Source organism: Panthera tigris, chromosome F2 (genome assembly GCF_018350195.1).
Source record: "Panthera tigris isolate Pti1 chromosome F2, P.tigris_Pti1_mat1.1, whole genome shotgun sequence".
Taxonomy (NCBI): domain Eukaryota; kingdom Metazoa; phylum Chordata; class Mammalia; order Carnivora; family Felidae; genus Panthera; species Panthera tigris.
The window spans coordinates 16,054,133-16,198,311 of NC_056676.1; the positions used below are offsets into that span (position 1 = coordinate 16,054,133).

General features: G+C 38.8%; 1 long non-coding RNA gene across 1 annotated transcript; it reads left to right on the top strand.

Annotated features, from left to right (window-relative positions):
* Window positions 1-202: 202 nt before the first annotated feature.
* LOC122235021 lies at window positions 203-61,913 on the top strand. Its single transcript, XR_006213103.1, has 4 exons — window positions 203-403; window positions 15,297-15,337; window positions 61,200-61,325; window positions 61,875-61,913. It is a non-coding gene; the product is annotated as an uncharacterized LOC122235021 (long non-coding RNA).
* Window positions 61,914-144,179: the final 82,266 nt, after the last annotated feature.

The window sequence follows — 144,179 nt, forward strand, 5'->3', positions numbered from 1 at the left end:
CCAGGCTCAACCCTAACAATAAAAACTCAAGCCAGGCCCCTGTCCTCACTCACCAGCCATTTGAGTCTGCTTGAGAGGAGGCCCCTGCTCTCCACTACACCTCAGTGATGTAAGTAACAAATCATTTCAGACTCTCATGGATTGTATGTGGTGTCATCAGTCTCAACATCCCAAACAGATTTCTGGTGGGGGGGGGGGGGGAGGGTCCCTCCTGCTTTGGCAGCATGACCATAACAACTACCCTCTTTCTGAAGTGAGAACTAGATAATATACATCTCCCTTTTGATCTTGACCAATATAAATAACAAGTAATTATGGCAGACTAGTGTGCTGCACATCTGTGGACCCCTCCAAGGCAGGCAGATGGGCATCTCATGGTTTGGACTTGACCTCCGAGACCCAGGTAGGAGCCCCATCTTTGTGCCTTCCTGGAACCCAATACAAGGGAGTATTTACCAACCTGACTCTCCATTGGGCTGGAGACTCTGCAGGGCAGGTCTTTGCCCATGGTGTTCATCACAGTATTCCCAGCAGGTAGCACAGGGTAGGCACTGAGCAAATACTTGATCAATCAATGACTGAAAGAATGAAGTTTAGGTAGAGAAGCAATTTGCAAGAAAGCAGGGAAAACATTAGTAAGTGTCACAGGGGAAAAAATAAAAAGGCTTCTTCTGTGGCTTCAAAAATGAGAACTATCCAGCAGAAATCCTAACCTACAGCATTCTGCTACACTGAGCTGCAAGTGTGGCATCTAATTGCTCAGGCCCTACGCCACGACAGCCACCTGCATTGAAATACTAGCACAAATCACAATTTACTTCCCAAAAGTTAAACTTCATTAAATATTAGTTTAATTTAATGTTTTCCAGATTAATTTAAGATTAATTTATAGCCACACATTTGCACAGCCCAAGCAGTATCTCTCCTTTCTGTCATTTCTATCATCTTACAGACAGTAGGAAAAGGGAAAATGTATGGTTAAGAAGCGCCGTGATAGAGTAAGTAGGGGGAGATTTAATTAAACTATTACATATCTTTTCCTCGAATGTGGGGAAAAAAACATAAATTTGCCAGTGAGTACAGTAGTATGCATATCAGGAAGCCTGATAAACAAAAACTTTGCAGATAGGAAAAGTGGTTCTTACAAAATGACTTGGGCTCAAAATCTGACATTGTATTTAACCCTACGTTCTCTTCCTAAGTCTAAAATTGTATATTAATGTCAATTTATTCTTTGCTGGTAGAATTTGTTCGCAAAGAAAATGAAAAAAAATATTGTTCATTAATATTCAATATCTCTTTTTGTGCATGACTATCTTTTCCAGAATCATAGGATCTTAGTGCTCAAAAAAGCCCTGGGGAATATCTAGTCCTGTGGAGTTCATATCATTTTAACAGGTGTCCTTCACTTAAATGGCATCTTATATATGGAAATCATGGCTTAAAGCAGCTCAAAGCACAACTGCTTTGGTGAAATTGGGAGTGAGGAATCTGAACCTTCCCCAAACCCCTTCATTCTCAGGAGCTGCCCCCGCCAAGTACTTCATCATCAATTCCAGAGCTCTGCAAACACAGTCTGAAATTCACTAATTTAATGCAACTTCCCCATTTTACAAATGAAAAAAAAAAAAAAAACTGAAGCGGGCAGGGCCAAGACACTAGTCAAATTACACTAATAAGCTGTAGCAAAACCAAGTTAGAGCCCCTCCTTCCCCTCCTCACTGCTCTTCCGGCTGCCTTCATGGCACTCAGAGCTCCTTGTCCTGGAGGATGTGGCAGCCAAACTCACCATGCAGGTCTGGGAGAGAGTCTAATGGTGGGTGGGGGAATGTCACAAAACAGGACTCTGTGAGCAGAATGGCTGAGCCCCTGTGTAATGAGACTGTGTGCCTGTGACTCTTAATCACTAATATCTGCAGACGGTTTTAAGAAAAATCAAATCTTACAGAACTCTAAAAGTAAGTAAAAGTGCCCCTTCCTCCCACCCCACAGGTTCCACATCTCAGAGATAATCACTTTCCTCTTCACTGAACAGATGCAGAATTCTATTTCTAAACTGATCAATGTTAGATCGAAAGATAAGGAATTTCATACTGATAATACATTCCATGTATGCTCCCTTTATAGACTTAGTTTTGCATTTTCAACATATTTTTTTAGTGATTTTCTCTTTTCTTTTTTTTTTTTAATTTTATTTTAGAGAGGGTGAGAGAGCGTGCACATGAACGGGGGAGGGGCAGGGAGAAAGACAGACAGAGAGAGAGAAAGAGAGAGAATCCCAAGCAGTCTCCACGCTCTGCTTGGGGCCCAACACAGGGCTCCCCCTTACTACCCTGGGATCACAACCAGAGCTGATATCTAGAGTCCGATGCTGAACCGACTGAGCCACCCAGGTGCCCCACATTGTCAAGGTTTTTAACATTTATTTCTGTAATGAATGTACATCCTCAGTGTTTCGTTGATTCTCACACATTTTCAGGGAAACTGGAGTTGTTCTGATTTTTGGTTGGTTGGTTTTCTTTTTTTCCCTTCCTCTCTGGAAGCATTCAGAATGTTTTCTGTACCTTCTGTGTTCTCAAATTTTACAGCTTAGAGTCAATGGTAGAATATGTATGTATGTATGAATGTATTTTCATTTATCCTGCTCAGAATTCAATGTCACTTTTAATCAGCAAACTTATGTTTTTCTTGAGTTCAGTTGAAATGGTCTGCAATTATCTTAGGTATTAAGTCTCAATTTGGTGACATGGGCTTAGCACAAGTGACTCCATTTTGGGTTTATTCTCTCTTTTTTTAAACAGTAATATAAAATATATTTAGTCTCCAGCCCCGTTCCCAGCACAAAGCTCCTAAAATCATTGGAATTTCCTAAGTGATTAAGAGTGATAAAAGTGTCATTTATCATTCATAACAAGCTGCTTTCAACCACACCTAAGATTATGTTAATGAGATGACTTTTGGAAAACCCCTCTAGATGGGTCTGGTTGCCAGAAGAACAACAAGATTAGATGGTTGGAACTTGCAACCCCACATCCCCTCAAATCCCCTTACAACACCTCTGGGGACGGGAGAAGAGATAGAGGTTGAATCAATCACCAATGGCCAATGAGTTCATCAATCATGCCTATGTAATGAAGCCTCCATAAAAACCCAAAAGGACAGAACTCAAAGAGGTAATAGTGAACAAGAATAAATGCACATCCTAGAAGGATGACTAAACTCCACAGGGACAAAAGCTTCTGTCATCAGAACCTGACAGACCTTGCTCTATGTATCTCAACATCTGGTTGTTAGTGTCCTTGAACATCTTTTGTAATAAACCTGTAATCTAGTAAGTAAATTGTTTTTCTGAAGTTCTGTGCAAATTGATCAAACCCAAGGAGGGGCTCAGAAGGAGGGTGGCAGTCTTATGGGAGTGACCCTTTATCCTGTGGGATCTAATGCCATCTCCAGATAGACAGTGTCAAAATAAATTGTAAGACACTCATTTAGTGTCACAGAATTGCTTGCTGTGTGAAAAACCCACATATCTGGTGTCACAGATGTTGTGAGAGTTCTGAGGGTGAGTGTAATAGTTGAGAATAGAAAATGGCTGTCTGGTAGCTCAGTTAGTAGAGTGTGTACTCTTAATTTCTGGGTCATGAGGTTAAGCCCTACATTTGGCATAGAGACTACAAACAAAACAAAACAAAACAAAACAAAATAAAATAAAATTAATAAAATAAAATTAAATAAATAAAATTAAATTAAAATTAAGTTAAATTAATAAAATTAATTGATTAAATAAAATTAAAATAAAATAAAATAAAATAAAATAAAATAAAATAAAATAAAATAAAATAAAATAAAAAAGAGGAGAAACACAGGAGTGTTTTCTCTTACACCTCAGTCATGACTTTTGTAATTATTCATCATGACCTTATTTGACAACAGTAATTTTAATTAAAAGTACAGTGATCCTCTGTTGTCTATTCATATTTACAGTGTCAAGATCTAGGTAGACTATTCAGAAAGACCACAACAACTGTGTAGGTTGGTTTTCCCAGCAGGCCCCTTCCCTGAATGGAAAGGCAAGTTGCAGAAGCATAAGTGGGTGACTATGGCCCAGAACGGCTTCCCTGAGATGTCTGCACAGGCACCCAAATGAGGACTTTAAGAGAACCTTAGAGTATTTCACTTTTAGGCAGAGCTGCCTTTTTTTTTTTTTTCCTAGCGTCTGGTGTAGCTGTCCTGAATTTGCCTCAAATCTGCTCTAATTCCATCTCAAGCCCCCTTCCTCACTTCTAGATTATTCTCACATAGATTACATAGTGTATTTATGGTACGTTAGTCTTGTACTAACCATATACTCAGTAAATGTCACAAACTTAGGGTAATCCCATAGGCTCAGCCATTTGAGAAATGAGTTCTTTCAGGAAGTACCCTGATGACGTCCCCATGCTTCGCACTCCATTCCTGGTCTTACTTCTGAGTTTCACTCTTCCCTGGCATGTTCTTGTTGACTACAGCTCTTACCTCCAATAAACAGATTTTTCTTGATATTGTCTCTCAATCTGACCCCATCCATTTTTCATCTTATAGTATTTCCTCAAATGTTCTGGTCTGCTACCAGTTCCCTTTCCTTGGTTTTCAATACTGTCATGGTTTTGTTTGTTGGTTGGTTGGTTTATTTATTTTAAGAAAGCGAGAGAGAGAGAGAGAGAGAGAGAGAGAGAGCATGAGTGAGGCAGGGGCAGAGAGAGAGGGAGGGAGAAAATCCCTAGCAGGCTCTGCATGGTCAGTGCAGAGCCGGACACAGGGCTCATGGGACATCATGACCTGAACCAAAATCAAGAGCCAGAGGCTGAACTGATTGAGCCACCCAGTTGCCCCATGGCTTTATTTTTATTCATTATTTTTCAATGTCTTTTCAGTCAGGATATAGGAAAACAGGGGAATCAAACACCTGTGCATCTTGAACTATGTTCTAGTATTTTGAAAACTTCAACTGGAACACTGAAAGCTTCCACAGTTAAATGTAAAAATAACAAATGTGTCCACATACATGAAGCCATGTATCCAGTGACTTGCCAGCTCTAAGGACAGTGAGGCAGACCACCTACAAGCTATCATTAAGCAGGTCAACTCTGCTCACTCAGCCATTCCTCTACTTCCATACAAGTTAGTATTTCACATACATCCCCCTACATAAATAAGAAAACCTAGCAAAAAGAAGAAAAAGACCTAGAGTCTACAGTCCTGACCAAGACTCACAAAGATCAATAAACAATCACAAGGGAAGTACAGATGCAGGGAAACTCAGTGATCATCTAGATCAATATCTTATGTTGGCCCACAGGCCACATGAAGCTCTAAGACTTGAAGCTATTCTCTCAAGGGTATCCAGTTACTAGTGATACACTTAGAACTTGAATCCTGATCTTTTTATATCTAGATTATGGCTTTCTACACCTCTGATTGTCTTCTCTTTCTTCCTCTTTTTTCATTTATGTTTTATTTTTACTGAACAAAAAAGCAGAACAGATACCCTCACCAATAAATGCCTCTCCTTCTATCCACCCCTCTTGCCACACACCCTTCTCCATTTAACATTCAACAGTGGAATTCACTGTGTGTGTGATGTCTATGATGTCAGTCTTACTTTGCATATCAGAGGCACCAATATGACCCACTGACTACTGTTGGGGTGAATTCAATGAATATTCAGCATCTAAGACACAGAAAGCACTGTACTAAATGTTGCAGGAAATACTAGGATAAGTAGAAACTATTAAGAGAATAGAGAGATAAAGAAAAATGGCCCATTCTAGCGTATTCAATTCATTCAGAGGGCAGGTGGAAAAAGAGAAGTAGACATTTCAAGTGTCCAATGGTGTCTGGTGCTTCCCCCACTCCAGGCACTTCTCAAGGACCTTGCAGTTAGGTAGGTGCAGGTGACTCATTCTGGCCAATGGAGAATATAAACAGCATGTGTCACTTCAAGAAGAAAAACACACAAATGATATTCCAGATTCCTTTTCCTGCTGTGGCAACTAAGGTAACCATGTTGTCCAATGGTGCATCTACAAGATGGGGGGAGTGTCTCTACGCCCGGGGCCCCAAGTGACTATGCAGAGACTCCTGACAACCCATATAGGACGTGTAGTGTGAACCAGAAATAAATGTTTGTCTTGCTAAGCCATTGTAATTTTTGTTACAGTAAAATTTGTTAGAGCAAAATCTAGTCCGTCTAGTGTCCTAATGAGAGGACCCAGTTAAAGAAACCGAGAAGGAGCAGTGAGCAAAATGAGAAGACAGCAAGGAAGAGAAAATCATGTGATCATGAAAATTAAAGAAGCAATGGGGAATTTGTCACTAATAAAACAACAAAAATTCAGTAAAATCCTCATAAAATGAGTTTATCCTCATTGATAATCATTCTATCAACCCTTTGTTCTTTAATACAGCTTTACTCTGTTTCAATAATTTCCTTGGATTGAAAAAGCACATGCAAAAATACCTCACTGCAAAAGTATAAACCTGAAATGTGAAAAACAAATGTATATTACAATCAGACCAAAATATTTACATGATGTAAAACATTAAATAAATAAACCATTAGAATAATCCTATTGAACTAAGCAAATGGAATCCAATAGAACAGCTGTTAATATTATCTTCCTCCATAAAGAGAAACCTTGATGACTCATTTAGAGCTTCATAAATTGTATCTTTTCCCTGCTTGGTATAAATAGGGTTTTTCCATTTAGTATGTTGTTTGGTATATATTGCTAGACTTGATATGCATAACAACATAAGATCCTATCCGTCCATTGTGTCTCCTACACCTGGAAACTCCCTGTCCATCCAAGTACCATGCACCTCAACTAGGCAAATTCACTCAAATAAGCTGAAAAAAATGCACACAGATTAATGGTAATCTACTTCCTCCTATTTATTTCCTCATAAACTCAATTCCAGCATAGCATACTTTTAAAATATGTATATATTATGCATTACAGAAGAATCCTAAGTGATTCTTAAAAAATAAAGTGCCACTAAAACAATTTAAAACTTTTGTGTATTCCCCTGAAATTGCATCCTTCGCCTTTTGTGCGCCTAACCCCCTTGTCCTGATGACAATTCAGAACACCTCTGGCCTTGTTCTCCAGCACTGTAAACATTTCACTGGACCCCTCGAGCGAGCAGTCCTGGTTCAGACTTCCCAAGGAGCTTAAGAGAGAACCCTTGTCCTAGTCGCAGATCTAGGCACCCTGTGAAGAAGAAAGGCAGGATTTGTCCACTGTCCTTCCCTTTACAACATAGGAGATATTGTAAAGGATAGAGAGCAGTAATATTTCTGAGCATCTTAGTCTGAAATTGGGCGAAAGAAAGGAGAAAAGAAAGACCCTTATGGCACGTCCACCACACCGTCCTTACTAAAAGCACTAATAATTCTCAATTATCAAAGCATATATTATTTAGTTTAGAGCATGCAGACGGGCACCACAAGCACCTGACAAACTCAGCTCCTGACACAAAACCATGAGCAATGTTTACTACTTCTTACTTTTCAGGAGAAATTAATCTTCACCAATGATCAGAGAAGCTGAAGGCAATACTATTAAGTGGAAGGTGAGATGTTATAGTTCTCAAGTTGAGGCTTTCACATACAGATCTTTAAAACCAAGTTCAAGCCCTTCATTTTAACCATGTACAGGCAAAGCAAGAACAGGATTCTCTGAGAAGGCTTGAACCAGATTAATGCAAACAGAATTGTACCACTCCCAACCTCCCATGTTTCCTTGGTAATGTGTGTAATAATCTAGTTAAAATCAATGAAATCAGAATTTCTTATATTTTGATAGCTGATACAACCATATTGGGGAAAAATTGGTATCACCTAGTAAATCTGAACTTGAATATACAACCCAGTAATTCTACACATAGTGTATAGCCTAAATACATACACATAACTTTTTCACAACTATGAGCTATGTTACAGAAATGTTCGTGGAAGTATTGTTTGTGAGAGGAAAACCTGAAACTACTGAAGTCCACAAACAGGAAATGGGATAATTTTGGAATATTCATACCTGGATTACAATATACATAAATGAATAAGCCACAGGTATACATAGCAACATGGATGAATCTTATAAACTTACCCAAAAAGGGGCAGGTTACAAAGCAATACATAGAGCATAGTTCCATTTTGCCTAACCTTGGCAAAATCAAACAATGCACTAAGTTTATATACAATCGTACAGAATAAAACTCTAAAGAGTATGATTCACACAGGATTCAGTATAATGGCTACTTTGAGAATGAGGAAAGAGAAGGATGTGATTTGTGAGGGGCAAATGATAGGCTTCAAAGAAGCTAGTAATTTTCTATTAAGTTGGGTAGTGGGTAAACGGGTTATTAGTCCTTGAAGCACATATGTTACACATACTCCTTTGTATACAAAATAATTTCATATAAAAATTATTAAATTTAGTGTACATAAGAATTCATGTTTAAAACGTATTTTCACAGACCCAACACTGAAACACAGGGAATCTGTTTCAGTATGTTTAGGGAGCAAGGGGATACCTCAGGTTCAGCTTTTTAAAATAAACATCCAAGGTACAACTGGAAGTGGTCCATGAGGTGTATGTACCACCCCGTGAAAAATACTAGATTAGTTTTCCAGAGTTACCAAGTTTTTTTTTTTTTTAAGCTTATTTATTTTGAGAGAGGGAGAGTATGCGTGAGCAGGGAGAGGCAGAAAAAGAGTCAGAGAGAGAATCCCAAGCAGGCTCCATCAGTGCAGAGCACGATGCAGGGCTTAATCTCACAAACTATGAGATCATGACCTGAGCCGAAATCTAGAGTTGGATGCTTAGCTGACTAAGTCACCCAGGCGCCCCCTAAATTATTAAGTTTTTTTTTAATGTTTATTTATTTCTGAGAAACAGAGACAGAGCATGACCAGGGGAGGGGCAGAGAGAGAGGCAGACACAGAATCCAAAGCAGGCTCCAGTCTCCTAGCTCTCAGCACGGAGACCGACACGGGGCTCGAACTCACAAACTGCGAGATCATGACCTGAGCCGAAGTCAGACACTTAACCAACTGAGCCACCCAGGGACCTCCTAAGTTATCAAGTTTTATACCAAAGTTTACAGACTTTCTTTCTTAAGTGAAATCTTATTTGAAAAGAACAAACACAAACAAACAAGCAAAAAAAAAAAAAAAAAAACCCAAAACAAAAACCAAAAACCAAAAACCCAGTTTGTAAAAAGGATCAAAACAGAGGGGTTCTGGTTAGAGTTGGGGAGGAGGCCCCAAGTCTTGTTCATTGGGCATTCCTTTCTCCCACTACAACTGCAGCCTTGAAGGCAGCTCTAGAAGTCCACAATTTCATGACCAATGGCAAAGAAACCCCCAATATCAATTCCATTCAATATATTTCAAAATAAAAAGAAGGAATTATGCAAGTTTGGCCGTGAGACAAAGGCAAGGTGAAAAACAAACCTTGGGAATATTTTAACTAGAATTTATAAAATGTGTATGCTCGTTTGGTTTGATTACACACACACAATTCACACAATCTGCATATGTGAAGGCACAATGTCTGGCACATAGTAGGTATGTGTACAGTTTAAATGGATCATTACCTTGATTCATTCCTGAACTTTGGATGAAATAGGAGTGAAAGTCAGAGACTTGTTATTCTGTGATTCTGACTTTTGGATGTAATTTACAACATAGTACTAGCCGCAACTTCTTCCACTGGAATGCTTCCAGGCAACAAAAGTAATGGATTTGTTAAGTTACCCACAGCAAACCACAGCACCCCGAACACCTGCTGAAAGAAAGAGTTTCCTAGCTACAAATGTAGTTTGAACATGCTGTCTACAGCAGATCTACTCTGCACGAAACATGTATCCAAAGTGAGAAAGGAATGGAATGGAATATTCAAATAGGAAAAAATAGGTGGGTGGCTACATATTGGTGTAAATGGAACATCATGTAGGGAAATGTGTTCTTTCTTTCTGAATTTACATTTTATACACAAATTGTATAATTAATACTTGGCCATAAGCAAAACTTCATGAAATGGCTTTGAGAACAATTTGTGAAATAGCGGCCACATACAGAGTCCCTCCCCACCAAATACTGGTTAAGACTTATACACCATCTATAATGGCAAAAAGAACACAGAAGTTAGTATTCTAGGTGAAAACCTTTCTTATAAGCCCATTGGTTTCTGTTGATTCTCTTGGCCTTCATTCAAGAGAAGCTGGCATGGGCTGTTGCCTAGCAACAGCATGCAGTGCACTTTTCTACCAGCCCATGAAAACGCTGTCTCTGGACCTCATGCCATTTAGCACCGTGGTTTTGTAAATGATGACAATCTCTTAGGAACTTTTCTTTCCTCCCTTCAAATGAGTGCCTGAGGAAGACTATTTTAATATTCATTCCTTCATTATAAACATTGCATTTGGCTTAACAAAGACCAGAAAATCAATTGGCAACTCCCGTTTCTCTGACACTGACAGAGAAACCAGTAGGAACACATATCTTATTGAGAATTGCAATATATTTTCTTTGAATGAACTATAGACTGTTTAATACCATCCATACTAATATTTAATTAATGCCTCCTATGTGTTTAGGATATCATATCTCAACAACACAGACACTGTTCCTATTCCCATGGAACTTACTTGCCTATCCTTGAATCTCCCTAAAGGCTAAATGTTCACCCATAAGAACACATTCCAAATTCTTGTGTATTCCAGCTAAAAAGGAGGTCCTACTTTTTTAAAACCAAGAAATATTTTCAAGCCTAATTCAGATAACTGAAACCCTAGTTGGTCAGGGCCAGCTGAATCCAAGTTAGGAACTCCAGAAAAATCAAGTCAGCAGACAGGAACCCTAGCTGTGTGAGGTACCGTGCCCCACAGAAATGGTAACAGGACTTTTGAGACTCATGTCACATGATCGAGATTCTTAAATCAAAAACAATGGATGAAGGTTTTCAAAGAAAGTATCTCTGAAAGGCCAAAAACTAACTTACCAACAGTTAGGAGAGCATCAAAGGACCCATGTCCATCCTGTATCCCAGCATACAGGTTCAAGGTCACCTAGAAAATATAATGGAAGCTTCATTAAAAACATCCTGTAAGCCATTCAGTGAGAAATACTCTAAAATCCTCAACAGAGAGGACCAAGAAAGTATGACAATTCTTTAGGAACCCAAAAGAAATCTGGCTATGTAACTCTCCTTTGAAGACTCATATCACTTAGGAAGAAAATTCCTCCAATTTGAGGAAAAACAGAACAAAGCTACCAGCAAATGTTTGGGAGTAGAAAATAAAAACAATATTAAGGAGTCACAATTATTCAGCAAAGCATGAGTTACTAAGACTTGTAGGAAAGGGACAGGGCCACTCAGGTGGGTAGAAAAGTATTAGGCTAAATACCTAGTGATTGTCACAGAAGTTTATATGACATTATTTTCATTGGAAATACACAAACAGATCTTGAGAAAGTAGTATGGCCTTCAAGTTGATTTAAATATGAACCATCAGGGGCGCCTGGGTGGCTCAGTCGGTTGAGCGTCCGACTTCGGCTCAGGTCATGATCTCGCGGTCCGTGAGTTCGAGCCCCACGTCGGGCTCTGTGCTGACAGCTCAGAGCCTGAAGCCTGTTTCAGATTCTGTGTCTCCCTCTCTCTGACCCTCTCCCGTTCATGCTCTGTCTCTCTCTGTCTCAAAAATAAATAAACGTTAAAAAATAAATAAATAAAATAAATATGAACCATCACTATTCAAATTTGTCACAATGTAAACCTAAATCCAAAGAGCCTACCTGTTCACAAAAGACTGGAAGGCATCCTTAGGTTTAGGGCCCTTTGACTGCGTCAGGCCAGAAACAGATTAAGTACTTTTTTAAAGTTTCAGGAAAGGAAGAAAAGAGAAGAGAAGAGAAAAAGAGACAAAGGGAGAAAATTTCAACAGAAGATTGTGTTATGAAGAAAGTTTTGGAACTGTTCTAGCCTGATTTTCACTTTATTTAATGCCAGCTAAATGCTTTCTCTCCAAAAATATTTAACTAAAAAATAAAAGAGGCAATACAAAGTTCTCTGAAACCTTTTTCCCCTTCAGACACAAAACATAATAATGGGAAAGTAATCCTATCATTATGCTTACATGATAAGCAATTTCTTTTTTTTTTTAAGTTATTTATTTATTTTGAGAGAGAGAGCGTGCACAGGAGAGGCAGAAAGAGAGGGAGAGAAAGGCTCCAAGCAGGCTCTACACTGTCAACACACCCCAATGCGGGGCTCGAACTCAAGAACCACGAGATCATGACCTGAGCTGAAATCAAGAGTTGGACACTTAACCAACTGAGCCACTCAGGTGCCCCAAGTAATTTCTTAAAAAGAGAAAAATAGGGGCGCCTGGGTGGTTTAGTCGGTTAAGCGTCCGACTTCAGCTCAGGTCATGATCTCACGGTCCGTGAGTTCGAGCCCCGCGTCGGGCTCTGTGCTGACAACTCAGAGCCTGGAGCCTGCTTCAGATTCTGTGTCTCCCTCTCTCTCTGACCCTCCCCCGTTCATGCTCTGTCCCTCTCTGTCTCAAAAATAAATAAACATTAAAAAAAAGAGAGAGAAAAATAGAAAGAGATTGAAAGAGAGCCTATGTCAATTAAGTTCCATGTTCTTGGTTGACAGAAATTACTTTAGTGACATCTCTCATGTACATACACACAATACTTTTTTTTTTTCTTTTTTTTTTTTTTAATTTTTTTTTTCAACGTTTTTTTATTTTTATTTTTGGGACAGAGAGAGACAGAGCATGAACGGGGGAGGGGCAGAGAGAGAGGGAGACACAGAATCGGAAACAGGCTCCAGGCTCCGAGCCATCAGCCCAGAGCCTGACGCGGGGCTCGAACTCACCGACCGCGAGATCGTGACCTGGCTGAAGTCGGACGCTTAACCGACTGCGCCACCCAGGCGCCCCATCACAATACTTTTAATAGCAAAAACAACATATAACAAAGGCTCTGTATGCTCATTTTTTTAATGGCACTGTCTGCCTATGTAAACCCACATTTACCTGGGTCCTCTAAGCTTAAATTATTGACTACCCCTACAAATATTTCAGAATCCCTCCCTAACACACCTCACAACTCTTGCCTTTTCCAAACTGTAAGACGTGCTAGTGATTTCCTCCTTTTTAGGACCCCTGTGCAAATGTATCTCTTTCCTCCACACACTGATAGAATAGTTATGCTGGAGTGCCTGAAACCACAGAGCCTCCTCGGGGTAAGTCAGCCAAATAGCTCTTGTGATGGAAGGTAAGAAGTCTTCCTAGGGGAGGGGACATTTGAGTGGGACTCCTAAAGCCACATTAGCTCTAACACTCTTTGTCAGCTGTGCTAAGTGATAGAGCTGAGCCCACAGGTGTTCTTCATTCACTCAGGAATTTGTGGATTCTCTCACATAATCATAATGGCTATTATATTTTTTAAAAAACACTTCCCCATTGATGTGACTTGACTAGTGAGGCATTTTCTCCCCAAGAGCCCATTCCCCAAGAGGTTGGGTGAAGAAGAGGCTGTGACTCAGGAGTCACCTCCCAAGAGAATTAGTGAAAGGGGATCCCACCCCTTCTGGCCAAGGTGGGTAGTAGAAAGAGGGAGATGGGGAGAGGAGCCTGGAGAAGGGCCGGGGGATTCCAGGGTACCCAGATTCACTCCCTTTGCCACCTCTATTATAAAAGGAGAAAACCAAACACAGCCAGTATTTCCCTGTTTTCCATCTAAGACTCTGAGAAGAGATTGCCCCACAGGGTAAGCACAAAATCAGGAAGGACCCGGTTTGGCACCCACAGCTGCCCTCCGCTCTTGTGTGCCATTTGGAGGCAGCATTGTTAGCAGAAGTCACTGCCTGATGAGCTTTCTAGGACTGGAGAAAGGTGACCAGGCCAGGGACCAAAGCCAAGTCTCAGGCAAACCTCAGGAGCAGAGAAAGAGGGGTGGTAGGCCTGAGTCAGCAGGGAGAAGCCCCAAGCCTGACCAACAAGGAACAGACCTCAAGTTCAGCAGCTAGTGCCAGAGGGTTCCCTTTCCCCAGAGGCCTGCACAAAGGCACATACATGCAGGCACACACACACGTTCATCTTGTTCACATGATAAATTTATTCTATAAGACCTGACCCTAGCCTCTGAAAAGACACACCAGTCCCTCAGGCCAAGACTATCACTCACTATCTTGTCTCCACTGCATCTTGTCTACTCTGTGGTAGGACTCATCAGGCATGCATATTTGACTTTACCTTCCCCACAAGCCTGTAAACTATACCTTCTTCATCTCTGCATCCCCAGCTGTAATGATAGCACCTGGCTAAGAGTAGGTCCTCAAAGTTTTGTTGCCAAGTGAATTTATAGAAATGGACATAACAGAACCTTTCTATCAGGAAAAAAAAAAAAAAGGTGTTTTTGTTAAGACCTACTTTATGCCAGGCTCTGTAACATGCACTTTTATATAGACAATTTCATTTGACCCACTCTCCAACCTGCAGAATAAGTGTTATCATTGTCCTTGTATGAATGAGCACTCTGAGGCTCTGGAAGGATGAAGGGACTCCCCCAAGAATACATAACTAGGAAGTAAAGGGTCAGGGTTAAACTCCATGTCTTCCATCTCCAACAGGAAGACTTCACAATGTCAAAGTTTCTAAATAGCTTTCCACACTGTACTCTGGTAGAGTAGAAACGTCCACATAACACTAAAAAATAACACGTATGAACTATGGCTCACACGGAAACTTTGATATCTCTTCATATGATTATAATTTAACAGCATCAATTCGCATTAGTCGCTTAAATTTTCTGTCCTGGTGAGTAGCCGATAGGGTGAGGAGGAGACTGGAAGGCATGGTGCCAATATCCCCCACCTTGTCACAGGCAGCCGATATCTTACAATAGTTGTTGGGTCTCCATGAGACTAGGATCAAACAATGAATGTTGTTAGAATCAACTGTGAGGCCACAGCTGCACAGAATAAGAACTGGAGGGTGACTTCAACAAAACCAAGTGAACTGTTTTAATGATGGATACATTTTTCAATGAGATGAGCTTTTCCCAGGCCCTACTGGGCGTTCCTCTGAGCTATCATGGTGAGTCACAGGTTTGACAAAGCTTTCCTCCACAACTTTGAGGCATTAGGAGGTTGTCAGAAAACTCACACTTGTGGTGGAGATCTGTTTTTGAAGTTGTACAGAATTACCAATTAATGAGTTCTCGTATTATTCTTTTACAGCTGGGTGCATCTGGATGAGACTCAACCACAAAGGGGCCCAGGTTTGTATATCATGAATTCTAACTTCCAGAGACATATCTGGTCTCACTGTTGCCTACTCTATTTGCCTTTGTGTTCTGGAGACCTGATAACTCCAATGAATAGGATGATTAACAAAATCTTTAATTCTTTTCAAGTAGCTCTTCTTTTAATTACTGCAGATGCACCAGATCCTCTAAGCAGGGCTATAAAGCATTTGGGTTTGTCCGCCTGTGATAAGCTCCACAAGGCAAATGCCCACGTGCCAAGCCATAGGCAGACATGGAACTGTAGAATGGATTACAAATTCTAAAAATTATTTTATTGGTAGTAAACTCACGCTCAGAAAAGAAAGACAGTTGGTCAATACATAATACTCAAAGGGTCAGCTTGGCAGCTGGCAGATAATAGATGCTCTTAAAATATTTCTCAAATAAATAATGCTGTTAATAGACCCTCCACCATAACATCAGCTGTAGTATTCTTCAACTTGCTTTCAAGTTCCCATCTGATATAGATTATAGAGAATAGATTTAATTTTATTCAGAATAATTTTTAAATTTGCCAAAAAATGCAAAGTATAACAAATGTCCATATGCCCACCACTCATATTAATCGATGTTAATAGTGTGTCACATTTAAGACTTTTAATAAAAGAAATAACAACTAACATTTATTGGTATTTAACCATGTATTCCAAGTGCTTTACATACATCAATTTGATTAAATCTTAAAAAAAAAAACTAGGAGATATGTTAGTTAATATCTCAATTAAAAAAAACTTTATTTAATGTTTATTTTTGAGAGAGAGAGACAGAGACAGAGACAGAGCATGAGCAGGACAGGGGCAGAAAGAGAGGGAGACAGAATCTGAAGCAGGCTCCAGGCTCCGTGCTGTCAGCACAGAGCTCAACGCGGGGCTCAAACCCACGAACCGGGAGATCATGACCTGAGGCAAAGTCAGATGCTTCACCAACTGAGCCACCCAGGTGCTCTATCTCAATCTTACAGAGAAGAAACTAAGGTATGAATTTTAAGATTGTGCCAAGTCATGCAGATGTAGGAGCCTGTATTAGTTTGCTAGGGCTGCCATAACAAAGTACCAAAGGTGGTATGCCTTAAACCACAGAAATTTATTTTCTCATAGTTCTGGAGGCTAGGAATCTGAGATCAAGGTGTCTACAGCATTTCTCCTCAGGCTTTTCTCCTTGGCCTGTAGACACCTGCCTTCTCCCTGTGTCTTCACATGGTCTTCCCTCTGTGCATATCTGCATCCTAATTTTCTCTTCTTATAGGAACACCTGTCATATTGGATTAAGACTTAACCTACTAACCTTATTTTAACTTAATTACCTTTTTAAAGGCCCTGTCTCCAAATACAGTCACATTCTTAGTACTGAAGGTTAGGACTTCCACATATCAATTTCAGGGGGGACACAATTCAGGCTATACCAGAGGCAGAGCTGGTATGCATTCCCAGGAAGCTACGACCCAAAGCCATGTCCTTGCTGTCTACAGTAAAGCTGCTTCTGATAACAGTGAAGTCCTCATCGCACACTTTCTCAAACCCAGTCTCCCCACCCCGTCCATTTTCCCAGAAGCAACATTCTCACAAAGTTTATGCTACTTTTATAAGTTAACCTACCTAACATGCATCCTTAATATTATGTGTTTCTGACAAGTACTAATTTAAAAATGCCACCCTTCTCCCAAACAAGACAAGAATCTTAAATGTGTTTTAACTTCTCTCCAAACAGCATCACATGCTCACACCTTTCATGTTGCTGGTGTCTAGTATCCTAACCATCATTTTAACCACCTTCCCCTACAAATTAGTTACTAGTGCCAACATGTATTTAGGCTTAACAGCAGGTTTAATTGATTTCCTTGGTCAGGATTTCTTCCTGCATTTGGGTTCATTTTCCTTGTTGCTAAAGCACTTGCGTGAGCATTTCTCTCAGTGAGGGTCTGAAGGTAGGAATGTGCTATATCTGTGTATATCTGGAAATGTCTTCATCACTCTTACTTGATACAATTCTAGGTTCAAGTTATTTTCCCTCAGTGCTTTAAGATAAGATTCCATTATTTTCTAACATCTATTGTCCCTGGTAATTAACTCCTATGATTCTAACTGTCATAGGTTTCCAAGTTTGAAAGTAACCTGGTTTTTCTCTCTGATATCTTTAAGTCTTTTCCCTCTTTTTCCTTAAAGTTCTACAGTTTTATTATGATGTGTCTACATGTGAATTTGATTCTATTTACCCTGCTTGAGACAAATATCTTTTTTCCATTCTAGAAAACTCTCAGTCATTACCACTTCAAATACTCTCTCTTCTATTCTTTTCATTTTATCCTTCTAAGTCTCTAACAGAAAAAGTTATAGCTGTTCATTGTACCTTCAATATCTTCCATGTCTCTTAACTTATCTTCATTTCCTCTAAGTCCCCAACTCAGTAGTGAGTTCCAGGTGATTAGCCCAATTCTGTTATCTACTCTACTTCACTAGTTCTGTCTATCCCTGTATCTAGATTATTGTTTAGCCTATAAAACAAACATTTCCTTCAAAGGCACAAGTTCTTTCAAAAATCCTCACTTGCCAACATTCAGTGATAGCTAGCATTCATTTCAAAGAGCTTTGTTCATAAGGCCATAACACTGTAGTGAAATGATTTCCCCAGATGGAACAACAGTAAAAAATCTAAAACCTATAGTTCATAGATTATCTATTGTATGCATTGCATTCACGGAGAATCTGTACTAAGAATGGCAGTACAGTCAAGCAATGCGTTTCCAGAAATGGTAATGAAGTGCAGCCAAAATAGAGATAATTATTTTAATTAATGGTAATGATTTTAACGGTTGAACATTTTAACTAATTAATTATGATTGATTGCTTGTTACTAATCAGGAATATGATTTGAAGTTGTAATTGAAAAACCAGGAGCAAGAGGTTCTGCAGAGACCATATTACAAGCCTACTGAGATCAGGGGCATAACTTCTGCCTTGAAAACTACTTCCTGGAGCATTCCAGTCCTTTTTACTTCATATGTTTCTTAAAATAAACTGCTGGAACACGGATTTTAATTCCATGTTTAGGATCCTTTATCAGAAATAGAAAATTGAAGAAATGTATTATGGTATTGTGGCTATAGCTTTTAATATCATATTATTCATCTAAATTTTATACTTATTAACTTTTGAGTCTAAGTTGTCTTTCTTTAGATAAATACTTTGGATATAAGAAGCTACTCAATTAGTCTACTCAGACAACATGAAACTTTTTTTTATTTTAATAAGCAAATTGACAGAATTAGTTTGCTATATAATTTATATGTAGTACTTTGGACACTGGATTGTTAATCTTTTTAAAATCTGACAAACTAAAAATATCACATAGAGAACAGCCAAAAACAATGAGATAAGCTTCTTTTGACTCTTTCATCTATTGTTCTAATGGTTCTGTATAAGTTGGCAAGTCACTATCTCCACATGACCTGGGATCTATCTTGAAGTAATTCTATGTGTTACCTTACTATGGTAAGGTGGCTATTTTCATCTAATCCTTTACTATAAGAGAAAAACCATGTTACTCCACTTCTATTTGTTAGATAAGGAGAGGTGGGAAGAGAGAAGGGAGGAATAGTAGAGCGATAATAAGGCATGGTAGGTTTGGAAAAGGGCAGAAGGTCAGTGTAGCTGTGGTACAGAGTGTGAATACAGAAAGTGGAAAGAAATAAGACTGGAGGGGTAGGTGGAAGCCAACTTGCAAAGTCTCTTGTTTGTCACATTGAAGAGTCCTGTGGGCAAGGAGGAAAGGCTGGAGATCACCAGGGAGAGGATGACATAATCAAATATATTTTAAGGAAGGCCATACTGAAGCACCTATTGGAAGACTGATGGGAATGAGGACAGAAATTAAAAAGGAGGCTGTCCCTATAGTCCAGATGGCAGACAATGAAACCTTGGACTAAGGCAATGATAAGGGGCATTCCTAGAATAAGACTGCTTGGATTTGGTTAACAGTTAACTGTACGTAACTATTTAAATAATAATTAAATATATGATGACTATGGAGGAGGTTCAAGTTTGAGGGAAAAATTGAGCTCCATTTGGGACATGTTAAAATCAAGGTGCTGAGGACACTCTGGTTACTGCATGTTTAACCACTTCTTTGCACCTATCTATCCCATTCAACAACTGCACCTCAACAACCTATTGTCCACAGCCATGGTCTCCAGATCATGTATCTACTTTTCAGACTGGACTTTACTCAAAGCCAGAGCCAGGTTCTGCAGCCAGAGGAAGCAAGTCTGAGAGCAGGGCCAATGCCATTGATTGGCATGGGAGCAAATGCACAAAACATTGTCAACATTGGACTATTTTTTTTCCACATCTCATAGTCTAATCACTGAGTTTTCAATCACTTAATTTGCACTGCCTCCTCTGGCATTATTTTAATCACAGTCTTTAAAAGCATTGGCTCTGAGTCACTTTTGCAGAATGTGTTCAGAAAGAGTGTCTCATCTCCCTTCTTTTCTCCTAGTAAATTTCAACACCTAATTACCTACAATTGAATCTCTCTCCCATTAGCCAGCCCATTCTTATAAGGGTCTGATTCCAGATTATAGACTCCTCCCCATTTTCTCTACACTTCAGTGGTTCAGTTATGATAAATACCAGAACATTGAGGCCCAGAGGACTAGACTCAAAGTCCCTGTTGTTATTGTTTGATCCATAGTCAGGATGGACTCAGGCCCTCTGTGATCATGGAGTCTGCAGCTAGGCGTCAAGTGACTTAAATGTGAAGAGATGAGAGCTGCGGAATGTGAAAGCCAAGCAATTCCCCAACATGTTTTGATAGTAGCATTTGCAAACATTTATCCTTTTCATAATCTTGTACTAAACTCTGGGGGCATAGGAAATATCTTTAGTCCTCTCAGGTGTTATCAAGGTTAAAGTGCACTGTTTATATTTCAGCCAATAATTTTTTTTTTTTTCAGAATCAAACAGGAAGTGGACGCAGAGTTGAAGGAATAATGATAGATCATCAGCTTTTTTTTTTTTTTTTACCTTGCTATAGATCGTCCACTCGGTAATTTACCCTTGGACATTTTTAGTCTCAGGTCAGACTTCCTTCTGCCATTTGGCATTCTCCCAGGCACCATCCTTTTCCATCAGTCAGTGTAAACATTAGCCAAGCATAATTAGGAAGGTAAATCTGCTGTAGAAATGATCATGATTTCATTTAGATTTAACCAATGCTAAACAATGGACAGTCAGTTAATTTTCGTTTCCTGGAAATTCAAAAACAAATAACAGACTCATCATCTAGACACATCTAAACTGTGTAAGTTATCCACTGCACTTGTTTTTCTGATGATAATACTTTCAATTATGTTCTCATTTCAGTACTAAGAAATGAGTATTTGGGTAGGAAAAAGGAAGGAGCACAGCGATTGAAGGAAAAAGTAGAAAAGGACAGCAATAGAGAGCACTGTGTATCATTAGACTATCATATAATTTAGGTATTTCAGCTGCAAACAAAACTCACTACTTACACTGGTTTGCAGAACTGACAGTCTGTTTTGCCAGAATGATCAACATTAGCAAGCAGCATCCTACTGTTCAGCTGTGGATTTAGTCTGGAGTCATAGAAGAGGATAATATGCTTACGAATAGCACCTCTCAGAGTGTGAAGTGTACCTCCTGGGCTGGCAATCTAACCCTGATTCTGGCAGGGCCCCAAGCAAGGTGAAGGAAAGGGAGGGAGAAATGAATGAATAATATTTCCTCTTTTGCTCAAGATTTGCCAAAACTAGAACCTGGCATTGAATATTCTGAGCTGAAATACTCCACAGATAGTTTCGTTCATGTGCTGGATCAAAATTGATATGGCTTAGTAAAGTAGAAAAATGAGCACTGGGTGCTCCATCCATATGGTAAAAGTAAGAGCCTGACATCTCCCTTTTCTTCCCCATCACCAACTTTTGCACTTTCCTAATGATGTGCCTTCAGAAGAGATCTGAATCTGAGATCCTAATCGTTGAGTTTTTAAAAGTTCTCATGGCAAGGTCTTCAGGATCATGATGTAGGCTGGATGTCTCCAGACAGAGCAAACAGTAATATTCTCTTATGTATGTATATAGCTAGCCATACCCACTAAACCACAATGAGTTAAGCATCTCACAGTAAATAATCTGCTGAAATAAAAGCCTTAATTTTCTCAGCCCCAAATGAATTATAAAGATAATCCATTTACCAATTATAAATATGCCCAGTGGAAGCTATTATGATGCAGCAAATGTGTATCTTATATCCAAAAATGATGTTATTGTTATATTCTGTGATAGGGTTTTCTCTTTGGATCGTCTCTCCAGCAGTGGTAATGAGTTCACACACAGCTACTGACATGCTTTCTTTCCTTGTTGCTGATGACCCAAATCCCCATTTGTTAGATGGTTGGCCAGAATTGGGGCCATCAGAGCAAAACAGTTTAAAGCTTGTAGATTATTGTTACTATCAATGTTAATTTTTTTACTACCAACAAAATTTGCATAGCCTATAGAGTAAGGTTTTCTGATGACAATACTTTCAGTTAATGTTCTCATATCAGTACTAAGAAATATATCCTACTCTATAAAGCAAGTAAAGCACATCGTATACATTATATCACATGTACATTAAATTGGTTAAGGTAAAGTATTGGTTTCAGTGAATAAATTATTATTAAAAGAAGAATGATTGTAAGGAAGAATTCTTTATATGTGAATGATGATTAAATTGAGTTTATAAAGAGAACCAATGCACTCTTTCTCAAGAGGTTTATGATATGAGTCTTAATTTTATTGCTTTAGACTAAAAAACTTGTATGAAACCTAGAAAACAAAGCATAGGTACAAAGTGATATTTAATTAAGTCACAAAAACTAAATAAAATAAAGTTAGAGTGAACTACTCAGCATTCATTTTGAAAAACAATTAACTATACAGCTATATCAACGTCTCTTTCGAACTCCAGGTTTCAAATAAATAGCTTAGGTTTTTAAGAACTCAATGCAAAGAGTGCCTCCAAATTAAAATACCATGTCACTGTCAGATAGTAACTTACCATTCCAAATCAAGAGTAAACACTAATTTAAAATCTATTTGGTACATTATCCCATGGTTTTAGATAAACAGATAAATGAAAGATGACAAAGTAGGTTCCCTGTCTTGCAAGCCCCAGATACAGGGTCACCAGCTTAAGAGGCAATATTTGACTAGAACAATATAACATTATGAGGATAGAGGATGTGCATTCGGTAATCTGAGGAGGTTCCTTCCAGCTCTTGACTATATATTTGGATAATAATCATTAGAAGAAATGTATTATCTTTTCAATTTGACATTATTATTTCCCTCTTCTTGGATTGACAAGACATGTGCTTTGAAGCAGCATGATGTAATAGACTAAGGCAATGAATCTGTAGTTAGAAAATACAGAGCCTTTGCTCTCCCATTTAGAAATTCAGTTTCTTTATAATTATAATGAAAATGATAATGATACTTTACCACATACCTCACACAGTGAATTTCAAACATACAGGATTATATGAGCAGTGTGTAAAACTTAAAGTCCTATATAAAGGTTAAAGTTGTACATTTATTTAGTTTTTTTTAGAATTATCATAATGATAAACATTAAATCAGACCTTACAGAGATTGAGGAAATGCATTTTCTCAATAGATAGCCATGATTTAGAAATGCAATCTGACATTGAAAGAGTTTAGAATTATTTAAAACTAAGAGATGAAAATACAATATCTGTAACTAAAAGCTCAGTAGGTAAGTCCATCATCAGACTGGACATGTCAGAAGGCAGGGTTAGTACACTCAAAGACAGAAAAATATAAAATATTCCAATTGAAGTTCAGGTTAAAAAAAGAGTAAAGGGGAAAATTATAGTAAATATATGAGAAGCATGCTCAAAAATTCTAACATGTATGCAGTTAGAGTCCTAAAACAATAGAAGAGAGAAAAAGGAGAAGAAATATTGCCAGAAATAATTGCTGAGAATATTCCAAGGACATCAAGAGTCTCAATGAACCTCAAGCAGGATTAATACAAAAGGATAGTCATATCCTAGTCAAACTCTGGAAAACAAGATAAACAGAAACATCTTAAAAACAGAAAATTATTCAAGGAACCTGCAAAAGAGCAGCACTATGGCTTATAACTGACTTTTTTTCAGAAACTATGAAATCCAAAGAATAATGGAACATCCTTAAAGTTCAGAAAGAAAAATCCATCAACTTAAAATTTTACACCAACTAAAAAAAAATCTTTTTAAAAATAAAGGTAAAATAATATTTTGCATAAAAAATGAAAATATACAATTAACAACCAGCAGTCATGTTACCAAAAAATATACTAAAAAGGTAACAGAAAATAATTCCAGATAGAAATACACCAGTAAGGATTTTGTTGCATGAATACAGAATGTATAGAACTTGTTCAGCCATCCAGCAGCATGAAAGATATATTCCTGATAAAGAAGATGGTCAAGCTAAAATACAGAAGTCCTTAAGTTATTGTTGAACTACTGAACCATTCTGGAGCAGACTATTACAGACTTTTTAAGTTAGATAATAAATTTCTTGTTTAATAAAAAAATATTTTATTTAAAAACACATTTCTTTTAAAAAGCCTAAAATTTTTGCTTCTAGCATTATGGCATGTTAGATGCTCTGAGAGATACTCCTTTGGCAGAAAGAATATATTCTGGATAGGACACAATTTTTTTGCATTGCTTTTCTTGCAGGAAGTATGTGAAGACTCCAAGGAACACTTTTCTCTCCTTCCTCCCAAAATAATCACCTGTCAGCTAGTGGGTTAGGGTTTCCCCTGTGTGTACATATTAATATCACCACCGTTTTGTGGATACTAAGATGTGGTTCAATGTTAACATGGAAAAACTAAGCCTGGGATCCTGTGCTAGTGAAGACCAAGGAGAAAGGCTGAAAGAAGAAGTCTTCTGTGGAGGAGAACTATTCTAATTTAGATACATATGACTCATACAGGTTAAAATTAAGCAATGAGTGTATGAATTTTTAAAAATCACCAAGCATTTAAGAATGCAAACCACTGTACGTAAAAGTCAGAAGAAGTTGTAAACAACAGAATTGGCTATCCAAGAAACTGCAGATACAGGGTATAGAATATGATAGCATATATGAAAATAATTTTTTAACTGCTTAAAAAAATAAAATGCACATGGGGCACCTGGGTGGCTTAATCAGTTAAGCATCTGACTCTTGATTTTGGCTCAGGTCATGATCTCACAGTTCATGAGATCAACCCCATGTTGGGCTCTGTGCTGACAGCATGAAGCCAAGCCTGCTTGGGATTCTGTATCTCCTTCTCTCTCTGCCCTCTCCTGCTCTCTCACCCTCTCTCTCTCTCTCTCTCTCAAAATAAATTAAATAAGTGTTTAAAAATATATTTAAAAAAAATAAAATGCACAATAATGAATATGAGCAAATAACAAGAAACTATCCAAATGAACAGGCAGATTTGAAAAATAATGCAATATATATATACGTATATACGTATACGTATATGTATCTATACATATATGTATATATACATATACGTATACGTATACATATATATATATATATATATATATATATATATATATATAAGGCACTGCTATACATAAAATAAGAGCAATCTGATAAAAATATCCATAAAGTAGCACAGTGAGATAATAAAATATAAAATATTAGGAGGATAAGAAATATGAAGGGTAAAATGAGGATATAACTGATCAGAGACACAAGAGGAAATAATGGGAGAATAGAAGTTAAGGCAATATTTGAAAAAATAATGGCTAGAAAGTTTTCCAAAACTAGTACGAATATGGATTCATCGATCCAGGAAGTGTACAGTATCTCAAGCAAAATAAATAAAAATAAATTCATATCTATACAGTGAAACTACAGAGCACCAAAGATCTTTAAGGGAACATGAGATAAAATACATATTGTCTACAAAGAAAGGAAAATTCAAACGACAGAGATTTCTCAGCAGTAACAATAGAAGCCAGCGAAAAACAGAATATCTTAAAAGATGTTGAAAAAAGTAGCTTAGCCTGATTGAGCTGCTACGACAAAATACCATAGATTGAGCGGCTCTAATAACAGATATTTATTTCTTACAATTACAAAGGCTGGGAAATCTGAGATTAGATAGTTGAGTTATAGATTAGATAGTTGAGCCAGCATAGTTGAGTTCTGGTGAGAATCCCTTTCCTTGCTTATAGATGCTGCCTTCTTGCTGTGTCCTGACATGGCAAAGAGAAAGCTCTGGTACTTCTTCTTATAAGAGCACTAATACCATCATGTGGGCTCCATCTTTATGGCCTCATCTAAACCTAATTATCTCCCAAAGTCCTCTCCTCCTAATACTATCTCATATTGGGGGCTAAGACTACAATACATGAATTTGGGGGTGGGGGGAGACACAAACATTCAGTCCAGGCTGACAACAAATATCAACCTTGAATTGTTTACCCAGTTAAATTCTTTAATTAAGATAAAATAAATACACTCAGAAGGCAAAGAAAAACTGGGAGTTTACCACCAAGAAATTTATACCACAAGAATTTAAGTATTTTGAAAGAGGCAAATGATTTCAGAAGAATATTTTAAGATTAAAGAAGAATGATAACACATAAAATTACAAACATATGAAAACCTAAACAAATATTTATGTAAAAGAATATAACTAAGTTAGAAGACTGAAAAAGAGCAAAACTAAAATTCTAGGTACCAATTACATTTAATTTGGAGAGGATGATCAAATTTAAATTGTTGTAAAGGCTTGATGTTAAAACTGTGGTCTGCTGATCACCAGCATCAGCATCACCTATAACTTAGTGTGAAATTCAGACTCTCAGGCCACTTTAACAAGAGTCCCAGGTAATTACGTGCACACTCAAGTTTAAGAACTGTCTAAAGTTCTACAATTGTTTTTAGATAGGATTAAAATATTGTGCAAATGTAAATTTAGTTTAGTTTATACGTGATAAAATGTCAAGGGTAATCACCTAAAAATAAAATAAAATAAAATAAAATAAAATAAAATAAAATAAAATAAAATAAAATAAACAAAAAGAAATTTTAAAAGTACTGAACCCTAGGTCCCACTCCAGAGATTATGATTTAATTGTCAATGGTATGGGACTAAGATCATGATTTTCTAAAGCCTCCTGAGATACCTGTGATGTATAGTCAAAGTTGAGACCCACTGCACCAAGGAATTAAGCTAACAGAAATATTTTCTTATTATCTGAAACTTGATGGGGCTAAATATAAAATAAATACTCTTCAATATGTCCTAAAGAAAACAAAGTATACCCAACTAAATAGCAAACACATATGCTTAAGAAGGAGCTTTTCTGTTTTGAGTAATATCTTTTCTTTTCATAATGGAAAAAGAACTTCTGTCCCAAAGAGAAGAAAGGGAATTATGGAAGGTTAGTATCACTGCAATAAAATAGAACAGCTTTTTGGATATTTAGAGATCTGGTGTTTTGGAGCTTAACAGCACCTTACAGATGAATGATACAGTTTTCTGAATCTGACTATGTCCTTACTTTTACCAGTATATTGTACATTTTCATAATTTTTATGTTAATGTCTTTCCACTTTGGCCTGAAGAGCTCCTGTCAGCATTTCATTTAAGGTAGGCTTAGTGGTCACGACTTCCTTCAGCTTTCATTTTTGGGAAAATCTTTATCTTGCCTTTATTTCTGAAGGACAGCTGTACTGAGTAAAATATTCTGGATGGCATTTTTTTTTTCTTTCAGCACTTTGACTATATCATCCACTCTCTCTTAATCTGCAAAATTTGTGCTGAGAAATCTGTTGATAGCCTTATGGAGGTTCCCTTGTATAAGAGAAATGTTTTTCTCTTGCTGCTTTTAAAATTCTCTTTGAATTTCAACAGTTTCATTATGAAGTCTCTTGAAGAACATTGAAATTACAGAATGACCTACTAGTTTCATGAACTTGGTTGTTCTTTCCAGGTTTGGGGAGTTCTCAGCCTTTTTTTTTTTTTTAATGTTTATTTATTTTGAGAGAGAGAGCAGGGGAGGGGCAGAAAGAGAAGAGAGAATCCCAAGCAGGCTCCACTCTGGCAGTTGGATGCCCAATTGACTGAGCGTCCCCCCACCCAGGGACCCCTCAACCATTATTTCTTTAAGCAAGCTCTCTGGCCCCTTCTTCCTCTGTTCTCTTTCTGGGACTCCAACAATGTATAGATTGTTTCTCTTAATGGTGTCTCACAACTCCCATAGGCTTTCTTCATTTGTTTTTATTCTTTTTCTTTTTGCTCCTCTGACTGGATTTTATTTTATTTTTTTAATGTTTATTTGTTTTTGAGAGAGAGAGATCATGAGAAGGGAAGGGGCAGAGAGAGAGGAAGACAGAACCCGAAGCGAGCTCCAGGCTCTGCACTGTCTGCACAAAGCCCAACGCGGGGCTTTAACTCACAAACTGTGAGATCACAACCTGAGCCAAAGTCGGACACTCAACCGACTGAGCCACCCAGGCACCCCTCTGACTGGATAATTTTAAATGATCTGTTTTCAAGCTCACTGCTTCTTCTTCTGTTTGGTCTAGTCTGATGATAAAACTCTCTACTGAAATCTTTCATTCAGTCATTGTATTCTTGAGCTCCAAAATTTCAGTTTAGGCCTTTTTTTTTTTAGGTCTTTTTTTTTATGTTCTCTTTCTCTTGATTAAACTTCTCACTTTGTTCTTGTATTGTTTTCCTGATTTCATTAAATTGTTTACCTGTGCTACAAGACTATCTCTCTGAGCACCTTTAGAACAATTATTTTTAATTCTTTGTCAGACCATTCATGCCATTTCTTTGGATTAGTTACTTGAAGTTCACTATGTTCCTTTGGTAGTGTCATGTTTTCCTGATTCCTTATTATTCCTGTAGACTTGTGTAGGTGTCTACACATTTGAAGAAGCAGTCACCTCTTCGAGATTTTATGGACTAATTTTGGTAAGGAAATATGTTCACCTGTAGGTGGGGGCATGCTGGAGCATGCTGTTATCCTGGGTCTAGTGGTAGAGCACCAAATGCAGGGATTTGTGGCATCTCCAGGTGCAGAGTCATGTGATTCTTCATTGGCTCAGGACACTGGGGCCCACAGCATTGACAACTATGTGGACTTTGGCAAGTCCTACGGGAGGTGGCAGTGGCTTAAGGACTTTTGGGGTTTTCAGTGGCACCTCCAGATCCACTGGATAGCACAAGGGTAGGCAGCAGTGGTGGCCAGAGCCAGTGATGTGCACACACTTAACTACAAAGACCAGCTGCAGGTGCCTGTGTAGTGGCAGGAGCTGGATGCAGACATGCACACAGTGGTGGGAGTTAAGGTCAGCAGCAAGGGCCAGGGCCAACTTCAGGCACCCTGGCAGCTGCAGGGGCCCTGGCGGTAAGTGTGCACTCCTGTGGCTGCAAAGTCTCACCCTGGACATGTGCCCAGCACTGGAGGCCAGTGACAGGAGTTGGACCAGCAGGGTATGGGGGCATAGCTGAAGAGGCTAGCTCAGGTGAGCCCATTAATTCAGGCCAGTGACAGGACACGGAGTTGGATCTGGGCTCACAAGCAGCTATGGGACCCTGGCTGTTGACAGGCACTCCTGTGATCTCCCCATTAGCATGTACATAGCACTGAAGTCCAGTGACAGGGGTGGGCCAGGGGCATACAGGTGCACAGCTAGGAGGGCTAGCTGAAGGTGAGCCCAGTAGTACAGGCCAGTAACTAGAGATAGGGCCAAATTTTGGCCTACAAGCAACTATGGGGGCCTTGGCTGTTGCCACAAACTTCTGTGGCACGTGTCCCCAAAGGCACGTACGTGGTAAGAACGGCCATGGCAAGTCAGGCTGGCAACGTGCAAGTGTACAGTCTAGCCTTAAGCATGCACATGGCAGAAGTCAGCATGTTGCACTCACATAGCCACAGAGGCCTGAGCTGGCTGCCAGTGTGCATCTCAGACTCCAGTTGGGGCAAGAGGGATGAGGCAGTGGTGAAGGAATCAGGCAGCTGGTATTGGTGAAGAATACATGTGGGGCAAAAACCTGTGAAATTTGGTGGGGGTCTGTGGTGCCTTATGAGCCACTGGTTTCTTCAGTGGTGGAACTGCTGGGATCCTCTTCAGAGCAAGTCATGGGGAACCATGGTCACTCCCACTGCATGGCTGACTGGTAGCCCCTGATCTTCCTTGTTCCTAGCCATCTCTATGTGTCTTGGCTTTGCCAGTTTCTGGGTGGGGTAAAACCAAAGCAGGTCTTTTATGTGATGCCCCAAAAGGCTGGGGAAGCTGGTTGCTCGCCATACTCTCCCTTTTCTGGCAAGGGGAACGCTTTCTAGCTGGTTAAGTTCCCTCTTGGTGTTAAGTTGGTCAATGGGATGATGCCAGCAAAATACACCTGTTCTTCCTTCTCTTTTTGTGCAGTTATTCTCAGGTGTTTTATTCCATTATCTTATGGAAGTTTCTCTCTTTTTTAAATGATTTTATTTATTTATTTTGAGAGAGAGAGCACAAGCGGGGCAGGGGCAGAAAGAGAGAATCCCAAGCAGGCCCTATGCTGTCAGAGCAGAGCTGACGTGGGGCTCAAACCTATGAACCATGAGATCTGACCTGAGCCGAAATGAAGAGTCAGACACTTAACTGACTGAGCCACCCAGGTACCCCCTGCTGAAGTTTCTTATGTAGACACCCGAGCTCACCCAGAGCTGTTTTTGATTGTGGATAGCTGTCCAATTGTTGATCTTTGTGGTAGGGATGGAAGCTACTTCACCATCTTGGTAATATCACTCTAAATATTTCTAAATATAGTCACTGTTGATAAGGAGTTCTCTGGGCAAACTTTCATTATTAAATGGTTGTTCATAATATTCTCTAGAGCAGCACTGTCCAATAGAATTTTCCACAAAGGGAAATCCACTAGCCACATGTGTCTTCTGAGCACTTGAGAAGTGTTTAGTGCGGTTGAGGCACTGTTTTTAATTTTATTTAATTTTAATACACTTAAATAGCCACAAGTGGCTACCATATTGTTCAGCGCACTGTGGGGAATAAGCTTAGAAATTTCCTGAGCTTACACCAATGGGTTAACAAGGCATGAAGAATTACAAAGCCATAGGATGCTCACACCCAAGTTTGGGTAAACAAGATTAGGTAAATAAGTATAGAGAAGGTGGGGCAGAAGCCCCAGGATAGAGAGGGTGGGGCAAAGCCCCCAATAAAGGACATAGGTATATGAAATAAACAAGATTAGGTATTCAGGGCAGAAGCGCCCCCCAATTTAGTACTGTAGCAGAAAACTGCTTTCACAGGAGGGAAGGACCAAGTTAGGTAAACAGGTAAATTGGACTGCAGACAGCTGAGCTAGCTGCAGGTGAAGCTGCGCAGAGTGGAACTGATTAACAAAAGAAAAGGTGCCTTGTTAACCCTGAGGTTACTTGCTCTATCTGTCTCAGCCCCTAGGCTAGCTAAAATAAACAAAGGTGGTGCCTCTTGCCTGATGTAAACAACTTCCACCTGGCTGCCCTGTGCCAAGATTTTGTTTTATATTAGCCCAAACCCCTAACCCCGAATATCTTCAAGACCCCCTTTCCCTCACGTCCATAAATTAATGTCCACAGATTTATTGTCTCTTTGTGTACGTCCACCAGTATGTTTGTAAGCCTTCTGATCCTAATAAAAACAGGGTAAGGACCCTTATTCGGGGCTCTTGTCTTTTCCCGGACATTAGCCATCTCTCACATTTGAATCCTGCATCCCGCTTTCTTGCTAGACAAGAAAGAACTTTAGGCATAGAGTCTATGACAGTACACCTTGCTACTCAAGGTGCGGTCTCAAAGCCCAGCAGTTTCTATCACCTGGGAGCTTGTTAGAAGCTTGGACCCCACACCAACTGAATTTGGAAGGTACATTCTGATATGATCGCTGTGATAATTCATATATATACTGAGGTTGATAAGCCCTGTTTTGGAGATTTTGTTCCTTAAAAGAGGCTATATTAATTGGCTGGAGTTTTGGTTGCTTGTTTTGTTTTGTTTTAGTGTTTTCTCATTCTGAAAGAATAAATCAAATGACTGTCTTGGCCTGAATCCAAGGAGTATAAGACCTTAAACACACAATGTCTTTGTGTCCCAGTTTCCATACATCTCATATACAAATCTCAGTTCCATAGCAACCTATGTCACAAGATTGTGCATGGGATTTTTTTTAGCACCATGCAATTATAAAGTATAATTTGCAATAGGAAATAAGCAACATTTGAACTAGATAATGTTACCTCTGGAAGGGCCCATGCTAATAACATTTAATAATAAGAAAAGTCAGGCCTTCAAAATTCATTTTACTTGATCTCATCCTTCCTGGCATCTCATCTTGTCTCATGCCCCCAACCCCACCTCTGCTCCTTCAAATGCCCCTTTACATTTAGACCGACACATGGACAACATACAGACAGCCACAGATCAACGACTTGCTTGTAATTGGCTGTTCAGGGCCAGTGTCTGTGACATTGCATGTGCTCTCCTTGACCAGAATTCTCTTTCCTGCCCCCAACTGGCAAAATTCAACTCATCTTTCATGATGCTGGTCATGTTTTTTCTCTGCCCCTGAGGAAAGTGAATGAATCACTGCCTCTTCTACACCTTCATGGTAACCTGTATCTGCTGCCATATGGCACATATCACACAATGTCGCAAGGGTTTATCTGTCTCTCCCCCTCACTATGCTATTAGCTCCTTGAAGAAAGAGAAACTACATCTAATTCATCTTTATAACCCTTGTGACCAGCACAATATTGGCACATAGCTGGAGTTCAATGAATATACAATAAAATAAAAAGAATGGATGTTTCTCCAAGGTCACATGGCTTTGGTCAGAACTGGAACTAGAACCTAGATTTTTCCAATTCCCATCTAGGCCAATGCTATTTCTACTACAGCCTGTTTTAGCACAAATAGCAATCTTGGAACATTTGGGGAAACAACTGTGAGAAAGAGAATGCCATCTTCCAAAGTGACACAGGTCAAAAGGGAAACAAAGCAATGCCACTTTAAAATTCATCCAATTTATCAGAGGCTTCTGAGAGATTGTGCGTCACTTACATACTTGGTGAAATTAAGTCATGAAAATCCAAAAACGGGATCAGGAAAACAACAAAACCAGAAAATTTGTATTTAGAAATACCAATTTATGCCCATTGGGCTTTGTGAAAAGATGACAGGCAGTTCTAGGTAGTGAGGAAAGTACAAGTTTCATCTGCTGTTCTTTTTTTTTTTTTTCTAAATGTTTTTATTTACTTTTGAGAGAAAGAGAGAGAGAGAGAGAGAGAGAGAATGCCAGCAGGGAAGGGGCAGGGAGAAAGGGAGACACAGAATCCAAAGCAGGCTCCAGGCTCTGAGCTGTCAACACAGAGCCTGATGTGGGGCTCGAACTCATGAACCATGAGATCATGACCTGAGCTGAAGTTAGATGCTTAACCAAGTGAGCCACCCAGGTGCCTCTTTCATCTGCTGTTCTGACTGTTAGTGTGTTAACTGGTTACACTTAAAGGTTATCTGGGTAAATGGCCCAATAGTAATGAAAAATGAGCATGTGAGTAAGACTGGACGAGGGAGAAGAGGAAACATGCAAAGATGGAGGGAGGGAATGTATGCAAGTGGTAAGAAAAGGCAGAGGGACAGAAGGAAGGAGTTTGGATGAATAGCTAAAGATTTTAAAACTAAATTAATGGCAAAACTGATTTCATATACACATATTGACAAAGGGAAGCTATCCCCCCACCTTTCTTTCATCAACTATGAAGGGTTCTCTTCCTTCTATTCTTATTTCCTTTTACTTAAGAATAGGTGAAGAGGCACCTGAGGTGGCTCAGTCAGTTAAGTGTCCGACTTCAGCTCAGGTCATCATCTCACAGTTTGTGAGTTGAAACACCGCAGCAAGCTCTGCTGCCAGCACAGAGCCTGCTTAGATCCTCTGTCTCCCTGTCTCTGCCCTTCCCTCACTTGCATGCTCTCTCTCTCTCTCTCTCTCTCTCTCAAAAATAAACATTTTAAAAAATAAAAAGAATAAGTGAAGATAATGAGGTAATCACACATTCTAAAATATTTCTAAACTCTATTCCAGTTTTCAATTGCTACTGTATCAAATTACTACAAACCTAATCGCTTAGAACAACACAAAGTTATTATCTTATAGTTCTGTAAGTCAGAATTCCAACACAGATCTCACCTGGATAAAATCAAGGTGTCAACAGCACTATGCCCCTTTCTGGAGGCTCTACCTGAAAGAATCCATTTCCTACTCATTTGGGTTGTTGGCAGAATCCAGTTCCTTGCATTTGCAGGTCTGAGGTCCCCATTTTCTTTCTGGCTGTCAGCTGAGGTCTGTTCCCAGGTTCTAGAAGCTGCCTATATTCCTTGGATCATAGTTCACTTCCCCTATCTTCAAAGCCAGCAAGAGTGGGTCAACCCATCTCCCACTTAAATCTCTCCTGCCTGTTTTTCCCATTGCATCTGTCTCCCTTCTGCCTCCCACATCCTTTAGTAAAGGATACTTGTGCTTATACTAGATACACCCAGATCCAGATACTCTAGAATTATCTCTTTGTTTTAAGGTTCATAACCTTAATTCCATCTCAAAGATCCTTCTGACATGTGAGACAACAAGTATTCAAAGGTTCTAGAAATTGGGGCATGCAAATTCTCCCAACCACACCTTCCTTCACTAGACAAATGTGCATCTGAGAGGGCACTTGGCTCTGCCTGCTGCAAAGACATCAGCTAGGAAACAACTTCAGGCAAGATTAGGGGTGAATTCAACAGTAACTGAATGTACATGCTATCAAAACGTCTCAGGCATTCACTCACATGGTTATTTAACAAAAATTTATTTAACAACCACTGTGGCCAAAAATCCTATGGTAAATATAAATAAAAGATGGTCAAGTACTAATCCCTGCCCTGCAGAAGTTGACAGCGAGGTGACAGGCAAGAAAGTCAAGCAACTGCAATGCCATGTGGTAAGCTGTGTGGTGAAGATATGTATGACGGCAGGGATGAGGAAGAAGCCACATGGAGAAGGGGATTCAGAGGAGGTTTCTAGAAGGAAGTTCATCCTGAATAATAGGGGTGGTACATATAAAAGCTGTGAGCTGTCTGGTGTGATAAAGCATGGGACATATTTGGGGAAGTGATGGGCGATGGGCATGGGAGGAAGGCAGGAGACAGTTCTCCAACATCATGTATGTGCATCATAGAAAGGAGTCTGGATGAGGCAGATGAAGCAATAAGAATCCATTAAAGGAGTTAAATAGACATGTAATCAGATTTTCTTTTTTAAAAGATCATTCATGAAGCAGATAGGGATAGTAAATTTGAAAATAATTTCCAACCCGTTCGCTCAGGGAGAAAGGTATTTATATAGCCATGTAGAACATACATAGGAGCAAGGTATGAAAAGCTGTTAAATGCTACTTCCTCTGTCAGTCTCCATTTGTGAATTCTTTGTGGTAATCATACAGGAACACTGTGAAGGCACATTTTTTTTTCAGGTAAGCTGCTGTGGCCATGTTCCAGGGAGATCTGGAAACTGGCACAGCAGATCTCAAACTACTTCACTACCCACAAACAGAGGATTTCCTTCCCCACACGCTCATCTCTGCTACCTCCAAAGCACTATCTGCCACAGGGCACCTGAGTGGCTCAGTCGGTTAGGTGTCCAACTTTGACTCGGGTCATGATCTCGTGGTTCGTGACTTTAAGCCCTGCATCAGGCTCTGTGATGACAGCTCAGATTCTGCTTTGGATTCTGTGTTTCCCTCTCTCTCTGCACTTCCCCCACTCACACTCTGTCTCTCTCTCAAAAATAAACACTAAAAAATAAAAAATAAAAAAAAACAAGCACTACCTTCCCTTCCCATAGACCTACTCAATTTCCTGAGAAATGACATCACATTTTAAATCCAGCGAAAGGTATTTCTATTCAAAGAAATCTTATACTTCTATAACATATTTTCTGAATATAAAAGTAATATGCTTTATAGTCTAAAATTTGGAAAACTATAAAGAAGTTTGATATAAATCCTTTCATCTTTTTTCTATAAGAAGGAATACTTCTAAAAATGTGATTAGGCTCTAATGCTTTTTTACCTCCTTTTTTTCTTAACATATTAGAATTATTTTATCCTTATATTTCACTCTACAACATTGTTTTAATGTCTGAATAGAAGTTTTCTGTATGAAATCACCATAATTTACCTAACTGCAATTTATTATCTCCTAGAATTTTCTTTCTTCTTTTCTTTTTTTTTGATACTATAATTAATACTATAATAAAACTATTCTAAGCACCTGTGATTTTCTGAACACAAATAGACTCCTTTTGAATTCTTTCGTCTTTCATGTGCATCCAGAATTTAATTTTTTAAAAAACTCATTAAGGTATATCTGGAGCCAACTGTTTGATACTCCCCTCTTAAGGAAAACAAAGGAAAAATGACATGTAAATACTGCCACAATTCTTTTTGGTGAAAGGATAGCCAGGACACAGGCAATGACTGAAATCTGCAGGGAGAGAACATTTTAGAACAAGGGATTAGCAATACAGAGAGGGATACAAATGTTTATTAAGCACCTAGCATAGAACAGCCTCTGTTCTAAGCACTGGGGATATAGACATAGTAAGACAGACACAACCTCACCCTGGCAGAGTTCAGTCTAACCAGGTAGAAACACTTAGGGAAATGACACTAGAGAATGATGTTAAACCCAATGCAAAAATTGCACCTATAAATAATTTTTTCAGGGCTACTGATTTTTAAGCCTCATTGTCTACTATTAATCCTCATCCTTCACAAATATTAATCAAAGTTACCTGCACATCTATACTAGTTTCTTTCATTAGGTCTTAGACCCTTATGCATCAGAGAACATTTTGCCTTCGTTAGGACTGTAATATCTTGTCTTGAATTTTGAAAAATGGCTCCTATCTCTGATAGAAGGTCATTCAGCATCTATTAGCCATACCCTAGTGGTATTTTTAGATCCCGATTTGCAGGATGGGTGTTTGAGGAACACAGAACTCTTAGTCCCCTGTTGGCATCCTCCAGGCAACCACAATCTTCTATTTGTCTTTTGAAAGATTCCCAAATTCATGTTTCTTAGTGTAAAACATACTGCAAATGAACTACATAATCTGGTTATCTTTTAAGAGTTAAATGCAATCATCTCTCTCCCTCTTTGCACCACCCTAGGCACTTTTGAACTCAAAAGGCTCCATCTGCAAAGAATATTTGCAAAACAAAGAAGGACAAATGGTGGGGTGGGGGGTGTAAACTTTTTCTGAAGAATGTGCTAAACTCTTTCACTATTTAATAGATAAGAATGAATACTGCTGTTTAACTAGATCCAGCCTCTGAAATATCTAATTAAAACTGATGTGCTTATTTAGTTTCCAATTCATCACAGGTGGGCCCACATTAATGTGAAAATGAGAGTAAATTACCAGCATTTGGCAATCTCACTGAATGTCATTCACATTATTAGCTCAAACCTCAAAATGCATTTTAAAATGTGGTTCACAGGTAGGGCACTGTCTCTCCACACAAACAAAATTCTTCACCAGAGAGTTGATAGAATTTCACTTTAGTGTAAGGAGTTCCCAATGGCAAAAATCCACCTACTCAAAACACTTACCTCTGACCCATAGAAGGTGCACCTCAGAGAAGGTGGTAGCTATGAAGCAAAGCTCCCTCTCTTCCCAGTCATAAATAATCTAGCAAATTTTATGTTATGTGTATTTTATCACAATTTTTAAATGTAATAATATAATAATGGGAACGACTGGGTAGTTTGGCCCAGCTCTCTTCTAGCTTGTCAACCGGAACTTCATATAAAATTCAGTTCATTTAACTTACAGAGGACTTCTTTCCTTGTCATCCTCATGGATGGATGAGAAAAGGATCACAGCTTCCATACCATCCCAGCAGACGGCCACCTCCCTCCTGCAAGGAGGCCCGGAGACCATCATCCTTTCTCTTTTCACATCTACAAAATGTAAAGTCATCTTCCATTGAATTGACTTTTGAAAGGCTCTTTACAACAGTATGCTGAAATGCGTTCTGGAAATGCACAGATTAGAATCTTACTTGACAAAAGGACAACACTCAATGGCACACACTGATTCATTTGTATCTCAAAATCGCTTTTATTTCCCACTTTTTCGACAGCTTCTAAATCCACATAGAAGATAATTTATTTCATCATTAAAGCACCCCACTGTTAGAGGCTAATTTATAAGCAGAATAAATTATTTCAGGGGCATAGAACAGAGGCCAAGGAAGCTCCCACTTTAAACATATACACACACATCCATATCCCCTTGGGGGGAAAGCCCTAAATGGAAATTGTTTTTTTTTTTTTTATCTCAAAGTTCTGAGCCCTTTGACTGAAAATTCATATTTCTTGGCAAAGAACAAATACATGATATGGTGCTCAATCTCACGAGAAGTCTGGGAAATACAAATTAAAGCAACAATGAAGTATCCATATTCAACTACCAGCTTGATAAAAGTTTACAGACCAGGAACATGCTGTGCTAGTGCGGAAGCGGAAAACCCCTTCTCATTCATTGGTGATGGGAGTTTGAACTGCTACAAACTTTTCATAAAAATGATCTAGAAAATTTTATGTTAAGTGTATTTTATCACAATTCTTAAATGTGACAATAATAGCTACAAAATAATTTAGCAGTAGTTATTATAATTAAATATATCCAAACCCATTGGCTCATCTCCACCTCTCCATCTTTGGGGATCTAACAAATATAGAAATCAATACACTAGTGCATAACAACACATGTTTTTAAAAAACCTTAACTGCAGCATTGTATGTGACAGGGTGGTAGGAGGCTAGCCAAATACACTGAGGTATATCTATACTATGGAAAAGTTATGTTGCTCATTAACCTGGAAAAATATCCATGAAATACATAGTTAAGTGATAAAAATGAGTGCAGAGTGTCTTATAAACCACTGTGCTCAGTGGCTCAGAGCACAGACTTTGGAGCTAGACTGAGGGACTTTGCAGCCTACATTTTTAGCAGTTCGACCATACGTAAGGTTCTTAATCTCTCCAAGGCTCAGTATCCTCATGTATAAAATGGATAGAAAAAAATGGGGACGATACCATCCATATTACAGGGTTTGAGTAAATACTGACTAAAAAAGGATGTAAATCGAGTATACAGAAAGCCACAAAGAAGGCATTCAGTTAATGCTAGTTCCCTTCTCCCTGTGCCTGTAAAGTGAATCAGTTTTAGAGTTCTGCTTGACAGCCCTCACAAAGACAAAGCCTGGGGACCATCAACAATAACTTGATTCAAAAGAAATGAGCAGTCTTGAGGTTAGAAGACATGGCTTCAAACCTCTGTTTGGCCACTCGGTGACTGTGCTACCTTCAGTAAGCTTGTGATTGTTTTGAGCCTCATTCCCTACCTCCTAGTGGTTTGTGTGAGAATTAAATCAGATGCATGCATGTGCACATACGTGTGTGTGTACATGTGCACATGCATGTGCTCCTTGCCCCAGAGGTGGTATTCAAAACGTTAACACCTGGTATTGCACAGATACCACCCCCCCCCCAAACTGGAATGATTCCTGACTGCTGGCATGCCATAGGTGCTCAGTAAGTATGTTTTAATTACTTTCTTTTTGTCATTTATTTTTAAAAAAATGTTTGAATATTTAACATAAGCCCAGTACTATGCTTTCCTTGATGGGAAAGGATAATTCTGATACTGAACTAAGTAAAAGGTAAATAATTTTTATGAAAAATTGCAATTATTCAAAGTCAGTGCCCCACACCCATCCACAGAAAAATCAAACTGGAACAAAACTCTCAAGTTCTTAATGGCAGCATTATTTTAGCTGTGGAGTTCCTGTCATAAGATGCCACTGCAACACAAACACGGAAATCCGGAAAGAGGGGCTGTATGCTAAGTTCACAGTCAAAGGATGAAGAGGGGAATGCTAGGATGAGCTCACTGATGGCAATGGGAATGACACGCTGGCAGCTGCAGGCTCAGAGAGGCAGCCTCTACAACAAAGAGAGCAAATGGACTCAGGTTTCCACATCCCTTCTTTTCACTGGGCCTCTGTTTCCTCCTCACAGTAAATGAGGGCACCAGGGGGCCACATCACCTGCAAGGGCCCTTCTCTCCAGACACTGAGCTGGTCTGAGTTCCAGTCAAATCTGTCTCAGAGTTCTTCTGAGGGTACATTTTAAAGGGGTGAGGGCTGAGAACAATGAAATTCAGTGTGAAGTCACAGGAAGAGAGAGTCTGGAGTCTGACAGACCTGGATTTGAACCATTTTCACAATGTTCAAACCATCTCTCTCCAAGGAATTAGAAGTTCTGCAGTCAGAAGGGAAAGTCTGCCACTCCATGTGGGCGTAACAGGGCTCCTAAACTAAGCTAACATTAATGGAATGTGCGGTGGCTGAAAAAGAACCACTACGCTCCAAAAAATATTGTTTCACTAAATTGGGAGTGATTTTTTTCTTTATGTGCTGAGAAGTCTAGGGCAGTTGCAATGGAATCAAACTCCTGTTATCCTTTTGGCCAGTCACCCTTAGGATGAGTTTGTCACCTCATGGTCACGACATAGCTGCTAGAACTTCAACCAGCATGCATATATTGTGCTGGAAGAAAGGGAGGCAGGGTGATCAACTAACCCAGTGTGCCTAGAACTATCTGGGCTTTAAGACTGAAATGCCCATGCCTCTAGAACCCTGACAATCCCAGGCAAACCAAGACAGGTGGTCACCCCAAAGAGAGAACAAAAGCTAAAAAAGAAGCTGCCAGCTGGGTCTGTCCTGCCATTTTAAAGATCTTTCCCAAAAGTGCTACTCAAACAACTTCTGCTCATTGGCCAGAACAAGTGCACATGGCCACCTACCTAAAGTGTTTCCTGGTAGGAAAAGAAAAGATGAATATTGAACAGGCAGTCTCTTTCACACCTAGTTAGCCTGGAATGGCACAGTCCATGGAACCCCACATTGTTCCTTAATCCTAAAACTGTGAGCCCAAGAGCATTCTTAGAGTTCTGTTGTAAGTACCTGCCGTAACAGAGGCAATGATGACTCAAGAATTTAGCAAATCAGTCCACAATTTAGTTGAGAATAGCTGGGGTGGGCCATTCCAACTGTAACTGCCTGGAGGCTCCCTGTGGGCTCTAGATCTCATGGCCTCATGTAAAATGAGATGTAAAATGGCCCCAGCAAGGCAGTAGGAGCTGGTTTCCAATGACTCCCCTCCAATGATTGTGCATCTCTGTCTTGCATCTAAGCTCCAGCAAGCAGAAGAAGGAAGAAAGATGCACACTACTACCAGCACTGACAGGGCCCTGATTAGGGATTAAGCTTTCTCCAATCCCATCTCCACCCAACCACAGAGTGTCGTTTTGAAGAATCATTTGTGGTAAATGAAGAGAGAGGAGCTATAAGGGCAAGAAATTGGTAGAAAATAATAGGAAAGAAGTGCTATCGTTTGATGAGGGTAATAACCTTTCTAAACTAGTGTCCTACTGCATTAGATTTTCCATGAAATTATTTAAAACAGCAGGGAATCAAACATCCCCACATTATTAACCTCTAGTGTGTGCTTACTGAAGAAAATCCAAAGGATATTTATGCATCTCGTGCAGAGGTTGAACCTTAATGTCACAGACTGAAGCAATGAAGCTATGGAATCCTGCCTGCATTGCCTTTTGTCGATAACAGGAACCACAGCTGTATTTCTTGCATTGTGAACATGCAAAATTGTTCTTCAGCCTATTGTGATAAGCAGAATGTCAGTCATCACTTTCTAGCTTTTGGCAGCTTATTACATAAAAGAATAGGTCTTATTTGCAGCTGCTCCTCCCTTTTCAGGGAGCCTTGGTTGGGAGAAACACTAAAAAGTTGATACACAAAGTAGTGTATTTTTTTTTCTGAGACTCTTTCCTATGAGGAAACACAATGGCAGGAAAGCTTCACCACCAGACCCGTGATATTGTTATAATAAACCATTACACCACATACACGAATGAGAACATTCAGCCACAGCTCATCATATTACCTGGGAGTAAATCTGTCACAATGTGAGTCACTGGAGAAGTGCTATGGCCAAACATGTTGAATTATAGCTAGGTTTTAGCATTAATTATAATAATTATACTGTAACCACCATTTCATCATAAAAACTAGTTTCATTATGACATTTTATTCTTTGTTCCAGGACTTGCAAAATTCCCAAACTGCAACAGGAGTTTAAAAATAATGTTTGATCAAGGTTACAAAATGTAGGTTTTTACAGATTTATGTTTTTTTAAAACAGCATTCAAATAAATGGTAATTAATATACAGGAAAGCTTGCTAAAACTGATTGGATTCCATACTCCCTATAAGTTAGAAGGATTTAATTTTTGCATTTTTTGAAGAACTATGCATGTATAAATTATAGGTAGTTGTGAATTCCAAAGCTATAAATATACTGGAGGACCCTGGTGGTATCATACTGAACAGCTGTTTGCAGAGAAAAAGTCTCTCCAGTACCCTGAGGAAGGCACAGAATACTGAAATGTTGGCTAAATGTTCAAATTGTTCGAAGAATGAATACCTCTGAAAACAAAAGGAAAATATGAATGATGTCCCTGGGTTCGTGGCTTGGTCTGAGTAAGCTCTGTCAAAAGCCACTTCCAGGCTTTCTTTCCCCACTCTTCCTTTCTCTACCCTTCTCCTTCTTTCCTTCCCCTCCCCTCTCCTTTCCCTCCTCCTTCCCCCTTCCTTTTCTTCCAGGCAATTTAGTTCAAAAGCTAATAGCTAGAGCTGAGCAAGGCATGTATCAGCAGAGGGAAAGCAAGGCACAGACCATAGTGGCACTAGGTAATGTATTAGAGCCAAGTCCAGTGAGAATGGCACCCATGAGGAGGAAGGTGGCCCAGCACAGGGTGCTGGAGTCCGACCAAGGTGAGGAGGGTATCCATGTAGATAGCAGTGGCCTAATGCAGAGCATCAGACCCCATGCAGGTAAAAGGAGGTGTGACAATTCAGAACAGACTGTCCAAGCTGGCACAGAGTGTGCCAGGCATCTTGTGGGTCTGGGAGCTGGAGTGGGTTGGGAGGGAATCCTTGCAGGGAAGGGACAGTGAGGGTGCTATGGTGTCCAGGCCTCAGAAGGTGAGGAGGGCACCCACATTAAGTGTTCAGTGCTATAGCGTGTAGCTCTGAGTCCCAGAAGGGTATGGAGAATGTCCTCACGGAGGGGTGGTGGGGCACAAGTGAGGGCAGGAGGGTGCCTGTGAGTGAAGGCTGCACACATAATAGGGTGGAGCCTGAAGGGCCTGATGAAGCCTTCATTCATGGAGGAGAAGGCAGCAGTGGCCTGGCATAGGGTGTCAGAGCCCAAGAGGGAAGGGGTAGCTAGCATGGAAAGGGCATCTGAGGCCAGGTGACTGAGTCCAAGCTAGGTGAGGAGGATGTTTAGGTAGGAGGGTCCCAGAATGGGGTGTCAATATCTGAGTGGGATGAGAAGAGTGCCCAAATTGGGAAGTAAGCAGCCCAGCAGCAGAGTTAGCACTAAGCAAAAGTTAAGGTTCACAAGAAAGGGTGGCCTAGTACAACATATCAGAGCCCTCAAGGGAGGGGGGGGCATTTATAGATAAGATATAGAGGGCTGGGAAATGGTGGTGGTGACCATCATGGAATATCAGAGCCCAAGTAAAGAGGGTGTCCAATACTGGAGTTTCCCGGAGCCAATTATCTGAGCCCAAACAGGGGGAGGAGACTAGACCCACAAAAGAAAGTCTTAGTGCAGTTTGTCAGAACCTGAGCAGGGTGAAGGGGTGAGGAGGAGAGTCTGTCGAGTGGGGAGGCAACAGTGACAGTGGTAAAGCATAGAATTTTGGAGCCCAAGTGGGATGAGGTGGGTGTACTAGAGAAAGGTAGCCTCATACTGGAATTTGAAACTAAGCTGAATAAGTATGATGCTCATGGAGGGGTTGGGGGACGCCCATAATAGGGAGGCAGGTGGAGCAGGGATTGGAAGGGAGGAGGTGTTGTGGCAGCAGTAATATGAGTTTGGCTACAGAAACAGATTGATCAGTAAGTGAATATGTTAAGGACAATGGGAATCACATTTCTCACTGTCCAAGAAGAAAATTTCAAATATGAAAAGGGAGAAAACAAGAATGAAATGTGACATTAGATTGGAATTTGAAATATTGGTATGAATTCATGGTTTTAAATATATTTAGATAGATCTAGAAATACACATGGATGCAAATGTGTGTGTGAGTGTGTATATACCTACACGTATTACCTAGCTGATTCCACTGGGAAGGCCTAGAAATGACACCCCAATAACAATGAGCACACCTAGTACCCGATTTTGATTTGTAAACACAATGTTCTAATTAAAAAAAATCAGAACTCCTTGAAGAAATGGCTGATTCCATATCTGGGACAGGGATATTAAAGAATGAGCTGAAACATGTTTGTGTGTCAGAAAGGACATGCCCAAAAAGTGCTAGAGACATGTCAAAGGGAAACAGTGCCAGCTGGGGTTCCTGCTGGTCAAATCTGAGACAATTTGAGTATCAAAACAAACAATGATAGTCATTTTTAAGTCATTCAATAATAACAGGAATCCATGAATCCATACCTGTATAAATAAATAAACAACAAATAAATGTATAAGTAAGAAGTTTAACCAGGTGGGGGAGATATGCCTGACAGATACCACCTTAATCAAGTGATCAAAATGAACATCTATGATGAAATAAATCAAAATTATGTGCCACCAGATAAAATGCAATAAGAAGAGCACAGCATTACTTCTATGATATTTCCACCAAAGATGTATAGTTTGAGTCTAATCATTAAGGAATAGACAATCCTAAGTTGAAGAATATTTAACAAAATACTTGGACTGTAATTCTCAAAAGTCACATGGATTTGTAAGTCAAGGAAAGGCTGAGGAACTAGTCCAAACTGAAAGAGAATCAAGACACAAAATAACCAAATGTAATGCATGATTTTAGACTGAATTATTTTGCCTACAAAGCTGTTATAGAGCCAAAATGCATGTGCCAAAAGAAAGGCACCTGAAACACATTCTTGGAATTCTTTGAACTGAAATGAACTTGATTTTACTACATCAGAGGAGTCATCATGACAAAAATAAATGGACAAATTCTGTCCATTTATTTGTTCTAAAATTACTTTTATACCCAGCTATTTGTAACACTTGCTATTAATGACTCTTTAAGATACAACATAGTAGAAAATAACTAACTAGGGGCACCTGGGGGGCTCAGTCGGTTAAGCGTCCGATTTCGGCTCAGGTCATGATCTCACAGTCCGTGAGTTTGAGCCCCGTGTCGGGCTTTGTGCTGACAGCTCAGAGCCTGGAGCCTGTTTCAGATTCTGTGTCTCCCTCTCTCTCTGACCCTCCCCCGTTCATGCTCTGTCTCTCTCTGTCTCAAAAACAAACGTTAAAAAAAAAATTTTAATAAAAAAAAAAGAAAATAACTAACTAGACACAAACACACATAATCACCATGCCTGTTATGCATAACTTTTTGTCCTCTGAATAATTCCTCTGAATATTAAAAAACTCTCTTACATAATTCACGTGCTATATCACAAAATGTTTTCTAACTTTTTATCTTTAACTCTCCATTTTGAAATAGAGATTTATAGAAAGTTGCAAAAATAATACAGAATTATCTTATGTAACCTTTACCCCATTTCCCACACTAGTCACATCTTCTATAACTGTAGTATAATATCAAAACCTGAAAATTGACATTGGTAAAATGTGTGTGTAATTCTATGCCATTTTGTCACATGCAAGTTTGTGCAACCACCAACACAGTCAAGATATGAGACAATTCTATCACCACAAAGATCTCACTATGGCTACCCCTTTATAGTCACACACACCCACACCCCAAAAATCCTCCCTAACCCCTGTTATCCTTATTTTTAATTTTATCATTTCAAGAATGTTATATAAATCACATTATAGTGTATGTGATTGGCTTTTTTTTTTAACTCAGCATAATACCCTTGAGATCTATCTTATTTATTGTCACATGTATCACTAATTCATTATAATAAATCATTATAATTCACATAATAACTGAGCAGTAGTTCATGGTATAAAAGTACCACAGTTTAACCATTTACCACAATTTTACTATTTTGGTTGTCTCCAGTTTTGACTATTACAAATAAAGCTCCTATGAACATTCATCTATAGAAGGGAGGTAGGGGAAAGAACTCTCCAGTGAAGAAAAAAGTCATTATAAAGAACATTGTTGGGAAAGTTGGAAAATTTGAATATGGACTGTGGATTAGATGTTGGTATCAATGTGAACTTTCCTAATGTTGATAAGTATACTGTGATTATGTGAGACAATGTTCTTACTCTCAGAAAATACACACTAAAAGACTTAGGGATGATGAGATACTTTACCTCTTAGTTTCAAATGATTCCAGAAAAATGAGGTAAAATTTAAACAATTCATAAACCTGGATAAAGGTAAACAACAGTTCTTAGTACTATCCTTTAAATTTTTAAGTTTGAAACTATATTAAAATTAAAAGTTAACAAAGAAAAGTACTGCCAGAATTGCAATCTGGTTTGCGTATTTTATTCAAATATTCTTGAAAAGTTGAAAAATGATATTAGATGTGTGTCCAGTACAGAGAATCTTCATCTGTCCTGAATCTAAACAAGTGAAATGTAGTACTAGATGTCTCTTTCTTGCCCTCCACTCTTTTGAAATATTACTACAAAGAAAACAATCTGATCAAAGAGATTTTAAAATTGACGTTTAGGATAAAAGAGTAGCATAGGCTCAGCCAATTCTCTCTTTGGTAACAACACTATCAAAAAGACTATGCGGTACAAGGCTTGGGGGTCTGGCCTCTAGAGCCATGAACTTGTGTTTGAATCCCGGCTTTGCTACTTACTCGTTGTGTAAACTTAGGTAAGTTGGTTAACCTCTCTGTGCTTCAGTTTTTGCCTAAAAGAAAGTAGAAATAAAAATAAGACCTACTTCTAAGGGGTTTCTTGAGTTTTAAAAGTGTTTACATCTAAAGTGGCTAAGAGAGTACCTGGCATATAGTGAGTTTTTGTTGTTTTTGCTGTTGCTGTTGTTGTTGTTTTGAGAGAGACACAGAGAGACAGACAGAGAGAAAGCATGTGCACCTACAAGAGCAGGGGAGGTGCTGAGGGGGGAGAGAGAAAGAGAATCTTAAGCAGGCTCCATGCTCAGCACAGAGCCTGACACGGGGCTTGATCTTGCAATCCTGGGATCACAAACTGAGCCAAAACCAAGAGTTGAATGCTCAACTGACTAAGCCACCCAGATGCCACTATAGTGATTTTTATAGAGGAGTTTACTGCTACTAGATGAAGGGATTAAAATTAAGTTCCTGGACAGACACAAACACTGCATGTTACTTTCTTTCTAGAAATTTTTTTCTTTGCCTCATACACCCCCTTAAATTTGTATCAAACTCCATCTTCTTTTAGGGTATTTTTATTTTCCTGCTCTTTGACAAAATGTTTCTTAATCTTCAGCAGTAATATATCAATATGGAGTGACAGTTTGACAATATGGTTCTCACTTTTCATAGTATAAATTCAAAGACAAATTGTGAACGAGTCAAGTGAAACTTGTAATTCACAGCTGTGAGGTCACACTAGTGAATTATAAGCTTTTCATTATGTCAGAACTGTGAATTACAGAGATTTTTTTTCTGTATTTCCTGTCAAATAATTTATTAGCTACCCCTTTATCACAGGATTTTGCAGCATGCCAGTACCAGAGAACACAAGGACTGTATTGCAGAATTTCCAGATAGAACAATAAGAATTCAGACATATAAGAGGAATATTAAAAAGGAAACAGCAATGATTTTAACCTGTATTCTTCTCAAGTTTAGGGTCACTCCTGATGAGCAGTTAGTTTTCTCTAACTTGGAGTCATCACCATCCGGACTTGAGGGAAGTTATCTTTTTACTGTCTCCTCCTTATTAACACCATCAACTATCATTTCTGGAAAGCCACTAAGAGTATTATTCTATACTGTTTAAAAATTAAAAGGTATTCTTGTTAACATGAACATCACTATTATTACTACTATCATGTAACTCTGGGTAGCTATAATTTGCATAGCACTTTCATGTCTTATTTATTACATTGACACAATGAAGTACCATATTATACGAGTGCAATACAATGAAGTATATACATATATATGTATATATATATATCCCCATTCACCAAGAAAATTGAGGTGTAGAAAGGCTCCAAGAAGTAATAGAGGCTTATCCAAAATCATGCCACAACTAAATGTCCAAAGCAGGAATTCTATATTCTAGTTCCAAATCCAGAGATTATTTCCCATGTTGCACTAAACCTCCTTCTCTGTATAAGCATGCATGTATAGTGCAACCCAAATAAATCCTGGTGCTTCCACAGCCAGTTCTCTCTTCTGTTTCACATTTGAAGGAGTCTAGTATTTTAAGGTCATTTTTAAAAGAATTCCAAAACCTGCACTTGCAAATCTTAAAGAAAATTTACTAAGTTTCGATTTATACTGTACAGCCACATCAACTTCTGTTTTCTCTTGTGCCCTCAAAACTCTCCCTGCCATGGGTCAATATGGCTTTTGCCATTTGTTCCCTTTCCCCTTCCCTTTGGTCTCTTCAATCCTGATCCTCTCTCAGTAGTCTCCTGATTCTGCACCGTAAGAGCCCATGAACCAAACACATACAACCAATTTCTCCTTGAAGTTCAGGGAGGTGGACAAAGGAGACAAAATCAAAATTATCCTTCATAAATGGTGTTGGGATAGTAAAAGCTTATAACACTCTTTCAGTAATAAATCTTATCCCGGGGCACCTGGGTGGCTCAGTTGGTTGAGTGTCCATTTCTTGATTTCGGCTCAGGTTATGATCCCAGGGTTGTGGGATCAAGCCCATGTCGGGCTCCCCACTGAGCATGGAGCCTGCTTGGGATTCTGTCTCTCTCTCCCTCTGCCCCTCTCCCCCCACTTGCACATGCTCTCTCTTTCTCTGTCTCAAATCAATCAACCAATCAATAATCAATCATATCCCTATTCCTGTAGTTCTTGATCTTGCTAGCTTGAAGATTATATTGATGACAATGTTGTTATGTATGCAGTTAAGTGTGATGTTACGGTAAAACCAATACTTGGCCAGCATCTCTTTCCTTATACCTCATATAGTTCAACATTTGTGCAATTCCCTAAGTGTACCATACACTTTCTAGCTTCCAAACCAGAGAGAGCTTCCCACCTTTTTAACATTATGACGTGTTGTGATAAACAGTGGAAGTCGCTGCAAGCACAGGGAGGCATCAGTATCTTTGCAGAGGAATAACCTATTCAAAGCACTCCAGTGTATTGAGACTCATTGATTGGAGCACTTAGTTCGATGTCTTCAAGCAGGCTGCTTTTCTATTTGAATAATCTTCTTCTTCTCTCCTTCTCACTGCTCTTTCTAGTCAGCTCCTCCTCAACCTTCAAGAAACCACTTATGTTACATCTCCCAGAAGGTCTCCCCACTGCTCTCCAAAGGCAAGGAAGGTCATAGGCCCACAGATTTTCTGTGCTCATCCTCATCTTAGTGCCCCACATTGACTTTGCATTTAGTTCTACCTCCCACTAGACTGTAAGCATCTTCACAGTAGGAATTTAATTTTATACATTTTATATTTTTAGCACTTATATGGTACCTAGCAAATGTTTGCCACTAAAAAAACTATTATTTAATGAATTAATGAACTCTTCATAGATATGTGATTCTACTTGTCATTGCTGGCCTTGCAAACTTACTCCTAAAAAGAACTCACATCTATCTGATAGTTCTTGCAGGGAATATTCTGATAAAGTCTCTAGGTGCTTGCCCCTTGGAATGAGCCAAATCTAGTCAGGACATCATGTGCCATGTCATTCTTTCTCATAGCACCCTGTTCTTTGCCTGAATTAAAATTTGTTTTACTATTTTATTTTATTTTATTTTATTTTATTTTATTTTATTTTAGAGACAGAGAGAATGGGGGAGGCAGCAGGGGGAGGGGGTTAGAATCCTAAGCAGGCTCCATGTTCAGCACAGAGCCAGATGAGGGGCTTGATCCCAGTACACCGGGATCATAACCTGAGCCAAAATCAAGAGGTGAACTCCCAATCGAATGAGACACCCAGGCACCCCTATAATTTGTAATAATGTGTGTATTTATTTGTTTAATGTCTACCTCTCCCACTAGACTGTAATCTCAGGACAGTAACTATTTAGATTTGCTCATACATCATGCCCAGCTCTTGTAAGAATAACTTATGGAAATGAATGAATGAATGAATGAATGGACAAATTAAGTCACTCTTTCCTTAAGTACTCAGATTGCTTGTTGTCACCGTTTTTGATGGGTGGTTCCTAAACTCTATGCTCCTCCAGAACAGGTGCTATGTATATTCTAGTAAATAAAATGGATAGTTTTCATTTGGTTCAGAATCTCCCTTAAAGCACCAAAGCTGAGAATAATGTAAGATAAGCAATGCCAGGCACTTTAAAAGATGCCAAAAGCATCCACACAGGATTTGGTAAAAGACAGTAAAATTGGTCCACAGACCAATACCCCATTAATCTATATAAGCAAAAAAATTGGGTTCTTTGGAAGAATCTTGTAGTATTACTGTGTTGTGAGCCACATTATTAAGTGGCTATAGGGTAGATCACTGGGGGCAGGAGTTACAGAAATTCCCCAGCAGAGCGCATTACTCACATCAAAGAAGGATGCCATGAGGGAGTTCCCTTGGCATCCTCTAATGAAGGAGAGTTCCCTCTCTAATGAAACCACAAATATACCCCAAAGAGTCAGCATTTTGAACTACAAATATATTATAAACTAAGTAAGAATATCTTTGACCCTTTTTATTCTGTGTACCCTTCCTCTCTAAACTGCATCCCAGAAGAGGGAAGAAAAAGAGGATTAGAAGTGCCCAAAGTGTGAAAAGGCAGCACACACCCCCTTTCCCTGTGTTATAGTTCATGTTGCAGGCAGGAGAGTATCTCTGAACTAGACGAAAGACTGAAGTTTTAAACTGGACTGGACTAAGTCTAATATCAGAAATTGACCAGAAAGCTATTAGATCTTCCTGAAGCATGGAGATGTTGACAAAGGCAGGAAAAGGAAGAGTCAATGGAGATATTAGAGACAATGATTAGAGAAAAATTAAGCCATTTCCTGATTGTACATCACTGAGTTCAGCTCAACCAATAAACCAATCATAAGTGTTAGAGCCCATCTTGTTATGCAGAAGCTTAACTTTGGTTTATAAACGACTAGCATACTTTTGAAAAAACAGTAAAATAAATCTTAAATTTGTGGTCAGAATGGACACATATTTATGCCCAATTTGCCATTCAAGCCCCTACTCTATTCCTGTCCTCCTCCTTTCCACATCCATGTTACCACCACAACACTTTCTCCTTCCTACTACATGGAATCCAAGGGGTGGAGTCAGGCAGAGTACAAGGAAAATTACCTGCAGATCATTTTATAAGCAAAGGGCTACAGAAATGGTGATGTGACCTCAGGCACATCAGCCTGTGACTGTGACTATAGGATTCCTGTAGATGTATACTAATCCTTCAGGTAATTTTAAGAGATTTATTTTCATAAAACAAAGCTGATCTCATCACTTGCCTGCTCATAACTTTTAATTAATAATCTATTGCCTACCATACTACTATAAGTATTAAGCCTTTCATACTCAAATATCTTAGGGATCTAATGCCAAATTATCTTCCCAACATAATCACCCATTACTCCCCCTATATAATATACATTTTAATTAAATAAATAAATAAAAACTTCCTGTGCTTTCATTCACTCAACAATCTGTTATGAATGGCAAACCATTCACTCCACAATTATTTACTGAGCACCCGCTACATGGCAGGAACCGTGCTCAGTATAGAATGGTAAACAATCAAATGGGTCCTTTTCCTTCACAAAACTCAATAGATTTGCAATGAAGACAGACATTAAAACAGTAATTAGATGAATAATTCATTATTGCCATTGTGGTATGTGCTTCAAGTTTCTCAAAAGTGTTGTGAGGATAATGACAAATCTAACTGATTTATGACAGCCAATTGACATCCTGTCTCCCCATCTCTTGTCAGTCACAGTTGCTTCCAAAGGGCATTCTTAACAGGACCATGAGGCTCTGGGCAAGAGCTGAAGGGAAAATACTGTCTTTCTTCAAATAATTCATCTGCCAGAGTCTCCATGTATGGAAAATGGTCCCCATGTAAGACCTACCCAAGAACTCAAGTCACTCAAGAAAACTTGTGGTTTTCTCACTTTAATTGAATATATACTTTTTTATTTCTTAAAATATTTTTGGGGGCCCCTGGGTGGTTCAGTCAGTTGAGAGTCTGACTCTTGATTTCAGCTCAGGTCATCATGCCAGGGTCATGAGATTGAGCCCTGTGTCGGGCTACATGATGAGCATGAAGCTTGCTTAAGATTCTCTCTCTGAAATAAATAAATAAATAAATAAATAAATAGATAAATAAATAAATAAATAATCTCTCCCTCTGCCCCCTTCCATTCTCTCTCTCCCTCTCTCTCTAAAAAAAAGTATAAAGTATTTTTTACTCACCTATCAAATACTTAAACAACATACCACATACACATGCTAGAAACCCTCCTCTGATCTCTGTGTGTCTAAATCATACAATTTGATGCCACCTCATTCAGCAGGTCCCCTTGATTTCCCCTAAACCAGGTGTGTCTTCTGACCTCCCAGAGTACCGAGTTGTAACTCTTGTATAGTCTACCATTTTCTACTGTATATTATCTTCATTTATATCCCAATTTTTAATAAAGAGAGAGGGAGGAGAGAAACTGGAAGGGGAAGAGAGTTACTAAGGCCTGACGGCCTAAAAGACAGCCTGTCAAACCACTAATGCTGAGTAGTATCTTCTAGGTAGTTAATATGATTATAAACAGAATGGGGAGCACAAGGGACACTTAAGATGCAGTCACTGTCTCCAGTAGGCCTCTTGAGAAAGGGGGGTGGGAAATAGTATTGCAATTCTTTCAGACATTATTTATTAAAAACATAAGAATACCAAGATAATTGAGCCATCTCTAAAATGGAAAGTCAGTGCATATACCTGATTCATAGGAAATTTGAAATGGTTAAATATATGTTATGGTATATGGTCCAACTTAGTATTTTTAAATTGGACAGTATTGACTTTAAAGCATTTTTCTCCTAGTTTTCAAAATAGTCAATGCTGAAATAGCACCCGTAAAACGTGTCCCATGACTGTTATAACAAGCTTGTCCTAGATACAAGAGAACTAATTGCAGAGTCTGTTTTTCTCCCTTTTCTATAAATACATTCTAAACAAAGGGTTATGACTTTAATTTAAAAAATATTAATATATGCTGTCAAAAAATAAATGTCTTTCGTAAGATTTCATTGTCTTGGTGCTATTTCTACAATAGCCAGAGTAATAAAGGATTTAATCTTGTCCAAAGTAGGAATTTTTAGTGATACTGGGATTTCTGGAAAGCAGTCATTACACACCAGCATGTTGAAGGAATGTCTTTTACCCAAGAATTTGACTGAGTCTTCTCATGAAAAAGTTATACATGCTTATATTTGTGCATTTAGTGGTAAACTGATCTTTTGAGCTGCTAAATTACAATCGTTTCATTTTTAAATCTTAAGATCAACCAACTGTTAAGAAAACTGAAAAAGTTTAATTAGACTCACAGTACTAACCCCATTACAAAGGCAAATAATTTTGAGCCAGCTAGAAAGATACTTGCAGTTCTAAATTTGAATATTTTTTTATCACTAGATTTGCTTGTCACGGTAGAGCTGAAATTAGATCAAAGAAATCACTTTGCAATCTCTTTCCTGAGTATTCTCACCATATTTTGACAACCAGTTGAAATTATATAAGGCAATCTATGGTTCAGCAGGTAAGAACATGGATTCTGGAGTCACAATGACATGGGTTCAAGTCCTAGCCTTGCCACCCACTGGCTCTGTGACCTTGAGAGAGTAACTTAATCTCTCCAAGCTAAGTTCCTTATCTATAAAATGGTGATAATAACTGAACTATATTATAATAATGTCATGAAGATTAAATGAAGATGTGTGGAGTGCTTACTGCAGTGCCTGACATACATTAAGTGTTTAGCAAATATTAACTATTTACTTTATTGTTATTATTTATTATAGCGTATACAATATACTACTCTTTATTATTTTCAGTGTTATCCATTGTCCATGATCCAGACTACCTTTCATTACCAATTTCCTCCCGAACCCTACTTGCCCACACACTTTGTGAGAGACTCAAGCCAATAGATCCACATGGATGAAGGCCAGGTGAGGTTGTTGTAGTAATAAAAGAAAAGAGTAGATCAAGAGATGACCTCAGTGGAATCTTCTGGAAAAGTAAAAATATGTATTATGTTGTCAAACCTTCTATCCATCCACAAAACTATAGTAATATATGCATGCCCTCAAAAGGCTTTTTTAAAACTTAGAGAATTAAGTCATTAAATAAACATGTGTTAGGTGCCTACTACATGCTCACCATGAATAAGACTGACACAGTCTCAACCCTCAGGGAGCTTATATTCAAGCTGGAGACACAAACTTTACACAATGGATTATATCCTCACAATTATGATTATATATTACAGAGAAGAAAGGTACGCAAAAAAAAAAAAAAAAAAAAAAAAAGGAGCCTTAATGGAGAAAATGACCCCCAAACCAGGGGAGTCAGAGAAGGCTTCTGTGAGGATATGGTGCTTAGACTAACAGTTCTGGGATGAACTGTCAATAACTTGGGTTTGAAGAAGGAAGTTTTAGCAGGGAAAACAACATGTGTGCAGTTCCTGAAGCTACCAGGTATATAATGCATTTGAAAACTGAAAGAAGGCCTGTCCAGAGCAAAGGCCAGTCATGTTTACTGCCCATTAGAAAAGTTTGGGGCCCCAATCTCAGGGTTTCTCCCCTTTAATGCAAAATACTGCCTATGCAGGTACTAGCTGGCCCTTTATGTATACCTGAGGGTACTGGGGCTTGGGATATGCATATTGAGAGAGAAAGAGAGAAATTAAGAGGAAAGTAAACATAGAATTATAATCAAAAGCACAGATTTTGGAGCCAGCCTGCATCATCTGAATACCAGTTTTTCTGCTTATTAAAGATCTGCCTTTTTTTTTTTCAGAAAATAGAAAAAAGGGGAAAGCTTGCCAACTTGTTTTATAGGAATAGAATAACCTTGACACAAAACTTGACAAGGACGTTATAAGAAAGAAAAATTACAGATCACTATCTCTCACGATGACAGAGAAAAAATCCTGATGAAATACTAGAAAACTGAATCCAGATATGTAAAACAAGATAATTCATAATGATTAAGTTGGATTTATTCTAGGAATACAAAGTTGGTTTATTTTTTTTTTCAAAACAAATCATAATTCAACATGTTAACAAAATAAAGTAAAAGAATCATATAATAATCCAAATAGATGCAGAAAGAACTTTGATAAAATGCAATTTTTATTCATGTTAAAAGCTATCAGCAAACTAGGAATAGAAGATGACTTTAAAACTTCCTTAAAATGATATGGGTACCTTGAAAAAACATCACATACCTACAACAAATATCATAGTCAATGGTGAAATGTTGAAAGCTTTCCCCTTTGAAACTGGAAATGAAACAAAGATGTCTGCTATCACTATAATTGAGATAACTATCAAGATTCTAGCCCAGACTCCCAACCTCCAGAAACTGCGAGTTAATAAATGTTATTGTTACAAGCCACTAAGTTTTAGGGTAGTTGTGGTAAATTTGATTTTAAAATTAACTTACAGATCCAACAAGTTCAGTGAACCTTAAGTACGGTAGGTACAAAGAAAACCACACCTCGTCACATCAAAATCAAAGATAAGAGAAAATTGACATGTCATATATGGGACAGCAACAATAGTGATGACTGACTTCTGAACAAAATCAGTGGAGGCCAGGTGCAATCAATGTAAGGACATCTTTTAAATTGTCAGCTATAATTCTACATCTAGTGAAAGTCCTTCAAAATTAGGATACAGGCACTTTCAGATAAAAGCTGAGAAAATTTTTCAAAGTAGACCTGCACTATTGGAAACACTAAAACAGCAAGCAAACAAACAAAGAAATACATAAATAAATAAATCTCCAGGTTCAAGGGAATGATAGCAGATGGAAACTTGGATCAAAGTGGACTTCAAAACAGTATTTCCAGAGACTAGTAGTAGTATCTCATAATAAAAAAGAGTCAGTTCATCAGGAAGACATTAAAATCCTGTGTATATGCACCTACAAATATGTAGAGCAAATATTTACAAAACTAAAAAGAGAAAGACACAAATCCACAGTCATGATTAAATATTTTATCATTTATCTCTCAGTAATTGATAGGACAAAGAGATCTTTAAAAAGTAATAAGGATATGGAAGATCTGAATACTATCAATAACTTGACCTAATATCTAGCAATACCCAACAAGTTCAGAATTCACATTCTTTTCAAATGCACATATAATATTCACCAAATAGACTACATGTTAAGCCATAAAACAAGTCTCAATAAATTTCAAAAGGTTAATATATTAGTGTTCTCAGAATAATAAAAATTAACTTAAAAAATAATAACAGTAGGACATCAGGGAAAAAATCCCAAGGAATTGAAAATCAAACAATACACTTCTAAACAATGCATGGTCCAAAGAAAAATGACAAGGAAAACCAGAAAATACTTCTAATTGAACAATAATGAAACACAACATATCAAACTTTGTAGGATGCAACAAAAGCAGTGTTTAAAGGGAAGTTTATCATTTTAAATGACTTTGTTAGGAACAACTGTCACTGAGAAAAAATCTAATAAAAGCTAACTAAATTGAAAGACATAATAGTTCATGATTTGGAAGAATTAAAAGTATTAAAAGATCATCTTCCCCTACCTGATCTACAGATTCAATGCAATTCAAATAAAATCTGAGTGGGTTGGGTTTTTTTTTAATTAGCAAGGTAATTTTAAAATTTAGGTGGAAATGTAAATTACCAACAGTAGCCAAAACAATTTTGAAAAATAAGAACAGTGTTGAATAACTTAAACTACCTGATTTCAATACCTACCACATAGCTATAGTAATCAAGACAATGGGGTATTGGTACAAACATAGAACAAGACATAACAGAACAAGACAGGGAATTCACCAATAGACTCACACTTATATAGCCAGTTGATTTTGATAAAAGCACCAGATATCAATGCAGAAATTATCAGGGTTTTTGCTTTTTCAACTACGTATTCATGTGAGAAAAAAATTCATCTCAACTCCTATCTCTCATTTACACATAAATTAATTCAAAATGAATTATCAACCTAAACATAAAAATTAAAACTCTAATACTTGTAGAAGAAAACAGAAAAGAATATCTTTTTGATCTGAAATTAAACAATGATTTCTTAGGACACAAAAAACATTAACCATTTTAAAAAAAATAACTAATTGGACTTGATGAAAATTAAAATTTATGCTCAACAAAAGATATAAGAAAAGAAAAGAAAAGAAAAGAAAAGAAAAGAAAAGAAAAGAAAAGAAAAGAAAAGAAAAGATCTCCTAAGGCTGTTCGAATGTCCCAAAGAATTGAGCACCATGATCCAAGCAGACTACTCACTAGCACCACCTTGCATTGGTTTTCCCTTTTTCCAAGTTCCTCACTCCTGCTCTCTGAAATCATGTTCCAAAATATCCCACACATAGTCTTTCACTTCAAGCTCTGCTTCCAGTGGATCCCAGGCCAAAACAATGTTGTAGTTCAAAAACTACAGATGAAGTCCCTTGTCCAGGAAGAAAGAAACTAACACTTCCTGAACTATCAATATATGCCAGGCTCTGTGCCAGGCACTCCACATTAGCTACTGCACTTGATACTCACCAGAACTACCAACCGGCTCAATTTGGAAACTGGGGTCCAAGCTACTTGAAATTACACAGCTTTGCCAGGGCAAAAATATAGGTTCCTCTTACCTCAGTTTATATTTTCTCTTATTCTCCATGCTGCCTCCAGTGATACCTACCTTTGTGCTCTTCGATGTATTTTTGGAAGTGAACTGTCATGATAAATAATAAGAATAGTAGCTATTATGCCTTGAGTGCCTATTTGTGTCAGACAATTGGCTAAGCACTTACAATTAATCCTCACTGTACCTCTACAAGCTATTACTATCTCCAATTTATTCAATTGAAAACGGAGGCTTGCTGAGGTTAACTTTCTGAAGGTCCTCTACTAACAAAATAAGAGCTGATATTTGTGCTCAGTATGTGCCCCTAACATCTATAATTTTATTTAATCTTCACGTTCACTCATGAGAGGATTCTTTATCACATTACAGAGCCAGTCACTCAAAAACCCATGGGTACATTTTCCCCTCCCATGTTGCCTTTCATTACAGGAAAGGGGAAAGGAAAGTAATACACGACCAGAAAAAAAGATAGTACTGCCATCATTTTTCTATATAACATGTGTTGATAAGAGACTTCGATAAAACGCTTTGAACAGAGTGCCAGTCTTACCAATAAGCACCTACTAAAAATACAACCTATCGCTATTTTAAGGAAGTGTTTCTTAACTTCAGCACTATTGCAATGTTGAGCTGGGTAATTTCGTTATAGTGGGAGACTGTCCGGCATATTACTGGATGTTTGGCAGTATCCCTGGCCTCTGACTATTGAACGCCAATAGCACCCCACCTCAAGACAACCAAAAGTGTCTTCATACTTTGCCAAAATTGTACTGGCAATTTTGAGAACCACTGGTTTATGGTATTTTAACCAAATCATTTTAATTCTGAAGTGGAACAAAGCATATCGGGACAATGGTTCTTAGGAGAATTCCACTTTTTCCTGGAATTGAATTGTGAATATATGACAGAGCTTTAATCCAGATTCACATCTTCTCCTCCCCTATTCTTATACCCTCCCTTTCTCTGTCTTGTCTCCAACTCCCAGGGATGCCACCCACCCAGTAACAACAGATGGGAGCACTGGAAGAGATCTTGTTCCTGGCCCATAAGGGCCTTCTTAGTTTTCACCAGATATTTCTCCTTCGATTCAAGATTTGTCTAGCCCTGATTAGCATACTGTCATCTCCAGGCTTAGAACAAAACCTATGTAATTGGCTCTACTTCTAAATGAAAGCACACCAGGTTAAGAACATTGTTTCTATATTTACAAATCCAAGACATGATTAAAAGCGTCATGCTCTCAGTGTAGGAACAATATCCCCGTAATCAAACATCCAAAGCAAATTGTATGATTATTTGTATTATCCAGGATTTCAAGGCTCTGTTTAGGGCAGAGAAGCCAAGTAGAAATATGCTGACTTTTTCAGCAACCCCTTTTCTCCTTCAGACATAAATAAAACTATTGTGTGCATTATTTTGCCCAAAATTTTCACACAAATTCCCCTAAACATTCTGAATTTATGATCATAAATAAATATTGAGTCAAAACTATAAGAGACATGAGTAGCCTAAAAAATGAGCCTAAAAAATGATCCTAGAACATTTTTAAATATTTTCCCAAACTATCAGTTCTTTTTGAAACATACCATGAAACAGTAAGTGCAGGTGTATGTGTGTGTGTGTGAGTAATACGTAAGGGTGAGTGTGTTCTCTCTTGGAAACGTGGCCAAATAAAACACCCTTCCACAAAGCTATTCTACAAATAACTTCTATAAAGTTCTATGAAATTCCTTTCATGTCTTTTAAATAAGTCTTTCAGATATAGTTAAAATGATAAACTTAGAGACAAATTCAAAATTAGTCCCATAATGAAATTTATCCATATAAGGAGTATTTTACATTTATATTTACCTCTTCTAGAGCTAGTCTTTCCTAAGCCATTCTTCCTAAAATATGTGTTTGAAATATTGAGAGCCACATAACAGGCATCAAGGCCATTCCTAATAAATAGGTTTTATTAGATCTGCAACTCTGTAAAAGCAGAGAGAAAAATGTTCTTGTCGATTTACAAAATCCTTCATCTAATGATCTAATCTAATCATTCAAAAGAAGAGATAACTGCATAAGTTAAAGAACTGACTTAATAAAAGTTAAAAAGCAATTGGTACTAAAGTTAATTAAACTCTGGATCTTCATTCTTTTGTTCCGATCTCTTTCTAAAATTTGGTGCTTGGCGCTAAAGTAAAAATAACTTTCATTAGGTAAATAATTGCAATGAAGATTCCATTTGTGAAAGTAGCAATGTGCATAAAAACCAATATACATCAAATATATAAATACCTATACACATTTTCATACTACATGAAAATTTAAATTAAATTTTGTTCTAAGTGAAAATCTGTTTCTTACAGAGTTGTGAGAAACAAGATTATACATGTAAAAGTACTTTGTAAATCTTTACGTGCTATATGAAATGTGGCATTTGTTCAATTTTGACACAAACTTCTTCAAGTATTAGCTTAGTGAAATATTTCCAATGATATGTGCCATCTCCCTGGTGGTCCCCTCCCGGCATTATCTCATCTTCCCCACTATTGATGAGAATAAGTACCTTACCATAAAGTTGCATTATATTAAGAAGTTAAAAAACAGAAATTATACAGCTACAAATCAGTGAGCAGATCACAAGTAAACATGAATTTTTCAATTACATACCTCAATTATAAAACCCATTTGACTCACCTACCTTGGCATTTTGGTCCATTCCCTGAGTTCGAAGTTGCAGCTTAGGGGAGCCTGGGTGGCTCACTCAGTTAAGCGACTGACTTCAGCTCAGGTCATGATCTCACAGTTTGTGGGTTCGAGCCCTGCATCAGGCTCTGTGCTGACAGCTCAGAGCCTGGAGCCTGCTTCAGATTCTGTGTCTCCCATTCTCCCTGCCCCTCCCCAAATTGTTTTTGTTCTCGTGTACCCAGCTTTCCTTGGATTCCTGTGAAGCTGCTAAGCCTTGAAAACAGCAGAGAAGCCTCTTCATCTAGGCCCACAGACCCCATCTCTGCTCTACTGGTTACTTGGTCTACGATGCCTAAACTTTCCACTTCCTGGGAAACTGCACACTGGTGAAGTCAGAGTCAGTCTAGCCCATCCTACACCAGAAACTCTCCTGGTGCTGTCAATGCCAGGGAAGAAGGAGCTGTAACTCCTTTTTCTTATTGTTTTCTTTTTTTCTTAAAAGTTTGTTTCCCTCCTCCATTGGATCCTCCAAAGTTCTATTTGCCATTGCCCCCACATACCCTTTTACCCCTTTCCATGTTATAATTCAGTATTACAATGTTTCTATAAGGGTTGCTAATATTTGACTCTTATTTGTAAGGGTTTGAAACATCATGGGACATGAAACAAATAGTCCTTAGGCTAAGCCTGTTCACTTTCAGGTCAATGTTGCATGTAAAGATTAGAAAGAAACCAGTCTTACCTAAAAGGGAAAGCACCTTCACTATGAAGAACATCCCAGAGAACAAGATTAAACAGTTAGCAGCTAACATGAATAATAATAATAATAACTGAATTTTTAAATTCTGTACCAAGCGTATGCTAAGTGTTTTGTGTCCATTATGCATTTGATTCTCACAATAACTCAATGAAGCAGAGTATATCATTTCAGCCCAAGGTACAAAAGCGAGCGAGTAAAAGAACCAAGGATGGAGAAAGCCTGCCAGCTGTGTGGATGGGAAGTCCTTGCTTGCAAACAGTGCCTGACAGTGAGTGAGCAGTGGAAGGCAGAAACCAGGTGAGAAGGAAGGGGAGTTCCAAAAAGTTCTTTGTCTTCTTAAGAAATAGTGATTCTTGTGGATGGAACCTGAAGCCATTATGCTAAGTGAAGTCAGATAAAGACAAATACTATATGATCTCATTTATATGTGGAATCTTTAAATGGTGGGGGGGGGGGGGGGGGGGGGGGAAGGGGAAGAAGGAGAAGAAGCCACAGTTGCTTTGGCCTAACTCACAGATACAGAGCATAGATTGGTTGTTTTCAGAGGCAGAATATTGGGGGAGGGGAAGTGGACAAAATGAGTGAAAGAGGTCAAAGATAAAATAAGTCCTGGGATGTAATGTACAGCATGGTGATTATAGTATATAATACTGCATTGTGTATTTGAAAGTTACTAAGAGAGTAGATTTTTTAAATTGTCATCATTAAAAAAAATTGCAATGATTTACTATGACATATCTCAACTAGACTGTGTCATTTCACAACATATACAAATATCAAGTAATTATGTTGTGCACCTGAAACTAATATAATGTTATATGTCAATTATGTCTCTATTTTGAAAAGAAAGAAAAAATAAAGGAAGGGAAGGGAAAGGAAGGAGAAGAGAGAGAAGAGAAGAGAAGAGAAGAGAAGAGAAGAGAAGAGAAGAGAGAAAAGAAAAGAGAAAAGAAAAGAAAAGAAAAGAAAAGAAAAGAAAAGAAAAGAAAAGAAAAGAAAAGAAAAAAATGATTCTTGAAGCACCAGCTTAAGAAGGGGGAAGTAGTTGGGAAAAGAGTCAAGGAAAAAGGAAGTGGGGGAAGCTTATTCTTTAGTTAAGCTTACATTTCTGCCTGCCCTGGCAAAAACAATCTTTTTCACTGAAAGCCTTCCCAATACCCTCAAGGAATCTCTCATTACAAGCAAGGTGACCTATAGAAGGGGTTGGGGGTTGAGGGTGGGAGAAAGGTAAGGAAAAGTATTAATTATTTCTTCCCCAAATGGGAGCAAAGTAGAACAGATGAAGAGTGGTATATGAGGCATATTTGTATTGACTGAAAGCCATGAGACAAGAACTTAGATTTAAGCAATTACCTTGGCAGGCACTATTTTTGAGGAGAAAAATACAGAAAGGTGTCAGCCAGATCAGGAGTTTTTTATTTTCCCCCAAATTACAGAATTGTTAAACCTCACTACAGAAGTCTCCAGTGTATTGCTTTCTTTTGCATTATGCTGAGTTATAAACGCTACCAAAAATTCCAGTAATATAAAATTTTCTAAATTTTATAGTCTCTTTTCTTGGTCTCTTGAAAATTTTCACTTAGCTCCATTCACATCAAAATATCCTCAACCAAAAGCTACAGTAAACCATAGAGAAGGAAATAAACTCTCTGTTAAAACATAGAAGGCTTGGGGTGCCTGGGTGCCTCAGTTGGCTGAACATCTGACTCTTGATTTTGGCTCAGGTCACGATCACAGGGTCATGGGATAGAGCCCATAGGATTCTCTCTCCCTCTGCCCTTCTCCCTTGCTCACATGCTTACTCTCTCTCTCTCTCTCTCTCTCTCTCTCAAAAACAACAACAACAAAAACAAAAACAGACACAGAAGGCTCAACCACAAAGGCTCCTATGACATAGCAAATGCAAGCAAAGCTGAGGTCCCAAAGGCTAAGAAGGCTCCAGATGGATGGTCTCCAAATGATAAACATACACTTAGATTTCCATGAGTACCATTCTGCTGATCCAAAGATATATGGGCATGCTAAACAAAGTACTTATAAATGATAAGTCCACATTTGTGACCTGTGATAACTAGGATAATTAATAACGAGGCCCACAAAACTTAGGGCAGATGGTGATCCTCTCACTATTATTCTGAAAACTACAGGCATTTGGCATTGCATCCTGTCCTCCCCATTAACACACATCCTTTATTTTTTTTTTTGAGTGGGGGGCTCAAGTGAGTGAGGGGCAGAAAGAGAGAGAGAGAGAGAGAGGGAGAGAGGGAGAGAGGGAGAGAGAAAGAGAGACGCAGGGCTCACCTGAAGCAGGGCTTGTGCTCACCCAAAGTGGGGCATGAGCTCACCCAGTGCAGGAATAGAACTCACAAACCATGAGATATGATCTGAGCCAAAGTCAGATGCTTAACCAACTGAGCCACCCAGGTCCCCTAATATTTTCAAAGTCTAACAAAAAATTCACTTTCTTAAAAACAAAATCTTCCCTAAATAACCATAATTGTCTTTGTTCATTATTTTCCAAAACCCTTTCAAAACTTTGTATGTTTAATCTGTGCTCTCTCCATGTGTAATGCCAATTTGGGGCACCTGGCTGGCTCAGTCAGTAAAGCATGTGATGCTTGATTTCAGGGCTGTGAGTTCAAGCTCCACATTGGGTATGTGGCCTACTAGAAAAAAAAAAAAAAGCAAAGCAAAGCAAATCCATATGTAATGCCAATTTAGTGCTAAGTATGTATGTGTGTCTCAGCCTGCAAATGTTCTCACTGTAGCCTAACAAAAGAAGATACTTCATCCCCTAAGTTGCTTACAACAAACATTTATTGAACATTTACTTTGCACTTTGTCCCATGTAACATGCTATTGCTTTGTGTATTAATTCATTTGTTCCTCACATAAATAAAAAAGGCACAGTGACACATAAGCTGTGGTTCAAAACCTTAGTACGTAGAAGAGACATCCCAATATGTCTCTCAGACCTGTCCCTTATTTTATGTTCTTTCTGCTACCATTATCATCCCTCATAGTGGGCTGTGCCTAGTGGGAAGACAAAAGGTGTTATTTCAACTTAATTCAACCAACATTAATTGACAAAAAGCTCTGATAGACATTGTAAAGCAGGGGGTCTCAACCCAGGGTGACTTTTCTCCCAGAAAACACTTGTCAATGTCTAGAGACATTTTTTGTTTTCACAACTGGGGAGAAGTTACTATTGGTACCTAGTGGGTACAGATCACTGATACTACTAGGAATCCTACAATGTACAGGATGGCCCCCACATAACAAGAAATTATCTGGCCCAAAATGTTAATAGTGGCTAAGGTTGACCCACTCTAGAGGGTAACTTCAGAGGTTAATTTTACATCTAGAATGTTCAATTCTGTGAGGAGAGGGATTCTATCTGTCTTATTCAGAGTGGAGTAACCAGGCCCAATCCAGTACCTGACACATAATGGGAACTCAGCAAATATCTCTTACATTAATTCATGTGATAGTGAAATAAAAACAGGTAAATATACGCATGACTCTAAGAGAAAATGGAAAATAGAAGGTCCCATGAATAGAGTACAAACAAAGTGCTTTGGGGCTTTCAAGTAGAAGAAGTCACATCCAATTAAACAGAAAAAGAAAGACCATCCAGAGGGCAGCGTCTAAGGTGGAAGGGCATTTGAGGTTCCAGCAGTGGGAGATGGGTAAGGAAATCATGGGAATCCAGGGAAACCACTTGAGGAAAACACTGAGGCTAGCAGACAAGCAGTTCAGTCGGCGTGGCAGACAGGGTATAAACAGGAAAGCAAAGAGAAATAAGCTTGGGAAGATAGATGAGGGCTTATAGTTGCAGTATGCCATGAAAACTCAAATACGGAATTCATACTGAATTTGATATATAATGAGGAGCTGGCACCAGCTAAACTTAACTATGATTAATAAGAAAGCAGAGTCAGAAGGAATTAGAGTGGAAAGAAATTAGAGGCAGGAAGATTAGTTGAAAGTATTTTACAATCATGCAATTGAGATAGAAGGAGGTGGCACTAGGAGTTGGGTTTACAAAATATTTGGAATATAAAACCCACATTTCTTGCCAACTAACTATGTGGAATCAATATATGGAGTGAATAAGCCAAAAATGATTACCTAGTTTTGATTCTCCATAGAAAAAGAAAACTCAGTTTGCAAGGTTTGGGGCTGGAAGGATTATAAATTATTTTTGAACATAATGAGGTGCAAGTGAGCGATGGTAAATAGTTGCACATTTTGGAGCACAGGATTCTGCAACACAGAATAAAAAAGAAGGCTTAGCAGGGAGATTCGCTAAAAACTAGATGTTAATGGTATGCCTATGAAAATAAACTCAGAAAGAAACAAGAGAGACGCCCAAGGTCAGAATATGGGGAGAATTCCTCCATTTAGCCAATGAGTAGAAGAGAAGCAAATAAAGACGATGAAAGGGAATTGGGAAGAGAATCAAAACAGTGCTGTGTTAGGACAAGAGGTAAGGGTTGAAGAAAAGAAGTGATAAGACCTATGGAATACTACAGAGAAGCTGAGAAAGAAGACGTGTGAAAAGAAGTCATTGACCTTGACAATTAACAGGTAGCTGATGGCTCTGAGTGGGCAGTTCATGTAATGTGATCAGGACATAAGACAAATTACAGGGGTGCAAAGGAGTTGAGAAGAAAATGGTATGGCTTGCTATGATGGAATATTAAGTTAACTCTTTAATGTATAGATTCTTGATCTTCCTTCTCTTTATGGGAGCTACTCCAGTGCGGCTTCACAGCAACTTTTGGATGTGAACCATAATCACATTTCTCCATATCCACGGGAGAAAACACACTACCTAAAGAACAAATTACCTAAATTATAAACAGGTTACCTTCCAATTACCAGTTTAACTTGTATAAACTTAAAAATGTTTTCTTAAAAAAAAAATGTTTTCTTATAGGTGAAAAAAAAAGTGAGTAACTTTCTAGACCTGAAGAGTCCCCCAAACTTATTAAGCCATAATGTGCTAAAAATAGAAGTCTATTTCAAATATATCTACAACACTATTTGTTAAATAAAGATATAATGAGTTTGTATTATCTTCTCTGTGGTAATTATAACTTTCTCTCCAGCTGCTTTTGGGGAAGGGTGCTTTTCCCATATGCTCCGCCCCTCCCCAGTCTCCATCCTCTCTCCACCCGCAAAAGGGGTTCCCTACCTTTCAGGGTTTCTTGCTCCCCAAGTTCAGCTCTTTGTGTCGCATACCTGGTGAATTCTGTGGTTCAGGTTGTGCAGATTGTTGTGTTAATCTTCCAATGAGTTTTCTAAGTGTGTAGGATGGTTTAGTGTTGATCTGGCTGTATTCCATGGACCCGAGACACACAAAAAGCTTCCATGCTGTTCCGCCATCTTGGCTCCTCCTATAACTGCAATATCAAGTTTGAAGGTTGAGTATAGGTAGTGTCAGGACATCAATAGCTTTTACATTAGAGAAACCAGCCCACTACATTGGTTTAAAGAAAAATATTTTACTATATTTGCTTAAGAGGGTAACTCTGTAGCCCAGTCCTTTCCCAGTATACTAACTGGGGCCCGAAGACTCTTGTTATGAATCCCAAAGAACTGCCCTTCCCCAACACTGTTCCTCCCTGTTTTATGTACTCAGTCATAAATCATGGTCATAAGTTGAGGAATGTTTATATTACACACAATCAGCCTCATGAGGATTTCAATTGATTCAATAAATATTTATTACATGTTGACAGGTAAAGGTGACCTTGTCCTAAAGGCTAGCTGACCAGAACAAGTTAGTCTTCTACAAAGTTTAACAGCTATTGACCATGGCCCAGCACTTAAGACAATCATGTCTAGTCAAACACAATGCTTGGACCACGTCCCCCACTGGCGCCCCAGGAAGGAGTCTTGCATTTCCAATCTTGAAGGCTTACATGGCAAATTGTGCTAGGCCTTGTCACAGCATAGAGCTACAACTATGGCACCTGACTGGCAGCCTCCTTCTCCGAGCTAGGAAAGAGCTAGCTATTACTCCAAACACAAAAAGAGTTGTCAGGACAGGACTGGAGCCATAGTTCTACCACTTTGAAATGGAAGTGGATGATGCTTATCTAATCATGCAGCTTAAAAAGCCCATAGCCTAAGTGGCAGGAACCCTTTTCCCCAAGTCTAACACCTGTACTTGCTAGATCTCTTTGAAATGCCCCATAATGCAATGAGCAACAAAGTGATCTGTTATTGCTCCTGTCTCCATGAGTTTTCCCCATCAACACTACTTCAACATTGCCCTTGACACACAGGTATCAACAATAAATCAGGCAATAAACAAAACAGAAAGTTCCTGCCCTCAAACTTATATTCTCCTGGGAAAAGAGAAAGCCAACAAACAAAAAATAAGTAGGCAGTGTACCAAGTGATGACAAGTTATATGAGGCATAAGGAATAATAAAGTAGTAGAAGGAGATGGAACGATCATGAGAGCACACAGGGTGGTCAGCAAAAGTGACATCTGAGGAGTGACCTAAAAGGAAACAAAGGATTGAGCCACATGTGTGTGCAAAGAGAACTCAGTTCAAAGACCTTGAGGCAGGAGAAAATTTTGTGTGTTTGAGGAAGAGCAAGAGTCTCTTCCTGTTCCAGGAGATGCAGACAAGAGTGGAAGGAAATGAAGTCCTACAGGCCATGGCAGGGGCTTTAGATTTTACTTTTGATGAGGGAGAATAAGGCAAGCTGAAGGCAAAGTACAAGCTAGCATAACCCCCACCCATGTGGGATGTGTGTGATATTCCTCAGGTACTGCTGGCTGCCCAAAACAAAGGAAAGGAAAGAAAACAAAAGGTTAACTGATAGAGATTACACTCATGCAGGACAGGAGTCTCCATTCGTTTACAAATATCTTGAGTTTGAACTGTCTCTTAGACCAAGAGTAGACGCTAAATAGTAAATTAGAAGAAAAAGGCAATCTTATCAATAGCCTAATCTCCAGAAACTTATAGACTCAGTTTCCTGTAGCCCCTAATATCACCTTCCCCTCCACAGTGATGTGGGGAACAAAGGCAAGAAAGAAATGGCATGTAAAATTAAATTTCTTTATAACCTGCAGCCCATTGACAAATACTTGGGGCAAATAGAGATTATAACATTTCTCCAGGAATCCCCTACCATCCTAATGTTAATGTCTTGCTAGAGAAAATACAACCTTAGATCGACAATAGCAAGTCCTCAGGCATCCTAGGAGTCCTCTTTAGCATATCAATGTCCTTCTAGAGGCCTCCCTTTTCACTTTACCTCCCTAACTCCATAGTATATAACCAGTCATTCTTCACAACCCCAGTGCAACTCTTTCTGCCCACAGATCCTATCTCTGTGCTTTAATAAAATCACCTTTTTGCACCAAAGACGTTGTCAAGAATTCTTTCTTGGCCATCAGCTCTGAACCCCACCATCACCCCAAAACCTCATCACTTTGATTCAGATGGAAAGTCATTAAAAGAAGCTGACTCCCGCGGAGAAGTGGCCAGATAGGAAGAACTATGTGAAATGTAAAGGCAGGAGGGTGGTTAGGGGTTGATTACAATAACCTTGGCAAGAGATTTGGTAGCTTAGAGTAGGATGAGCAGTGACAGAGATCATGAGAAGAGGTTGTATTTGAAACATATTTCCAAGATAGAGCTAGTAGGATTTGCTAATGAATCTGATGTGGAATATGAAAGAAAAAAGTTAAGAATGACATGATCTTTTTTTGGCCCCCACAATTGGAATTCATTTATGGGCATGGGGAACAGTGTGATGATCAAGTTTGTGGGGGCAAACTGAGTTCAGGTTGAGACATGTTAAGTTTGAACTGTCTCTTAGACCAAGAGTCGATGTTAAATAGAAATTTGATTATATATCGCCTGGCATTCACAGAAGTCATCTGGAATGAGATGCAAAACTTTCAGAAGCACCAGCAGAGAGATAGCATTTGAGGACACAGGTGAGGTCACCTAGGAAAACTATGCACAAAACATGGTCGGGGACCTCTACAGATCTCCAAGATTCTTTTACAAGGTTCACATGGTCAGCACTATTTTCACAACAACACTAAGATAACATGTACCTTTTTCATTCCTTTTCTCTCACAAAAATATAGTAGAGTTTTCTAGGGGTTACATCAGATGTGTTGTGGCAGTAGATTAAATGCAGAGGCAGATGTGAAAATCCACCTGTCTTCTATTAACCCAGACATTAAAGAGATTAGCAAAATGTAAAACTATGCCACTCTTCTCATAAAATGTTTGTGTTTGGGAAAAAATAGTTATTCTTTATAAAAACATGTTATTTATATTAATATGTAATGGGTTTGTTATTGTTGTTTTTAAACAAAGTTAATAATTTTTTTTAATTTCTAAGTTTCAATTTCTTTTTTTTAATTTTTTTTAACATTTATTTATTATTGAGAGACAGAGAGACAGAGCATGAGCATGGGAGGGGCAGACAGAGGGGAGACACAGAATCTGAAGCAGGCTCCAGGCTCTGAGCTGTCTGCACAGAGCCCAACGCAGGGCTCAGACTCACAAACCGCGAGATCATGACCTGAGCTGAAGTCAGACGCTTAACTGACTGAGCCACCCAGGCACCCCTCTAAGTTTCAATTTCTAATACGATAATTAACAATAGAAATAATCCACATAGGTAAAAACTCTTTGGGATCCTCAACAGTTCTTAAGAGTGTAAAGAAGTCTAAGACCAAAGAGTTTAAGAATTGCTAACCTGGGAACTAAGTATAGAGGGAAGAGAAATGAAGTCTAAGGAAGAAGGCAAGGTGGATAAGGAGAAACCAGGAGAGAGAGTGAAAAGAGCAAGTGAGAAAAATCTTTTCAAGAAGGGAGCAATCACCTGCATCACATGATACAGAAATACTAAACAAAATGAGGATTCTTAGATTTGACAAGACAGAAGTCAACAGCCACTGTGATAACAGAATCTGTCAGAGTGGTAAAGACAAAAGACTGACTAGAGGGAATTTAAGAAATAATAGAAAGACAGGAGAGAAAAAGTAGGTGCACCCAGGTGGCTCAATCCGTTGAGCATCTGACTCTTAATTTCGGCTCAGGTCACGGTCCTAGGATTGTGAGATCAAGCCCCGTGTCAGGCTCAGCACTAAGCATAAAGCCTGTTTGAGATTCTTTCTCAAGATGGTTTGTTATATACTCACAGATCCAGAGGGGTACACATAATGCCATGAGGGAACCACACTGAGAAACATGGTGGTCAGTTGTGCGACAGAGGAGAGAGAGACCTTCATTGTGATTTCTGCAAGAAAGAAAGTGTCAGGCAAGGCAAGAAGGCTTAGGATTGGTTAGTTTAAGTACTTTCAGTGGGCTCCAGGGCATAGGGGCTACCCATTATTGTCTGATACCTGACCCTGGAGTCATGAGGGCAGGTATACAGTGGCCCAGAGTATGAGAGTCTCATATAGGAGGTGGTTGTGGGTGTGGATTCCAGATTGGCTGGTTTGTATTTGATTGATTGATTGGTTCCTGGAAGGCAGTGGGGTGTAAACATGGAAGGCAGGAGGCCAAAGCAAGATGACTCAGGCATATTATCAGTTGTCCAGAATGAGGTACGTCCAGAATGAGATATTAAAGGATCAAGTTTACAGAAGCTAGAAACATGGTAAATACAGAGGACTACAATAGTATATTTGTGTGATAATGGGAATTATCCAGAAATCAAGGGTGATTAGTAATTTAAGAGAGAGGACTGCTTGGGATTCTCTCTCTCCCTCTCTCTCTGCCCTTCCCCTGCTCATGCATGCATGTGCTGTCTCTCTCAAAATAAATAAACTTAAAAAAAATTTAAGAAACAGGAGGCACACTAGAGGTGCCATGTCTTGAGTTGGCAAGAAGGGGTGGGATACAATGTATTTTTTTTTAAGTGTGGATAGTTCTTTTATTATTATAGGCCAAAAGGAAGAGGATGTGGGTCCAAGTGCAAGTAGGTTGGTAGATTTGAGAGTGGGAGTGTATGAAAGCTCTCTTCAGATTGCATCTATGTTTCTCAATGATGGGAAATTATCAGTAGACAGTAATGCAAGGAGAGGTTATGTTGGAGATCTGTTGGAGAGGAGAAGGTGTGAAATAATCGTGTAGGAGATCAAGAACATGAATTGATTAGGGAAATGTAGTAAGATCACAGGGTAGCACTAAGGGCTCACTTGGTTCAGGGGTCATAAATTTAAAGTGAGACCAAACAGCAGACTTGTGTGTTTTCCTCCAGCCATACTCAACCAGCAACATTCAATTATGAACACATATCCTAAAATACTTCTCAACCCTGAAGTGAGCTCTGAGATTTAGGATAATGATATCTGGCCTATTTTTTGGCACATATTTCATGATTTATCTTTCTTTTTCTTTATCCTTTAAAGCAACTAACATTTAGCCCTAGATAAATGACGACCACATTTAGGTTTAATCATTCAAGCTACACTCTCTCTTTCAGAACAATGGACTTAATAAGGAACAGAACCTAAGTACTATTAACAGGTGCTCAACAAATTCTGATTGGATGAAATCTAGTATCTTTATTTCCCTAGGAAACCCCCACCATCACCACCACCAAATCAAATCAGCATAATACAAACAATACATCATCAATATTATTACCATGAACAATTATGCCTTAGTTAAGTCACTTGTTCTGCTTTCTGGGTATTATGCACAGCACTGATGATAATTATAATAACAAAGGTCATATCTATATTCTAGCAGCTTCTCCTCACCCATTTTATTACCATAATTGACAGTCTTTGCCAGAATCACATTTGTTAAGAGCCATCTTTTTTTTTAAAATTTTTTTTAACGTTTATTCATTTTTGAGACAGAGAGAGACAGAGCATGAACGGGGGAGGGGCAGAGAGAGGGAGACACAGAATCAGAAGCAGGCTCCAGGCTCCGAGCTGTCAGCCCAGAGCCCAACGCGGGGCTCGAACTCACGGACCTCAAGACCGTGACCTGAGTTGAAGTCAGACGCTTAACCAACCGAGCCACCCAGGCGCCCCTGTTAAGAGCCATCTACATGCTGTCAGGCCATGTCTAAGAGAAAGAAAATGTGTCTAATCTTTCCTTCTTTGTCCATTTCCTACTATCATGATCTATTTGAGAGTTTTCTGTAATCATCTGGAGTCCAGACCTAATAAAGATCTTCACACCACAGTGCTAGCGGTAATCAAGAATTTTGTCAATTTGAAATACAAACATAATCTGAAGCTCCCCGAAAAAAGAAGATGGTATGATTACCATACACTGGCTTGGTCTGAAATGTGAAATAGTCTCTGTCAAGCCCTGGCCGATGAGACAGTGGTACGGTTTCTGAAAAAATTCTCTCTGTTCAAAACCAGTAACAGCAACTACTGTATATTGCTTAGGATCTACTAGTCACTGTGACCTTTTGCTGTGGCTCAAGACTCAGTCCCTGGTGCTCTGCACTTCTTCTCTTCCATACCCTCAATTTTATAACAATCATGAAGAATAAGAAACACTCAATGTGAATCATTTTCTGCAATCAATTTAGTGTAAACCACCACTTACCTGGGATATAACAAGCATTTGTCATATTTCTACCTGCCTAACACCTCCACAACAAACTCTGTATATTTGGGGGTTTCCCCACCACATAAGCTTTGCCTTCCCAAGAGAGAAGACAGAAAATGTATTTTTCTTGCAGCTAGGGCACCAACACATCAGGCTCCACCAATAGATACACTCATGGGAGCCTTCAATTTGGAATTAAGCAACCTGAGGAAGCCAGACTGTGGTAGAATCCATTTTTCTGAGTAGGGTGACAAAGGATGTGTCTGGCTTTAGTGGAAAATAATAGTGGAGGGGCGCCTGGGTGGCTCAGTCGGTTGAGCATCCAACTTCGGCTCAAGTCATGATCTCACGGTTCGTGGGTTCGGGCCCCACATCAGGCCCCATGTGGAGCTGACAGCTCAGAGCCTGGAGACTGCTTCGGATTCTGTGTCTCCCTCTCTCTCTGTCCCTTTCCCACTCATGATCTATCCCTCTCTGTCTCTCAAAAAATAGATAAATGTTAAAAAAATTTTTTTAAAGAAAATAATAGCGGGGTTTCTAGATTTGGTGTTCCATATCAAGGATATGAGCCCAGGTGGTAGAAGCAACAGTGACTCACTCAAGCTGAGCCATGGCATGCCTTTAGCACTGTGACTGGCTGTATCACATACAACCTCACTCTCCAATCCCAGAAATTCCAGAGCCTCCTGACAATCCTTAATAGGGTGTTTTTTAAACCATTGTTCACAACCAATTAGTAAGATGTAAAATCAATTTAGGCAATCACATCCAGCAATTTCTTAAGATAAAGTAGAACGGAACAGGAAGAATGTTCAAATCTCATAAAGCAAGAAGTATTGCTGCACTCATACTTTGTTTTATGTAGATATAAAAACATGTACAGATATGTGAACACCACACGGCAAAGTGTACTTCTTATTGAGAGTACCAGTCAAAATTCTTTTGACTAATTCTTTTTCTGCTTTAACCAGCAGAAGTAAGGATTTTGTCGTTTGCAACTAAGAATCCCAGTAGTGTCTAACAGGAACATACTAAGGATAGAGCCTCATTCACTTCTCCCCATTGTGCTCTGACACCTGCTGATTCATCACCTAGTGGCTTTAATTTAATCCTTATCCTATACCACACAGAAAGTTAGCACATTCCTAACACACGTGTCACAGTCTGTTTGAAGGGCATCCAGGAAGAAGTTTTGCATAAAACTAGAATAACTAAAACTATGGTTTATGTAGACATGTTTGCGATATTAGTTACATTTGCCTTAAAATTTTCTCAAATGGACATGTTACATGAAGTTGAAATTGGCGGCCATGATCACCACTTATTTAATGCTTTTTTTTTTCTTTTTTTATGTTTATTTATTTTTGAGAGAGAGAGAGAGACAGAGCATGAGCATAGGAGGGTCAGAGAGAGAGGGAGACACAGAATCCAAAGCAGGCTCCAGGCTCTGAACTGTCAGCCCAGAGCCCACATGGGACTCAAACACACGGATGGCAAGATCATGACCTGAGCCAAAGTTGGATGCTTAACCAACTGAGCCACCCAGGCACCCCAATGCATTTTTTTTTCTAATGAGAATCTTTATCCTTCCCAAGCATACTCTTGACTCCCCTGTGGTCTACCCAGGCATATCTCCTTTCTCCAAAGGAGATGTCAAAAACAATCCTACCCAGCTTAACTTTAATTAAGGAATATGTTTCTGATTTTCATCTATGGCATACAGGAAGAACAGTCCTGTTACTTGAACATACTGCCATGCAATATTTATCAAAATTTGTGCAAGTTTTGGATTGCCTAAAGAGTATGAAGCCCCCAAAATTCCTCTACACACTTTAAAATTCACCCCTGCATTAAGCCAGTGGGACAGAGTTGTATTCCTGGAATACATAGATTTGTTCCCTTACTGAATGAATTACTTTGTACATGAGAAGAATGTTTTCCACATCTGAAATGCACTGGCCTTGGTTCTATCTCATAACCTTTGTTTGTTTTTATGTTTTTCCCCATGCCACTCTTCTGCATTCTTCTGCTGTACTTCATAGATTCTTGCAAACTATCTTAAAGTCTTCTTTGGAATGAGACAAGGTGTAAACAAACAAACTCCCTTTCGTTTCTTTTCCACAGCCCCCACACACAGAAGGTTTAATTCAACTTATGCCTCAATTACTGTAAAACCTTCTGGCTGGTTTCCCTGCCTCTATTTTCTCCTCTCATAAATGTTGGATTCCTCTTCTTCAATATTGTTTTCATCACTTTAACCAGCTGCTCAAAATCTGCAGTTGCTTGGTAATATCGCTGTTGTAGATAGAGTCTTCAGGCTTACATGCAGAACCCTCCACCAATTGCCCACACACTTCCAATTTTATCTCTCACGCTCACTAACAAGGTGCTTCTGTTCCAGATAATGCAAAACGATTGCCATTGTCTACTTACCACTTGCAATCGTGCAAAGCCCACCGCCAACAACTACTATCTGTATTGCCTTCTGAAAACCGTATCAGTTGGGAAAATGGGAATAATACGTTGTATGGTTTTGTGAGAAGAGATAGCATATAAAAGTGTCTAGCTTAACTAATTACATAATGGGTAAAAATGTCTATCTTTTAAAGCATGTGGCACATAGCTGGCACCCAATAAAAAGTGTTTTGGAATAGATTATTTTTTGCTTCTGTTCACACTGTTTGTACAACCTTGAAAAGCTCTACCTCCTCATCAGCCATTAGTTGCTGAAGAGCAGGTAATGGTTGTACAGACCTTGAATTCAGAAAAGGGAGGTTTGAATCCTGACACACTCCACTTAACTCCTGCATCACCTTGGGCAGGTGGCATCAGTGTCCTCCTCCTGTGTGATCCTTTCCTGGCTTTGCTGAAGAACTGGACCCGGGAGCACAAGGGAAGGATGTCCAAGACACGACCCGTACAGTCTTGGGAACACAATCTGTACTGTGTCTTCTATTACTGTTCCCTCCATATTAACAATCAATAAATGTCTTCTTTAGTTTGGTTTCATTTGTGATAAGGTGATTGAGTTGTTCCTTTTACACATGGCACTCAGGAAAGGTAATTGCTAAGGTAAAACAACAAATAATTGGACCCTAAGGGGAAATCGTCATCTTTCATCTTCTAGCTGCTAGTAAGCTGAGAAAAATCCAGCAGTAACTGTATCATCTCCTCAAAGCGTCCCAGACTAAGAAAGAAGAATGGTGATATAATGAGACTCCTGATAAAATAGGTATTTTAATTCACCACAATTATACCTATTCCCAAACCATTCTGGTTAGATTTCTTTCACTACATGTATTTCATATTACTTTTGTATATTCAAAATATAGAACTTGACACTGAACATGTGCTTTGTATTTACTTTTGACTGAACACAGGCTTTGTTACCCCTAAAACTACATGACGCAGTACACAAAGCCACTTTCATTGTGTGACAGAGCATTCTCACGGAGTTTTTCTGATTCATCAGACCCAAAGACCATCTACGGTGCCAACAAATTTTGCCTCGGCATGACCTTCATTTAGAAACCTTGCTCGTTCTAATACTGAGCCTTTCTATAGTTCCTGATATCTCTAAGTATTAAATTTCTGCCTGCAGTCGCTTCTGCCAAATCCCACACCAGCACCCCCATCGCTTAGTCCAATTCCTAACAACTTTAGACCTAACATGAACTGAAGAGTTATAGGGTTCAATTCCCACTGGGCTCATTTCTTAACTCCCCTTCAGTCTACACTTCTTTATTTTATGCTGTGTGCTAGTGGTTGAATTGTGTTCCCCCCCCCAAAAAAAGCTAAGTTAAAGTCCTAACAACTACCTCACACCTCAGAATGTGACCTTACTTGGAAATGGTGTAGGTTCCCGATGCAATTAGTTAAGAGGCAGTCGCACTGAAAGAGAGTGGACTGTTCATCCAATGTGACTGTGTCCTTATGAGAAAAAAGAGACAAAGAAAAGGAAGACAGCCATGTGAAGACACAGAGACACAAGGAGAAGGCCATGTGAAGACAGAAGCAGAGACTGGAGATAGGCTGCCACAAGCCAGGGAACATGTGAGGCTCCGAGAAGCTGGAAGAGGCAAGGAAGGATCCTCCCTGGGAGGCTTCAGAAGGGGCATAACACTGGTAACACCTTGATTTTAGACTTCTAGCCTCTAGAACAGTGAGACAATAAATTTCTGTTGTTTTAAGCCACCCTTTTTTAGTACTTTGTTCTGGTGGCCTTGGGAAACGAATACACTGTTAGTCTGTGCTTATTTTTCAGCCTCAGAATGTAAACTCTCCCCTAGACGGTGCTAGGCAAAAGGTGTGCTGATCTGCCCTGCACTATTTTGCATTGTCTTCAGTTCTTTCTTCCTGAAACTCAATGACGCTCTTGGGTACCAGTTGACTAATGACTGACTCTTCTTTAAGGTCTCTGCAATTTCTTTCCCAGTGGCAAAGAAGTGACAGGGCAGTGCAATGATATTTAAAGAGTAGGACCTCTGATTCGACAGTTAAAAGCCGACACAATGCACACATAAGCTACAACAAACACTATTCTCACTGTTTCTAGACATCACATATTTCAAGCAGCTCGGGCTAATACTCTCTACGCTGTCAGAAAAACTATCCCAGGCTCCAGAGAGCTGACCTCTCTTTATCCAGCCAAGGAATGGCAGCATTGGTCAACTGCACCATCTGCAAAACAAAAGCTGAGCATTTTAAACGCAATCAAGGACCTGTTTGACCTTAGCTGGGGTGAAAGTCCCACGAATGGAAACTGTCTACCTGATTTCTCTCATTTTTCCTGTTTATGTTCTTAATTAAATGAAAAACTCCAAGTATAGAGCACAGATTTGACTTTTAAAAACCAGATGTCTGATGTTTTGGGTCCTCCTTTTAAATTAACATAGGCAAACAATGTTATCTCCGTGTTAACAAAGAAAACCATCTCCTCCGGCCCTTTGTGTTCCTTTCAGAGACTCTGGGTAAATGAAGGCCACACTTGTTCAGCCAGGCACATTTGCCGAGGACAGAACGGCGCCAATTCAGCCTGTTCTTTATAGGAAATGACACCCAGCAGCCGGGCCTGGATCCCCCATAAGCTCCACATATTGTTGAGGCAGCTCGGAGGACGTGCTCGGATCAGTCAGATGGTGCCCACAGCTGCTAACAGCAGCCTTGCACCGCTCTGACCCCCTGTGCACAGTTTTCCTTTGGCTTCCGGAAACTTCCCTCCTCCCGCACTCTCTACCCGCTCCGCCCACAGCATGGAGATGCTTGTGGTGAACCCACAAATCCTTGTCAGGATAATAATAAAATAATAATAATATAACAACAACAACAACCATAATAATGAGCTTCAGGAGAGCTGACTAACAGAAATGAGGTATACGCTGCAGTTTTCTTGGAAGGTAGGGTTTTCTCCCCTTTAAAACGTGAACGCTCTGCTTTCCTGAAAGAGCAGCCTCCAGTTCTATGATTAGCACCAGGAACTGGAGAGGCTCCATGAGACTGAATCTTTGATTTCAAGGCAGCTTTGTTTCTCAAACCTGGTAAGCAGGCTCTTGAGAAGGTTCGGGCATAGCTGGGAAAAGCAATTCGGTAGGTGCTGCATAGACTTCAGAGAAAGCAAGCAAGCACATAGTTTACATTTTTTTCGTTGTAAGAAGTAGGGACAGCACATAGGTGGGGAGAGGGATGTGGGTGGGGTTAACTTATACACAGTTATTTTATACTGTGCCATCTTGCAGCAGATTTTCTGAGGACTTTGTGTGGGTTTGTTAGGGAAGTAAAAATTGGGTCAGAATAGTTTCACACTCTACTACAACGTTCTTTGCGTTGTTTTTTTTATAGCCTCAATTTAGGCAAATCATATTCATGTATCATTGCTAATTTTCAAAACAATGACACAAGAAGGCTTTGGCTAAAAAGGAGTAACATATTTTAATCTATTCCTGCTTTTCCCTAATTTATCAGTTCAACATTATAACAAGGGACTCAAAAATTGTTCTGTAAATATCATTCCTATTTTGCCAGGAAGATGATTACAGTGTTTTGTGTTGAAAAAGTTTATCAAGACTGGATATATTTTTTTCCAAAAAAGAAATAGAATTTTCTTAAATGGACACAGGATTTTCCATATTTATTTAGATGGCATGATTATCAAATTTATGACTGCAAGGAAATTTAGAGTGTCATAAAATGAATTGAATGACAGAGTCAGGATTCAAAACTATTTCAATGTAGTAAAATTATGGGAAGATCTAACATGATTATATAGCACAATTGCAACATTTGTTATAAATGGAAAGTCTGGTACTTGATCTCAAAATAACAATTATGTAAGTAAGGATGAGGTGGCTATAGTTAAAGAGTGACATTTGGGGGAATGACCATATCAGTTTTGTTTAGTACAAACTCAAAGGGAAGTGGCTTGCCAAAAAAGCTAACATACTCTAGATAGCCTCCTAATGCCAAAACAAAGTCAGACAAGATTCCCGCTCTCCTAATCACAGTCCAGCCACACCGGGAATCTGGAATCTTATTCGCTTCTGGGTAGTGCTCATTAACAGCCCACATGATCCAGACTGGTTATTCTGAAAATTTGAAGAGTTATAAACCCTTTAATAATCTGATCAAAGTTATGGACCTTCTGCCCAGAGAAAGGCATATACCTACAATTTTGTGTCCCATTTCTAGGTGGTGTTCACAGATTCCTTAAAGGATCTATAAGTAATAACCCTAAACTCTGGGATTTGGAATCCATGGAAACCATGGATTCCAGATCCAGAGCAACCAGAATCAGAAGTGCTCTGGAACTAATGTTCATCCTGAATCTCATACTGAAATGTCTGCTTTGCTCATTCCTGCTTAAACCCAAGACTGAGTTGGGAAGCCAAGAGGCCACCATTGACTTACCTATACAATACTAATTTTCTGCCACTACAAAATCACGGGTGCAGTCAATTCAAACATTTTGGCAAACATCAGCCAAATATCTGATGATATTTCACATGAATAGACATTGAACTAATTGATTTTTTTCTGTTTTAGCTTCCTATATGTAATAGTCATAATATTAGCTAAGATTTACTAAGCACTTACTACATGCCAGATACAATGCTAAGCCCTTATATGAACATTCTCAGTATATCCTCACAACAGTCCTATGAGGCAAATACTCTTTCTACCCCAGTTCAGATGAGGAAACTGAGGCAGAGAGAAGTTGAGTAATTTATTAGAAGTCACATCCATATGAAGTGGTGTCCACATGGGTCTGCTCCCAACCTCGTGACTAAGCTGTGTTGCCTCCTGGCACAATGAATGAACCAAGCTATCTTTCTTCACAACATACTACTAAGCATCCAAGATGTTAGCATTGGTTGCCAGGTCATAGTCACCTCTAAGAACAAAGCAGCACAGTCATACTTACAGGTTTACAGGCTTTGTTCAGTTGCCACCCTTTTAGATTTTCAGTCTTAATTTTCATTTCACATTTCCTTAATGTTTGTGGAAGAAGAGCCCTAACCTTCTGCCTTCTTGTGTCTATATGTCCTCTCTATCAATCTTGAGTTATAAATCTTCAGTTTTGCGGTTTACATTTTAAGAACATTACTTTTCAGAGTTATCAACTTTTTTTGTTATTCAGTATCGTAGCCCTGGCCTGATTCAAGCACCTTTCATAAACAGGTATGAACAAATCTGGGAGCACCTCCTAGCTCTAGCTCCAGATACTGAATTAATAAAACTCACCCTGTTGAATACTAACTCTCAAAGGAATTCTAGGCTATATAATGTCTTTGTCTCATAGAGTTTCAGTGACACCAGCCATGATATAAACAAGAGAAGCACTGTATCTGGTCCTTCTCTGACAGCTCCTTCCAACTATTTTCTGATGAGCAAGATAACACTTGACAGTCTTTCCCCCTGTTCTCTTACCCCCTCCATTTTTCTCTTATGTTCTTTAGCCTTTAGATCCCAAGAAAAACCCTCTTTTTCCTCTCTGAATTTTTGGACCAGAGAATGCTGGATATCCATAACATAGTTTCATTATTGTGCTCACTCTACCAAAAACAAAAAACAAAACAAAAAACAAAAAAAGATGCCAAATGATTACTAGAATCATTATAAGTTAACAGTATATAAAATAATCAGGTCGTGCAGTACAATCTCCTCTGATATGAGTCTTGTGCCATGGAACTCTGATTTTGTTTTTAAAAATATGAGAACCCACAACTTAAATAGGAGCAGGTAGGAAGGGAGGAGGTGCCCCCTCCGATCCCATAAGGATCACGTTTCTAGCACACATACCCACAGTTCAGATTCTTGCATTAATGTGCCTCACAAATAATCTCACTAAACATCAAGCTGGGAAATGAACACTGGCAGAGTCCTGGTAAATTCTCTTAAACTGGCCCCTGGCGGGAGCAAAACATCTCAAGATGTGTGTATTATGTATCAGGATAGTACTTCTAAAGGTTGTCCATCGCATATGTAACAAAGTCTCCTAATAAACACATCTGACAAATCATGACGATAGCCTCCATATTTCCTTGTTTAATTCTCAGTTTTCTTCTAAGACCTTCTCGAAGTTTGGTTGTAATGGATCATTACGTCCATAATGTGCTCAATGTTGGAGTGAATTTTGAACAGTTTTTAGGCTGCATACTGTTTTCTTCCAGATAATTTACTGGATTAAAATTAGCAGTGTGAAAAGCTGTAGAGAAATCTAAATGCCTGCCAAATCAAAGAAATAATCACATTTTTATGAATATTTAATATCATAGTCATGGCAAATAAGGCAAGTAATTAGTACTTACCATAAATTTGCAAAGTATTATTTTATGTAAATGTTACATTCTACTAGTTTGATATGAATTATTCATTGTATAACCAGACACTGACACAAACCAGTAAACATTTAAATCTATGTGCTATTAGTTTACTTACCTTCAATGATTTTGTGCAGAATATATACATATTTTTGTCCATGGATCCATGTTTTCCCTCTTGCCCCAAAAAGGGACAAAAGACTATGAGAAGAATGTTATTTAAAGCCATCTACTATATATTCAATAGTAAAGAAACTTAAGATGCAAATGTGAAATATGTGGTTCCCTCATGTGTACAGATGAAGGGCTCCCTGGCTCCGCTTCTGCCTCTTCACCTATCATGTGGATTTTTAACGAACAGCAGTAACGAGTGATGTTATAAAAGCAAAACAGGTTGGAAAAAAATAACGGTGTATCACAAACTGTATGGTGAAGAATTAGCCTTATCCAAAAGGGAGCTCTGGCCTTTGCCCTTAGCTACTGATAGGTGATCTCTCAGGTCCTGAAATGCCATGCCTAACAGGAAGCCCCCAGGCAGTCTAAAATGTGATTTCTGTTAGGCCACATGGTATCTGCTGCTCCCTGGAGGAACTGGAGACTAAGGGTGTCAACCTAATATGCAGAATGGCTGGAGACTAAAGGACAGCCATGTGGCCAATACGTGACTGAATGTCAGTAAAAACTCTGGACACCCAGGCTCGGGTGAGCTTCCCCTGTTGGCAATGCTCCGGGCAACGCTGCCACACGTGGATGCCGGGAGAAGTTAATGCTGTCTGTGTATCCATGGGGTGAGGACTGGAAGCTCAGCGTTTGGACACCTCTGGAGTCTGCCCTATGCATCACTTCCCTTAGCTGACTTTCATCTGTTATAAGCCATAACCATGAGTATAACAGTTTTCAGGGAGTTCTGTGAGTGAATTTTCGGTGAATTTTCAAACCTGATGGTGGTCTGAGGAACCCCCAAATTTGCACTTGGCATCAAAACTGAGGGGAGGCCTATGTGAACTGTACACTGTCTCACGTTAGAGTTGGGTAAATTTTGCATAAATAGTCAACTCAAGGAGACACAGGACTCTATACCTGAGAAACAAAACAGAATAGCAGCTCCTTGGGAGTGAAAGGTAGGTGTTTAAACCCATCACCAGTCTACAGTGAAGAATTTTTTCCTCTCCACCATTTTTTTTCCTGAAAGTCCCACTGCCTCTGCCCTCACTTTGAGAGTCAGTTGAGTTCTGAACTGATTCCAGAGAGGATCAAGCCAAAGGAGTCCTCTCTAGCAGCAGATCTCCTAACAGTCATGATGTTTCCAGTACCTTCCCCAATCTCTACACAGCTCAAATATCATCTTACCGGTAAGTCCTCCTTAATATTCTTACTTGAAATTAAACCACCATCCCCCACCCCAGCATTTATAGCCCCACTTCCTGTTTATTTTTCTCCATAGCAAGTATCTTTAACACACAATGTATGTTACTAATTTATTTTGTTCATTTTCTGATTCCACTCATGAGACTATAAGCTCAATTAAAGCAGGGATTTTGTTTCGTTTTGTTCACTGTACCCCCATACCTAGAAAAGTGACTGAGACATAGTAGATGCTCAACAAATATTTATTGAACAAAGGAGAGAATAAATCATTCCATATAGGAAATTCTTAAGGGAAGCCATATGTCCATAGGAGGTCTGGGGGACTTATCCTGAATCTGACACACTGGTTTCTCTCGGATTATATTTAACACAACAATAAAATGGCATGGTTTTCCAAAGATCTTTCCATCTATTTATAATCGTCATAAGATTTATAAGATATTGAGAAAATTTAAAATTTTAGGTGGCTCAGGGCAGAAAGGGAGAAAAGGCCACTACTAACCTGGAAAGTCTATCTTGGTCTACTTTAAAATCATTCTCATTTCAGGAAATTCATAAGAAGCCAGAGTACTTTTAGAGCAAAGGTGCTCAAAATGACAAAAGTGATATGGTGAGAATGGGTCTCAGTACAACCTAGAGAACATCTTAAAGCATGAGATGGGAGGGTGGGGAAAGGCAGTGTAGTTTGTTTAGTTCCTTCTAGAGGCAAAAGCCACAGGAATCAGTGTCCCCACATTGGCTCCATATTCACATTGCCCAAATGTTTCCACTCATGCATCCTTTGTCATACTCAGTCTGCTGTTTCACTATGGTTTCTGAAACTCACACATACAATCAGCCAGCAAGATTCTTAACTTGCCTGGTTAAGAATCACTGTGAAAGTTGGGGCACCTGGTGGCTCAGTCGGTTAAGCGTCTGACTTTGGCTCAGGTCATGATCTCACGGTTCATGAGTTCAAGCCCTCCGTAGGGCTTTGTGCTGACAGCTCAGAACCTAGAGCCTGCTTCAGATTCTGTGTCTCCCTCTCTCTCTCTCTGTTCCTCCTCTGCTCTCACTCTGTCTCTCTCTCTCTCTCAAAAGTAAATAAAGATTAAAAAGAGAAAAAAAAAAAAAGAATCGCTGTGAAAGATATAACCTGACCTAAACACATCTTTCCTTATCCAGGAGGGAAAGGGGTACAGACTAAGTCAAAGCTATCCCATTCATAGGCCTGTGAAGAAAAAGACCATCATTAATGTCCACTGTGTATTGGTCCACTTAAGTTTTCTGTGTGGTCAGTTTCAGACACGTCCTTTCCCTTTATTTAGGAAGCCAACAAAACAGGACTATGACATTGCCCATCCCATGTTTTAAATATCAACTTAAGAAATCCTTGACGTTCAAAAAAAAAAAAAATAACCATCAGCCAGTCAGTAAGTAGCAATGAAATGGCACTCAACACTTTTCATTGAAAGAAATGCACTAAATGGAAGTTTCTTAAAGGTTGACGAAAGGAGCAAAGGAAGTTCACAGGAGGCCCTTTAGCACTATTGTTATAAAACTTCCTCATTTGGCTGCGGGGAGAGGGAAATGTAGAGGTGATGGTCAAACAAAGTTTCAGTTACGCAAGATAAATAAGTTCTGAAGATCTATTATATACATAATGCCTATAGCTAACAACACTATATCGTATTCTTAAAATATGCCAACAGAGTAGATCTTGTGTTAAGTGTTCTTACCACTAAATAAATAAATAAATAACAAAGAGGCCTAGAGGAAATTTAGGAGGTGATAAATACATCTATGGCATTGAAGGTGGTGATGGTTTCAGAGATGTATACTTATCCACAAAATCATCAAGTTGTATACATTTAATATGTACAGCTTTTTACATGTCAATCATACCTCAATAAAGTAGTTAAAAAAAAAAACAACTTGCCTTTTGTCCTGATACTTCCGTGCCTATAGAAACAGACCATATTCAGTGGGCAAGATTATTTAAAATAAGTAAATTCAATGAAATGGTTGAACTTAAGTGAAGTCAAGGGAATATGACAGTATATAAAACTCTAGAACCCCCTGTTTTACAGGAAGTTTCTTTTCAGAACTCCAATCACTCCTAATCGTTTTCTATTTTTCTAAGAAAATATGCTATGAAGTTAGATTTCCTGGATTGAAGTCTATATGAACTTGGGCAAGTTATTAAAACTCCATCAAATGAGAGTAATAACGTGCACCTCACATAGGTTGTTGTGAGGGTCTGAAAGCCAAACTCCTCAAAGAACTTAGCCCAGCATCTGAAACAGCATGAATGTTCCATAAGTATTGGCCGTCTAATTATTGCTTGTGTTGTTAATATCACCTCTTCCATTGTGAATACTCTTCCACCTTGCTGTTGAAGATCATGTTATTAGAAAAAGGGGTCAAAACTATTCAATAATTCATCTGTCTACATCTTAATGCTATTTAAGGGTTTCCTCACAATATTACCTAGTTAGAAATGGGCAATAGAACTTCTCTACTTTGGGAAGATTTTGTTTCCCCTGTGAACTCTTTATTCAAATGTACATGTAATTAAAGAGGAAGCAGAAGAGAAACTTTAAATTTTAAGTTGTTCAACTGAGGGCATAGATATTCACATATCCATACAATCATAACACTGGATTTTCAAATTCAAACTTTGATTTAATGTAACCAGATGCTAAATAAACCATTTTGACTTTAATTTCAGCAGAGGCCCCAAGACAATAAATATCATATCTCAAAGTGAGATACACAAGGCCACCCATCAGAACATGCATGGGACTTGGTGGGAACTGTTATTTAACACTGCTGACTACCCATCCTCAGCCTAGGAAGGATTGGGGGACTGAAAAAAGAATTTTGATTATAAGAGGACTTTTTGGAGATCTGCTCGGCTGTATGCTGTGAGTGCCAACCCTCCCCCAAGGAACTTGGGAATGTAAATCAGTGTGTGCCCCTCTCTTTAAGTTTAAGGAAAGGACTTCAGTGGGATCCCTCTGAAAGCCTGACATACATTCTTTAGGGCTGGGAGACACCATGACCTGGTGTCTGACTCTGGATTTCCAAAGGGGGGAAGATGATGGCCAGCTGCCCTGACGGTGAAGTAAAGATGGTTGTCAAAGCCTGCATATGCTCCCAGGGTTTGGTGGGGCAAAGGATTCCTGAGTGCCCCCAGATGTGGCCTGCCATTTAAGAAAAACCAGCACGATACTAATGTAGGACCTACCTAGATAGCTGAAGAGACCCCATCAGGGTATGACCTGCTGAACTCCCAGGGCTGAGGACCATATATATGTGACCAACCAGGGGAGACACATTAGCAGGTAAAAAATCCCCAGTCATTTCGTGTGAGTGTGTGTTTGTGTGTGCATGTCCCATAAGAGAAATGTAGTTTTACAAATCTCCCAAATCCAGGAAGCACCCATGCCAACAGCGAGACCTTCCTGTCTCTCTCTCTCTTCTTCCACATCATCTCCAACTCCAGCCCTGGAGCGGCAGAGCACTGTATGGGGCAAGTGGCAAAAGACCAGCACCAGCACGCCAGTAGCCCCCACAAGCCTGCAGGGGGGTGGTCCGCAGCTGGCTCGAGCTGAAGGAAAAAGTTTACCATTAAATGGAAACAGGTGTTTTACTCATTACCTTACCCTACCCTGGTCTGATATATTAATTACTGAACTGAAATCAATCACTGATGATAATCAGAGGGTCTTTTGCTATCTGGAGGTAACCGGAAAATCATGAGCTGGCCCTTAGGACAGGAGAAAAGCAAACAATAGGGGAGATGAACAAAGGTATTTTCAGAGTACACCTCATGAGCCCACTTGCCCAACATGATGACTAAGTTATTAAACAGCATCCTTGCCAAGCTTACTAAATTGGCTCTGCCATATGCTTTCCACCCTTGGTAAGGCAGGAGCACCTGCCCACAGTGACACCAGGAGTGGCACCATCTGAGGGGAACATGAGGACTATTGAGAGCCCCCCAGTTCTACATATACTAGTCTCCCCCTTCCCCATCCCCAAGACTTCTAGGCCACCCTGAAAGAAGAGAGAAGAGGCCACAGTGATATCTCAATGCCCATGTTTCCTTACCAAGCCTCCTTTCCACACCCAAATGTGTAGCCAAGAGCTAAATGAGGAAAGTAATGACAGGAATGACTACTGCCCATTTCAAATGGAATGGCTAATGAGATCTAAGAATGCCCCAAAGAAATTCCATCAAACAATTTTTCAGTACGCCATTACCAGTATTTTTTACAATAAATGAAAGGGCCCCTCCCTCAGAGATTCCCATATAGTTGTGATGGATGGAGAAGCGGTCATTCCGGGTAATACTCAGGGTCCCCCCATCCCTAGCCCAGCCCAGCCCAGCCCAGCCTTGTTTCTAGCAATGAGAGAGGGGATGTTGTCAAATTTAGAACTGACTTGAAAAAGTGTTATTTCTAAACCTAGAATAAAACTCGAAACATTTGGAATTTGTATTTCATTTGGCTCTGGAAAAAATGAATTTGAAGCTGCTGCAGATTTTGTGATCCTTTTCCCCGGGGAGTCTTAGAGGCTAGAGAAGTAAACTTTAGTGTCCTACTAGTAGAGGATGCAGGCCATGATATTTCAAAACACGTGGACTAAAAAGGCTGTGCTTCTGAGTGCTGACTCAGTTTGTGGTAAGCATTTCATACTCTCTCCTGTAAGCTGAGAAATCGTGAACTAGTTTATAGCCCTGGGAACAATTGCCCTCAATAGCCAGTAATTCCTTCTTACGATACCGGAACAAAAAGTTCCGTTTTTGCCTTTGTTGCGTTAACAGCGGGAATGGTTCTGATCCTTTTATCTACCCTGAAATGACACGCACAGAAACACATACACTGATACACACCACAAAAGTCCACGCATGGGAGAATGTGTCTGACAAGCACAATGAGCAGAAGAGAGCTGGAAAGGGGAGCCATGTGCTCTGTAGGACTCTTCTTGGCTTGAAGGGTTTGGTCTGTGCTTGCAAGCCACATGCTGTAAATGAGGAAGTCCACTGCGGCGTTGACAGGTAAGATACAGTAAGTGCCTATCAAAAGTCAACTCACAAAACCAAGCTTTTGACAACACACTGTGAAGCTCAGTGGGACACGTAAAATTTGCCAGTTGGCCCAGCAACAAGGAGAAGCACGTCCAGGAAGCTCAGCTTTCTCTCTCCTACAGCAAGGGGACGGCCCCTTTTGATTTCAGGTTGGCATGCAGAAAGCACAAGAAAAAGAGACAATAATTGCTTATGATCAAAAGATTGTGAAGAAGAAAATAAAACAGTGGAAGTCACTCAGTTCATCATGCTCCTTCTGGAACCTCATCGATACACAGTGAATGTAAAAGACAGAATCCAGGACCAGAGAATATTGCAGCAGGAAACAGGAGTCTACCCACACAGACAAAAAGATGGGGCTCATGTAAATGTTTGCCTTTCATTTATTTTGAGCAAACATTTCCTTCCACGTAACAGACTCATCCCGATCAGCCACTTCCACCTGGTGTTCTTTAAACCAGATGGAAGTGTAAATTATTTAAATACATGATCTTCCATTAGCTGTTGAGCTTAAGTGCCTCAAAAAAAAATTTTTTAAGTGCTTTCCAGGATTCTAGAAAGCATTTGCACTAAGACAGATAAACATATTTTCAAGACACGACTCCAGTGACAGCAATTTTTAGATTTTAAAGTACAGTCAGCATTAGCATCTATAAGTAATGATGACTTCTGCAAAAGACTGTTTATACTGTAAAAGTAAAATCAGAGCTAATGAGCTAATTAAGTAAGGGTCTCTTCCCCTCCACATGATACTTTCCACAAAATCCAAACATGTTCATCATGACACACTGAGGAACTGTAATGACCTGTCTTCAATTGCTTCTCCGAATCATGGTTTTGATGCATTTTTTTGAAAATATTTTAAGTAAAAATTTTTTTTTTTAAGTAAAAAATTTGTTTTTAAGTAAAAAATTTGATGGTAGATTTTTAGTTTCATCAGTTTTGTGAGGGGAAATGATGCTAGCACTCATAATAATCACCGTGTTCATGTGTGGGGGCAGTATGTAATGGATAGACTCATAAGAGTGGAGACATCATAGTTAACTTCCAAAACTGTAATTACTCACTTGATTACAAAATTATAATATTCGAAATTCATAACATTTCAGAAATTGGAAAGATCAGAGAGATCAGCTGGATGGGTACTTATAAACTTGATCTTGTTAAAATACATATTCTAGGGGCGCCTGCGTGGCTCAGTTGGTTAAGCGTCCGACTTCGGCTCAGGTCATGACCTCATGGTCCGTGAGTTCGAGCCCCGCGTCAGGCTCTGTGCTGACAGCTCAGAGCCTGGAGCCTGCTTCAGATTCTGTGTCTCCCTCTCTCTCTGACCCTCCCCTGTTCATGCTCTGTCTCTCTCTGTCTCAAAAATAAATAAACATTAAAAAAAATTTTTTTTAATAAAATAAAATAAAATATATATTCTAAATCTGGGGTTCTGGAGTGGGTCCTGAGATTCTCCACTGCTAACAAGCTGTTGGATCATGTTGATGGAGTTGGGCTGTGGCTCATCCTTTAAATAACAAAACCCTATTTGTTAAGTATGCCTTCCTTAGCCTCTTTGGAGATGCTACATGTTAGCAGGAAAAATGCAGAAAAGGCATCAGATTTCACAAGATAAGCAAAAATCTTCTTTGCCCTTAGTGTAGTAATAAGTTTTACATCTAGCAGTCAAGCAGATATCAAAAAAAGGGTACCACACTATGGTACAGTAGTTCTCTAACTTATTTGAATGCAAGGAACCACTCATTCCAAGACACTTTACTCAGAAATCTAGTCTGTAAAGAACATAAAGGTGTTCAGTCAGTTAAGGTGGCTCAGTCAGTTCAGCATCCAACTTCAGCTCAGGTCATGATCTCACGGTTCATGAGTTCAAGGCTTGCATCGGGCTCTGCACTGATGGCACAGAGCCTACTTCAGATGTTCTGTCTCCCTCTCTCTCCGCCCCTCCCCAACTCTCACTCTCCCTCTCTCAAAAATAAACAAACATTTTTTAAAAAGTGGAATTGCTTAAATCAAGTGTGTATGTACATGTATGTGTACATGTGTGTATGTGTAGTGTATATATGTGTGTGTACATGAATATGCGGTACGTGTGTGGTGTATCTGCATGTGTGGTATAGGAGCAGGTGTGAGCATGTATATGCATGTGTGTGGTGTTGATGTGTCGGTATGTGTGCATGTGCACGGTGTGTGGTATACAGGTGTATCTTGTGTGGTGTGTATGTGTGCATGTGCAGTATGTGCACATATGTGCTTGTATATGTGGAAGTGTATATGCATGTGTGCTGTGTGTGGGTGTCATCACTCATTTGGCCTCTCCAACCTTAACTCTGACTCTCCCAATCTCCACCCAAGGTCCAGAGGGTAGAAGTCCTCGACTTTGGCAAAAGAGTCTGAAAAGAGCTGTGACCTTGAAGAACTATCTTTTGGGACCTCACTTCTCTTCTCTGAGCTATAAAAAGTCTTGATTCCAAACTACTCAAAAGAATGATCCCAACCTAATATTGGTGGTATGTCTATATTCAAGTCTTATTTCAAACTCCACTTCCCATTTTCTCCCATGAACTTAATTTTTCTTAATTGCTCTTTGACAGTGAATATTTGATACCCGTCCTCCTTTTCTCATTCTGCCGATACTGTTCTTTATTCCCATAACTTTGTTTACATGGATTGATTCCTTGTTTGGCTTGTCCACCTTCTCTTTATTCCTCCCACCAGTGGTGGATGGCAAAAGGGAAATCATGCCCTTTGCGCTCTAATGATCTTCTTTCCCATTACCAGCCTCAACCATCCAGAATCCATTACAGAATCAGATCATCAGAGTGAACAGGTACCAGAGAGGTTTCCCACTCCACCAACCCATCCAAGGTTTCTGTTTTAGATAAAATTGACTTACCCAACCCACTCTTAAGAACTCCTGCCTTTTTCCAAAGTTAATTCCTACCACTGGGGCCCCTGGGTGGCTCAGTCGGTTAAGCGTCCGACTTTGGCTCAGGTCATGATCTCACAGTTTGTGAGTTCAAGCCCCGCATCAGGTTCTGTGCTGACAGCTCAGAACCTGGGGTCTGCTTCAGATTCTGTGTCTCATTCTCTCTCTGCCCCTCCCCCACTTGTTCTCTGTCTGTCTCTCAAAAATAAATAAATGTAAAAAAAAATTTTAATTGCTACTATTAATGGAACTAATTCTAAAATACACTTTCTTTACATGCTTAAGGATTGAAAGGCTTATAAATAACACACTTCTTTTCTCCAACTAAGTTCAGAATTGACACACAGAGCCAGGAAGATGAAAATAAAATATCACCTTTGCTCCTGAAAAAGCTGTTAAAGAGTATGCCTCAGATGGAAGGATGAAATAGGCTTGCTAACGATGCGTGGCAGAATTAAAATTATGCACTGTGTCAAGGAAGTACTGGAGTTCTGCAATCACCCCCACCGCACACACTGGGCAGAAACAGTCCTGCTAAGTTACTAATATCCAAAAGCACACAAGTATACATGTTCCCTGCAAGTCAGCGAAACTGAGACTGAGACTGAGAAATGAGCATGCCCCATTCCTTCTTCTCAAACTTATCTGCCAAATTCCTCTTGCTCTGCTCACATCTCCTCCCTCCAGAACAAGTGAGTAAGAACAGGGGGAGAAGTAAGAAGTGGTAGGATGTCACTTCACAAGGAAACAAGAGGAGTGGAAATACTGTGTTTCCCCTAAAGATGGGCTTTTGTAAGAATTTAATATATTAAATTTGCCAATTCTCTCGTTACATACAGATATACTCTCTAGAATTGGCAGAAAGGAAGCTATTATGCTCACCATTAATTATCAAGTCTCCAATTTCCATTAATTAGCACAAATTTATCACACAAGGCCCTATGTCAACACTGGTGAGGGATACAAAGTATGACACTGTTTATGCCCTCAGGATGCTTAAAAATCTAGTTGGAGATATCAGACTTGAACAAGTAAAATTAAACAATTAAGTATCTTAATAGCATTTCAAGACAATACTATGAAAGATGTCACAGGTCAGCACATAATTAACTTCTACCTTAATTGATAGTAAAATAAGAATCCAGAAGAGGAAGAAATCTTGATAGGTTGGGGTGGCAGAACAATGCTTTACTAAGTATAACCTGGGTGTCCAAAAATGGGCAAGATTTGGATATATGAAGAATAGAGAAAAGGAAATAATGTCAAGGTGGTAGAATCCAGAGGAAAAATCATAGCCCATGGTACGGCTGTTTCACAAGAGAAAGATTACAGCACAATACAAGAAGTTTCTACCAGAGAACCAGGTGCCAACACTCACTACCTAACTCGCTCACAGTGTGCCCCACACTCATGCTCCCCTGTGGATACACCCTCTCCAGCCACGCCTCAACTCCAGGTCCCCTCGCACAGCAGATCTGCTCAAACCCTGCTAACACCAAGCTCATCTCCACCCCTGCACTTCTGTGGATCTGCCCCCTCCAACACAAACTTGGCCCAAGCCCACCCAAAGTGGAGTAGGGACGGCTGGGTGGCTCAGTTGGTTAAGTGACCGATTCCTGATCTTACCTCAGGTGTTGATCTCAGGGATGTGTGTTCAAGCCCCACATTGGGCTCCACACCAGGCATGGAGCCTACTTACAAAATAGAATAATAAATAATTTAAAAAAAGAAAAAATGTGCCCAAAGTGGTATCACAAGCCTAGCAGTGTGCAAGCAGCCTTGGCAGGGGCTAGTACCACTCCAAAGCGACTCCTGTCCCAGGAAGAGGGGAAGATAATCGCACACCACAATCAGACTGTGGTCTCAGCAGTGACTGGGGGTTGAAGCTGGTCTGACTGCAGGCCTCGCCCACCAACAAAAGCCTCTCTAAGGACAAAACGGGAAAAACACCCTGCAGTTTGGCGCTACTGCATCTCTGGCAAATGCCTGGTCTCACTCAGCTCAAGCCCAAGACAGCCCCAGACTGCCCAACTAACAACACAAGGGCCAAACCCAACCCACAATAAGCCAAGAGAGCCATTGCAAATGACTAGACTGAAGGAAAAATTGGCTCGGCCCTAACAGCAGGGTGTTTGCAACACATGTAAGAGACACCCCTGAAGTGCCAGGTGCTGGTGAACAAGGGACATTGCACTACAGGACACTACAGGACCTTTTCTTCGTAAGACCACTACTTTCAAGAGCAGGAGATACAGCTGATTTTCATAACACACAGACACAGATGCAGACAGATAAAATAAGGATACAGAGGAACGTGTCCCAAATGAAAGAAGACGACAAAATCACAGTAAGAGATCTAAGTGAAACAGATATAAGTAACATACCTGATAGAGAATTTAAAGTAATGGTCATAAAGATACAGGACTTAAAGAGTGGAGAATATCAGTAAAACCCTTAACAAAGAGATAGAAAACATAAAAAAGAACAATCAAAGATGAAGAACTCAATAAATGAAACTGAAAATACACTAGAAGAAATAGACTAGAGAAAGCAGAAGAATGGATCAGTGACCTGGAGGACAGAGTAATTGAAAGCAATCAAGCTGAACGGGTGAGAGAAAAAATACAAAATAAAAATAGACTTAGGAAATTATGTGACATGATAACATTTGCATTATAGGGATCTCAGAAGAAGAGAGAGAAAAGGGGGCAGAAAATTTATTTGAAGAAATAATAGCTGAAAACTTCCTGAATCTGGTGAAACAAATGGAAATACAGATCCAGGAGGTACAGACAGGCCCAACAAAATCAACCCAAGGAGGTCAACACCAAGACACATAATTAAAATGGCAAAAAAATAGTGACAACCCAATTTTAGGAGTGCTAACTAAGGTGGTTCAGTCAGTTAAGCATCTGACTCTTGATTTCAGCTCAGATCATGATCTCACAGTTCATGAATCAAGCCCCATGTCAGGCTCTGTGCTGACAGCGAGGAGCCTGCTTGAGATTCTCTCTCTACTTCTCTCTCTGCCCCCCCACTCATTCTTGTTCTCTCTCTCTCTCTCTCTCTCTCAAAATAAATATATAAACTTAAAAAATGAGAGAGAGGGGCCACCTGGGTGGCTCAGTCGGTTAAGCGTCTCTTAATCTCAGCTCAGGTCATGATTTCATAGTCTGTGAGATCAAGCCCTGTGTCAGTCTACAGGCTTACAGTGCAGAGCCTGCTTGGGATTCTCCCCACCCCACCCCCCACCTCTGCCCTCCCTCTCTATCTCTCTCAAAATAACTAAATAAACTTTAAAAGAAAGAGAGAGAGGGAATTTTAAAAGCAGCAAAAGGAAACAGTCACATACAAGGGAAAACCCATACAGCTATCAGCTGATTGTTCAGCAGAAACTCTGCAGGCCGGAAGGGAGTGGCATGATACATTCAAAGTGCTAGAAGAAAAAAATCAGCAACCAAGAATACTCTATCCAGCAAGGCTACCATTTAGAATAGAAGGAGAGGGGAAGACTTTCTCATACAAACAAAAGTTCAAAGGAATTTATGACCACTAAACCAGCCCTACAAGAAATGTTAAAGGGGACTCTGAGTGGAAAGAGACCATAAGTAGGAATGAGAAAAGCAGGAAGCACATACAGAACATACAGAAGATGTTACATACTAATCAAATGGTAACTACAAATCAAAAACCAGTAACAGATATACAAAAAATAAAGAGAGAGGAATCCAAGTATATCACTAAAGAAAGCCAACTAACTAACCATAAGGGAAGAGAGCAAGAGAAGCAAGGAATAGAGAAGAACTACAAAAACAACCATAAAAGGAGTAACAAAATAGCAATAACTACATACTTATCGATAATTATTTTTAATGTAAATGGACTAAATGCTCCAGTAAAAAGACACAGAGTGACAGAATGGATAAAAAAGCAAGACCTGTATTGCTATCTACAAGAAACTCATTTCAGACGTAAATCTGTATGCAGATTGAAAGTAAAGGGATGGAGAAGCATTTATCGTGCAAATAGATGTCAAAAGAAAGCTGGGGAAGCAATATTTATTTTGGACAATTAGACTTTAAAACAAAGATTGTAACAAGAGACACAGAAGAACGATATATAATTATAAAGGGAACAATCCAACAAGAAGATGTAACAATTATAAATATTTATGCACCCAACGAGAAAGCACCCAAATACATAAAGCAGTTAATAACAAACATAAAGTAAATAATTGATAGTAATACAATAATACTAGGGGACTTTAACACTCCATCGACACCAATGGAAAAATCATCCAAACAGAGAATCAATAAGGATACAGTGGCTTTCAGTGACACACTGGACCAGAGGGATCTAACAGACATATTCGGAACATCCCATCCTGAAACAGCAGAGTACATATTCTTTTCTTTCTTTTTTTTTTTTTTTTTTTTTTTTTTTTTTTTTTTTTTTACAGTTGTATTTTTTTGTTTCCTCACTTCTTTTTTTTTTTTTTTTTTTTATTCGTCAAGAGTATTTTTTTTTTATTTTTTAATATATGAAATTTACTGTCAAATTGGTTTCCATACAACACCCAGTGCTCATCCCAAAAGGTGCCCTCCTCAATACCCATCACCCACCCTGCCCTCCCTCCCACCCCCCATCAACCCTCAGTTTGTTCTCAGTTTTTAACAGTCTCTAATGCTTTGGCTCTCTCCCACTCTAACCTCTTTTTTTTTTTTTTTTTTTTTTTTCCTTCCCCTCCCCCAGGGTTTCTGTTATGTTTCTCAGGATCTACATAAGAGTGAAACCATATGGTATCTGTCTTTCTCTGTATGGCTTATTTCACTTAGCATCACACTCTCCAGTTCCATCCATGTTGCTACAAAAGGCCATATTTCATTTTTTCTCATTGCCACGTAGTATTCCATTGTGTATATAAACCACAATTTCTTTATCCATTCATCAGTTGATGGACATTTAGGCTCTTTCCATAATTTGGCTATTGTTGAGAGTGCCGCTATAAACATTGGGGTACAGGTGCCCCTATGCATCAGTACTCCTGTATCCCTTGGATAAATTCCTAGCAGTGCTATTGCTGGGTCATAGGGTAGGTCTATTTTTAATTTTCTGAGGAACCTCCACACTGTTTTCCAGAGCGGCTGCACCAATTTGCATTCCCACCAACAGTGCAAGAGGGTTCCTGTTTCTCCACATCCTCTCCAGCATCTATAGTCTCCTGATTTCTTCATTTTGGCCACTCTGACTGGCGTGAGGTGGTATCTGAGTGTGGTTTTGATTTGTATTTCCCTGATAAGGAGCGACGTTGAACATCTTTTCATGTGCCTGTTGGCCATCCGGAGTACATATTCTTTTCAAATGCACATGGAACATTCTCTAGAATAGATCATATATTGGGCCACAAAACAAGTCTCAACAAATTGAAAAAGATTAAATGGTATCCATGTCATACCATGCATCTTTTCTGACCGTAATACTATGAAACTAGAAATTAACAGGAAAAAAATCTAGAAAGAGCAAAAATACATGAAGGTTAAATAACACACTACTAAACAATGAATGGGTCAACCAAGAAATAAAAAAAAAAATACATGGAGACAATGAAAAGGAAAGCACAACAGTCCAAAATCTTTGGGATGCAGCAAAAGCTCTTCTAAGAGGGGGGTTTATAGCAATACTGGCCTACCTCAAGAAGCAAGAAAAATCTCAAGTTAACAACCTAACCTTTTATCTAAAGGAGCTAGTAAAAAAAACAGTAGAAGAAAGGAAATAATAAAGATTAGGAAAGAAATAAACAAAATAGAAACTAAAAAATAATAATGAAATAAAATAGGTCAATGAAACAAGGAGCTGCTTCTCTGAAAAGATCAACAAAATTGATAAACCTTTAGCCAGACTCATCAGAAAAAAAGAGAGAGAGAGAAAAGGAGAGAGAGTATTCAAATAAGCAAAATCAGCAATTAAAGAGGAGAAATAACAACCAACACCACAGAAATGCAAAGGATTATAAGAATATTATGAAAAATTATATGCCAAAAATGAACTGGAAAAACTAGAAGAAATGGATAAATTTCTACATATAACCTCCCAAACTGAATGAGGAAAAAATAGAAAATTCGAACAGACCAATTACCAGCAATGAAATTGAGTCAGTAATCAAAAACCTCCCCCCCAAAAAGCCCAAGACCAAATGGCTCCACAGGTGAACTCTACCAAACATTCAAAGAAGAGGTAATACTATACTCTTCTAAATATTATAAAAAAAGAAAGAAAGAAAAAAAAAAGAAAGAAGAGGAAGGAAAGCTTCCAAATTCATTCTATGAGGCCAGTATTACCCTGATACCAAAACCACATAAATATAACACACAAAAAAAGAGAACTATAGGCCAATATCTCTAGTGGACACAGATGCAAAAATCCTCAACAAAATTTAGTAAACTGAACCCAACACTACATTTTAAAAAAATCATTCACCATGATAGGGGGAATTAATTCCTGGTTTGTAAGCATGGTTCAATATTTGCAAATCAATCAACATGAATACAACACATCAAAATGAGAAAGCATAAAAAACCATAGGATCATTCTAATACATACAGAAAACATATTTGACAATGTACAATATCCATTCATAATTTAAACCCTCAACAAAGTAGATTTAGAGGGAACATACCACAACATAATAAGGGCCATATATAAAAAACCCACAGATAGCAGTACACTCACTAGTGAAAAACTGAAAGCTTTTCCCCTAAGGTCAGGACCAAGAAGAGAAAGATATCCATTGTCACCACGTTTATTCAACATAGTACCAGAAGTTCTATACACAGGAATTAGATAAGAAAAGGAAATAAAATGTATCCTAATTGGTAAGGAAGAAATAAAACTTTCACTATTTGCAGATGACATGATACATAGAAACAAAGATACATAGATACATAGGAAACCTTAGAGTCCACCAAAAAACTGATGGAACTGATAAATGAATTAGGTAAGTTTGCAGGATACAAAATCAATATACAAAGATCCATGGCATTTCCATACACTAATAATGAAGTAACAGATAAAGAAATTTAAAAACCAGTTCCATTTACAATTGCACCAAAAATAATAAAATACGTAGGAATAAACTTAAGCAAGGAGGTGAATTTACCTGTACTCCAAAAACAATAAAACACTGATGAAAGAAATTAAAGATGACACAAACAAATGGAAAGGTATTAGAAGAACGACCTTCTGTTGATGCTCTCTCTCTCTCTCTCAAAATAAATAAACTTAAAAAGAAAAAAAAGAACATACTTTCAGTCCACTATAGCTATTATCCTTATTGATAAAACTGTCACATTGTTTGCCAATGGAGGCCTCTTCACGTTGACCCTAGAATCCTTTGGACACATTCCCGGGAGTCTGATACATTCCATGCTCTGAAGTATGGTGAAATATTACAGGTTCATCTTGAACATTTCCTGCCCAGATCTGCCATTTTTCTGAGGAACCTGGCTCCTTCAGGAAAGAAATTATACTAATAGACCAGTATTCTGGTAAGAAGTTTGCTGATTGCTACAGGGTTGGCCCTTGCTTCCAGGCCTTTTCAGTAAACAGGGCTAGAAATACGTTGTTATTTTGTTGTTGTTTTAATGTAAGATATATCATTAATTAAAATTTATATTTCTAGTGTAAATTTAGGACTACAAAGTTTTTTTAGCTTTCCTCATTTATGTAATATCTTTTGTCTTTTCTCCTATCCCAAAATCCTGTTTCCCAATAATATAAACATAACTCTTCACTTCGTCCACACAATACACACTCAACACTCTTAAAATTAAAATTCCAACACTACCACCTACAATATGATCACTGGAAAGAGGTTAACATTTTTTCAGTTCTATTTTCTTTCAAGCATATTCCACTCTGGAAGTATGGTCAAAGTAGCTTGTTGCAAAGCCACTTAAAATAGTTTCTTTATATACGGTTGTGACACAAATTCAATACTCTGATGATTCATATCTTTCATTTTACCTTTAATTTCTAGAATTGATTTAATTTTGCTTTATAAGTATGTGAATATTTACATTATTCCAAAATCAAATCTACAAAACAATGTTTATTCATAGAAACATACATTTCTACCCTTGTCCCCTCCATCATACACACACACACACACATTTGTATATGCTCTGTTCTGGGTTGAATTGTGTCCCCAAAAAAGATACATTAAAGTCCTAGCTTCAGGTACCTGTGAATATGAACTTATTTGGAAATAAGATCCTTGTAGACATAAGCAAGTTAAGATGAGGTCATACTGGCTTAAAACGGACTCTAATTCAGTGACCAATACGTTTATAAGAGGACAGGGAGGGAGATTTGGAATCAGAGACAAACACACACAAGGGAAGATGGTCATGTGAATACAGAGGCAGAGATTGGAGTGAAGCAGCTACAAGCCAAGGAACACCAGGACAGCCAGCACCACCAGAGCTAGAACAGAGCAAGTAAAAAATGTTCTGTAGAGCCTCCAGAGGGAGCATAGCCTTGCCAACACCTTGATTTCAGATTTCTAGCCTCCAGCACTGTGAAAGAACAAATTTCTGTTGTCTAAGTCACCCAGTCTTACTTACTGGTACTTTGTATGGTAGTCCTAGGAAACACACACATCCCTATCCCCAATGCCCTTAGATGAGTGGTAACACATTGCACACATTTTTCTCCATCTTGCTTTTTTTTCTTTTACCTGAAGTATGTATCCTGAAGATTACTTCATAAGTGTATATAAAGATGTTTTTCATACCTTTCTATAGCTGCACAAGCACCCCAGTTTGTACATGCATCTTCGTTTACGCAACTAGTTTTTTTGATCATGAGGTGGGATTTTTCTAATGTTTTGCTATTATCAATAGTCCTTTTTTAAAAAGTTTAGTTATTTTGAGGTAGAAAGAGAGCGTGTGCACGTGTGCAGGAGCAAGGGAGGGGCAGAGAGAGAGGGAGAGAGGGAGAGAGAATTCCTCTGCGCTCTGTGCTATCAGCACAGACCCCAAAGCAGGGCTCCCATCTCATGACTCTTGAGATCATGACCTGAACTGAAATTAAGAGGCCGAGGCTTAACTGGCTGAGTGATCCAGGCACCCCACCGATAGTACTTTGAGTAGGCTTCAAAATGACCTTTCTATATTTTTCCCAGATCCTTTTGTGTTGGTTTTTGGGACTAGTATTGCTGGGTCAGAGGGTAAAGGGTAAATATAATGTTGCTGAATATTACCAAATTTCCCTCATGAAAGTTTTCCCAATTTGCATTTATACAAGCCATGTGTGACTGTCTATTTCTCTAGAGTCACCAACAAAGTACATTATCAACTTTTGTATTTTTGCCAATTTGATAGGTGAGAAATTGTTTCTCCGTGTGGTCTATATGTGAATTTCTCTTATTATGAGAATGAACATCACTCATCGAGAAGTATGCAAAATAAAACAAACATATGCTAAAAGATCCTTTTCCCACTGCTTCCCTCCTTGGTCAGGCTATAAGATACTAATATATCTCATACCTCCCTTTTCCTCTTTTCATGTTCAATATCAAACACATTTCAGATCAAAAACTATCTGTGTGATATTATTTATAGAATTCTAAGAAGTCATCCCACATCATTAAAACTATATTAAACTTAAGTTCAGCAAATGTTAACTTAGTACCTATTAAGAATCAGGCACGTATAAGGTTGTAAAGGAGTGTACAAAAATGAAATAAACAAGGAATCTCTCTCTTAAAATCTTACTACCTAGAAATAAATGTATAAAACTATAGGTAGGTATGTAAAGTTCCATATAACTATATAAAGCTAGATAGGTGATACTAACATAAGCATGTACACATACACACATACACATAACAGGAAAATAAGGTATTAATAGAGTTGAAAAAGGACAGAGAAGAACAACTGGTACATAGGATTATCTCAAAATTTAATTTTTAGGGCACATTTCTTTAAGGTGATATACAACTCTACAAAAACAAGTATTTCTGGAAATGACATTTGGCCATATAATCATTCACAAGTTAGTATAAATTAACTAACCAGGGGCGCCTGGGTGGCTCAGTCAGTTAAGCGTCCGACTTCAGCTCAGGTCACGATCTCGCAGTCCGTGAGTTCGAGCCCCGCGTCGGGCTCTGGGCTGATGGCTCAGAGCCTGGAGCCTGCTTCCGATTCTGTGTCTCCCTCTCTCTCTGCCCCTCCCCCGTTCATGCTCTGTCTCTCTCTGTCTCAAAAATAAATAAACGTTAAAAAAAAAAATTTAAAAAAAAAATTAACTAACCATACTGTTTTTCTCTTTACAATCACCTGAGATCTGTTGGCTTTCTGGATGAGGAATCTCTGTAAAAATAAAAAAACCTGGACATGGTGTAAAATGAGAGCATTTGACAACCGGAAAATAACAGAAGAGTATGAGTTGAACTAGAAAGACTGTATAATATTGTACCCCAGAATGTGACTGTAGTGGAGATAGGGTTTTTAGAAGAGTAATTAAAATGCAGCTGTTATGGTAGGCCTTAATCCAATCTGACCAATGTCTTTATAAGAAGAAAAGATTAGGACACGCAGAGAGACACCAGGGACACATGTCCACAGAGATAAAACCATGTGAAGGAGCAGCGAGAGAGTGGCTATTTGCAGACCACGGAGAGAAGCCTCAAAGGAAACCAACCCTGATGGCACCTTGATCTTGAACGTCCAGCCTCCAGAACTGTGATAAAATAAATTCCTACTGGGGTGCCCGGCTGGCTCACTTGGTAGAGCATGAAACTCTTGATCTTGAGGTTGTAAGTTTGAGCTCTAAGTTGGGTATAGAGAATATTTAAAAAAATAAAATCTTTAGAAATAATAATAAAATTAATTTAAAGTAAATAAATAAATAAATTTTCGTTGTTTAACCACCCAATCTATGGCATTTTGTTACGGCAGCTTAAGCAGACTAAGACAGTGGGTAAGTCTAAATGAATACTGACTGTTCAAAACAAATTAAGAATGTTCTATGGGGGTTAAAATGTGTTTGGAATTAAAATGCATGACAACAACAGTACAAAGTAAGAGGTAAATGGGTACAAAGGGTTTTAAGATTCTAGCATTATTATGGAAGTGATAAAATTAATCTTCGTATTAGACTGAATAACATAAGAATGCATGCTTATTCTGTAGTAACTTTTCAAAAAATGATAATAAAATACAGCTAACAACTAACAATGCAGGGAAAACATGCTATAATAAAAAATACTTGATTAATCCAAAGAAAGGCAATAAATGAGATAAAAGGACACATCCAACAGGTGGGTCAACTAGAAAACAAATGATAAGATAGTAGCTATAAACCCAAGTATATCAGCAATTATATCAAATACAAATGGACAAAATATGCCAATTAAAACAGTGTCAGAATGGATTTTTTTAAACTGTATGTTTACAAAGAAATGTACCTTAAATATAAAATGCTTAGCATGATGCCTGGCATATGGTGTCCCTAAAAAGGAGCTGGTGGTAAAAGCTGTAATTAATACGATTGTGAGTGTAATTACCAGTTTCCTGAGGAACCAGGATGAAAGCTCATCAGAAGACGTATAAGAGGGGACGTGGCTGATTCACAATTGTGCCAATTACTGGTCCACAGAATGGACATTAAAAGTTCTTTCCATGAAGGCACAATATGAGTTGAAACCATATATTACATGATCTGCTTTACAAAAATCCCCCTTAGTAAGATATGGTGTTATATCAATAGAATTTTACACTGTGTTCAAACAACTGACAGATATAACCAGAATTTGGAGGAAGTTCTTTATCCCATGGTGACCATTTATGGATTCTAATTACTCCATCAAAACAAGAAGATTTTCTTTTCATATTTAGCTAACTTTAAAGCACTCAGACACCAACATGGTGATAGTTCAAAGTAAACTACTGCTCCAGATAGTTGAGTCCAATTTTGTAATCCAATATTAATACTTCAAAGGTAACCTACATGAATTCGTAAACAGTCTTTCTCCAATACAAATCCAACTTTAATTATAAAAAGTTTCTATTTTTTCTTCAGGAAATTTTAGAATTAAATGCTTAAACTTTTGAGAGGAGAGTCTTTAGTTTTTTATTTTGAAACAGGAAACATACAGAAAAGTTGCACAAATAAAACAAGTACACTCTTCACTGTTTCTCCAATTTCTGATATTTGCCACAGTTGCTCTATATTCTCTCTCTCTCTCTCTAACACACACACACACACACACACACACGCAGACATGCACACACACATGTACACATGCATGTAGCAATTATTACTTTGCTGAGCCTTTTGAGAATAAGTTATGGACAACATTACTATTTACCCCTAAATATGTCAGTCTGTATCTCCTAAAAACAATAAGAAATTTTCTTATATACCCACAATATAATTATCAAATTCTGGAAATTTAAAGTTGATACACTAATGTTGTACTCCACATATGTTGTATATTTGAAAGTTGCTAACAGAGTAGATCTCAAAAGTTCTCAAAACAAGAAAAAACTTTGCAACAGTGTATGGTAATAACTAGACGTATTGTAGTGATCAAATCACTATGTTGTATACCTGAAAGTAATACGTTGTTACATGTCAATCATATCTCAATCTTTAAATAAGTTAAAAACTGATACACTACTGTTAACTAATGGAGTTAATATTTAAATTTTTGTAATCCAGCTCATATGTGATGTCTTCAGGGAAGCCTTTCCCGTCTCCCCTTCCTTCCTGATCATTTTATTGGGTCTTCTTCCTACCTTTTTACTTTCCATATAATTTTAGTGTCATGCTTGTTACAGTCCAGTTAATTTCCTTTCCATCTTCTCTCCCACCAGACCATGGCATTCTGGAGGCCAGAAACTAAGTTTATTTATTTTTGTGTCCCCAGAGCCGACCAGAGCGCCAAGCACCAGCAGACACTCGAAAAATATTTTCTGAATGAATGATATGAATGCATTACATATGCTTGGTTTGCTGCTTTGTTTCTTTATCCAAAGCACTATTATCACAGGTTTCTGTTTAGCTTATCGTCAACTTAAAACTCTTATTTCTTGTCTACTGTATCAGCTAGACATGCTACATTACTACACACTTACCACAGAATTTCAGTCTGTTGGTTTATTTTTAGTTAAAGCTTGATCCTTCCAGCTTCTGCCCAATCACCTCCTACTGCCATGCACCAGTTACATTCTAAAACTAATAATATTTTAAGGCATATCTATGATAAGAATACATTCTCATAAGAATTATAAAACACATGATTGTATAACAAGTAAATAAAACAGAGGTCAAAATTAATATTGTGGTATGTTAGGCTTCAAATTTTAAATAATTCATCCTTCCCTATCCTTTTCATGCAATCAGAAATGGGACGGGAGAAGGCACTGGAAGGGGAGAGGAGAGGAAAAGAGGTTGCCACGATTTAGTAATAAAAGCTGGACTGTGTCAACATAGACGTCATTTAGAAGAGAGCAGTCCCAACTCTGCATGACAAAAGAAAAAATAAGTATTAAACAGTGGCTTCCCTTTACCCCAATATCTTCTGGATCTAAAGACTCTATCAAAAAAAACCTTTACTGAATGACGCCTACTGTCCAATTCTCTGATAAGACCTGCAGCATCTTTGCCATTATCGTCCCATTCTATAAATAGAACAGGATCAGAAATGCTACCTGACTTGCATGCAGCCACACAAGTATTATAGCATTTTATTAAATCTAAGTCAACTCTCATCACTCACCATTGTTTTATGTTCCGCTGAGAAAGAAAAAAGGCTGAAAGTTAAACTATGACAATATGCAAAAATGTTATTGATTTTAGAATACATCTCAATTTTAGATGAGTTGAAAATGTGTCTTCAAATTGGTGAAAAAAGGTAAGTGGTGGAGCTGGGGCTTGAACATTGGTCCATTCCTCTTTCAGCTCAGTGCAAAGCCAGCTCCCATCCTGCACAGAACCACCGAGTTTGCGTCCAGGCAGGTTGATAGGTACTGCTGACGCCTAAGGCTGGGTGGCTTTGAAGAAAAAGTGACATTTTTAACCATCCACCCAGATGAGGAAGATTAGGGGTTTTACATGCCTAATAGTTGAAAGGCTTGAAAGAAGAGATAGAGAAAGGCACACTGGATAGATTTTATTCTCTCACAACCACAACATGACTGAGAGCTGCAGGCAATGGATCTCGCACCTGAAGGCCTTGACAGGGAAAGGTGCAGAGGCCTTGCCCAGTAGCGCAATGCATCAGGGCAGAATCTAAATTAAAATGTGGAGTTTCTCACTCCCAGGCCTGTGTGGGTCCACTTTGGCATGCCGCTTTCCCTGCACAACTGTGATTCTTGCTAAATAATTGAAGCCCAGGCTTTGTCCATATCAGGGATATTACTGTTTGATTTTGTGGTCCCGAAGGGACAGCCGCAAACAGCTGATGCCTCTGCTGGTACTGAAATTGCTACAGAATGTGGGAATTTTTCTAGTTTTCTATTGGAAAAATCTCAAAGCATTGCACTTAGGAAACAGGGGCTTCTTGAAGTTTTTTTTTAAAAAAAAGTGTAGGAGTATATGGGTGGGAAGGGTGAGAGGTTAGTGAGATGCTTTTCTATAAGACAAAACTGCATTTAAGCAATAAATTGTTAAAAGAAAAAATTAATTATAAATGGAATAACCCAGCTCCTAAGGAACAGAGAAAATGCAGAATAAGTTCCTGCTAATGGAAAGATGTGAACTGTAAATACATACACCATACGAGGGTAATGTTGCTCACATCCATTCCCCTCCTGTCTCACTCCAAACAAAAAAAAAAAAAGAAAAGAAAAAAGAAGAAAGAAAAGAATCACAAAGGCTGGGTTACAAAAGATAACTTCTCCAAATAGAAATCGTCAGATGTGAATTCACAGATGAAGAAGACTGGTTGTACTGCCATCATATGAGTAAGACCTGTGACCTCAGCCTAACAAATCCCTACATGGGTCACAGAGCATAGGGCAATGTCATGTCCAACAAAAGAGCCTGTGGTCTTTGCCAGGTGTGTCTGCAAACTCCCTTCCGAAATGTTTAGTAGTTATTTCTCACAGAAATGCTGTTAATCAAATATCTATGCTATTATCATATCCAAAAAAAGTTTGAAAGAGAGGCACAGAAAGAGTTAATGACTTGCCTTCACCAAAATACATACACCTGAGTTTGTCAAAATTCCCAGGTTGAGGCAGGAGAATATAAGGAAAACATGCAACAAAGAAGTTGGTGAGAAAATAACATTCTAGACCCAAATTTATAAAAAGGCACAAGCACCCGAGACGCCAAAGCCAAAATAAAGCCTGTCATCAGTCACAACTGCCTTTTTCTCTTTATTATCTCATGGCCATAAATGAAGTAAATAATTACATACAAACATTGTGTATGTAACAAAAAAAAAAAAAAGGAAGCTTTAATTCGTCTTCTAAAAGAGAATAGCGGGGCTCCTGTGTGGCTCAGTTACTTAAGTGCCCGACTCTTGATTTCGGCTTAGGTCATGATCTCATGGTTCGTGAGTTCAAGCCCCCGAGTTGGGCTCTGTGCTGATAGCACAGAGTCTGCCTGGGATTCTCTCTCTCCCTCTCTCTGCCCCTCTCCTGGCTCATGCTCTTTATCTAAATAAATAAGTAAATAAATAAATAAATAAATAAAACTTAAAAACAATTTTTTTAAATAAATAAGAGTAGCTACATAGAGTTAATAAATGTGAGAATTAGTGAGAAATTTGATGAATAAATCAAATGAAAAAACAAGAGTGCAGAGATTCTACCACTGTCTGAAGTTCTGCTCTCCGTAAAGTGAGGAGGCCTGGGTCCCATCTCTCTCATTTCCAGCTGTGTGAGGCCTGGCACCTCATTTACCCTCTCTGTGCCTTAACACCCCCATTTTATGGCAGAGTAAAAAATAACCACAGCACATTCCTGCAGAGAGAGAAAAGGCAGTGATAAAAGCTCCAAGCATCACAGCTGGACTCTGGAAAGGTGAGGGGAACATTAACCTGATAGCTGAAGAGAAATGTATTTTGCAGACAGCAAAAAGCGCAGTCTGAGGGGCGGTTTTGAATAAGAGTCCTTTATCCCAAAATATCGTCATCAAGAAAAAGTCTTCCTCATTGGCCAGACAGCAAAGAATGAGTAACTTGAAGGCAAAGGCTACTTTTATTTCATCTCATTTCATTTCAATTCATTTTAAAATGTATGTGTCTGTTGTTTGGTTTGAATTTTGGTTTCGGGGTTGTTTTTATTTTTGTTGACTGGTTGGTTTGGTTTAGTTTTTCTTGTGTGTGGAGGAACTACCCTATGTTAAGTGCTCGGTAAGTATTTGTTGAAAGGAATTTAAAAAGGGAGAAATTTGGTCAGGGACCTTGTCTTCCCTATAATATAGTCTATTCCTAGGACTTATCACAATGCCATGCATATATTACATTTTCAATGAATATTTGTTGTATGAGCAAATATTAGCTTTTAAAATAAGAACTTTCCAAGTTCCTTCCTTATTACATTTTCATATTACCTTTCTGAATTTCATTTTCACTACCAGGCCTCTCTTCCTTTTTGGCAGTTATGGCCTCTCTGTAGCAAAACAAAAAATCCAGACTCTAACTGACTTTCAGTATTTTATAAAACTTTATTGTCTTGCCAATACCATGAAAATATTTTGTCCAACTGTCTCCCTATTTGTCTCTCAACTCTTTTCACCGTAACAACCCACCTCCCTGAGCTCCTACCACATTATGAAGTAGCCCTGTAAAAGTTCCAAGGGCATCTGAGGCCTCCCAAATTCTTGACACAAGTCCATGACTTAAATTTGTTTCCTCACCCAGCATCCATCTGCACACTTAAATAACAGAAATGCCATGTAGCAAAGAGGAGGAAAGAACTCCCATCTTTAATTTTGCCTCAGTCACAGAAGAGGCTATCGGAATTCTCTGGGTCTAAAGGGAACGCCAAATGCCTGAGGTGGGTTTTCCTTCCAGGAGGAAATGGAGCGCATCAGAGAAAAGCAATCACAGGTCACGTACTAGCTGTGTAAGTGTAAGCAAGTTACTGAACTTCTCTGTCTCAAGTTCCTCATATTAAAATCAAGATGGTGGGGCCCTGGGTGGCTCAGTTGGTTAAGCGTCGACTCTTGATCTCAGCTCAGGTCATATCTCACGCAGTTCCTGAGATCAAGTCCTGCATTGAGCTCCATGCTGACAGCAAGGAGCCTGCTTGGGATTTTCTCTTTCCCTCTCTCTCTGCCCCTCCCCGACTTGTACTCTCTCACTCTTGCTCTCTCTCTCTCAAAATAAATAAATAAACATTTAAAAAAATAAAATATAATAAAGATGGCAATAGTACCTACCTCATAGGGTTCTTATGAGGATAAAGTGAGAGTTATCTTTTAAGACACCTAGAACAAGGCATTCGGTAAGTTCTATCAAGTATATGTTTTGGGTTTTTTTTTAAATGTCAGAGAAGCCTGACATAATCAATGAGAAAGTGGTAAAAAGGTGTTGGTTGCCTCCTAAGGCACAATGTTCACAACTGCACATAAACAATGCTCATGAAAATAAACAACTATCAGACAAAGTTCCTCTGCAGATGCAGGGGAACAAGGCAGAGACAAAGACTGTCCAAGGCTGTGTGTGAGATGAGACAGAGACAAGGATACTAAACATCCCTTATCCTGTGACTAAATAAGTACCTTCTGCTGCCTTACCAGTGACAGCTCTCATCCCATTTTAATCACCCTGCTTTCTGGGTAAAAAGATGCAAGGTTATCCAGTCATCAAACTACCAGCACCCATCCAACACTGGCCTCTGTTTTTTGTTTTGTTTTGTTTTTTTAGACAGAGCACACACACAGCTGGGGACCAACAGAGAGAGAGGGAGAGAGAATCTTCACGCTGTCAGAGCAGAGCCTGACTCAGGGCTCGAACCCACGAACTGTGAGATCATGACCTGAGCCGCATCAAGAGCCAGCTGCTTGGCTGACTGAGCCACCCAGGCACCCCTGGTTTCTGCTTCTTCAAACACTCCTTAGACTTGCCCGGTGCAAGCCCAAATCCTACAATAAGCTCCTCTGAGTAGCTCTCAGCAACTCGCCCTAGAGTTCCCTGAGGTGCCTCATCCCTGGCTGCAGCAAATAAGCAAACCTGACTTTGGTTTGGCTCTAGGTGTGTTCCTGGGGTTCTCTGTCAGGTGGACCACAGAATAACACTTCTCACAACAACAAAACCAATAGCATTACTTACTGAGTGTTTGCTCTGAGCCAGAGACCTTCTAAAGTGCTACACACATGTTGACTCTTAATCCTCACAACAGTCTGTGTTCTGGACTAGGCAAAAGTAAAATAACATTAAAAAGAATTCAAACCCGGTCTGACAGCTGATGCTCTCCATCCCTGTATTCCATTGCTTCCCTGAATAAAGGGCAATTGTCTAGGCAGGCTTGATATCCTGCCTCTTAACTTGGAATGGAGCACAGCACACCCTAATTCTGTTTAATTATTTCCAAGCTTGTGTTTATTGTTAAAGAGAAGAGAAAAAGGAAATGCATCATCCCTCCAAATGGAGTACAGTCTCACGTTGCATTTGCAAACACATAAACTTGAAAACGGGCCTACTGGTTTTAAATTTGGAGCTTAGAACAGCTTCTCAGATGAGGAAGCAGGATGGTATACAGGAAGGAGACAGTGTGGGCCGTGAAATCTAGGAGACCAGAGATCAGTCTGGCTGCAACCCTTCTAATAATGTGGACTTTAGATGAGTTACTTAACTCCTCTCATGCTTGGCTTCTTATTCTGTAAAATGGACACAGTAAAGCCTACCTCAGTGTTGGGGGGGTGGGGCAGGTACCCGATCCACAAAGCAATTGGCTCTATGACAGCTGTGATTTCTACTGTGTCATGGAAAGTGGGAAATTTCAGTACTTGCAAAGAGGGCTTGCGATGGTTCACACATCCTGAGAAATTGTAAAGGGCCCAGAGGGGTTCTTTTTGTGGTCTCTGAGGGTCACAAAAGCCATCAGAATCAGGATGAGAACAAGAAAGGCAAGGCAAGGAAAAAGGAGCCATTTTAAATGAGGCAAGATCTTGCTTGAGATCCTGTGCCTACTCATCCTAGAAGCCAATGGCACAGAGAAACAAAATAATGTTCTAGTTTCAGGACATTCTAATTTTTTAGGAACCATAAGAATTCAGACCCAGAAGGACTTCAATTCATACCCACTGGACAACACATTTTCATCTTTGTGATAATCCTGGACACTATATAGATGGGCTTCTGAAAGAGAATGGAAAAATATACATATCCATACATATATATGTCTACCTGAAAAGAAAGCTGTAATTACTATCAATAAATGAACAATTCCCTGTATTTGCCACAAATCTCTCTTTAATGAGCTGCAACCTATTCATTAAATGGGAGGAAAAAATATGAGGACAGGAAATCGGAGGGGGTGGGGAATGGAGGCAGGAGAGAGGGTGGAAGAAATCACTTTATTTCGAACAGGAGGCCCTAAGACACAAATACAATCAAAGGGGTTAATCTAATCCCTTTGTGAAGCATTGAGTCAGAGAACAAGACAAAAACAAACCTGTGATCTGGAACTTCCCAAGCCCCCACTTGGGGGGATTAATGAGGAGTACACGGCTGTGAAATTACGTGCCCTCTGAGTCAGGAAAATGGTCCTACTGGTGCATGACCTTGAAATGAGGGGACGCAAACTTCACCTGATCCACAATTACCAAGCCCTGGGAGGAGGGGCTCAGGGAGAAGAGAGAGGACGTGAGGCTGTGTGAATGTTCAGAATATGAAAACCCACAAATCTCAACCAACCTGAGGCTTGAAGGGGGATCTAAACACAACATAAAATATTCAGAGGACTTTAAAAGGACGTTGGCATGTGTGTGGAAGCATTAGGAGGCAAGCCTGTCCTCTTTATTTACATGAAGTAGATATTTTGTGGCTGTTGTTATGGACTTAGTGATGTTTGTCTCTGTTCAATTTTCCCTTTGCAATGAAAAATTGTTGCGAGATGATTTCTAGTCTTAGCTGCTTTACATGACAGTATTATCAAGGATTCATCAAGAGGCCATCTGTCGAATTTATGAAAAAAATATGCAAAAACAAAACAGATGAAAAGGAAAGAGCAAGACAGACTGGTCCAGGGGAAGATAGATGTGGCAGCATGTGCCTCCGTGTGAAAATTACAACATTTAAATACTGCGGAATAAATTACTGTGCCGAAAAATTAGTGATGCTCTCCCACTTTAGACGCTACCCTTACCATAAGAACATAATGAAATATATCACATATCAAATCACCCTTTCCTCAGACTATTATTATATTCTAATGAAAAATTAGGAGAGGAGAGACACATAAACCTCAAATGGGAGGGATGAAAATGAGCCAGAGTGGATTTGCTCTAGTATTGAGCCATGAGAAGCTTCTCCAAAATGCACAGTCCATATGGAAATAAGAGCTTTGCCCCCCTATTTATTAGAAAGTCAATAAAATAAATTACAGATTGTGTGAAAAGCTGAAATAATATATATTAAAATGACAACGAGGCTGGCCAAGCTTACACCCAAATTAGATGGGCTGTAAAAACAATGTATTTCAGAAAGGAAATGGGAGGGAGCATGAGGATACAGACAAATGACCAGAGCTGCAGTGTTGCCTCCTATAGGTGAGACACAGAACCACATGCACATACTGTCCACTTGCTCCTGGAGAAGGAAGGACCCAGGGAACAGCTCTGCCAGATCTGAGCACTGTGGGGACAGACTCCTTACAGAGCACACAACAAGGGGGTAGCTCCCTTTGGAATCTGTTTCTAGCCCCTAACTCTCCTAGCAGCTTCCCCTCCCCTTGGGGGCCATCTTCCTCCTCAGTCTCCTCCATTTCCCCTACCCCTCCTAGAGTTTAATCAATAGGAAAACTTCTATTTTAGTGCCTTAAGGAGATGTTTAGCAATGCTGCTAAATAATGTATTAAACTATAATGCTCCAAACACACAATGAAGATAATAGCTGGCACAGGCCCCTAAATTTCAAAGGAATGAGAGAAAAAAGCCAAGCCCTATCTCACCAAGAGCCAGTGACAGTAATGAATTCACAATGAAAAACTGTGAACAATAATAGTATTAGCTAACACTAGTCAGTGCTATGCATTAAATAACTAGCTTAACCCTTGCACTAACCCTATGAGATAACTTACCATTTATTACTGTTCCTTATTTTACAGATGGAGAGACTGAAGCCCAGAGAGATGTAGGTATCCCATCCAAAAATCACACAGCTGTGGTATAGAGATTCAAACCCAAGCTATCAGGTTCAGAGCACATGCTCCATTCCACCAAGGTGTAATGCCTCCCATTAGGAAGGCAGCAGAGGTACTTCATTAATTTTGTTTGAAATGTTACAAATTCTTCAATCAAGAAATACAAGAATAAAAAAGATCCCTATGACATTAAGTTAGATCATATCATCCCTCAGGCTGTTACAAAACACAATCCTATGAAAGACATAAATGTAAGACAGGAAACCATCAAAACCCTAGAGAAGAAAACAGGCAACAACCTCTTTAACCTCGGCTACAACAAGTTTTTACTAGAAATGTCTCTGGACACAAAGGAAACAAAAACAAGAATGAACGGCCTCATCAAGATAAAAAGCTTCTGCACAACGAAGGAAACAATCAACAAAATTAAAAGGCAACCAACGGAATGGGAGAAGATATTTGCAAATGGCATATCAGATAAAGGGTTAGTATCCAAAATCTATAAATAACTGAGCAAACTCAACACCCAAAAAACAAATAATCCAATGAAGAAATGGGCAAAAGACATGAACAGACAGTTTTCTAAAGAAGACATCCAGATGACTAACAGACATACAAAAAGATGCGCATATCACTCATCATCAGGGAAATACAAATCAACACCACAATGAGATACTACCTCACACCTGTCAGAATGGCTAAAACAGATGGCAACAACAGATGTTCACAAGGATGCAGAGAAAGAGAAACCCTCTTGCACTGCTGGTGGAAATGCAAACTGGTGCAGCCACTCTGCATATGTATGGTATGCAGAGTATGGAGGTTCCTCAAAAAATTAAAAATAGAGCTACACTATGACCCATCAATTGTTCTGCTGGGTATTTATCCAAAGGATACAAAAATGCTGATTCAAAGGGGCAGATGCATCCCAATGTTTATAGCAGCACTATCAACAATAGCCAAAGTATGAAAAGAGCCCAAGTGTCCATCAACAGATGAATGAAGATGTGGTGTGTGTGTGTGTGTAGCAATATTACTCAGTAATTAAAAAGAATGTAAGCAAAATAAGTCAGTCAGAGAAAGATGAATATCATATGATTTCACTGATGTGGAATTTAAGAAACAAAACAGATGAACATAGGGAAAGGAAAGGAAAAATAATATAGAAACAGAGAAGGAGGCAAATCATAAGAGACTTTTAAATACAGAGAACAAACTGTGGGTTGTTAGAGGAGAGGTGGTTGGGGGATAGACTAAATGGGTGATGCTTATTAAGGAGGGCACTTGCTGTGATGAGCACTGGGTGTTACATGTAAGTGATGAATCACTAATTCTATTCCTGAAACCATTATTACACTATATGTTAACTAACTTGGATTTAAATTTTTAAAAATTTATTAAAATTAATCAAAAACTAATAAAAACACAATCCTAAACAGCCCTGGCTCTCTCTCCTACTTAATTTTCTTTCTGATAAGTGGAGGATACCTATTTAGAAGTATATATGGGACTATATAAAATAGAGTAATGATAATAAAGGTAAAGACATTTTTAAAAATAAGGACAAAGAATACTATGTCAACAAAAGGTGGAAGGTGAAAAGGGAAGCCCAAAGGTCTGGTTTAAGGGAACTGCTTGCAACTAAATTAGGTCTTCCCAGGATGTTTTCTGCTTTTACTTTCCATACTAGGAAATTCTGAAACACATCATATCTATGATATATGAGTATATAAACATTTTACCAATATAACCAAAAAGTCTCTAATCTACATTGAACATCTGATGAAAGATTTCACATCTGGACCAAGAGCCATGTGTATTTATTAAACCAAAGACTTCCAAGAGACAAAATATTATTATCTTGAAAATATAAAATAATTTCAGCATGCAAGTATGCAAATAATATCTCAGACCCATATAAGCCTATATTATCTGTGCTTGTCCTTGTAAGACATTCAAGTTGAAGTTTTCTTCTACTTAGACTTTCAACATTAACAGAAATTTGACCAACTTTAATTCAGCATCTTATTTTATTTTTTTTTTTTTTTTTTTAAATTTTTTTTTTAACGTTTATTTATTTTTGAGACAGAGAGAGACAGAGCATGAATGGGGGAGGGTCAGAGAGAGGGAGACACAGAATCTGAAACAGGCTCCGGGCTCTGAGCTGTCAGCACAGAGCCCGACTCCGGGCTCAAACTCACCGGACCGCGAGATCGTGACCTGAGCCGAAGTCGGTGCTCAACCAACTGAGCCACCCAGGCGCCCCCAGCATCTTATTTTATTTTCAACTTTACTTTCACCTTTTATGGAATTATGATTATCTATAAATAAACACTGGAGTATATCAATTCAGGAAGGTTTCTGATCTCAACTCAGCTACTACAGGTAGTAATGAGGTTAACCACTTTTTTCAAAAAACACCGACTGGATAATAGAATGGGTCCGCCTATGGAAGCATCTCACCCACAGCAAGACTCAGTGATACCATCAGTCACCTGTTCCTCCCTTCTTTCATTCTCTCTTACAATGTCTTGCACAACAGATATTGACAACATTTCCTATACACATAAAAACCAATTTTTATATATTATTTTTTAAATTACAAGTACAGTGGCATCATACTCATTGGGCATCTCATGTAGCACAGCCCTTAACCCTAAATTAACGTCTACCTAAAATGACCCCCAAACTGGGAACAAGATGACAGACCCTCTCACACCTGCTGCTATCAAGTCCATTGGCCTAATAACTCGAAATATCTAGCTTAGACTGAGCCAGATCTTCCCAGTGTGTGAATTAGCCTAGGACATAGCAAAATTACTGAGGCTAGCCAGTGGCCTCAGACAAATTTTTAAATGGACAGGCAAAAAAATATTGTATTTATCAAGAGTGTGTATCCAAATACTTTTACTCTTAATTCTCCTGTCCCAACTAGCTCACCAGAGTGGGAGGCACCCCAGTGGCCAAACACAAGCCATGCATAGACATCTTTATAAACATTTGTAGAGAGCTGGCCTCTGGCTATCCACGATCCCAGTACCTGGGATTACTCTCCATCCAGAAATCCTTTGGTAATTTAAATTTGATCAATTTGTATATGTGTGTAAGAGTAAGTGTGCTCACTGAAGTGCAACCTGACTTAACTTGCTATCCTTGACTCACAGTCCCTGATAGACCTTGAAAAAGCATCTAGTATATATGAATTCACAGAGACATCACTCTACGCAGCGATTGCGAAGACACGAGCTGTTCTTGCTCTTACATTATTTCCATTTTGCTTTACCTCTGTCTCTACTCACCATCTACTTATACAGTACTCTTATTAAATCAAAAATTCACATTTTGATAGGCCTCCATTCAGAGGCATATTTGAAATAGTTCCTGGTGGTATTTTTCCCTCTAAAACACCCTTTTATCTCCCTCCATCAACCTATCTTCCTTAGTCTCTTTCTAAATTAACCTCCCCCAGGAAGCATTCTAAGATTACCCTAACTCACAATGATCACTACTCTTTACTGTTATATTTTTTTTCTCCCAAGGTGAGGCTATTTATGTATTCTTTATATACAGGGCCTTACACATTGATGTGTTTACTGGATTTAAGCAACTCCTTGATTTATTTTTTGTAATTTATCCATTGAAAATTCATGTATAACATTTGCAAGTTAGTTAATTTATAACATTTCTCCTATGTGCATGTAAAAGTAAGTCACTCAAGGATACTATCCTTAAACTTATAGCAGGAAAAGACTAACATAATAGGCATTTCAAACATGATCTTTCCTAAACAGAACTCTTATTTTTTATTCCCAGAAACTGTCCCTTTCCCAGCATTCATTATCTCTAAAAATGTCACCATTATTCACCCAGTTTCTTAAGCCAGAAACCCTGGATCATCCTTGCCTCTACTCTCTCTCTTGCTGACTCACTACTGGCATTTCCCAATGCCCTTGTTATACCACCATCTGTAAAACAAGAAGGGCGATATTCACTAGCTTCAATTTTAGGGAAGGCCGAGATGCCTCTTCTGCACATACAGCTTTTACACACATACACCCCCAAGAGAAATTCATAAAATAAAAAATAGGTGATTATTGTAATAGTAAGAACTAAAAAGAGACCTAAGATAACTATTTCCAAAATATTTAAAGTTACCATATTTCATTGGTGGGTATTTTTATAGAACATACTTCAAACACTGAGGTATCTGAGTTAAGGCTCCTGCGATAATATCTAAAAAATGTAGACATAATAAACGCTTACAACTGCATGGGGCTAAACATGTGTCAGTTCTATTCTTAGTTTAACATCAATACTTTATGTCTGTATTGGAGTTTACAATGGCTTTCATGCCCATCATTTCTCCCTTACCACAGCACGATGACAACTATCACTGCCATTTTACAGATGGAGATGCTGGCTAACCTGACTAAAGTCACTTAGTGTGTCACTGCTGAACTTCATCCCAGAACCTCAATTTCCCAATGCCTGATACAGTGCTCACACTATTAGAACTTTCTCTGTGCAATTCTTACCCTATGAAATCAGTAGAAGGTCCCAAACATGTATGTATTCACACACACACACACACACTACACATGCATACACCTATACACGTGTGCACACACATACACGCACACACACACACTGAGTTTCTTTCTTTATGGTCACCCAAGAGTCAGGCTCTTTGAGGGGATCCATAGTCACCCCTGAATTCAGTCAATTGCCTGCTTACTCCCTGAGACTAGGGTATTTCATGAGAAAGCTGAAAGGTATCACCTAAGACCCTATTAACGCACATTAAATTAGTTTCTCAGTGCATGACACCAGCCCACAATGGAGTCACTGACACCAATAAGGGAGGCCACCCAGCTCCCTTGGCTGGGCTCATGGAAGAGAGAGCTCTCGACCTCAGGCAGAGCAAGGCATGAAGCTAGAGCTAGGAGGCAAATATCCTGAGGGGTAGCCCCAGCCTCTGGTTGTACTTGGGTCCATTTTGTTCGTTGTAAAGCTACTGCCTTTAATAGAACAAATCTCTTTTGATCTGTGCCTGCTCAGCATGTGGAGAAGAGGCTGAGAGAGTTTGTGTTATCTTAGTTTAATAACTGTTACACCGAATAAACACTATGCACACCACTCAGCCTTTTAGAAATGGAAAATAAATCATCACCAAAAAGCTTATTTTACAAACCCACAAATCATCAGAAATATAAATGCTTTCCTTTCTATTCCCATGTTTTAATAAAGACTCCCCCCTCCTTTTTTTCAGACTCACTCAATTACAATATCACTATCAGTTCACATTACAGGTCAGAGATACGGCGCTTAATGTATGTAGAGCCACTTCTCCTCTCCTAATAACCTGTCATTCCGGGGATTTGAATGTCAGAATACAGCCTGCCGCGGTAATGCTACTCGGCAGCCCGATGATGAAAACTTTGGACAAATCATGAAGAACATTCCAGATCCACATCACTGGAAGGTTACCGGGGAGAGCCTTTCATTCTGCTTTGACCCCTTGATCTGACAAGTGACACCTACAAAATGAACAGCTCTCCAACTTAAATTGTTTAACTGTAGCCTGATCAGTTTTATTATCTTGCTAATCCGGATATCAGCCGTTTCATCAGAATGGAAGATATGCATATCATGAATTATTTTGACACGGGGACCTTTTAATTTTTGCCAGCAATATTTCACTGCCCCAATCAGGGCCTGCAGTCACTGATGCCGTTCGCCTCCTGGGATGTCAGAGGACAGCGCACTCCTGACAGCCCCAAATCATCCGGGAGCTGTAACGAGCCATTGCTGCAATTATTATTATCTCCCGTAGTCATGCATTTCATTACAGCGCAGGCAGCCAGGGCCTTGGGGTTCAGGGCAGTCTTCTTCAGGAATCTCTGCCATTTTATGGGCTTGCCAAGCTCTGGGGTGTAATTTCCCTTTTCTTTCCCCTTAGTAGACAAGGCGAGGTGAATTTCTAATAAAAACAAAACACTAGGTAGGCACTGCAGGAAGAGCAAGCTCAGTACAGGACATTAAGCAGCGGTAAGGCAGCTTGAATGGCCCACTTGAAGTTTATGAAAGCAGTGGTTAATCAGCAATACGGTTTGCTACAGAGAGAAATAAAGAACGATTTATCCTGGAAAAAAATGCTCCTTTCTAAATTGCAAAGTGCTACAAACGCTTTCTTAAGGAAAACTCCCTTTTCCCTTAGATGTGTTTTTTAATTTCTCTCTCCCCTGCTAACCATTTTCTTCTTTTGAATTTTCATCCAAAGAGGATCCAGCCCCACTCCAAGCCCAGACTGCACGGTCTGCATCAGTGACCTGTGCTTTGGCATCGTGTCATCGGCTGCCCCGAACAGCCTCTGGAAACACACTGTTATCGTTACTCTAAGGCTATTATAGATCCTGTCGCTCATCAAAATACAGAGCAATTTCTTTATAAGTACCCATGGGAGAAAGTTCTTTCTAGTCTCACAAACAACTGATCCGTGTTTACCTTGAGGATACTGTGAATCATATAATTTATTATGTTTCCTTTCTGGAGAAGACTGCTAGAAACCTCAAAACTACATTTGTTATTCCTCAAAATATTAAACATAGAACTGCCATATGATCTAGCGTTTCCACTTCTGGGTTTATATCCAAAGAAGTAAGAGCAAGGACTCACAGAGATAATTGTTCACCCATGTTCACAGCAGTATTATTCATAACAGCCAAGAGGTGGAAACAACCCAAGTGTCCATTGATAGATGAATGAATAAACAAAGTGTGGCATATTCATACAATTGAATGTTATTCAGCCTTGAAAAGGAGGGAAATTCGAACACGTGTGACAACATGGATGAACCTTGAGGACATGCTAAGTGAAACAAGCCCGTCACAAAAGGACACAAATACTGTAGGACATCTGAAGTAGTCGAATTCATAGAGAAAAGTAGGAGTTACCAGAGGCTGGATGAGAGAGAAATGAGAAGTTATTGCTCAATGGGTACAGCGTTTCAGTTTGGGATGGTGAAGAAGTCCTGGACAAGGATGGTGGTGATGGTTGCACAACAATGTGAACGTCCTTAGTGTCACTGAACTATACACTGAAAAACAGTTAAAATGGGGGGCTTCTGGCTGGCTCAGTGGTGGAGTATGCAATTCTTGATTTCAGGATTGTGAATCTGAGCCCCATGTTCAGTGTAGAGATTACTTTAAAAAAAATAAAAAAACTTGGGGCACCTGGGTGCCTCAGTCGGTTAACAGCAGATTCTTGGTTTCAGTTCAGGTCATGATCTCACGGTTCATGGGTTCGAGCCCCACGGCAGGCTCAGTGCTGACAGCACAGGGCCTGCCTGAGATTCTCTCTTCCTATCTCTCTGCGCCCCACCCCCTCTCTTTCTCAAAATAAATAAATAAACTTTAAAAAAATTTAAAAATTAAATAAGTCTTTAAAATAAAAAAACAGTTAAAATGGTACATTTTATGGTATGTATATTTTACTACAATTAAAAAAAATTAAATTTGCAGCCAATTTTTAGCATATGTATAGAATCTCATAGTAGGCATAGTTATCTCATTACTGCCTTTATTAACTCTTCCTACCCTTACATTATCTTTGCTTTATTTCCCTCACTGGCTCTTTTAAAATATTATTTTATTGAGTGTTAATTTTTGTAGTACAATGACTTAGGACTTTTTTTTTTTTTTTTTTGGCAGAACAAGAAAGGATTTCCATATTAAAGTACATTCAGTCTGGCAAGACAATGCTGTTGGTGATTATGTCCCAGAGAAAGAGTGAGAAATATATATTTCTGAAGTCCATCAGTGACACTGAGATAAGAAAGGAAACTGAGAAGGAAGACTGCTTTCTCACCCCTCCTTGAGCTGGGGAAACCCCTCCCTCCCCAGTGCCACCAGAAGACTCTGTACAGAGCGCTCCTGGGCCCCCTCCCCCAGCCCTGCAGCAATATGCATCAATTCTCTCCCCCACTCCCGGCCAGCCTCATGGGCCTTCTACCTGTGCAGTCTGACAGAAGGCTACCCGGCTTAGTGTTCTACTGTCAAATGGTGAGTTTCTTAATAACTTTTCAGCAAAGAGCGCTGAATTTTCATTTTGTACCTCACAAATTGTGCAAACTTGCAAATTATGTAGTGAGTCTTACCTCCACTACACAGTAAGCATCTTAGGGGAAAGAAATCCATCTTACTTCTCTTTGTGTAGCCAGTCCCAACCCCAGTGCCTGACAGGCAATTCCACAGGAGACAATCAATAAATACTTGTTGCACAAACAAGGATGCAAACTACAGGAAACCCTGTATGTCATAGTACTAAGTATTCCTTCTTCATCATCGTATATCAAACCCACTCCAGAAAAAGCCTGCAAACACAGGAAAGTCCGGCTTCCTGGAGGAAAAGGAAGGCTTATGGATGAGACCAAGAGTGAAGGAGACACCGTGTCTCGTCTTCTTTCCTAGGCTGGAATCCACAGGTGGAATTCATCTTTGATGTGAGGAATGGGGTGAGTGTTGCACCCACAGCTCGAATGGTTGTAACTCAAGCTCCAGCCTCTTCAAGACAGATCATTACATAGATTCATCTCATATTGACACTCCTTTTTAAACTCTCCAGAGATGGGATTTTCATGGCTTCCCTAGATAACACAGCTCAGCCATGCATCATTCTTCACAACTTCCCAGAGACAGAAGGTTTTAATAGCTCTTCCATAACAAGACAGAAATGCAGAGAAAGGGAATAGAGCTGGAAGAAAATCATGATAAAAGGAAGAAGAAAGCTAAGGAAGGCAGAAAGACATGCAGACAGAAAGAAAAGCAGACGTAGTGGATCACGGCTCATGACTCACAGCTCACTTCAAGGGCCGGGCCTTTCCGATATCCACCTTCTAGAGAAGGCTGTCCAGAAGCTGGGGGTTCCAGATCATTTCTTGAAAAACCAAAGAAAATATAAAGAAATTTCAAGCACAGAATGGCCATTTGGGATCTTTGAAATTTGTCAGATACTTTCTATCTACATGAGGACTAGAGGTCAGGGTACATCAAAGACATCAATTTGAGGCACGAAAGGGGAAACACAGAAAACTGGGTGTGGAGGGTGAAGAGGGGAATGGAGACGAAATGGCGTCCAGGGCAGCATTTTCTAATTTGCACACTTTCCCTAAGCCATCCCCCACCCACATGCTCACTCGGTTCCTAACAGCATCTTCATCAATTAAGATTCTATGAGATTGGCAGACTCCAAGATCAACAGTACCATCCACATATTCACTATTCCACTGGCAAGGCGAACAATTCCGAATATTAAAAGTAAAGCAACACGTTCTGCCATGTCTTTTGTATACAGACAGCTGAAGCTGCGTGAAAGTTTGGCACCAAAAGGCCAAGTACCATATTTTCAGCCACCCACACGCCAAACCCCATAATAACTACAGACTCTAGATGTGAAATTTTCAGACATTTGCAGTGAAGGAAAACTAATAGTCATGTTTCTTCATGTGCTTCCTTTCCTAACAGGGCAGTTTCTCAACTTTAAAACCTCGTCAATGTAAGCTAAAGAGAACAAAGGGTGCTGCGGAGATATTTTCACCAGATGTCAAATGGTGCTTATTTATTTAAACAGAAAACCCCACTTTGTACATTTGGTTCACTTAGTGGTATGTGCTCTGTAACAAGTATTTTTTATGAGTAAAAAGCTGCCACCAGTGCGCTTAAGTTACAATAGGGCTTCAGAAAAGTCTGTTAACTGAGACTAAATATTGCTCTTTTTGCTTTTAGTTGAAATGTAAATTCCACTCTCATCCTCTCTCTATAATAGGAGAAACATTGTTGCTAATGTCATACCTGGACTTATACCTACTTCTTCTGTGGTCAAACCTAGAAGCAAAGATGCTCAGTTCCTTGTGCTTTTTAAGATAGGTATATATATGCTACAGAGCACTGATTTTTCTCAAACATTAACAACAGAAAACAATCAGTTCCCTCCTGTGTGACTATCTGGTCTCTTGTGACCTGAATGAGCCCTCAAAACCCACAGGCTGAGAGCTTGTGTTGCCCACTCAGTGAGGATAACAAAATGGGTAGACAGACATCCTCTGAGCCTCTGCAAATAAGGAGCATGTTAACTTGTTCCATGAAGGGCCTCTATGTCCTTCATTCTGCCAAATAGAAAATGTAATTTTAGGTCAGACCCCTCCCTGTCAAGGAGTGTCTCCACCTGTCAGAGATGAGGTGTTTCAGATGCCCCTCCTACCTACAAGGTGAGAGACGGTCGGAGATCACAACTTGCAAAGATTTGAAAAAGACAAAAAAGCTTCACAGATAAGCAAATATATGAGGCATGTATTCCCAGATTATCAACCCAAGCATAGGGCAGAGTGCCAACCCCCTTAGATTTACAATGGATAAAGAGCATTTAAAAGGAGAACTCTGAACAAGTACAAAAAGAATCTGAGTATTTTCTGATGCCTTCAGGTCCCTGGTTTAAGAAGTAATCTCCCAGCACAGAAGGGGCTGAGGCATAAATGAGGGGGAAAACTTGGGAAACAGTCAACTACGCATGGACAGTGAAAGAAGGGGAGCCCTGGCTGAGTTTGAACAGAGTATTCACTTACTTACATTTGGTAGAGGGTTTTCACCAATTCCTTGATGAGGAGAAACTGGCAGGTGAAACCAACATCACTGTATGTATGTCTTGTATATCATAATATAGATATTAGATATATAATATCTAGTACATAATATAGTATCCACATAGGATAATAGAGTGGACATAATTTTATTTAATATAACTTTTCAGTAAAGTGTACATAGTTCTCATCTTATTCTATGCTTTATCTATTTTTAACTTTTCTTTTTCAAACCCAGCGTTAAATAATTCATTCAACTTTATGTTATAGTTAGAAATTTCGATAAACAGGGTGAAAATAACATTGTAGTGAAGAATTAAATTTATTAGATACTATTTATCAGATATCCTTAGATGATATATCATAGATATCCCTTGGTGATGTAGCATCTCATACAGAATGCTAACTTCACTTCCTTCTCTATCAGTATAGTGGCTTCCTTACATTGCCAAAGAAAACCCACCACTATAAAACACCTGGAAATATGGATCTTTTTTTAAAGGATTTTAAATGAATAACCAATCTCACCAAAAATGTAAGCAAAATTTCTGGGAGCCAAAAATAAAGAGGAAACTGAAAAACAGAGTGGTGAGCCATCTCTGAGCTTTTTACTGCTTTGAAAACATTCGTTATTCATCAAAACTATGAGGCTGTATTTTAATGGCCAAATAAGGACAAGACACATGGCCTTGGGAGTCCCCTTATATCAGAAATTTTTGATAATTTCAGAGAAAGAGGAAGCAAAAAATATCAAATCTCCAGCTTTTAAGAGTATGATATATTTTCAATCCCAGTCTATATTTCAGGTTTAAAAAACAAAACACAGGGGTGCCTGGGTGGCTCAGTCGGTTGAGCGTCCAACTTCAGCTCAGGTCATGATCTCGCGGTCTGTGGGTTCGAGCCTCGCATCAGACTCTGTGCTGACAGCTCAGAGCCTGGAGCCTGTTTCAGATTCTGTGTCTCCCTCTCTTTCTGCCCCTCCCCCGCTCATGCTCTGTCTCTCTCTCTCTGTCAAAAATAAACATTTAAAAAATTTTTTAAATAATAATAAAATAAAATAAAAAACACAATACCAGCTGTAATGTTGGAGAATATGGAAATACAGGTCTGCATCACAGTCCAGAAATTTGAGATATCAACACAAAAAGTACCATCTGACTTGTAATACTTCTCTAGAACACCTAAAAGAACCAAACATAAAATCTCTCTCAAGAAATAAGGCCTCAACTCTGTCAATAAAGGGTCACATGGTAACTCTATGTATCATATTTTGAGGAATTGCCAAGCTGTTTTCCAAAGTGGCTACAAAATTTAACCTCCTCACCAGCAATGCATGTAAGTGCCAATTTCTCCACATCCTTATCAACATTTGTGATGGTCTCTCTTGTTTTAGCAATCCTAGTGGGTGTGAACTGGTATCTCATTGTGGCTTTATCTTTCTCTAATGACTAATGATATGGAGCAGCTTTTAATGTGCTTATTGGCCATTTGTATATCTCCTGTGGATAAATGTCTACTCAAATCATGGGCCCATTTTTAAATTGGGTTATTTGTATTGGTTTTGTTGTTCATTTGTAAGAGTTCTTTATATATTCTGAACACAATCCTTTGATCAAATGTATTACTTACAAATATTTTCTTCCATTTGTGGATTATATTTCCACTTTTTTATAATGTCTGGTGAGGCCCAAAAGTTTTTAAATTTTTAAATAGATTTTACTTTTTAGAGCAATTTTAGGTTTGCAGCAGCAAAACTGACTAGAAGGTACAGAGATTTTTCCATGCTGCCCCAACTCATACATGGCTTTCCCCATTATTAACATCCCCCCTTCAGACTGGCACATTTGGTACAATTGATGAACTTACTATGACACCATTATCACCAGAAATCCATAGTTTACATTACAGTTTACTTTTGGTGTTATATACATTCTGTTGGTTTGGGCAAATGTATAATGACATGTATTCACCATTACAGTATCATACAGAGTAGTTTTGCCACCCTGAAAATCCTCGGTGCTCCAACTATTCATCCTTCCTTCCCCTTAAACCCTGGCAACCACTGATCTTTTTACTGTCTCCATAGTTTTGCCTTTTCCAGAACATCATATAGTTGGAATCATGCAATATATAGTCTTTCCAGATTGGCTTCTCTCACTTAGTAGTATGCATTTAAGTTTCCTCCATGTCTTTTCGTGGCTTGATAGCTCATTTCTTTTTAGTGTTGAATAACAGTCCACTGTCTGACTGTACCACAGCTTATTTACCCATTCGCCTATTGAAGGGCATCTTGACTCCTTCAAGTTTTGACAATTATGAACAGGTGCTATAAACATCCATGTTCAGACTGTCGTGTGGACATAAGTTTTCAAGTCCTTTGATTAAATACCAATGCACATGATTGCTAGATTGTATGGTAAGAGTTTACTTTTGAAAGAAACTGCCACATTATCTTGCAAAGTGGCTATACCATTTTGTGTTCCCACCAGCAATGAGTAAGAGTTCGTGTCTTCACTCATCAGTTAATACTGACGAAGTTAGAGGATTAAAATTCCTTGACTTCAAGACTTACTATAAAGAGGGGCACTTGGGCAGCTCAGTCAGTTAGACATCCAACTTCGGCTCAGGTCATTTCTCATGGTCGCTATGTTCAAGCCCCGCGTCGGGCTCTGTGCTAACAGCTCAGAGCCTGGAGCCTGCTTCAGATTCTGTGTTTCCCTCTCTCTCTGCCCCTTCCCTATTGATGCTGTCTCTCTCTCTCTCTCTCTCTCTCTCTCTCTCTCTCAAAAATAAATAAATGTTAAAAAAAAAAAACTTACTATAAAGAGACAGTAATTAAGACAGTATGGTACTGGTAAAATCCAAATCCTCACCAGCATTTGGTGTTTTCAGTGTTCTGGGTTTTGGCCATTCTAATAGGTGTGCAGTGATATTTCATTGTTGTGCTAATTTGCATTTCCTGATGACATATGGCTGTGAAGCATCTTTTCATGTGCTTACTTGGCACCTATATATCTTTAGGAGGTATAAAAGATCTTTAGTCAATTTTTTAGATGAATTGTTTTCCTATTGTTGAATGTTAAGGGTTCTTGGTATATTTTGGATAACAGTCCTTTATCAGATATGTCTTTTGCAAATATTTTCTCCCACTCTGTGGCTTGTCTTCTCACTCTTTTGACATTGGTTTTTACAGAGAAGTTTGTAATTTTAATAAAGTCCAGATTATCAATTATTTCCCTCACGGATCACGTCTTTGGTGCTTTATCTAAAAAGTTATCACCATAACCAAGGTCATCTAAGTTCTATGCTATGTTATCTTTTAGTAGTTTCATAGTTTTGTATTTTACATTTAGGCCTATGATCCATTTTGAGTTAATTTTTGTCAAGGATATAGGTCTGTGTCTAGATTTTTTGTGTGTGTGCATGTGGATGTCCAGTTGTGAGCATTTGCTGAAAAGACTATATTTGTGGGACACCTGGGTGCTCAGTCAGTTGAACATCCGACTCTTGATTTCTGCTCAGTTCATTATCCCAGGGTGATGGGATCAAGCACCACATCAGGCTATGCACTGAGCATGCAGCCTGCTTGAGATTCTCTCTCTCCCTTTGCCCCTCTACCCCAGTTGTGCACTCACTCTCTCTCTCAAATAGAAAAGAAAAGAAAAGAAAAGAAGAAAAGAAAAGAAAAGAAAAGAAAAGAAAAGAAAAGAAAAGAAAAGAAAAAAGAAGACTATATTTCCTCCATTGTATTGCCGTAGTTCCTTTGTCAAAGATAACTGAATATATTTATATGGATCTTCTTCTAGGCTCTCAATTCTGTTCTTTTTATTTGTCTATTATTTTACCAACCCCATACTGTCATTAATCACTGTATCTTTAGAGTAAGTCCCGAAGTCAGGTAATGTTAGTCCTCCAAATTTGTTCTTCAATGTTCAATATTAGCTATTCTGTGTCTTTTACCTCTCCACATAAACTTTAGAATCAGTTTGTTGAGGGGTGCCTGGGTGGCTCAGTTGGTTGAACACCCAACTTCGGTTCAGGTCATGATCTCACAGCTTGTGAGTTCGAGCCCTGTGTCGGGCTCTGTGCTGACAGCTCAGAGCCTGGAGCCTGCTTTGGATTCTGTGTCTCCCTCTCTCTTCCCCTAACCCACTCACATTCTGTCTCTGTCTCTCTCAAAAATAAATGAACATTAAAAAAAAAAAGAATCAGTTTGTTGATAGCTACAAAATTACTTCCTCATATTTTGATTGGTATGGCACTGAATCTATAGATCAAATTCAGAAAAACTGTTATCTTTACAATATTGACTTCCTGTCCATGAATATGGGGTATCTCTCCACTTGTTTACTTCGACATCATTCATCAGAGTTTTGTAATCTTCCTTTTGAAGGTGTGCAGTGATATTTCATGTACATACAGATCTTGTGTATATTGTGTTAGATTTATATCTAAGTATTACATTTTGGGGGGGTGCTAATGTAAATTTTTTAATATCAAATTCTATTTTTTTCATTTTTGGTCGATAGGAATTAACTGACTTTTGCATACTGACCTTCTTTCCTGCAATCTTGCTATAATCATTTATTAGTTCCAGTAGTTTTTTGTTGATTATTTCAGATTTTCCACATAGGCAATCACGTCATCTGCAAATAATGGCAGATTTCTTCCTTCCCAGTCTATACCTTTTATTTCTTTTTCTTGTATTATTGCATTAGCTAGAATTTCCAGTATGATATTGAAAAGCAGTGGTAAAAGGGTTCATTCTTGCCTCGTTCCTGGGATAGCTTTTTTTTTCCAATATATGAAAATTATTGTCAAATTGGTTTCCATACAACACCCAGTGCTCATCCCAAAAGGTGCCCTCCTCAATACCCATCACCCACCCTCCCCTCCCTCCCACCCCACATCAACCCTCAGTTTGTTCTCAGTTTTTAAGAGTCTCTTATGCTTTGGCTCTCTCCCACTCTAACCTCTTTTTTTTTTTTCCTTCCCCTCCCCCATGGGTTTCTGTTAAGTTTCTCAGGATCCACATAAGAGTGAAAACATATGGTATCTGTCTTTCTCTGTATGGCTTATTTCACTTAGCATCACACTCTCCAGTTCCATCCACGTTGCTACAAAGGGCCATATTTCATTCTTTCTCATTGCTCGGTAGTACTCCATTGTGTATATAAACCACAATTTCTTTATCCATTCATCAGTTGATGGACATTTCAGCTCTTTCCATAATTTGGCTATTGTTGGGAGTGCTGCTATAAACATTGGGGTACAAGTGCCCCTATGCATCAGTACTCCTGTATCCCTTGGGTAAATTCCTAGCAGTGCTATTGCTGGGTCATAGGGTAGGTCTATTTTTAATTTTTTGAGGAACCTCCACACTGTTTTCCAGAGTGGCTGCACCAATTTGCATTCCCACCAACAGTGCAAGAGCGTTCCCGTTTCTCCACATCCTCTCCAGCATCTATAGTCTCCTGATTTGTTCATTTTGGCCACTCTGACTGGCGTGAGGTGATATCTGAGTGTGGTTTTGATTTGTATTTCCCTGATGAGGAGCGACGTTGAGCATCTTTTCATGTGCCTGTTGGCCATCCGGATGTCTTCTTTAGAGAAGTGTCTATTCATGTTTTCTGCCCATTTCTTCACTGGGTTATTTATTTTTCGGGTGTGGAGTTTGGTGAGCTCTTTATAGATTTTGGATACTAGCCCTTTGTCTGATATGTCATTTGCAAATATCTTTTCCCATTCTGTTGGTTGCCTTTTAGTTTTGTTGATTGTTTCCTTTGCTGTGCAGAAGCTTTTTATCTTCATAAGGTCCCAGTAATTCATTTTTGCTTTTAATTCCCTTGCCTTTGGGAATGTGTCGAGTAAGAGATTGCTACGGCTGAGGTCAGAGAGGTCTTTTCCTGCTTTCTCCTCTAGGGTTTTGATGGTTTCCTGTTTCACATTCAGATCCTTTATCCATTTTGAGTTTATTTTTGTGAATGGTGTGAGAAAGTGGTCTAGTTTCAATCTTCTGCATGTTGCTGTCCAGTTCTCCCAGCACCATTTGTTAAAGAGACTGTCTTTTTTCCATTGGATGTTCTTTCCTGCTTTGTCAAAGATGAGTTGGCCATACGTTTGTGGGTCTAGTTCTGGGGTTTCTATTCTATTCCATTGGTCTATGTGTCTGTTTTTGTGCCAATACCATGCTGTCTTGATGATGACAGCTTTGTAGTAGAGGCTAAAGTCTGGGATTGTGATGCCTCCTGCTTTGGTCTTCTTCTTCAAAATTACTTTGGCTATTCGGGGCCTTTTGTGGTTCCATATGAATTTTAGAATTGCTTGTTCTAGTTTCGAGAAGAATGCTGGTGCGATTTTGATTGGGATTGCACTGCATGTGTAGATAGCTTTGGGTAGTATTGACATTTTGACAATATTTATTCTTCCAATCCATGAGCAGGAAATGTCTTTCCATTTCTTTATATCTTCTTCAATTACCTTCATAAGCTTTCTATAGTTTTCAGCATACAGATCTTTTACATCTTTGGTTAGATTTATTCCTAGGTATTTTATGCTTCTTGGTGCAATTGTGAATGGGATCAGTTTCTTTATTTGTCTTTCTGTTGCTTCGTTGTTAGTGTATAAGAATGCAACTGATTTCTGTACATTGATTTTGTACAATGTGCTGGGAGTACACGGCTTTTGTGGCAGCCTGGTGGTAGCACCCCACTTTTCCACTTACCATCTGTGTGTCCTTGGGAAACTGCTGCCATCTCTTCTTGCTTTGGTTTCCTTATTTCAAAATGAGAGAGATTATATCATAGAGTTGTTCTGAGGGTTAATGCTTCAATATATAAAGCACCCAGCTCTAGCAGATGCTTTAGAAATGTTAGTTGAGGGGCGCCTGGGTGGCGCAGTCGGTTAAGCGTCCGACTTCAGCCAGGTCACGATCTCGCGGTCCGTGAGTTCGAGCCCCGCGTCAGGCTCTGGGCTGATGGCTCGGAGCCTGGAGCCTGTTTCCGATTCTGTGTCTCCCTCTCTCTCTGCCCCTCCCCCGTTCATGCTCTGTCTCTCTCTGTCCCAAAAATAAATAAAAAAACGTTGAAAAAAAAATTAAAAAAAAAAAAAAAGAAATGTTAGTTGCCTTACCCAACTACTATCTTTACAGTGGAAATGGAATCCTATATCCCAGTGCTCTGAGCATCTGTTTAGAACTGGCCAAAAGCTAGAATCTGAGATTATTAAAGACGGATCATTAATAGAGCAGGGATGCCTAAATTCCTATTCTTACTGCCTATGTTTATTATATTTCTTTAAAAATGCTTTATGAGCATTTAAAGCAGCTTTCTGTCAAATGACATTTATACTACAAGCAACTCTGCATTTATCTTAAAATTCTTGTAAGAAGCTATAAATTAAGTCTGAGTATGATTAAGATTACAGATAAACTAATGGTAAGACAAGAGCACTAGAAACAATTATGAAATCCCAGAGATTAAGAAACTTTGTTTGATTTTCACCTACACATTTTAAAAACCATTCAGAAGATGTTTGGATTTCTTTTTAATTTTGTGTTGTTAAATACAGATAATATTTTGACAATCTGGAAAACAAAGAACTATGCTTTTTAAAAATTTTGTGTTGCTAAATATAGATAATATTTTGACAAACTGAAAAACAAAAAACTATTTTAAGCCTAGTTTCAAGAGGCTTGATCATAATTAGCTGGTGTTTATTAGTGTCTCCTGAGTGCATGGGTTTGCATTTTCCTTTGAAGAATATTAAATAACATGAAAATATTAATTCTTGCCCTGTAAGGGTTTACATTCTAGGATATCTCATTCATTTGGGAGAAAATAATTTTTTCATTTTAAAAACAGTAGGCAGATGGTTTAATCCATTGGGTTTAGTTTCAAACAAACAAACAAAAACATTTTTTGAGGTGTAGAAAAGCTAAGTGAAACAGATAAAAACATGTCAAGAGTTTTACATATAATTTGGCTCTATGGAAACATTCAATATTAAGTGTTAAATATGCATAATATTAACACATTTATTCTAAGTCATCAATTTAACATTCTTCTCCAGTTTCCAGGAGATTCCATTGAATTCAGCCAGGATTTTCCCATTACCTATGTGCCTGGTTGCTATGCAGAAAATCTACCATCATTGGTTCACTTACCAATGTTGAACACCTACCATGTGCCACATACAATTCTAAGTCCTAAACACAAGAGGCTTAAGAAATACACACTTTCTATAGTTTCTTTATATGTTCATTCAACACTGGTGTTATTGAACTATTTTCTAAATCTCCTAACACCAGTAGAGATGCAAGGAACTTTGAAATGTGTTTCGTCTGACATTTTCCCTTCACAGTGAAGAATACTGAGGCAATGTCAGAGTGTGTATTATATTCACAAGAAAGCCTATAATATGTATGTCACAAGTGTCCAGAATTATTTGAAGGCAGCCATGAACTAAAGATGAAGATCAATATTATCACAAAAACGCCACTCATAACTTTGGTTCCTAAACACAAATAAATTTCACAGAAGCTGGAATTTGGAATTAATTGATATTTCCTACCTATTTACTACACTTAGCAAAACTTCTATTGTGCAGTAAAATAATAACAAAGAATACCCTTGGAAAGATGGATTCTAAAGCAGCAGAAAGAGATATATCCTGAAAAAGAACCTCTGAATGAATATCACATCTCTTCTTTTGCCCACCTCTGATCAAGTTTACCTACAGTAGCCAGAAATAACTTTTGAAAATGCAAATCCAGGAGTGCCCAGGTGGCTCACTGCACTGAGTGTCCAACTCTCGATTTCAGTTCAGGTCATGATCTCACAGTTCTTGGGATCAAGCTCTGCATCAGGCTCTGTGCTGACTGCATGGAGCTTGCTTGGGATTCTCTCTCTCCCTCTCTCTCTCTGCCCTGCCCCTCTCTCTCTCTCAAAATAAATAAATATTTTTTTAAACAAGAAATAAAATGCAAATCTATTTATGTCTCTTGCCTGCCTAAATACCACCTTCATGATTTCTCAGTGCACTGTGATATAATCTGTGATATAAGTTGTGATCGTTAATCTTATGTGTCACCTTGACTGGACCATGGGGTACTCAGATATTTGGCTGAATGTTACTCTGGGTGTGCCTGTGAAGGTGTTTCCAGATGATACTAGTATTTGAATTGGTAGACTGAGTTAAGCAGATTGCCCTTCTCAATTTGGGCAGGCATCACTGAACCCACTGAAGGCCTAAATAGAACAAAAATGTGGACAAGGGAAGAATGCTCTCTCTCTCTCTCTCTCTCTCTCTCTCTCTCTCTCTCTGCTTGTCTGATCTGGGACACTGAGCTTCTACTTCCCTCCAACTGGGACTTACACCATCAGTACTTCTGGTTCTCAAGCCTCCATGTTCAGACTGAACTATACCATCAGCTTTCTAGGTCTCTGGCTTACAGTTGGCAGATCATGGAACTTCTCAGCCTCCGTAGTTTAGTGATGTGTGTGTGTGTGTGTGTGTGTGTGTGTGTGTGTGTGTGTACCTTATTGGTTCTGCTTCTCTGAAGAACCCTAACTAATACAACAGCCTGAGAGTTTCTGCATAATCAGACTCCTGCCTGCCTCACAAGCCTCACTTTACACAAATCATCACCTTGCTCTTAGGACTCAGACACACTGACCTTGTTTTTGATCCTTAGATGCCCAGCACCTTCTCCACTCAGGACTTAATCATACGCTGTCCCCTCTTCAGAGCACGTGCATGTGTGTTCCTTCCTAAGACACGTATGTGTGCTGTTACTGCCTTTCTCTGGAATATTCTTCCCTTCATCCTATGCTTGCCTAATTGCAAACCATCTCACAGATCTCAGGTTAAATGTTGATTTCTGAGGAAACCTTCCTATCCCCAAATTAAATTAGTCCCTTATTTATTTATTTATTTATTTACTTATTTATTTTTATTTATTTAGTAGGGGAGGGGCAGAGAAAGAAGGAGTCAGAGGATCCCAAACAGGTTCCACACCATCAGCATGGAGGAACCTGATAACAGGGCTCAAACTCACAAACCGCTGACATTGTGACCTGAGCCGAAACCAAAGTCAGATGTTTAACCGACTGAGCCACCCAGGCGCCCTGATCCCATTTATTTTTTTAAGATTGAGTTTTACTTAATGTAAATTATACTTCAGTAGGTGACTTTTGTTTTTAAGTTTTTATTTTAATCGTCTGGTGTTCATCATGACAAGTGCACTCCTTAATCCCCCATCACCTATTTCACCTATCCCCCGCCCACCTCCCCTCTGGTAACCATCAGTTTATTCTCTACAGTTAAGAGTCTGTTTCTTGATTTGTCTCTATTTTTTTCCTTTGTTCATCTGTTTTGTTTCCTAAATTCTACATGAGTGAAATCATACAGTGTTTGTCTTTCTGACTGACTTATTTCACTCAGTGTTATACTGTCTAGCTCCATCCATGTCATTGCAAATGGCAAGATTTCATTCCTTCTTATAGCTGAGTAATATTCCATCATATATGTATATAAAGACCACATCTTCTTTATCCACTCATTAATCAGTGAACACTTGGGCTGCTTCCATATGTTGGCTATTCTAGATAATGCTGCTATAAACATCAGGGTGCATGTATCATTTTGAACTGATGTTTTTGTATTTGTTAGGTAAATACCCAGTAGCATGATTACAGAATTGTAGGGTAGTTCTCTTTCTAACTTTTATGAGGAAACTCCATACCGTTTTCCACAGTGGCTGCACCAGTTTGCCTTCTTACCAATAGTGCACTCAGGTTCCTCTTCCTCCACATCCTTGCCAACACCTGTTGTTTTGTGTTTTTTATTTTAGCCATTCTGATAAGTGTGAGGTGATATCTCACTGTGGTTTTGATTTGCATTTCCCTGATAATAAGTGACATTGAGCATCTTTTCATGTCTCTGTTGGCCATCTGGAAATCTTCTTTGGAGAAATGTCTGTTCATGTCTTCTGTTCATTTTTAAATTGGATTATTTGGTGTTTGGGTGTTGAGTTTTATAAGTTCTTTACAGATTTTTAATACTAACCCTTTATCAGATATGTCATTTGCAAGTATCTTCTCCCATTCCATCAGTTGCCTTTTAGTTTGGTTGATTGTTTCCTTCGCTGTGCAGAAGGTTTTTATTTTGATGTAGTCCCCCATCATTTATTTTTGCTTTTGTTTCCTCGCCTCAAGGTACCTATTTAGAAAAAAGTTGCTACAGCCTATGTCAAAGAAATTACTGCCTATGCTCTCTTCTAGGATTTTTATGGTTTCAGGTCTCACATTTAGGTCTTTGATCCATTTTGAAATTTTTTGTGTGTATGGTGTAACAAAGTGGTCCAGTTTTGTTCTTCTCCATGTTGCCGTCCAGTTTTCCCAACACCATTTGTTGAAAAGGGATTAGTCCTCCCCTTTATATGCTCCCATAGCTCTGGTCTTGCTCTTGCATAGCATTTTTCATAATTGTGATTCAGTAATTAGAGTTGACCCTTTAACAATGCGGAGGTGAAGGGCGCTGACCCCCCCACACAGTCAAAAATCCATGTATACTTTTGACTCCCCAAAACTTAACTCCTAATAGCCTATTGTTAACCAGAAGCCTTAACGATAACATAAATAGTTGATTAACACATATTTTGTATATGTATTATACTGTATTCTTACAATAAAGTAAGCTAGAAAAAAGAAAATATTATTAAGAAAATCATAAGTCAGAGAAAATATATCTACAGTACTATACTGTAGTACGGGGGAAAAAATCTGCATTTAAGTGGACCCATGCAGTTCAAATCTGCTTTGTTAAGGACCAACTGCATTTATTTAATATCTGATTCTTCTATTAAATTGTTAAGGACTAAAAGGTAAAAAATTGTAAGAACTATGAAAACTAGAACCAGATTTGCTGTACAGGTGGGGTCCATGTTTTGCCTTTTTACAACTAAGTCCCCATCACTGAATATGGTGTCTGGTATTTAAGAATAAATACTTAATGCCTGCATAAGTCAGTGAGTGAATGAATGAATGAATGAATGAATATGATCCTTGAGCTATCATTTATTAGTATCCCAGACTCATTCATCTGTGGTCAAAGTAGACTTTTCATCAGCAAATACAAATTGAGGATACCTTTGTAATTCTATCACTTATTCTATAAGTACATAATTCTATGTTACCAGGCAACATGTTGCCTGGTACATAATGAGGGTTTTGTAAATGTTGGATGATGGGTGAACGATAGAAGGATGAATGGATGGATAAAAAACCAAATCCAGTAATTAGGTTTGTCTACAGTTAAACTTAATATGTCTTTTTGTATAAGCATAATAATCATTCTCATCAAATTGTCTAAACAAATATGAACATGTTTGAAAAAGCACAGAGAGTAAAGAATAAAGAAAACAAAAGGGAAAAAAAAAGACTCATGTTTCTCCTGAGCTCTCAAAAGTCTTATTACCTGTAATACATTTTTGGTACTTACATACTGAACTGTTAGTTAACTTTATAGATATGTATGGTTTAGCACCAATCACATTATAAACTTCTTAAGATCTAGTAACAGGGGTATCTGGGTAGCTCAGTCAGTTAAGCATCTGACTCTTGATTTCAGCTCAGGTCATGATCTCATTGTCCATGAGATTAAGCCCCGTGTTGGGCTCTGTGTTGTCAGCATGGAGCCCACTTCAGATCCTCTGTCTCCCTCTCTCTCTGCCCCTCCCCCATTCTCTCTCTCAAAATAAATAAATAAACTTAAAAAAAAAAAAAAAAGAAAAAGATCTAATAACATATCTTATATTGCCCTGTATCTTCCCCTCAACTTCTGGAGTAGCTGGCATAGCGCCTAGCCTATAAGAGGTACTCGTAAATACTTAACTGAATGTACCATGACACAATGTTACTATATTCTGACTGGCTATTCTCATGTGCTGCGAATAATTGCAAATTTTGTCTCTCTGAGGCTTACCCAGACTTTATCCTGAGGTTACAGTCACTAATTGCCAGAATGGTGCTGGTTTGTTATCTAGGTTGCAAACACCAGACATAAAGATAGATAAAGATAAGATAAAAGTTGTTGGTTCAGAGCTCAAGGTACTAAAAGTCTAAATTGGACTGGCAACTGTGACAATGGTTAAAACAATAGTAAGTAAAAATAGTCATTGTCACTAACAACAAATTTTCTGATAAAGAAATAAAGACATTGATCCCAATTACAGAACATCAAAAACAATACTTAGAAGTAAGTTTAACTGAAAAGGTGAAAGATCTCTATTCTAAAAACAAAATACTGATTTTAAAAAATCAAAAAAGACACAAATAAATGGAAAAGTATCTTTTGTTCATGGATTAGAAATGTTAATGTTGTTTAAAAAAAGAAATATTAATATTGTTAAAATGTCAATACTGCCAAAAGCCATCTATAGATTTAATGCCATCTCTATAAAGATTTCGATGGCATTTTTTATAGAAGCTAAAAAAAATTCCTAAAATTTATACAAAATCACAAAAGACCCTGAATAGTCAGAGCAATCCTGAGAAAGAAGAACAAAGTAGTAGGCATCACACTTCCTGATTTATATACTAGAAAGCTATATTTCTCAAAACAGCATGGTACTGGCATAAAAACAGACAAATAGACCAAGGGGACCAAACCGAGAGCCCAGAATAAAGCCAAGCATAGAGTCAACTAATATTTGACAAGCGAGCCAAAAATACTCACCTGGAAAAAAGACAGTTGTTTCAATAAGTGGTGGTGGAGATAACTGGATACTCACATGTAAAGAATGAAACTGGACCCAAAACTTATACCACTCACAAAAACTAACTTGAAGTGGATTAAAGACTTACATACAAGACCTGAAACCATGAAACACCTAAAAGAAAACATGGGAACAAATCTCCTTGACATACATCTTGGTAATCATTTTTGGATATGACACCTAAAACACAAGCAACAAAATAAAAAAAAAAAAAAAACAAATGGGACTACGTCAAACCAAAAAGCTTCTGCACAGCAAAAGAAACCATCAACAAAATGAAAAAATAACCTACACAATGGGAAAAAAATGTATGAACCATATATCTGATAAGGTGTTAATATCCAAAATATGTTAAAATTCAAATAACTCAATAGTAAAAATAAAAAAAACAAGACCAAAAACAAACACAAAAAACATTAAAAAAAATAACCCAATTAAAAAATGGGCAAAAGATGTGGACAGACATTTCTCCAGACAATATATGAAAGGCCAACAAATACATGAAAAGATGTTCAACATCTCTAGTTATTAGAGAAATGTAAATTGAAACCACAATGAGATATCACCCCATGCCTGTTAAAATGACCACGATCAAAAAGACAAGAAAGAAAAAATTCTGGCATGGATGTAGAGAAAAGGCAACACTTGTGCACTGTTGGTGGGAATGTAAACTAGTGCAGCCACCATGGAAAACAGTGTGGAGGATCCTCAAATAACTAAAAACAGAACTATCACATGTTCCTGCAATTCCACTTCTGGGAATATATCCAAAGGAAACAAGAACACTAACTGGAAAAGATATCTGCACTCCCGTGTTCCTAGCACGACTATTTACAATAGCCATGACATGGAAACAACCCAAGTGTCCATCAACATGTGAATGGATAAAGCAGTTGTGGTATATATATATAATGGAATATTATTGAGCCATAAAAAGCGAAGGAAATTCTACTACTTGCAACAACATGAATGGACCCTGAAGGCATTATCCTAAGGGAAATAAGCCAGACAAAGGAAGACAAATACTGTATTATCTTACTTATACGTGGAATCTTAAAAAACAAAAAACAAACAAACAAACAAACTCATATAAAAAAGATCAGCCTTGTGGTTACCAGAGGTGGAGGGTAAGCAGAAGGGGAATTGGAGGAAGTGGGTCAAAAGGTACAAATTTCCAGTTCTAGGATAAGTAACTATTAGGGATGTAATGTACAGTATGATGACTATGGTTAATACTGCTGCATGATATATAGAAAAGTTAATAAGACAGTAAATCCTGGGTTTCTGTTGCAAGAAAATTTTTTTCTTTTTTTATTTCTTTTATTTTTTATTGTATCTATACGAGAAGATGGAGGTATGTTAGCTGAGCCTTCTGTGGTAATCATTTCACAATATATGTAAATCAAACCACCATGCTGTATGCCTTAAATTGACATACACAGTGATGTATGCCAATTTTTCTCAATAAAACTGGGAAAATGGTCGTTGTGAGTTTTTTAGGACAATTGTAATTTAACTATTTGTTTTGTGCTAATAATTAATCCAAAAAAAGATTAAAATGCAGTTCTGAAAAAAAAGACATCTGAAGAGATTTGTGTATGTCTGATAAGTTGCTAAAATCCAAAAGAATAAAAGATCATGCTATCAAGTTTATAAATGATATTTTGCTAGTTGTTAAAAGTTCTCATTGAAAAATAAAGGAGTAAAGCACTAGATCCTGTCAAGAACAAGTACTTGCAAAAAGAGAGACGGAAGGAGGAAGTGAAGGAAGGAAGTGGGGAGGAAGAAAGGAAGGAAGGGAGGGAGGAAGGGCTTAAATCCAGAAAACTGTGCATCCTTCTCCAAGTTTGCCAGTCCTTGCTCTACTCACCTCTCAGTACTGACTGAGCAGCCTGTCACCTGCAGGTTCGGCCCCGTTGGATTTTTGAGCCAAGCCTACATACCTGGACAAAGCTGGATTAGCTAATCTCTCTGTATATAGGTATGAGATGATAACACCCCACTAGCAAAGATTATTAAGCATGCACCCGTGTTTATGCACCCTTATTTACGTGTAAATTACCTACAAGTTATGTTACAGTACTATATTACCTATATAAGACATATATAAGAGTGTAATTTCTTTCAAAGACTGAGATGGAAACAAATATAAACGGCAGTGCTAGTATTTCTCTTCTTTGCTCCAATGAATCAAGTACGCAGTCCCCAGGATGAATGTTCGCAGCTTGGAGACCCCTGGTGAAAGCTCCTCTTAGAAGCCCCAGTTGTGTTCTTCTCATCTGTGTGACTGTGCTTCTGCCTTCTTGATTTGCCCTCAGGTTCCCTCTTCTTCCCACAGTGAGCAGGCACCCTCATCTGAATCCCAGCCCACTCATCTGGACTCCTGAAACTATGATTTATTTTGTTTCAAAACCCTTCCTTCTGGGAGCATGACACTGCTCTTTAAGCCTCAGTCACAGATGGGGAATTTGATCTGCAAACATACAGAACACCTACAACCGCAAAGGTGCCACTCACCTGGCTCAAGAACTGTCTCTGGCTGGAAACTCTTGCTGTCGTGTCAAATCCTTCAGGGCACTTGGCTACTACAATGCTGCTCCTTAGGGAGTAAGATGGAAGTTGTTCAAACATAAAGCAACCTTTCAGTGTACGTCTGGTGACAATAGGTACTTTTCTTTCTTTACTCTTGGGTCACATAAAACACAAGCAGGGATATGTCAATCTGACAGACGATAGCAGCACAAATCAGAGTGTTTATTATAATACGTGTCTAATATATCTTTGGTGTCAGTTGTATTGACTTTCCTATTAATCATTAGCATACTAATTAAATAAAATTCATTTATTACCACATTTTAGATTACATTGGCTTTTTCCCCTTTATGCCATCTGGTGTGTCTTCTTCTAGTACAGTCTTTCAAATATGCAATCTCAGGGTTATAAAATTCTCTGGAAATGTAATCACCAATACCACAGTTAAACAAATGCCTTCAAAGGACAAGAGAATTGCTTTGTTGAGCCTTCGGATATCAGCGACAGGAGTCAGCTGTGAGTCTGATATCAACAATTAGACCAGTCTGGAATGCTCAGCATCTCTAAAACCACAGGATTCTCTAAAATGAGGGGTGAGGGGCTTAAATTCTGGCTTCCGTTCCTCTTCTCTAAAATCCTGTTATTTTTGAAATTCTCACAGATGACTAAGTTAGCCAATTGCCAAAGGAGAAAATGTAAGAGGAGTTCAGAAAAACCTGTTCCGAAAGTACTATTTGTAGGGAGTCATAGATGTTTGAATTTGGTTATCTCACAGGAAATACCGTGATAAAAAAAAATAAACAAAAAGCAAAAATAAATATCTTCTTATGTCTACATATAAAAAGAACAACTACAGAACAGTTCTAACACCAAAAACAAAACACAAAGTATCCTAAACGAGATAACTATCACTAAATTGTCACAAAGGACCACTGAGAATGAAAATGTAATGTTGAGAATGAAAACATAATCATACTTAACAATTACTTTATTTTTCACCTTAAACTTGATAAGCCAGAAAAACATCAGGAAAAATTCAGAGTTAGATAACCGCATAACCAGAAAAATTAAAAATAAAATAGAAATATTCACCAGCACTTGAGGTCAAGCCCCGCTTTGGGTGAGCCCCGCTTTCTTTCTTTCTCTCTCTCTCTCCCTCTCTCTCTGCCCCTCACTCACTTGTGCCCTCTCTCTTAAAACCAAAACCAAAACCAAAAAGGAAATATTCACCAACACTGCATTATTCACCAATAAAGATGATTTCATTGTTAGCGATGTTCGTGGGGAAAAAACACTTCCAGTTTGATTACTATATATTTCAACTTTAGAATTTCTATTGCACTCTCTTTAAAATTTGAAGTATCACTTTTTACAGTTTCCAGTTTCTTCATGAAATATTTAAGACTGAGTTTTATCTTCATAAGCATAATAAAGATGGTTTATGTTAGTCTGCCTCTGGGAATTCCACTCTCCAGATGTCCCATGGATCCGTTTTGCTGGTGTGTCTGTTATGTTTATGCTGGTTCTCACTCATGTCTTCTTGTCTCTCTCTGTTATCTTTAACAGTATTGTGAAAAAAAGAAAAACAACCTTACAGGAATAATTTGAGGCTGAGGATGACCTTTCTCCTCCTCTAAGAGAAGACTCCTTTGCTTCTGCTAGATGCTCAGGTGGATCCTAGATTGCTAGTGCACTTGACCAAACTTCAAGGTTTGAAGTTTGGGAGCCCATGGATACTGGAAGCCTGCCCGGAATCCATACAAGGGATTTTTTTTTTTTTTTTTTTTGGTCCGGTTCACTCTCACTCCTAGGGTGCAGCCTCTTGGTGCCATATCCACAATCAGTGTTCCCATGTTCCCCTCACTCTTGGTATCATTGAATTCTAGTCTTGGTCCCCCTTGCATCTGAGGCTATCACGAGCAGTGCTCAGACTCTCAGCTACCTGTGCAGGGTTGGCAAATGTTCCCCACAAAGCAAAAGTGATCCCAAATGCCAGGCTTGTGTTCTGCATTTCTGTCTTCTCACAGGTCTGGGCAAGGTAATTCTTTACTATTTTGTCAGTTATTGGGTGCTTTTTAAAAGATTTTAAAATATTTTGTCAAGCTCTTTCAGTCAATGTCAGCAAGAGTGTTGTTCCAAATTACCTAGTCCATCATTAAAGGGGGAAGAAGTCCAACCATAGTTCAAGTTTAAACACCCACTGAAGGCAGAATATCATTGTCCTTTTAAAGTTTCCCATTGAAAAACTAATATATGCCATTGTTTTCTTTACTTACATCTAATTCCAAAAGAAAGTATTCAATGAGTTCCATACAAATTGTATGATTATTTCATTCAAATATGTATTACATAATTAACCTCCACATCATAAATATATCAGTCAACAAATATTTATTGAGCGTCTACTATGTGCCAGTCTCATTTTTAGGTGCATCAGTGAAAGAAACAAAAAACTTCTGTATCCTTATGACGCTTATATTCTAATGATAAGAGGCAAATTCCAAAACTTACATATATAAAAAGGTAAATTACATGGTATATAATATAACAGCACATCATATTGGAGGGTGGGACATATTAGGGAAAACAGCAAAGCTAGGTAGGAGATTTGTAGAGTCAGGACAGGGAGAAGAGTTATAGCTTTCTCCCAAGTAGACAGAGTAGGCTTCATTGAAAAGATGAAACTTCAGCAAAAACTAGAAGGTGGTGGGGGAATTACCCATGTGCATGTCTGGAGGCAGAAGGAGAAGCCAGCAGGAAGACCTTAAGATAAGATTATGTCCATCCTGATCATGGAACATCAGGGAAACCATATGACTAGAGTGGAAATAGAGAAGGAGGAGGGAAGAATGAGTTACGAGAGATGATGAGGGAGTGAGGCAGGGCTTGTCACAGGGTCTTGGGGCCATTGTAAGAATTTGCGGCCAATGTCAGGTTTCCTTCTGAGTGCCCTAGGGAGCACTGCACTGCAGAGAAGGGCTTTGACCCTTCTGGAAGAGGTACTAAGAATGGAGAGGAAAGAAAAACAGGAGAACAGATAGAAGACCACTGCAGGAATACAGAAAACAGATTATACTGTCTCAGTATAACTCTGGATGTATTTTCAAGGCAATATTAATGACATTTTGACAGATTATATGTGCAGTATGAGGGAAAAAAAGAGGATACAAGTATATTTCCTATGATTTTTGGCCAGAGCAACCAGAAAGATGGAATTGCCATCTATTGAGAAGAGGAAGGCAACTGGGGAAAACTGGAAATGCAAATTGTGGGGGCGCCTGGGTGGCTCAGTCAGTTGAGCATCCAACTTCGGCTCAGGTCATGATCTCGCAGTTTGCAAGTTTGAGTCCCGTATTAGGCTCTGTGCTGACAGCTCAGAGCCTGGAGCCTGCCTTGGATTCTGTGTCTCCCTGTCTCTGATCCTCCCCCGATCATGCTCACGCTGGCTTGCTCTCTCTCTCTCTCTCAGAAATACAAAAACTTTAAAAAATAAAAATAAAATAAAAAATAAAAAGAAATAAAAAAGAAATGCAATTTGTGTTGCATTTGACATGTCTACTAGACAATGAAGACAGACACCCAAGTCGGATACTTGAATCAGAAGATAAAGGTGAAAAATCTGAAATGGATATATAAGCTTAAGACTCTCAGGCTAATAGTTTATTTTTAAAGCCATGAGATGTGATGAGATTCCCAAGGGATTAAAAATAGAGGAATAAAAGACATCAAGGACTGGGGTGCCTGGGTAGCTTGGCCAGTTAAGCATTTCACCCTTGAATTCATGTTCCCAGGATCATAGGATCGAGCCCAATTTGGGCATGGAGGCTCCTTAAGATTCTTTCTCCTCTCTGCCCCTCCCCCCTCTCTCATGCACACATGTGCACGCTCTCTAAAATTTTTAAAAAGATGTCAAGGACTGAGCACTCAAACATTAAGAGGTCCCAATATCACCATATATATTGATTTTGGAGAGTTAAAAGGAAAAGCTGAGTGGTGGGCGATAAGAGAACAATTTGAGGACAACAGAAGAGAATATATGAAATCAGGAAAACACAGGAAATGTGTTCAATAATTATTTACCTTTCGAACCACTCCTCGCCAGGTACTTTACCTCTTTCTATTTTCTTGGAGTTAGAAGTAGATGTCATTTTAGCTATTCAGGCTGGACCTATCAGTACACCACACTTCAGAAATTCCTTGTAACACATAGGAGATTTTCAGAATCAGCAGGTACAGAAGCTATAGAAAATAAGTTCTCCTCCTGTGACACTGCAGCCATCGTAAAACCAGCCCTGTGCAAAACTGAGATCAGGCTGAACTTATCTCCAACATCACTCCAGTTCCCTTTCTCTGTCCCATCTTCCATCCAGTGGCTCCAAATCTTCAGTCACAGCATCCTCAAACGGCCAACTGCCTAGAACTTCTGAAGCCCCAAACTCCCAACACATCCTTCCTCTTCGTCAAAACTTCTCTGTTCTCTGTCTTAGGATGTTACAGCCTTACACTCAGCTAGCAAACGAAGGTACTGTTATCTGGTAGTAACTTGCTGGACAATTTCTCTTTGAAACATTCACACTTAAAAAGCAACCAAACTGACTAATGTGAATGAAGTAGGGCATTTTTGGAACAGTGACAAAGCTTCAGCATAGAAATGAAAGGAGGGGTAAACACACTCCCACCTCAAGAGATCCTGCTCCAACTGTTAACGAAAAATACTACTAGTCACCCTGGCCAGCAGCGGCTGGGCTGTTTTCCTACTTGATGTATCTGGGGGTCATTTTAACTTGGAATTTCCTAAGGGCAAAGTAAGACTACCTGATAAGCACTGAGCCTGCATTACAAAATACTGAAATCTACAGATTAACAGTTAATGTAGACACTCATTTCCTATAAATATTAGGTTGAACAATGTGAAATAGCCTTTCTGTAAGTCAAAAATCATCAAATATTGGCCTTTTCATTTGGTTCAATCTACTACACAGGTACATATTTAATACACAGACATAACTACTCTGTGGTTTTGTTAACAAAATCTACCCATTTCTTTCACCATTTGTGACTGCATAATTTTGTTGTTACTATTAACAAAAATTACCCATTTCTCTTACCATTTGTGATTGAAT